The sequence below is a fragment of the Aquarana catesbeiana genome, linkage group LG05, assembly GCF_042186555.1.
Source record: "Aquarana catesbeiana isolate 2022-GZ linkage group LG05, ASM4218655v1, whole genome shotgun sequence".
In the NCBI taxonomy this organism is placed as follows: Eukaryota; Metazoa; Chordata; class Amphibia; order Anura; family Ranidae; genus Aquarana; species Aquarana catesbeiana.
The window spans coordinates 613,424,988-613,569,166 of record NC_133328.1 but is presented as its reverse complement, the minus strand read 5'-3'; positions in this window follow the sequence as shown (position 1 = coordinate 613,569,166).

The following is a 144,179-nucleotide window of genomic DNA, read 5'->3' as shown; positions in this document are numbered from 1 at the left end:
ACTTTTGGCTGAAATGTTTGCAAATTCGCCAGTAGACATAAGAAACATCCTATAATACATAGTTGTTTCCCTGGTCAGTAAGAGCCAATCATTTTGAAGGAATTGGTAAGCAAAGTCCCCCTTTTTTTTATAAGGACTTGTTCACTCTTATGGTTGGGGTTTGCGGTACAACCCCACAGGAGCCATGCTTTTACCACCCATCAACCGCTACCCCCTTTAGCTGCAGAGGCCAGGGGTCTACACATGCCATGGGCAAAATGCTTTGCTTGGCAGCTGCATCACAGCAATGCATGGAATTCAGGTGCTGGAATGTGCTTCTATTCAATGCTGTTTGCACCCCAATGCGCATATACAGTACACCCCAACAAACCTGTGCTATAGCACATCACAATACACAAATGCGATTGCTCTATGCATTGCAGTGTATTGTGTTTTGAGTTACAGAGCAGGACTTAATATTTATGCTTTGAGGTCCAATAATGGCCCAATAAAATGTATTAATTCAAAATGAATGGGCCTCCATGCATGAACCGCTGAAGCACACCGCTTTTTGTCGTAGAGGGGCCTTCAAAGTATTTTGGAGGCATAATGTTAGCACTTCCACCTAGCAGCACTAGGGTCATGGGTTCAAATCCCAACCACATCACAGCCTGCAAGGAGTTTGCATGTTCTCTCTTTACCTGCATGGATTTCCTTCGGTTACTCTGGTTCCCCCCACACTTTAAAGACATGTTGGTGGGTTAATTGGCTCCTGTCTAAACTGGCCCTAGTATGCATATATTCATGTGAGTCATGGACCTTGGATTGTAAGCTCCTTGAGGGCAGGGACTGGTAGGAGTGTACAATATTTATTTAGCACTACCCCTAAAATAGTCACTGATTTGTGTCCCACATTCTTTTCCCTCTGTGTAGCAGCAGCCAGGCAAACAGCAAAATTCACTCCTTTGGCTCAAATAAACAGTCTTGAGGTTGTATTTTTTTTAGGTTTATTGCAGAGTAACTTGGATGGGCTTAAGGAGGCTGTGGGATACTCTTGAATACTGAACAGGATTGTAAGGACACTTTTCCCTTTGTAACTTCTTCTCGGAACAGTCTCTTGACTAGTAGGACATGAAGTGGACAGCAATGGAACACCGTAAGCAATGTTCCAGGCTAGACAAACCTTAATACTAGTGCACCAGAGGTTGACAGCAGCAACAGTCACTAGGATCCCCCTCTCAGGTCTGTACTCACCATGTCCCAGGGACTTGAATGTCTTCCTCAAGACTCAGGCAGGCAGTTTCCTCAGTGAGCCTCCAGACTGGATCCTTGGTCATACCCCTCTTTTAGCTCTCTATGCACAGCTGGGACCTCAATGAGGGTCTTCAGCTGAACTGCCAAGAAGGACAGCAGTCCTTTTGGCTGGAAACCTCCCCTCCTAGGAAAGAACACTGCTCTACCAGACTCCAGACTATTCAGTTAATTGTTTAATCCTCTATTGGGATTTTAAACCAGTGAAATCAATATATTCCTTTTTATATATATAAAAAAAATGTACATCTTTATTTCCAAAACCTTTAAAAACATGTTAAGAACCAATAGAAAATATCCCCAATTGCAATTTAGACAATGCAGGAAAAAGTTTAAGAGTGTTATATATATGCCGGGTGGTATTCCCAAGACCATTGCCTATTACATAGCTATAAAGTTCTCCATTACAGCTTGCCAAATTGAACAATTAACTGTACAATATTTAGAGATGATGACAACCTCTTGCCCCTAGCAGAGTGAACTACCTTTATTTGTAGGTTCCAGCTCATTTATACACTCTCCCATCCACCATCTGGGCACCTTCCCACAGGGAGTGGCTAGAGTTGCATAAATATTCAAGAAAAGAGAAAGAAGGACGGCGCCCTCTAAGTGCAGCATGTATGTTAAAAATATTTATTACAATAGATAAAAACACTCACATTTGAGTTGCTAAAAACCAGCATGTAAAGTAGTTTCATCCGCGTGCTCTCGGGGGATGTGGATGTCACGGGCCAGTAGGGGGGTTCCTGGGATGTGAGTCCTGTGACCTGGGTCCTGGTAGCTGTTCCAGTGGTGCTGAGGGTCCTCAGAGCCTCCGGGCGGCCAGAATGTCGGTCATGGATCCTCCGTGGAGCGCCGTGCTGACCTGCGTCTTCACTTCCGGGAGCGGGGTGAGGCGGCGGTGCTTCGCGTTCGGAGCATGCGTGCTCCTTCATCAGGTAGTGCACCACCGGAACAGCTACCAGGACCCAGGTCACAGGACTCACATCCCAGGAACCCCCCCACTGGCCCGTGACACCCACATCCCCCCCGAGAGCATGCGTATGAAACTACTTTACATGCTGGTTTTTAGCAACTCAAATGTGAGTGTTTTTATCTATTGTAATAAATATTTTTAACATACATGCTGCACTTAGAGGGCGCCGTCCTTCTTTCTCTTTTTAATTGTTCCAGAGCTTCTTCTAGCTTTTATAGACTGGCTGCCTTCCATTTATTCAGCATCATTTTATCCTTACATGGACTAATACCTGAACTTGTTGTGAAACATTAACTACCACCACCAAGTTCCCCCTCTCAGGAACCCCCAACCCACCCCCTTCCCCCCACCATTTTTAGTTATATGTACTTGGCTACCTCCATTGTGCGCCATATTAACCCCTTGATTGCATAAATATGAACCGCATAAATACGCATAAATACGGTTCTTAAATAACGGGGGCGGGGCCACCCAGTGACCCCGCCCCCCTCTGACGCACGGTGACTTGACGGGACTTCCCTGTGGCATTCCCAGTGATGCCACAGGGAAGTCCCGTCAAGTCACCGTGCATCAGAGGGGGGCGGGGTCACCGGGTGGCCCCACCCCCCCATTATTTAAGAACCGTCAGAAGAGGAGAAGCGTCACACAGCGGGAGCCTCCCTCCATGCCAGCATGGATGCGGAGCGGCCCGAAAAGAAGATGAAGGTAAGAAGATGAAGAGAAGAAGATGAAGAGAAGAGCGGGAGCCTCCCTCCATGCCATCATGGATGCGGAGCGGCCCGAGGAGAAGAAGGGAAGAAGACGCCGCGGAGGAGATGCTAGACGAGAACACCGGAGGAAGAACCAGAAGAAGAAGAAGATGGAGGAAGAAACTGAAGGAAGATAGAGGATAGAAGAAAGAAGAAGCATTTAAATAAAGGAATTGTCAAAAACTGTCTCTTGTCATTTTTAACATTTTTGACAGTTTTTTAATGAAATGGTAGGGGTACATATGTACCCCCTTTCCATTTCACACAGGGGGGATGGCCGGGATCTGGGGGTCCCCTTGTTAAAGGGGGCTTCCAGATTCCGATAAGCCCCCCTGCCCGCAGACTCCCACAACCACCGGCCAAAGCACCCTCCCAATGTTGAGGGCATGTGGCCTGGTACGGTTCAGGAGGGGGGGCGCTCTCTCGTCCCCCCCTCTTTTCTTGCGGCCTGCCAGGTTGCATGCTCGGATAAGGGTCTGGTATGGATTTTTGGGGGGACCCCACGCCGTTTTTTTTTTTTTAATTTTGGCGCAGGATTCCCCTTATAATCCATACCAGATCTGAAGGGTCTGGTATAGATTTTGAGGGGGACCCCACGGCATTTTTTTTTTTATTTTGGCTGGGCTTCCCCTTAATATCCAAACCAGACCTGAAGGGCCTGGTATGGAATTTAGGGGGACCCCCCACGTCGTTTTTTTTTTCTAAATTTTGGTTCAGGGTTCCCCTGTGGGGAATTCCCATGCCGTTTTTATCAATGAACTTTTATCTGTATTGTCGGACCGGCAATTCATTAATAGCCGCGAGTAGTTTAAATGACTTTTTTTCCTTTGAAATGTCATTTTGTTGTCAGATTGTTCTAAACACGGGAAACATGCGCCCCTTTACAGGCATACTATAGACACCCCCCAGGTACAAAATTTAAAGGGATATTACACTTTTATTGTTTCACTTTAAGCATTATTAAAATCACTGCTCCCGAAAAAACGTCCCTTTTTAAAACTTTTTTTTGCATTGATCCATGTCCCCTGGGGCAGGACCCAGGTCCCCAAACACTTTTTATGACAATACCATGCATATAAGCCTCAAAAAATTAGCACTTTTGATTTCTCCCATAGACTTTTAAAGGGTGTTCCGCGGCATTCGAATTTGCCGCAAACACCCCAAATTGTTCGCTGTTCGGCGAACTTGCGAACAGCCGATGTTCGAGTCGAACATGAGTTCGACTCGAACTCGAAGCTCATCCCTAAACAGTGGCATCAAGAAAAAAAAAGTATTTGTGGGTTGGTAATCCTTCGTAGGACTGTGGTGGATGCAAAACACTCAGCAATGTTCACCGGTAAAACAAATTCAAAACCAAGACAAGAGCTCTTATAGTGGAGTAAATATACAATGTTTTTAGAAGTGTGAAGAATTGACAAAGATGAAAAGCACTCACATTTGGTGAGATTGTGAGCAGTGGCAGCCCGTCCTCTAATCCATGCACCCGGCCTCTAATCTACATGCAGGGTGACGGACGCATGGATTCCAATGGGGGTTTTGTTTTTTTTAGAAGCACATGATTAGAGCCTGAGGCCACCCAGTTGTGTGACAATAACGAATTAATATTCGCTGTTGTCTTCCTGAGTCTCCTCCCGGCCAATCAGGAAGCAGGTCCTGAGACCCGTCACCCGATAGGCCACGAAAGAGAAGCAACCCTATTGGCCGCCTGGGAGGAGGAAACGCACAGCGGAATCTGTCGTGATTCAGAGGAGGAAGAGATGCAGGGGAAGCTGACACCCAGAGAAAGCGCTGCCCGTGACCTAAATGGGGTAAGTGCAGGGCTGGTGACCGACTGACCTGGGGGGGGGGTGTATATAAAAATATACCACTGGTTGTGAGTAACCATGGTAGATACAACCTTCCAGTTTGGCATGCTCGATGCATCTAGGTTCTCAGGGTGGGTGGAGAGAAAAAAACCTCCAAGGCAGAGGCACCCTTGGTAGTGTAGTGTGGTGATCTTGACCTTGATGTGACTAAAAGATTTTTATGGGATTTGTATATTACAGACCTATGTGAAATATCATATAAACAAATGAAGTGGCATATTAGCCTTGAAACGCATCTTTGGTGCTACCAATAAATGTCTATTTAATACTTATGATGACTTTGTCCTTTTTATGACCACTATCCCACACTACCCTGTCCCTGCCTCATAAACCCCTAAGGAGTTTTTTCTCCCCAGCCACGGAATCATGGAAAAAAGTTCTAGTATGTTTTTTTATCTGCTGATGTGCGTGGAGGGGCCATAGATGTCAACTGAAGTGCATGAAATTGCATGGTACAGTTGGTGTTATTAAGGTTCATCAAGTCACATGAAGGTTTGTGCAATGTGACTGAAATATTTTTATAGGATTTGTATAATGCAGACCTCTGTGAAACACTGCTGTCACGTACCTGATTGAAGGCCAAAGTGAAGAGAGGGCTTCCCTTGCGTCTAAGATCTGCAGGGAATGCAAAGGCTCAAAGAAGCATGGGTTGCCTGCTGGAGACTGCACGTGGTGACGTCTGGCTGGCAGGTTGCTGGACATGGCTTCCAGGTAGTCAGTTGTAGTACTGGAACCCAAGTGGTGAGACAGGCCCAGAACAGCAGCAGGGGTTGGGTATTACCCATGGCAAATAGAAGGTCAGGGGGCAGAGCAGAACTGAAGCAGTAACATACACGTAGGATATGCAGACAAGGTGGCAAGTATGTAGTCAAGGCCAGGTCATGCACAGGAGCCAGATGTGAGGACGAGAGAATATTCAGAAGGGCAGGGTCATATACGGATGGTCAGAGGAGGAAGAGTCTGTAGGAGCGAGCTGAGGTCAGAACCAGGAATCAGACAGAAGATGGGTCCAGAAGCAAGCCAGGTCAGTAACAGGAAGTCCAAGAAGCAAGGGAAACACGGAAACAAGAGCACTGGGGAGTCGAAGATCAACCATCAATCTTTGAAGGCTGCTGTCCTTTATAAAGGGCATCTGGTGCCAGTTTTGGATGAGGGCGTGCATGGGCGTTCACCTGTGTGCATCCTTGCCTTGGCATGTGGCAGGGCATTTGTAATGCATCCTTGCACATTCCCTATGTGACTGTGTGCATTTCTGCACAGACGAGCACACCCATGCAAGGTATTGCCAATGGCACCAGGTCTCAGCTTTGGCGCGTGCGTGCCTTTGATACAATTAGCATCCTGACAACTGCATAAACTGTTGGAGTGACACATTAGCTATAAAACGCATCTTTGGCATTACCAATAAATGTCTATTCCACACTTCTGATGATATTGACCCTTCCATGACTACCACTTCACACCACCAAGCGCAACTCTGCCTGTCCCTGGGGTTTTTTTTTTTCTCTCTACGCACGGTATCATGGAAAAAGTTCAAGTACGTTTTTTTTCATCTGTTGATTTGCTTGGAGGGGCCAAAGCGAGCCAATTTGAGTGCATAAAAATGCATAGTTAGTGACAGGCCATGTTCTCTTGGCCTAGATAGATTTGGAAAATGGCAGGCTCCTCTCACACCTCTCTAGATGCTGAGCACATATTCTGAGCATGAAAACGCACATAAACTCATGAAAATGCACATGAAAAAATGCATGAAAATAGAAGCCCATAGGTGTGAAGCCAGCCTTAAAGTCTTTGTTTATTTTAGTCCCTTTGTAAAGTGTAACAGTAATTATGTTATATAACGATGACAATCCTAGCAGAATTATTTTATATATGATGATTCAAGCACTCCCATTATAAGTCTGTTTCTTTAATCATTTGCAAACAATAAACAGAGAAAATACTAATTACAACTTTTATGACTTCTCAATGCTCCTTTTTCAGTTTCATTTTCCTGTTTAAGCAAGTTTTGGAAATTCTTGCGTCTGTTGGATGCCATCCCTCCGGGCGCTGATAGCTCAAAAACCGCCGTGCTTTCTTCTTTATTACTCCTCCAAGGAGACGTAAAGCCTTGTACAAATAACGTTACACAATATATGAAATAAAGTGACGCTCGGGCATTAATAATGGATGGCCGCACTGTGGCGAAAATCTAAAGGTTTAATTAGTGATCCCATGTTGCACTGTGATTTACTTAATCAGGGTTTAATACATTTTTAATGCATTAATATTCCGCTTGCAATTACATTCTTCTGTGATAGACCATTAGTAACAATCTGTAAAACCAATTAAAAAGTGGAGTTAGCCGCACACCAAAAAAAAAAAAAAATGTTGCAGCGTTTGGTAGCTACTTAAACTGTATTTCCACTTTTGAGAGAACTGCACAATATTTTTTAATGTGTTCCTATTCATGCAGCATACCAGAAAATAAGATGATAAAAAAAAAAAAAAAAATCTTAACTTTTAGATGTGTCTAAGGAGAAGGTGTCATGGCTGATTTTAAGAATATCTGTGACAAGAATTTAAATTGAAGAGCCACACCACTGCAGATACAACTTTATTCCGTTAACCACTTTCCACTCAAGCTAATTCTTGCACTTCTCTTCTATATGTAAAAATCATAATTTTTTTGGTAGAGGATTATTCAGATCCCCAGAGACTTTTTAGCAGAGACCCTAGGGAATAAAATGGCGGTAGTTGCAATTTTCTATGTCACAGTATTTGCTCAACATTTTTTCAAACGCAATTTTTATGAATTGCAAAAAAAAAAAAAAAAAACACAATTATTTACCTCAATTTTTTTTTAATTTAATGTGAAAGATGATGTTACACTGAGTAAATAGATACCTAATATGTCACGCTTTAAAATTGCGCACAGTCATGAAATGGCTCCAAACATTGGTACTTAAAAATCTCCATAGGCTAATGGGGCATACACACGGTCAGACTTTTCGTCTACAAAAGTCCAACGGACGCCGACGGACTAAAGCTGGCTAGTAATCCGATCGTGTGTGGGCTTCCCCGGACTTTCAGCAGACTTTTTCAGCCTCAAATCCGACGGACTTTAGATTTGAAACATGCTTCAAATCTTTACGTCGTAACTACGACGGACCCCGAAATCCGCTCGTCTGTGTGCTAGTCCGACGGACAAAAACCCACGCTAGGGCAGCTATTGGCTACTGGCTATGAACTTCCTTATTTTAGTCCCGTATACGTCATCACGTACGAATCCGTCGGACTTTTGTGTGGTCGTGTGTAGGCAAGTCCGTTCGTTAGAAAGTCTGCCACAAGTCCGCCGCAAGTCTGCCGAAAGTCCGCCGGAAGTCTGTCGGACAGGCTGTCGGACTTTTGTAGACGAAAAGTCCGACCGTGTGTATGCCCCATAAGTTTTCAATTTTTTTTACAGGTTACCAGTTTAGAGTTAGAGAGGTGGTCTAGTGCTAGAAATATAGCTAATATTCTAACGATCACAGCAATACCTCACATGTTTGAATGTCGTTTACATATGCGGGCGCGACCTATGTCTGCGTTTACTTCTGCATGTGAGCACGAGGGGACGGTGATGCTTTATAATTTTTTTTTTTTTTTATTGTTTATTTTATTTTTATTTTTACACTTTCCCTTGTAAAGTAAACATCCCTTATAGGAATAGGAATAGGGCATGACAGGTCCTTTTATAGAGAGATCTGGGGTCTATAAGTCCCTAGATCTCTCCTCTATGCTGGAAAGCCTGAGATCAAAAAATAAAAAAATAAAAAAAGTCACTGTTTACATCTGCCGGCACCATCATGACATTACTTCCAGCCTCCGAGGGTCATAGAGATGGCTGGGAACCATCTGGTCCACGGCCATCTCTATGGTAAACCACTGCCGCCGGCTGATTCATTCTCTGGCTCCCCTATCGCACGGGTGAGACCGGAGAAGCACCGGAGGGTGGTGGTGGTGGGGGGGGGGTCATGCCCTCCCTCCGCCTGTATAAGCAATCATGATAGCTTTAACATTGCAGGGAATCGCCTGCTGAAAAGGAAGATATCTAAATGATGCATGTAGCTGCAGGCATCATTCAGATATCTCCACTTCAAGTCCCTGATGTCATATGACATCAACCCAGGGGAAGTTGTTAAAAGTCAGGCGTACAATCCAAAAAAGTATCCAAGGCATTTCTGGGCACTTGGACCCCCAAGATGCTTTGGATACTTTATTTGCATGGTACTCCTGACTATTTAAATAAAGTTGTATCTGGACCTTTTAGGGGTGGTGTGGTGCTTCAATTTCAATACTTGTTACATTACACTACAAGCCAAGGTGACTGTGGAGATCCTCTGGGGTGTAGAAGCCACCTGCCCAGGAATCTGATAATTTATACCAACATCAATACCTTAAATTAACAATACTAGTAAGATAACCCTATGGGTCCAGTCCAGCGCTATCTTTTCACTTTCCTCAACTGTTGTAAGAATTTCTCGGCAGACTCACAGCGTCTTTCTCACACTATCTTCCATAACATACAATGGAGGAGGGCAGTCTCTAAATGTTTAACTCTTTGATAGGACCAGGGCTTTTTTTCAGCAGTTGCGGCACCTCCAGTACTCAATGTATGGGGTGCTGGGAGGGTCTACTGATGGAGGGTCTACTGATGTTTGGGTATCTATCTTTGCTGGAGGAGATCTATTTTTGTGTGGAAATCTAATGTTGCTGGTGAAGGATCTTTTGTTACTGGGGGGTCAATTGTCGCTGGAAGGAATCTACTGTTTAGGGAGGGGTCTACTGTTGCTGGCTGCTGGAGAGTCTATTGAGGCTGGCTGCTGGGGTCTATTTCATTGATCTGGGGGTCCTAGTAGATCTGGGGGTCCTAGTAGTTGACAGATTGAGCAATAGCATGCAATGTTGAGCTGCAGCTACCAAATCGTCAGAATATTAGCATACGTAAAAAAAGGATATGCTCGAGAGATAAAACTATAATCCTGCCACTTTATAACAATCTGGTCTGGCCACATCTGGAGTATTTCGTCCAGTTCTGATCACCTCAGGAAGGATGTGCTGGAGCTGGAGAGAGTCCACAGAAGGGCAACAAAATTAATAAGGGGACTGGAGGACCTTAATTATGAGGAAAGACTACAAGCATTAAATTTATTCTTGCTGGTGAAGAGACGCTTGAGAGGGGACATGATAGTGATTTACAAATACCTCAATGGTGATCCTAGTGTAGGAAAAAAACGATTTAGTCCCAGAGAGTGTAAGAGGACACAGGGCCACACAATGAGGTTGGAGGAGAAGCAGTTTAACCTTAAAGTGGTTGTAAAGTCAGAAGTTTTTTTTTTTTTTATCCTAATGCATTCTATGCATTAAGATAAAAAGCCTTCTGTGTGCAGCAGCCCCCCTCGCCCCCCCTAATACTTACCGGAGCCCCATCTTTGTCCAGCGATGTCCACAAGTGTCTCGGCCGTCCAGGAATCTCCCTCCTGATTAAAGAAAACAATAGAATCGCGCTAATTAACTAATAAATGTGAAGTAAATCAAATTAATAATAAATGTGAGATTGATCAAATTCATAAAAAGCAAACATAAACTAAATACAGTGATAAGTCTGCCCAGTTCGCTTCACTCATGCATAGTAGTGCTATACCACAAAAATGTGACATTGAAACAAAAACATTTTGGATGTAGTGAAAAATTAAAAATAAAAATAAAATATAAAAAATATAAAATTAAGGAGTATAGTCCTCAAATATAAAGTCCCATGAATATAGTGACTTGTGCCAAATAGATCTTGAGAGGGAGAGGTCCACCACCAAAACAGAAGGGGTTTCTGCTTACCGGAACCCCATGATCCCCCACTACAGAGGATCGGGGAAGGCTGGTAAATAATAGCTCCTGCCGGATATGACCAACGGGACAGCTGCTGGGCTAATTGGAAGATGATGGCTGTTTCTAGACCTCCTCTGGAAAACCCCTGATATTCCCAGCCCTCCTCACAGAACGATAGGCTCAACCACAGGTGTACATAATGAAAGAGAACATAGGCGCTCCCATAATGTAAAATCCTTTTAGTTTATTAAAAAGTAAATAAAATGGACACTTACATCGATTCAATTATAACAAGCCTTGTGTGTCTGGTGCGCCGGCCGTCGCACACAGATCAACCCGTCCTACTGAACGATCAGTGAAAGACACGTTGTGACATCAGCACATCGCTCGCCCTACACGGCGTTTCGTGATAGGTCACGTCGTCCAAAAAAAAAACAGCAATATGTATTTATGTATTTATTTATTTTAAGTTAGGCTAAGTGAATGGGAACATGTAGCTAATATAAAGTAGGTGTTATCCCAATTTAGCTGCAAAAGTGGAAATACACTTTAAACAAAGTAAGGGGATCATTTAAAAAAGCAACAATATGACTGCAATGGAGACCTGTGTATGTTGGCACTACACCTGCCCTTTGCACTGGCCGCCGCAGGTGGAGAAAGGAGGAGGACTAGGTGTATAGAAAGCATGCAAGTATATGAGGTTACCGATAGCTGGTCAAATAAGTACTGTATACAAGAGGAACACGTGACCATGATCGTAGGGGTGGTGGTTGTGGTGTGCTTAGCTGTAGGATTTGGGGAAGGTCTGTCAGGGCTGGGCTCAGCCCTTCCTTCTCAGAGCTGGCTGCTCACCTTTTGGCTAATTGTCAGCTCCTTTCTCTCCACAGCGACTCACCTGTTGATGATATCCTGCTCATCAGTCCTCCCTACTTAAGCCGTCCAGCTCAGATGATCTCTGTGTCATAGTTATGCAGTAATCTTTCTCTGTCAGCTTACCTCTCCTCCATGTGTTCACCTTTAGAGGCCAGCCACCTTCACTTAACTGCTTATATAATCTTCCCTCAGCATAGCTCCACCTCATCCTCTAATTAGGAACACTATATTACCCTGTGCATTGCAAGCCAACCTTGCTGATCAACCATTGTGTGTTTAGCTTTCGTGTGCTACTTGCTGTGTCTCCTACGTCTGATTCCAGTTACCGATCTTGGCCTGTTCTCGACTATCCCTGTCTGCTTGTGACCCTGACCCTTGGCGTGTTCCATGTTTATCCTTGTCTGCTAGTCGCCCCGACCTTGGCTTATCCCTTTACTATCCTTGTTGTTCCAGCCTGCTGCTTCCTTCTTCTTTCTCCTGTAGTCTACCGTGAGCGTGAGCTGTGAGACCCTGGGGGCCACAACCTAGAGCCAGACTGCAGCACAGTCCATCCTCACTACTAGAGGCTCTGGTGAACACCTGCTGGCTCTTAGACTGCGCCCTGGAGTATCTATGCTCTAGATCCCAGTGGGATCTGTGTTGATGCTCCAGTAGACCTGCTTCCTGAACCTCCCTGAGTTCAATGAGTTCAGTTGTTTTGTCTAGGGGTGAGAAAAAAAACTTATACTCACCCAATCCTTTATTCCATCATAAAACAGTGCTCCCCCATGGTAAAGTGGTGGGCTATTGCTGGTCTATGGGCTTGATGACATCAGGAACAGTCCACAACTCAAGACCACTGGAGCACGGGAGTCCTGGGCCAGTCTGCTCCGGAGAGGATCGGAGGTCCATAAAGACATGGATGAGCATGGAGGAACTTGACTGACCTGCACCTGACCTCAACCTGATAGAACACCTTTAGAGCAGAGACTGCGAGCCAGGCCTTCTTGTCCAACATCAGTGACTGACCTCACAAATGTGCTTCTGGAAGAATGGTCAAACATTCCTATAGACACACTCCTAAACTTTGTGGACAGCCTTCCCAGAAGAGTTGAAGCTGTTATAGCTGCAAAGGGCGGGCCAACTCAATACTGAACCCTACAGACTAATGCCCCGTACACACGGTCGGATTTTCCGATGGAAAATATCCGAACCGAGCGTGTTGTCGGAAATTCCGACCGTGTGTGGGCTCCATCGGACATTTTCCATCGGATTTTCCGACACACAAAGTTGGAGAGCAGGAGATAAAATTTTCCGACAACAAAATCCGTTGTCGGAAATTCCGATCGCGTGTACACAAATCCGACGGACAAAGTGCCACGCATGCTCAGAATAAATAAAGAGATGAAAGCTATTGGCCACTGCCCCGTTTATAGTCCCGACGTACGTGTTTTATGTCACCGCGTTCAGAACGATCGGATTTTCGGACAACTTTGTGTGACCGTGTGTATGCAAGACAAGTTTGAGCCAACATCCGCCGGAAAAAATCCTAGGATTTTGTTGTCGGAATGTCCGAACAAAGTCCGACCGTGTGTACGGGGCATAAGACTGGGATGTCATTAAAGTTCATATGCATGAAAAAGGCCGGTGTCCCAATACTTTTGGCAATATAGTGTATATTTAATTAGACCCCATATTGTTCTTTGTTTTTGTTTTCTTTTATTGTTAATTTGATAGGTACAGTATGGGTCACTTTGTTTTTTGCTTTTTGTTTTGTTTTTTCCATTTATGAAAAAAACTGTAAAATAATGAAGCTAATAAATACTAATTAATAATTAATAACGATGATAAATAACATGGCTGTTTTTTGGATCAGGAATCAGGCCAAAATAATTGTTTTAAGCCCCTTGCCCCTTTAAAAATGAACCAAAACCCCACAAATTTACCTTATCCAAAATGCCGAAATTTCACCAAAATTAAGCCCCTTGCCCTCTTAAAAATTAACAAGAATTGTACGAATGTGCCTTATCCAAAAAATGCTGAAATTTTACCAAAATTAAGCTCAAAATGCAAACAAATTTGCCTCATCCAAAATTTCCTAAATTTCACCATAATAAGCCCCTTGCCCCCAGAAAAATGAACAAAATCCCACAAATTTGCCTTATCCAAAATATCACCAAAATTAAGCCCCTTGCCCCCTTAAAAATTAACAAAAAAGCCCACAAATTTTCCTTATCCAAAAATGTAGACATTTCACCAAAATCTACCAATCTTTACTGAATTCACTCCTCTCAATTTTGCTCATCCCCAACTGACCATGGAAGATTTTTCAGAAAAAAGTGGAGTTACTCTTTAAATGATCCCTGGGGTATAATACTCTAGCCCTGGTTTCAATGGCTCTATCTGTACATGTGTTGAGTAATTGATTGATAGTTTTGATTGTTTGCACTCTTCTGGGAATTCCTGTGTGGCTTCATATATGTTATTCCAGCCATGCATAGCCTTTAATCATATGGAGTCCTCGTAGGGAAAAAAGGTTAATTGAATTGTCCGCTGATGACTCCATGATTGATCTCCAGACCGGAGCCAGATTCAAGGTCATGGAAGTGAATATTTGTATGCCTGATTGAGGCGCAGATCATCACCACAGCAATCAATTGAAAGACAGAGAGCTGTATGGGGATCCTAAGTGTTCACTATTGATTGGGATGGGAGCAGCCAATTTATCAGCCAGCCAATCATCTCTTCACGACAGCCCTGGGAGGCATTTCTGGTCATTGTTACTATGTAAAACATTTTAAACGATTTTGTATTTTCAGTGTGTATGCATTTAACAATATTAATATAACATTTACTTTAAAGTAATTTTAGTAAGTCAGCAAAGGTCATCCTCCATATCCTCAGTGCGTTTTTTTTTTTTTTTTTTTTTAAACATTAACTGTTTCGCTGATGGACCACTTTTTACATTTTTCACACATTAAAATGTGCATTTCAGTCCTCAAAATGACTTAAACCCGACCCCAAAAAAAAGTGATATATTTTCTGAAAGCAGAGAACCAGTATAATAAAATGACTGCAAAAAATTCACTAAAGTTAATTGTATTGCATACAAGGACAACATTATCACCAATGTTTGTACAATGCACAAAAAAAAAAGGAATTTGTGACAAGTAAACTAAGCCCCAAAATTTGTGTACGCCCGTGACATGCCAAAAAATAAAAAATAAAATACCCAAAATCAGACATAGATGATGCTTTAAAAACATTCAGCTCATCAATTTAGAGATATCCGTAAATTACAGCCCTGGAATTATTTCTTCTACTGGCTAGGTGTGAGATTCCAGTTTTCAAAATGGGTGAATCTTGGCTAAAAGTTGCATGAATCTCATGTAAAAATCTAATTAAAAAAAGTCCAAGGGTGGGATGTTTTAGGCACCAAAAAAACACAAATATGAAAACAAATAAATTTTATTCAACATTCTATAAAACACTGATAAAAACACAAGGCTGATTAGAGAGTTGGATAATAATATCTAAAAAAAATCACCTATCAATACACGTTACCAAGTATGTTTATACATTCTTTTTAACCAGTCAGACTTTGAATGATTGTTACATTGTTACATTCTAGAATTACCATTTGTATCTTGTTAGTTGTCAATGTAAGTCATTGTTGGATGTTCATCCAATGTTAAAGTAACATAAAATTTTCAGTTTTTTACCCTTTTAAAATAACAATGCTTACCGTATATACTCGAGTATAAGCCGACACGAATATAAGCCGAGGCACCTAATTTTACCACAAAAACTGGGAAAACTTATTGACTAAAGTATAAGCCTAGGGTGGGAAATGTAGCAGCTACTGGTAAACAATGCCCATCTGCAGCCTCACTGTGCCCATCTGCATCTCACTGTGCCCATCTGCAGCCTCACTGTGCCCATCTGCAGCCTCACTGTGCCCACCTGTATCATCAGTGGCCATCTGCAGCCTCACTGTGCCCACCTGTATCATCAGTGCCCATCTGCAGCCTCACTGTGCCCATTCTCAGCCTCACTGTGCCCATCTGCAGCCTCATTGTGCCCATCTGCAGCCTCACTGTGCCCATTTGCAGCCTCACTGTGCCCTCCTGCAGCCTCACTGTGCCCGACTGCACCCTCACTGTGCCCACCTGCAGCCTCACTGTGCCCACTTGTACCTTTGATTACAAACAGCAGGTGTCTCCCACTGTGTCATGCAACTGCAGTTTTAAATGGTCACACCAAATTCCAACCGTCTAGAACGCGGGGACATACAACACGTACGACGGGACTAGAAAAAGGAAGTTCAATGGCCAGTAGCCAATAGCTTCTGTCTCGTACTTGCTTCAAAGCATGCGTCATTTTTAGTATGTCGGAACAGCATACAGACGATCAGTTTTCCCGATAGGAATTGGTTCCATCAGAAAAATTTAAAACATGTTCTCTTTCTAGGTCCGTCAGAATTTTCGACGTAAAAAGTCCGATGGGGCATACACACGATCGGAATATACGATGAAAAGCTCCCGTCTGACTTTTTCTGTCGGACATTCCACTCGTGTGTACACGGCATATATATATAAATATAAATATATATATATATATATATATATATATATATATATATATATATATATATATATAAATATATATATATATATATATATATATATATATATATATATAAATATATATATATATATATATATATATATATATACATACATATATGTGAAAGTTTTTTGATATTTGTATATATATTATGGGGTCACCAACCATCTGCCCCTGATGAAGATTCTCTTGAAATTGGTACGTGTTGGGCCAACATGTAACAATCAGTCAAAATCTGATTGGTTGTAAAGAATGTATAAGCATACTCTGTGACATGTGTGACATTTTCTTTTTGATTGTATCTTATATAATGGGAATGTAGCACCTCGGACTATATGAGACTTTATTGTAACTGGTGTTAAAATAATTAAAAATAGATCCCCTAGTGTTCTTTGTTTTGTTTTTTTTTCTCCTTTTTTGTGTATTTAATCAGTATGTTTGTCACTTACATTTTTTTTTCAGTTTTTTTTCCCACAATAAACATTAAAAAACAAGAAAATCTTCACTTTTTTGAAGATGAACAAAATGAAAATTAAAAAACATCCATCTGAAGAAGCCCTTACTATCAAGCGTCTCTTCTAGGTTACAAGGCCCCAGTGTCATTCCAATCCACTTCCTATGAGCCCAAGGGCTATAATTACCTGGTGCCACTCTGTGCATCTTTCAGGATCCACCCATTGCTGGAGAAAGAAGAAGACCTTTAATTTTCCCAGACTGGACCAGAAAAACTGTAAAAAGGGTGAAAGGGTGGGAAGTCTCCAATGGGGGAAGCACAGGAGCATGGAGGAAGGACTCAGGTCCGGAGTTACCTGTGATCTATCTATTGATCAGTGAGATTGACCTTCACAATAAAGAGCCAATCAGAGCCTAGGGAGGTGGAATGGGTGGGACAAGACTATTGTGTCATCAGTTTGAATTTCCCAGGTTTGTAACAAATTTGCTTTAAACATCAAAAACATGCTTAACAATTTATCAATAATGAAATCGGCCTGCCAAGAAAAAAAAAGTTATTTTTACATTAAGGAATATCCAGCTAGTTTGTCAGTGAAAAAATAGGCTTGTTTCCTGGTATTTAAATAAAGGTCAAAGTTTGGGAGACTGTATTGCGCAGTTTAAAGGGCCATATAAAATAGTGATGCTTTAACTTCTTCAGTTTGCAAGCAGAGCACAATTACTGATTAAAAAACACACAATTACTATGGGACAGCATACCCCAAAGAGTCCACATTTGGTTAATATTGACCATAACAATTAACATTTTTTCATGACCTCTCTGTGATTTATTCATGGCAATGGATTCTTCCCAATGTGGAAAGCAAACTGGAAAGGTTAATGTTTACTCAAAAATGCTAATTCCATTTATTGCTCTTAACAGTTTAGATCAGCAGCATTAGATAGGGGCATTGTGAGCGGGAAGGAATGAATCGCCTTGGTCAAGTTCATGTTCAAATGTTAATTATTTCTCCTTAAGTGGCTTAAAGATAAACTTGAATTTAGATGAAGGAGTTCCCAAGTTTAGTTTTCTTCCTGCATTTTTTTTTTCACATATACTTTGGACAGTCGTAGGTCATGCATGTGAAAATTTCCAGCATGCCCCGTTACCCTGCAAAATATGCTACTCTTGCATTGTATTTGTTCTTGGAGGATCTTGGCCAAGGTAGCTGGAGATCTGCTTTTTCTCATGAACAAATGACTAAAAAATTAAGATTTTATCTACAATAAGAGTAACCAGGACCACCAAGTGGTAGAGCCAGTCCTCCTGTACTGGGCTTGGGTCACAGTAGTTCAACAGGGGGGCCCGGGGCAGAGAGGGGACCTTTTATTTTCCACTGGGCTTGGGTAGAGTACTCCCCTGGGCCATTGCTCCCATTAGGGTAAAGTTTCCTGGTCCCCATCATTTCAGCACAGGGGCCTGGGGCAGAGAGGGGACTCTTCTTTCTTTTGGGCTTAGACGGAGTAATTCGATTGGCTGTGGATCCTGATAATTAAGTGAAAGTTCCAGCCTATGCAGGACTGTCCTAGGCAGAGTCATACAATTACACAGCCTAAGAGGAGGGGGAGTTGGCGGCCACAGTGAAGGATAGATTTGAAGCAGCGCCTGGTGAAGTGACTTGAGCCCCCTGCTAGGATGGCTGTACAAGGCTCTATGATTTCTATTGGTGGGCCCTGAGACTAACATTTTAAAACCCAACCCCAGCCAAGCCAGTGTTGGCCAGACTTATGCCACATACACACAATCAGATTTTCGGATGGGAAATGTTGGATGTGAGCTTGTTGGCGGAAAGTCCGACCGTGTGTACGCTCCATCGGACAATTGTTGTTGGACTTTCCGCCAAAAAATGTTGGCTAGCATGTTCTCAAATTTTCCGCCAACAAATGTGTGTTGTCGGATGTTCCGATCGTGCGTACACAAGTCCGTCGGACAAAAGTCCAAAGTACAAACATGCATGCTGGGAAGCAGAAGCGGTCGATCTAAACTAGCGCTCGTAATGGAAAATTAACATTCGTGACGTGGAAAATTATTATGAAATCTCGAAATGCATGGCACAATTCTCTTCTTCTTTAATGGGATAATAATAGTTACATAGTTGCATAGTAGGTGAGGTTAAAAAAAAAGACACAAGTCCATCAAGTCCAACCTATGTGTGTGATTATGTGTCAGTATTACATTACATATCCCTGTATATTGCGGTCATTCAGGTGATTATCTAATAGTTTCTTGAAGCTATCAGTGCTCCCCGCTGAGACCACCGCCTGTGGAAGGGAATTCCACATCCTTGCCGCTCTTACAGTAAAGAACCCTCTACGTAGTTTAAGGTTAAACCTCTTTTCTTCTAATTGTAATGAGTGGCCACGAGTCTTATTAAACTCTCTTCTGCGAAAAAGTTTTATCCCTATTGTGGGGTCACCAGTACAGTATTTGTAAATTGAAATCATATCCCCTCTCAAGCGTCTCTTCTCCAGAGAGAATAAGTTCAGTGCTCGCAACCTTTCCTCATAACTAAGATCCTCCAGACCCTTTATTAGCTTTGTTGCCCTTCTTTGTACTCGCTCCATTTCCAGTACGTCCCTCCTGAGGACTGGTGCCCAGAACTGGACAGCATACTCCAGGTGCGGGCGGACCAGAGTCTTGTAGAGCGGGAGAATTATCGTTTTATCTCTGGAGTTGATCCCCCTTTTAATGCATGCCAATATTCTGTTTGCTTTATTAGCAGCAGCTTGGCATTGCATGCCATTGCTGAGCCTATCATCCACTAGGACCCCCAGGTTCTTTTCCATCCTGGATTCCCCCAGAGGTTCTCCCCCCAGTGTATAGATTGCATTCATATTTTTGCCACCCAAATGCATTATTTTACATTTTTCTACATTGAACCTCATTTGCCATGTAGTCGCCCACCCCATTAATTTGTTCAGGTCTTTTTGCAAGATTTCCACATCCTGCGGAGAAGTTATTGCCCTGCTTAGCTTAGTATCGTCTGCAAATACAGAGATTGAACTGTTTATCCCATCCTCCAGGTCGTTTATGAACAAATTAAATAGGATTGGTCCCAGCACAGAACCCTGGGGAACCCCACTACCCACCCCCGACCATTCCGAGTACTCCCCATTTATCACCACCCTCTGAACACGCCCTTGTAGCCAGTTTTCAATCCATGTACTCACCCTATGGTCCATGCCAACGCACCTTATTTTGTACAGTAAACGTTTATGGGGAACTGTGTCAAATGCTTTTGCAAAATCCAGATACACCACGTCTACGGGCCTTCCTTTATCTAGATGGCAACTCACCTCCTCATAGAAGGTTAATAGATTGGTTTGGCAAGAACGATTCTTCATGAATCCATGCTGATTACTGCTAATGATATCATTCTTATTACTAAAATCTTGTATATAGTCCCTTATCATCCCCTCCAAGAGTTTACATACTATTGATGTTAGGCTAACTGGTCTGTAATTCCCAGGGATGTTTTTTGGGCCCTTTTTAAATATTGGTGCTACATTGGCTTTTCTCCAATCAGCTGGTACCATTCCAGTCAATAGACTGTCTGTAAAAATTAGGAACAACGGTCTGGCAATCACCTGACTGAGTACCCTAAGTACCCTCGGATGCAAGCCATCTGGTCCCGGTGATTTATTAATGTTAAGTTTCTCAAGTCTAATTTTAATTCCGTCCTCTGTTAACCATGTAGGTGCTTCCTGTGTTGTGTCATGAGGATAAACACTGCAGTTTTGGTTACTGAAGCCCCCCGATTCACTCGTGAAGACTGAGGAGAAGAATAAATTCAATACCTTTGCCATCTCCCCATCCTTTGTAACCAGATGTCCTTCCTCATTCTTTATGGGGTCAATATGGTTTGTCCTCCCTTTTTTACTGTTTACATACTTAAAGAATTTCTTGGGATTTTTTTTTCTCTCCTCCGCTATGTGTCTTTCATGTTCTATCTTAGCCATCCTAATTGCACCCTTACATTTCTTATTGCATTCTTTATAAATTCTGAATGCTGTGGATGATCCCTCAACCTTGTATTTTTTGAAGGCCTTCTCCTTTGCTTTTATATGCATTTTTACATTGGAGTTAAGCCATCCAGGATGTTTGTTCGCTCTTTTAAATTTATTACCCAATGGGATACATTGGCTAATGCCCTTATTTAATATGCTCTTAAAGCAAACCCATCTCTCCTCCGTATTCTTTGTTCCTAATATTTTATCCCAATTTATGCCTTTTAGCAAGGTTTGTAGTTTAGGGAAGTTGGCTCTTTTGAAATTCAGTGTCTTTGTGTTCCCTTCATGTCTCCTATTTGTGTGATTTATACTGAAACTAATTGACCTGTGATCGCTGCTACCTAAATTGCCCCGTATTTCCACATCTGTTATCAGGTCTGTATTGTTGGTAATCAGTAGATCTAGTAATGTTTTATTTCTAGTTGGTGCGTCTACCATCTGACCCATAAAATTGTCCTGCAAGACACTAAGGAACTGGCGAGCCTTAAATGAATGCGCGGTTCCCTCCGCCCAGTCTATGTCTGGATAATTAAAATCCCCCATTATGATAACACTTCCCATCCTTGCTGCTAATCCAATTTGTGATAGGAGATCCGTCTCCACTTCCTCCCTCAGGTTAGGGGGCCTATAGCATACTCCCAGTATTATTTTCCCCTTAGCTTCATCCCTTTGGAGCTCTACCCATAAAGATTCCACCTCCTCCCTAGCCCCCTCAGTGATGTCATCTCTCACATTCACTTGTACATTATTCTTGATATATAGGCATACCCCTCCCCCTTTTTTACCCTCTCTGTCCTTGCGGTATAGGGTATACCCTTGAATGTTTGCCAGCCAATCATGAGAGCTGTTGAACCAGGTCTCTGAAATTCCCACAAAATCCAAATCCTCCTTGGATAATGAAGCTGCTTTGCTGGTGATACTGATGGAGTTATTGCAAACAAATTTTCAAAGACTTTTTTTCCTAGTGATATCAAGAATAATATTATTATGTTTTGTTTTTTTTAATTTGTGCATTAAAAAATAAAAATTAGACATGCTATCTGCCAATAGAACTTAACCAAAAAGTGCATTCTCACCTCACTGGCGTGACCCCTGCTTTACCAGTAGGTCTCACCACATATTTTTCCCTCTCTGGGGATGAAGACAAACAGCTACCACTTCAAATGCCTCTTATTCGGATGGATGGATGGATGGATGGATGGATGGATGGGTTGATGAATTTCCAATCCCCACAGCATGCAGGCAGAAAGAAAAAACACACAGACCTAGTGCTCTCTGTTTAAAACTTCACATTTATTAAAAGAATAGTGCCTACTGAGGAAGTCAAGAGGTTTGGACGTAACGTGTAGGATGAGGTTTTACATATGTGACGAATAAAGTATTACACTTACAAAGATGGCACTATAGGTAGTGCTAACCATAAATCGCGTGTCTGTCATATACAATCACAGGACCACTAGATGCAGCGATGGCCGCGGGATGATGTCACATACGTAAAACCTCATCCTACGCGTTACGTCCAAACCTCAGGACTTCCTCAGTAGGCCCTATTCTTTTAATACATGTGAAGTTTTAAACAGAGAGCACTAGGTCTGCGTGCTTTTTCTTCCTGCATGTATGCTGTGCGGATTGGAAATTCATCAACCCATCCATCCATCTGAATAAGAGGCATTTGAAGCAGTAATTGTTTGTCTTCATCCCCAGAGAGGAAAAAATATGTGGTGAGACTTACTGGTAATTCAGGGGTCACGGCAGTGAGGCAAGAGGCTTATCTAAGGTGGAGGATTTACATTTTGTATTACACGTCACAGTGGTGATTGGAGTGGATTAAAGTTGTATATTGTTTTCGTTTTTGATATGTTTGGATATTCATTGGACTATTTTTTGCACATATATTTTTGCACGATTCTTTGCACCATTGTTTTATTTTATTGTGTTTATTTTTTGCATGTTGCGCTACATAATTTTTTGTGTATACAGTATATGTATGTATAAATAAAAAAGTAAAACCTGACTGAGGTTCCTTTTCTTCCTCACATTAAAAGAAAAGGCTTACAGGTATATGTCTTATACACTATATTGCCAACAGTATTGGGACGCCTGCCTTTACATAAATTTTAATGACATCCCAGTCTTAATCGGTAGGGTTCAATATTGAGTTGGCCCACCCTCTGCAGCTATAACAGCTTCGACTCTTCTGGGAAGGCTGTCCACAAGGTTTAGGAGATTGTCTATGGGAATGTTTGACCATTCTTCCAGAAGCACATTTGTGAGGTCAGGCACTGATGTTGGATGAGAAGGCCTGACTCACAGTACCCAATCTAATTCATCCCAAAGGTGTTCTATCGGGTCGAGGTCAGGACTCTGTGAAGGCCAGTCAAGTTCCTCTAACCCAAACTCGCTCATCCATGTCTTTATGGACCTTGCTTTGTGCAATGGTCCCAATCGTTTGATGGAGGGGGATTATGGTGTGGGTTTTTTTTTTTTAGGGGTTGGGCTTGGCCCCTTAGTTCCAGTGAAGGGAACTCTTAAGGCGTCAACATACCAAGATATTTTGGACAATTTCATGCTCCCAAACTTTGTGGGAACAGTTTGGGGATGGCCCCTTTCTGTTCCAACATGACTGCGCACCAGTGCACAAAGCAAGGTCCATAAAGACATGTATGACCAAAAAAACTCCCAGAGATGGCATCATTCCATCCTGACCCATTGCTAGGACATTGCTAAGACACTCCCACCCAATTCAAAGGCTCACATGTGCTATCTCTCCTCGTCGCAGTAGCTCTGAGCTCAGTGATGCTACAACCAAAGAGATTGTGAACCGCGTTTATGTGTGGAGGTTTGAGAGCTTGTTCCTATGGTGGTTGATGTCAACATTAACAGCTGGGAGGGTCTTAGAAATGTCTTAGCAACAAGGCAGGATGGGATGATACCATCTCTGGGAGTGTTTCGACTAGTCTTCGTGAGGTACTGTACATAAATAGCCTACACCTATAGCAAGAGTATTATTCAACTTAAGTTGCATAGTTTGTTTTTATCTACAGGCACCTCTTACCTGCATAAGCAGAGAGTATGATATAGTACTTTATTGAATACCTTTAAACCTAAACTATGGGCACCACTGAAGAAGAAACATAAAGTTCTATATATAAATACTGTATAATAATAAAATAATAATTTTGGAACGCGTTGGCTGCCTAGCTACAGTATCTGTTGATATTATGGTCAAAGTTTTCTGACTATTCACTAAATGTATACATAGTTGTCTGAGCCACTATATTCATTGATTTTATGTTTTTCTTTTTGTTTTTTTTAATGTTTTTGCATCAATAAAGTGATGCAAAAGTAATCTGCATAGGTCGTTTTGTCTAACTAACCCTTGTTGTATTCATGAATACAGAGCCACATTATTTTGTGTCTTTTATATTTGCCCAGACTTCATTTTTAAAGCGATTTCTGACTCTGCTGCCCTGTTTCCTCAGTTCAGACTTCAAAGGCCTACGAGGTGGCATTGTTTATGTGAACCAGATTGGAATCGGACAAATTCTTCCCAGAGAAATGTTTGGAAATGCCGCCGCCGTGTATTGTCAGTATGTAATCTCGCACTGGAATGTGACAGGTGCAAATGTTCATTTAGATAAAAAAGACATTACCCCTGAAACATTACACCTCTCCTTTCTCCCATTCCAGGGCTCTTTCACCAGTCTCCTCTAAAAGGGGAAATTAATGAGTGTAAACAGCTGGCTTTCCCACTAGTAAGCACCATGTGATAAACATCGCTATATTTTTTCCCCAAATAAGCTTTGAAGGAAGTCAATTTTTAAAAACAAATTTTTGAACTTTCTGGGGTCCATACTGATCAACCCTCAGAACACAACCTGAAGTTTCTAAGTCATTTAGTTACAATGGAACTCCGGGTAAACATTTTTAAAATCTAAATTTGTAAGTCATTACAAATTACACCCCCCCAAGCTGATAAAGGATCTACTGCTGATATTTTCTAGGGGAAGGGTTAGCATGGCTTAATACCTACCTTATTTTATACATGGTCCTGCAACATCTATTGGTCTGGTCCCCATCTCTACAATGCAGAAATGTGATTAGGTGCTCCTATGTACAATAGCGACTAGCAGCCACGTTATTAGGCTGGTCCTGTTTTGTATGTGATGATGTTGGCGATAGGGGCGGCAACAAGACCGCTTGATGACCAGCAAGGCCAGCAGCTCTGGGGGAAGTGGTTGTCACAATTGAAACCAAAAGGACAGAAGATTATGAGATCATGGACTAAGGTGAGTATTCCTTTTTGTAAGTCCACCCCCTTAACACAACAGTCTCCAAACTGCAGCCCACATGCAGCCCTTGGCTTGCCTTTTTCTGGCCTTGCGACACTATTCCTCCAACTGATACGAGGCACTATTCCTCTCACTGACATCAATGGTGAGGCATTACTTCTTCCACCAACACCAACAATGGGGAATTATTTCTCTCACTGAGGTCAGTAATGGGTACTCTCCCACCCACTGATACCAACAATGGGGCCCCATTCCCCCCACTGACAACAAAAATGGGGCACCATACCTTCCCCTGACACCAATGATGGGGCACTATTCCTTCCACTGACCCTAAGGATGAGGCAGTATTCCTCCCACTAATAACAGTGATGGGGCACTATTCCTCCTCCTACTTGACCACAGGTGCTATGTAATTTATTAACCCCTTCTGACCACCAAGTCTGAGCCATTCTTTACTCCCATTGACCACAGTCCAGCCCCCTAAAGTCTAAAGGACAATAAACTGGCCCATTGTTTTGATAGTTTGGAGACCTCTGCCTTAGGAAAACAAGTGTTGGATCCTTATCTAGCTGAGGAAGATAGTCTTTAGCCAAAAACATATTTTTATGATACAAGCTTATTCCATACCTTGCGTTAAAGTTCTTCAATGACTATGATATGCTCAGTAGTAATGATCGAAATTGAGAGCTTTGATTAACTTTAGTATTATAACTCAGTATTTGCGAAAATCATGAAATTTTGGTGAAATTTCGCCTTTTGGGTACAATGCATGTGAATCAATGAAGAAGACAAATATTTAAGATGTTTATTTGGTGGCTGTTGAGGGTACAGTTGGCTTTAAATTGCTCCTGAGGGTTTTGGAAATCCCTTTAAACTATAATGGACCTTTTCTCATGCCAAAAACGTCCCTCAATAGCTTCATTTTTTTACTTTTTTTTTCCAGAGAAAGAAAAAAAAACAGCAAAAACAGTGAAATGTTAAAAATATAATGTTGAAAATATAAAGCAAAAGTACATAATCAAATGTACAAATAAAAGATAAAACACAAATTTAACACTAGATTATGTAAACTACCCATTTTGGTAAAATTGTACTGAACTTGACAAAATCACTATTCATCCCTGAACCCCCCAGTCTTCTTGGAGCATCCAGTCCCTCATGGTGGCAATACTGGATCAGCTGTGGAGTAACTGCAAAAAATTTGATTTTGTAGCTTCTGATGTCACCACCTATTGGGGAAATATCTCACACCCCCTGCTGTGTCTGAACCCATGAGGAGGGAGAGAGCTGAGAGAGCTGCTGCTCTCGTGAACATTGCTGGATCAACATCCGGCTCAGGTAAGTATAAGGGTGGGGGGGTTTGTATTATTATACAGGACTTTTATAGCGCCAACAGTTTACGTAGCTCTTTACAATATAAAAGGGAGACAATACAATGCAAGAGGATTCAGAGGGTCCTGCTCAGATAAGCTTACAATCTAATAGGGTGGGGCAGGTAGTAGAAAAGGTTGTAACTGTGGGGAATGAGCTGAAGGAAGTGGTAAAAAATTAGCTGGAGGTGTGATAGGCTTTCCTTGAAGAGATGAGTTTCCAGGGATTGCCTGAAGGCAGCTAGAGTAGGAGATAGCCGGACAGGTTGAGGTAGAGAGTTCCAGAGAATGGGAGAGGCTCTGGAGAAATCCATGGGAGGAGCGGAGAGGACGGTTTGGGTGATATTTGGAGATAAGATTGGTGATGTAGCTCGGGGCAGAGTTGTGAATTGGTTTGCACGTTGTAGTTAGTATTTTGAATTTAATTCGCTGGGCAATCGGAAGCCAGTGTAGGGATTGGCATAGAGTGGTAGCAGACACTGAGCAGTTGATAAGGTAGATGAGTCTGGCAGCAGCATTCATGATAGACTGAAGAGAGGATAGTCTATGGAGAAGTAGGCCAATGACAGGGGAGTTGCAATAGTCAAAGCGAGAGATAACGAGGGAGTGAATGAGTGGCTTGGTGATTTCATTAGTTAAAAAGGGGCGTATTTGAGAGATGTTATGAAGGTGAAGTCTACAAGCTTTTGACAACGTTTGGATTTGGGGCTGAAAGGACAGGTCAGAGTCCAGGATTGCAGGAGGGATTGATGGTTGTATTATTGATTTTAATGGAAAAGTCATGGAGGGGGGCACAGGCGGGGGGGAATATTACCAGCTCGGTTTTAGAGAGATTTAGTTTAAGGAAGTGGTGCGACATCCATGCTGATATATCAGTTAGCAAGTTAGTAATGTGAGAGGAGACTAAAGGAGAGAGGTGAGGAGTAGACATGTGCACTGACCAAAAATTTGTTCGTTTTCGTTTCATTTGTTTTTTTGCTTTTTTCAGAAGTTAGGAAATCAGAAATTCGAAAGTTCAGAAATTCGGAATTCAGAAATTGGGAAATTTTGATTACCGAATTTTCGAATTCCGAATTTCCAAATTTTTGGAATTCTAACATTCGGAAATTCTAAAATTCAAAAACCTGAAAATCTGAAAAAAAGAAAGAAAATCAGTAAAATTTTAAATAATAACTAACTAATAATAACTAACTATTAAATTATAGGTATTGGAATTTCCTTTTAAATTTGGCTTTCGGAATTATCCGAAATAATGAATGCCACATCTAAACAAAAGGAATGCAACAAATTAATAATAAATAATAATAATAAAAAGGTTTTATTATTATTGTTATTTATTATTATTAGATGGTTACGTTCCATTCGTTTAGATACGGCATTCGTTATTTCAGATAATTCGTAACTTTGGCTAAATTCGTACTTGTTACGTTCACTAACAGCCAAATTTGAAAGGAAATTCCAATACCTATAATTTTATATTTATTATTAGTTAGTTATTATTTCAGATTTTCGTCCTTTAGAATTTTCATATTTTTATTCTTATTTTTGCATTACTAATTTATGAAATTTCGAATTTTCGAATTTCTGAAATTTTCTAATATCTAAAATTTTCAAGTTCCGAATTTCCAATTTCCGAAATTTCAAATTTCCGAAATTTCAAATTTCCGAAATTTCAAATTTCCGAAATTTCAAATTTTCCAAATTCAGAAATTCTAAATTTCGGAAATCGGAAAATTTGAAATTTCAGAAATTCCAAATTTCAGAAATTCCAAATTTCGGAAAGTCAAAATATCGGAAATTCAAAATTCGGAAATTGGAAGTTTCAGAAAATTTGAAATTCGGAAATTTGAAATTTCGTAAGTTTCAAAAATTCGGAAATTTGAAATTTCGGAAATTGAAAAATCCAGAAATTCAGAGATTTCGGAATTAACAAATTTATCAAAATTCGTTAAAAAACAAATTCGGAACTAAACGAATTGCACATGTCTAGTGAGGAGTAGACAGATAGATTTGGGTGTCATCGGTGTATAGATGGTATTGGAAGCCATGGGCGGTTATTAAGTGACCAAGGATGCTGGGAAAAACTGCGCCCTGAAGGTTTTTTTACCTTAATTCAGAGAATGCAATGAAACCATTTTAAGTTAGGCAACAGGTTTGCATGCCTTCAGAAACTGTAGGTCCAAAAGCCTTTCCCAGACTCCAAGATGCAGTAGCACTGCTAACAGCAAATCTTCTGACCCTCAATAAAAAAACTAACATTTGCTAGACGTTGTCTCAAATTTTAATTTCGTCTGGAGTTGCCCTTTAAAAACTACTTCTCCTGTGTCTTCTAAATATAAAATATCGTATTTTCTTAGGAAAAAAGAAGAGGCACACTCAATCTACAAATTTATTTGGATGACTTTAATCTCTTTTGGAATCCCAGGGCTGTTTGGGGCCCAAGTCTCCCCCAGCCTACACCTTCAGCATTTCTGTTACACTCAGCTCAAGCTCACTCTACACAAATCAATGATCAGATCTGCATTCTTTGCAAGAAAAGTAATTAAGCGGGAAAGGGAAGAAAATGTTTCTTAAAAGGAACAAGATCACGGTGCGTATTGAATTCTTTTAAGCAATTTGCCTGGCTAGAGTAAGCAAATAATGTGCTGCGTTTTATTCATGATACCCCAAGCTGGTAATATAACGTAACTGTTATAAAGTGGCTTACCTTCTGGTGCTGCCTCATGCTGGAAATATATGGGGCAGGGATCAGTAATTCTGTAATATTAATAGCTGTGTGGGCAAGTTGTGAGAATCTAAGATTTGACTATGCAAACTGGGGCAGGACAGGTCCTCTTCGAACCATGCCAGTATTCCTAAAAGAATAATTCTAAAATACTTATATTTATAAACTAGTGCAGCGCAATATTTTCTTATAGATAACACTGTGAAAATGTTTAAATCATCTTATCAAAAATGTGCACTTCCAAATAAAACAGTGAACAAAAGTACGGTAGTACCTTGGATTACGAGCATAATCCATTCCAGAAGCATGCTTGTAATCCAAAAAACTCTTATATCAAAGCGAGTTTCCCCTTAGGAATCAATGGAAACTCAGATACAGTATCTCACAAAAGTGAGTACTCCCCTCACATTTTTGTAAATTTTTTATTATATCTTTTTATGTGACAACACTGAAGAAATGACACTTTGCTACAATGTAAAGTTGTGAGTGTACAGCTTGTATAACAGTGTACATTTGCTGTCCCCTCAAAATAACTCAACACACAGCCATTAATGTCTAAACCGCTGGCAACAAAAGTGAGTACACCCCTAAGTGAAAATGTTCAAATTGGGCCCAAAGTGTCAATATTTTGTGTGGCCACCATTATTTTCCAGCACTGCCTTAACCCTCTTGGGCATGGAGTTCACCAGAGCTTCACAGGTTTGCACTGGAGTCCTCTTCCACTCCTCCATGATGACATCACGGAGCTGGTGGATGTTAGAGACCTTGCGCTCCTCCACCTTCCATTTGAGGATGCCCCACAGATGCTCAATAGGGTTTAGTTTTGCAGACATGCTTGGCCAATCCATCACCTTTACCCTCAGCTTCTTTAACAAGGCAGCGGTCGTCTTGGAGGTGTGTTTGGGGTCATTATCATGTTGGAATACGGCCCTGTGGCCCAGTCCCTGGAGGGAGGAGATCATGCTCTGCTTCAGTATGTCACATTACATGTTGGTATTCATGGTTCCCTCAATAAACTGTAGCTCCCCAGTGCTGGCAGCATTCATGCAGCCCCAGACCATGACACTCCCACCACCATGCTTGACTGTAGGCAAAACACACTTGTCTTTGTACTCCTCAATTGGTTGCCGCCACCCACGCTTGACACCATCTGAACCAAATAAGGTTATCTTGGTCAGACCACAGGACATGGTTCCAGTAATCCATGTCATTAGTCTCCTTGTCTTCAGCAAACTGTTTGCGGGCTTTCTTGTGCATCAACTTTAGAAGAGGCTTCCTTCTGGGACGACAGCCAAGCAGACAAATTTGATGCAGTGTGCAGCGTATGGTTTGAGCACTGACAGGCTAACCCCCCCCACCCCTTCAACCTTTGCTGGCAGCACTCATACATCTATTTCCCAAAGACAACCTCTGGATATGATTCTGAGCACGTGCACTCAGCATCCTTGGTCGACCATGGCGAGGCCTGTTCTGAGTGGAACCTGTCCTGTTAAACCACTGTATGGTCTTGGCCACCGTGCTGCAGCTCGGTTTCAGGGTCTTGGCAATCTTCTTATAGCCTAGGCCATCTTTATGTAGAGCAACAATTCTTTTTTTCAGATCCTCAGAGAGTTCTTTGCCATTAGGTGCCATGTTGAAATTCCAGTGACCAGTATGAGAGAGGTGAGGTTAAGATCAGGGTCAAAGGTCGGGGTCAGTATATTTTGGGCAGGATTTTTTCCTATTTAATCAATATCAGTGTCAGTGTGTTTTAGGTAGGACAAAAAAAAAAAAAAAAAAACCCAAAATGCGCACTTTTGCTTCTGGGCTGTACTACAGGTACAATCGACAACTGACATACACATATGTGGTATCGCTGCGATCGTCAGGAGCAGGAGAATTTATCTTGGGTTATTCTTTGGTGGTAGGTTATGGTAGTAACAAGAAATATACAGCTACATTTAAAAAAAAAAAAAATCTTCTACTATTTTGGGACAGTTTTCCTATTAATAATAATAATAATAATAATTAAAAAAAAAAAAACAGGAGATAACCATTTACTACCAAATGAAAGTCCAATTTGTCCTGAAAAAAAACAAGGTATAATCCACCTGGATGCACAAAGTAGTTGAGATGATATGTACAGTTTTACTAACACATGCCAAAGTTGCAAAATTGTGCTTAGGCATTTAGTATTTGTTTTACCCTTAGGCGTGAAGGGGTTAAAAAGGGGGGGGGGGTAAAAGATCCCTTTTAAAGTTCTGCTACTCAAATGTGTCTTGCAGAGAATAGGGTCTATGTGTTTCTCATGCCTCTGTATTATTATTTGCAGTTTTGTTGGTCGATAACACAATAAAACATGAACAGCAGACCATGGCGTGTGCTTGTATCTGGGACAAATCTCTTTATATGTCTGCTTTTCAGACACTAAAATTAGATTGAAACCTGTTCCACGCAGGAATTCACTCACTGTGCTTAGCCTTTGAATTGGAAAGATATCTCCATTAATATCATTATATGTTGTTATAGAAACTGAGCAGCACGAATGAAGTCTTTATACTGCAAACTGTACAGAACAGGCAAACCAAAAAATGTCATATTTTTTAATGTTGTTGTGACTAGACAGGGGCAGTCCACTGGAGAATAATTCTACCTTCCCGTAAGGCAAGAGAAATTCAGTATAATTGTCCATATCCTGTATCTTGTCATGGATTATCCTACTTCATCCTATCAAGGGATGGCCTGAAGTTGGGTTTGGGTGCCAAATCTGAACCCCATTGGGGACTGGTATAAATGGTCAAGTGGGACCCCATGCAAATAAAAAAAAACAGCATTGATTGGGTCAATTATTTGCCCAGAAGTCTGCAGTAAGATACAAGTACATTTTTTAGGCATCTTCTTCAATCAAATTTTCAGTTTTGGTCAGATACTCCCCAAGGGTTAAATATTTGTAAAAGTAAGAAGACCCTTCAGCTTTTCTCACCAGATTCCTGAGAGATTCCAGGTGATTATAATGAACTAGACCCTCCCATTCAGAATCAGTCTGCAAAGGACATAGGGGAACGAACAGATATTTATTCAGAGAAACAAAAAGGTAGGAATTTGCAACAAAGCTTGTAAACGGATGAGGTGGGTGTGTCCTGCTGACTATTCCAAACTGTATGTGGGTTATCTCCCCTTTTAGACTACGCCGTGTTGTGTTGTGGGTGGGGTCTACTGGCACTGCACATGGGGGAACCCTTTGCGAGGAGCACACTTATCAATGCCGGGGACCCAGGTGGAGACTGCATTCACCAATGGTGGCCCGTCCATTAGGGGCCGCTCCCCTATCCATGCGTCCGGCCCCCTGATCTATATACAGGGTGCCAGACTATGGATTCCAATTGGGGGGGTGGGGGAGTGTTTTTTTGAAGCATGTGATTAGAGCCAGAGGCTCTAATAGGCTTCAAAAAAGGGTGGGCCAGTTGTATGACAATAGTGAATGAATTTTTGCTATTTTCACACTAAATCTCCCCCCGCCAATCAGGAAGAGGGTCGTGAGACCCGCTTCCCGATTGGCCAAAATGTCAGGGGATCCTATTGGACGCCTGATGCCTAGGAGGAGAGAGGAGACGCACGGTGGAAGCCACTGGAGATGAGGATACTGGATCTGTTGTCCGCCACCCGCCACCTAGATGGGGTAAGTGCCGGATTCACCGGCAGACAGCGGGCGGGTGGTTTTTTGCCGCCCCCCCCCCAAAAAAAACCCCACCAGTCGCCACTGGCAGCAACCCCAATACCACAGAACCAACCAAATCAACTACCCCAAAGGTTCCTGGACCTCAGCCTTCCCCCTTGTTATAGCACAGGTGGGCTGGCTAGGACCAAAAAGCCAGGGAAATAGGCTTAAAACAGTTAACCCTTTACCCCAGGCTGGGCCTGCTGCTAACTCGCTAGAACAAACAAATTTCAACCTGCCTACAAGCTTGTTATAATCCCTGCAATTGATTACCCAGAGGGAATTGTTTTGTTTTTTTTGCTCAACAAAAGTGGAGCCTATGATCAAAATATCAGTAATGAGCTACAACTCATGGCAGATGTCCACAATCCGATGCTGCATCTGTCCCCCACTGGTTCCAAGACCGAGAACTGAGCATTCAAAGACTGCAGATCGCTCAATTCTCGGTCTTCGGGGTCTGTCAGGCTCTCTCCTCTGCCCCTGCAGGGCTCACTGGAGCACTGGGCTGTGGAGCGGACAAGAGTGGCGGTGCACCGATAGGCTGAGCCAGGTGCCGGTCCAGGCATTTTAATGGATCCCGACTTTAGCCCACGTTCACACTGAGGGCGGGTTTAATTTCAAACCGGCATTTCAGTCCAACTTCAGGGGCAATTTGACAGACATCTGTGTGGGTTCATGCACAGATGTCTATTAAAATCGCCCCTAAAGTCACCAGAAAACTACTGCAGAAACTACTTTTGGAAATCGATGTGGCGCCGCAAAGTCAGACGGTGCCACTGCCTGCAATTGGCTCCGATTTGGCATGAGATTTGACATGTCAAATCGCATTGCACAATCGGCCCAATGTGAATGTGGGCTGAAAGTCAAGATCTCTCCAGAGCCTGGACCGGCTGAGTGACGTCAGCTGACAGCAGACTTTCAGCCCGCTGTCGGCTGAATACGGGTCACAGGAATGTAGATCGAACTGCACTCCTGTGACACACAGGAGAAGTTGGGCCAAAAGAACTTTGGCTCTACTGCTCCTTTAAACTAGCAATAAAGTTCAAAACGAATCTTAGAAAGTATTATTTTACCGAAAGAGTAGCTGTTGCTTGAAATAGATTTCCAGCAGAGGTAGTGAGTCAGTCAACAGTTATACATACTTGGGACAAACATAGATCTCTATTCAAACACAAAAAGTAAAAAAAAATGTAAAGCGCTGCGCAAACTGTTAATGCTATATAAATCCTGTATAATAATAATAATTAAATAATAATAATAAAAAGCAATACATTTAAAAAAAGGGGCAGACTCAGGGGACCACTTGATCTTTGGATGTGCCATCACCCTTCTATGTTTCTATCCGTCTGTAAAAAAAACATAAAATATTGAAGCTAATGAGGGGCTTTTTTTGGCACAGGTCTAGAATATTCAGAAGTCCATTGCACCCTTAAAAAAAACACCCAACATCACTTTAATTTTACTTTTGCTATTAACTGCAATTTATTTCACCAAAATAGTGAAATTTTACAGAAAACTCAAAATTTTTGTTGAAATTTCTGAGAAATAAAACTCTCCCTCAATAAACGCCTGTGTCCAGACACGCGATAAGGCCTGCAGATCCCCTTCCCCCCTACCTATAGAAAATACAAATACATAATTAGCATTCATTCACCTTGTCTATTATGTAGCTGCAGCCGGCTTGTAGTAAAGAGATCTTCCCGGTGGGACAGACAGAAATCTGTCTGATCCAATATCTCCTATCTCTCTGCAGTACGCAGGAAGGCCACCTGTTTGTCTGGTCATCTAGCTTCATGTCGGGTCCATGTTCCATCTGCTACAGATGTTCCTTCCATTTATTTAGAGACAAAGTTGTCAGTATTAAATCATTATGTTTCATCCAGGACCTTAATGGACCAGCTTTATCTCATTACAGGTCTTCTTTTTCCTGCTTAATATAACGGTGGAGCTTCATTCCAGACCTCACTAACCGGGGACTGTGTGCAATCAAATAAAACATTAGAGTGAGAATGATAAGATGGAGTAATATTTGTCTCAGGGAGTTATTGTGCATTGCTTGTCTCCGGTAATAGAGTAGGTGCATCAAGGTAAGCACTGTCTGTGCTATCTCTTGGTGTTCTACGTCAGGGGTCTCCAGACTATGGCCTGTGGGCCACATCTGGCCTATTACAGGATTTTATCCAGCCCGCAAATAGGGTCAGTGGTATATCCTCAATGTGCACAGGTTGAGAATTTAAGTATATGATGTATCCCTCCTACTGAGTTCGGATACCCCTCCTTCTCTATCACCTTGACATAATGCACATTTTATTTGGCCCACAGCTAGGGTTAGTAGTGTATACATTTAAGGTCAGCAGAAGCTTCTCCCCTCTTACAACTCCTGATGTAAGGTGGACCTCTGATGGGCACTCAGATGTAAGGGGGGCTCTGATGGGCACTCACATGTAAGGGGGGCTCTGATGGGCACTCACATGTAAGGGGGGCTCTAATGAACACTCTGATGTAAGGGGGGTTCTGATAGGCAATACGATTTAAGGGGGCTCTGATGAGCTCTTTGATGTAAGAGGTTCCCTGATGGGAACACTGTTATAAGAAGGACTCTAATGGGGGTAAGGGTGTCAGAAACCATGAAATCAGACCGAGACAGAAGTACAGTTAAATCACACCTGTTTAAAAATAAAAGTAAATAGAACAAACATAGTCAAAACATAGCTCTGTTCAGTTTTTAACAGGCAGGCATGTCTCTGTGATGTTGACCAAGGCGAAGGCAGAGATCCTCTGGACTGGACGACTTAAGTAGGCAGGACTGACGAGCAGGATATCATCAACAGCTGAGTAACTGTGTAGAGATAGGAGCTGGCAATTAGCCGACAGCTGAGCAGCCAACTCAGAGAAGGAATAGCTGAGCCCAACCCTGACAAAGGGGCAACTCATAACATTTTTAAAACTGTTCTTTAGGACCACAAATATTTATAAAATATATGATTTGGCCCTTGTACTAAAGAGTTTTGAAGACCTCTGTTCTAGATGGCTACTCCTAAGGATATGTTAAAGTGGAACTTGAATGTCCAGTCTTTGAAGTAGAACTATAGGCAAAAATGTATGACGTTATAACCCCTGTCAGATTTTTTTTGCCCATTGCAGAGCTTTCCCTTTACGTCCTGTCCCATAGCCAAACAGGGAGTGAGAGGAAATCCCTGCAAATTAAGGGAGTTCTCTGGGGACCCCCAGGTCATCAGAACTAGCATCCCCATTGGAAGATTTCCCCTATATTACTTTTCTTGGGACAACCCAAAATTTGAGATTTTCTTTAACTTTCACTTTCAATGATAATGGTAAACAGGCCAAATAGAGAGGGGGAATTCTACTCAAGGGGGGCACAGACAGCAATAAATATTGACAGGGGTTCTAATCCCTCTCCACTTCATCCAAAACTAAAAAAAAAAAGTTTTGTCTTTAGTTATACTTTAAATCCATGTATACATTGGGCTGAAACTGCAAAACATAATTACCTTACACCCCTGATCCAGTGGTGCCTAGGCAAGAATGATGTCACAGGCCTTCCAACAAGATCCCGGGGAAGTTGAGGATCCCAAATCTTGCGATACTATGCTCCTGTACTGTATTGGGACATCTTCTCCCCAGATGTCACATTCTTGGTTTTCCAAGGATCTTGGAGGAAGGAAGTTGTGGTTTAAGGTAAGGCTATTTTTCATTTTTCAAGTAATGTGTGATTTTTTTCCCCCTTGGATATTGAAATGAATTTGCATGGGTAGGGGGTCTAATGAATAAGTGGACCTTGCATTTTGATTGATCCAGGCATCTAGATATTCATGCCAGGGTTTAACCATGTTTGCTAACTGTCTACCAATAGTATTCTTCCTGTTATTTTTGGGGTGCATGATATTTTGCTGCACAGGGTGCTGGAGGAGAATTGTAGCTTGTACAAATGGGGATTATAGGCTTGCAATCCCCGTTTTAGTGACTTTATAATGTATTGTCACTAGAGACTCTATCAGAAGAATTTACTTGCAGTTTTTTCCTTATTATAAATTATTTTTATTTACTTGTGCCTCCAAACTTGCTGGGAAATGTATCTTCCCCAGTAAAGTATATTCCCTCTGATAGTAAATCAACCTTTATCCTGCAGTTAGCTGGAGTTAAATTGCATTGGATTCGATTTCTGTTAAGCTGCCTGTGGATGGTACTAAGTCAACAGGTCACCATACTGTCCAGACAGATCAGGGGTTGATTTACTCAAACTGGAGAGTGCAAAATCTGGTGCAGCTCTGCATAGCTGCAATTAGCTTCCATTTTTTTAATTTATTTTTTGTCAAAGAACAAACTGAAGTTAGAAGCTGATTGGTTTCTATGCAGAGCTGCACCAGATTTTGCACTCTCCAGTTTTGGTAAATCAACCCCATTGGATCTAAGGAACAGTGGTGGCTGGTGCTCCATCAGTCAGGGACAGTGGCAGACATACCTGACCATGGACCCTATCCCCCTAGCCCTGGAAACCGCATCGAGCTCCATACCCCCCCCCCCCCGGTCACTAGCTCACTTACCCTGTGCTGCCCCCAGACTAACATGTTGGAGGCTGCCTGCAAGCGGCAGCTTACCCCCTCCGTCTCCTCCATGTCGCAGCCTCTGTGTCTCCCCTTCATCTTCCAGTGGCGGATGGTGGGTTGGTCGGGCCTCCCCTGCATCCCCTTCTCGTCTCCACCCTTCCTTTGCCCTCCTCCTCCTAGGCCACTTCTCCTTTCGGCCAAACAGGAAATAGATCTCAGGACCCGCTTCCTGATTGGCTGGAAAAAGAATCAGGGTGACAATAGCGAATATTAATTTGCTATTGTTACACAACTAGGTGGGCTCGGGGTGCAGTGCACTGCGCCTCAAGCCCACCCTTTTTTGAAGCCTATTAGAGCCTTTGGCTTTAATCACGTGCTTAGAAAAAACCTCATTGGAATACATGCATCTGACACCCCGCATGTAGATTAGGGGGTCAGACACATGGATAGGGGGGCAGCGCCCCTGCACCCTGCATTACAGGATGCCACTCTGCTAAGGAGGTATGTCAATGTATAAAGAGGCATTTCAACATTTATGTAATGCATGAGTATGTCAAGGACTCACAACTGTCATTGTTTTTATCTCTTTCATTCTTGCTGTATATTTATTATATCACATTCATTGTAGCCATTCATATTCATATATTTACTTATTTATGTACAACTGTTTAAGTTAAAAAAAAAACACAGTTTAAAAACAACAGTGTAGATTTAAAAGGAACATTGTCATAGTATGGCCTCAACCCATACATCTTCATCAGAATTTGCATACAGAAATTTATTGGCAGTTGTATATTTGGTCTGCAGGATTATTCCAAGTGGTACTGGTGAAGAAATTATTATATCAGTATAACAGGACAACATTTTATTTCAAAAGGTCATTAGGATATCAAGGATACCGTGGTTCCATAGAAGGGTGTGAGGAACAGATCATCCTAAAACTCTGTTGAGGGTGAAGTACATGTGCTACACCCAAGATAGCCGCTTTCTCTAAAAGGCTTTTGTTATAACCAGAATTTACTTGTAAATAATCTCCACTGGGAACGATGATGTTACAAGGTTAACAACATGAAGTGAGGGTTGTTTAAAATGTGAAATGGTTTGTTGAGCTCTAATTCATTTCAGATTGAAACTAGTAAAACAAAAAGATTCCAGAATTTTTTTTTCATAAAATGCTCTAATCCCAACTCTGGGGCAAAAAAAAGGTCTTCCCATGCAGTTGGGCTGTGCCCGCACTGCACAGGTCATCTGCTCATTTTTTTCTAGGGGAATGGAGAAAGCTTATACTCACTCAATCTCTCCCTCCACCTGCAAACCGCGCTCCCCCATGATCCAGCGGTGGCCTCTTCCTGACATCCTCACGTCCAGAGCAGGTCTATGGGCGTGATGATGTCAGGAACAGTCCACTGCTCAAAACCACTAGACCGCGAGGGGGGGCAGGAGCCATAGGGACAGGACTTGTGTGGGGAGGATCGGAGGATTATGTAAGTGTATCTCTCTTCTCCAATCCACCTAGACAAAAATGATCAGTTGACTTGTGCAGTGCAGGCACAGCCCCACTGCATGGGAAAACAACAAACATTTTTTTCTCAAGCACTTAAAAGGACAGTTGCCAGTCTGGGATAGACGCACGGTCTATGTAACCTCAGTGGCGCAGCCCTCCCCAGACAGGGGTATCCAACCAGAAAGCTGCAAAAGAACATCCAGGGGGCTCAAACGCCTAGTGCACTAGGCATCTGCGCCCCCTGTGTGTTCTTTTGCCACTGCACAGGAAAACTTTTTCTTGCTCGGATTTGGCTTTATTTTTTTTTAATTCTGTGCAATGTGGCATTCCCATTTAAAATGACCTTTTACTCTGTGCGCCAGCTGAAAATGTAAACCCAAAACCAAAAACGTAATATACTGCAGATTACTGTCTCCTAGAAGTGATAGTTGCATTAGTTTTCTTTTTTTTAGGTTTTTATTTTCACCTGTGGATCCTGCTAGTAAGTCTATTATTTTACAACTTTCTGTTAAACAGACCAAGCTGTCCAGAAAAAGTGAGACAGTGAATGTGAAAGTGGCTATCTCTGGCTTGGCACTCACTGATGCTCCACAAGCGTCACCTCTGCTGTCCAGCTGGGTCCCTAACTTGGCACTTGCTGAAGTTTTCCCACTTCTTTACCATCCCCGGCTGGTGAGAAGTCTGCTCTGGTACTGGCCTCAGCTTACTCAAAATGGTCTCCGGTAGCAAGGTGGATGGTCCCTTAGTGGCAACAGCTTCCCCTCTACCTCCAACCAAGACTGGTTCCCCGGGTGGTGGAACCATTACTTCTGGTGTGACTACAAGCCTGCAGTCCCAACCCTACACTGCCTTTCCTGCTTCTGGATAGGCCTCAGACAACCTAGCAGCCAGATGTCCCCGGGATAGGCCTTAGGTTTCTGGCCTAGCAGCCCAGCACACTGCAACACACGTCCACCCAGACAGCCGTCCAGGTGGCACAGAACCCCAATCACCTGACTCCACCCAAATAAATAGGCTCTCCCAGCAGGCCAAGGGACCCAAGAAAATCCCTGCCCATTAGCTGAGACACCCCATTCATTCCTAATCTGTCCTAGCTATGCCCTTGTCTTATCTAATGTCACCAGCCACAATGTCACCTGGTGACAGAAGAGAAAAGTAATTAGGGAGAAATCAATTGATATCCTAACAATTGGCAAAGGCAACTATCGCCTGGCAACTAAATTTAATAGCAGCCCTGCCTAAACATCAGGGTGCTACACATACAACTGCCAATACATTTCTCTATAGAAATTCTGATGAAGATGTATAAGTTGAGGCTATACTCTGACATGGTTTGAGACAGTGTTCCCCCCATCACAGGAAGTGCTTGGAGTATCTTCATGGCAGGATCACTAGCCATTGCTTAAAGTGGTGTTCCGGCCGAAATTATACTTTATAAATAAAAATACCCCTATAATACACAAGCTTAATGTATTCTAGTAAAGTTAGTCTGTAAACTAAGGTCTGTTTTGTTAGTTTATAGCAGTAGTTTGTTATTTAATAAACTTACAGCAGGCCGTGGCCATCTTAAGTGTGGGCATCTGAAGCCAGACTGTATTTCTTCCTGGATCTCATCCTTCCAGATCTCGCACATGCTCAGTGCAGCACAAGTAGTGTAATAGGTTTCAGGTCAGGTTTCCATAGCAACGGCAGTGTCAGAGGAAGTTGCCACCCCTTCCCAGAAGGCATTGCAAACAGGAAATGATGCGATGGGCCGTGGCCAGGGAGGAGGAAGTGAAAAATAAATACAGCAGTTATACAGTAGGTGCTGAGAAAAAAAATAAAAAAATATCCAATTCATTTACAGTGCACAGTTTAGTGAGGGATGCTGAAGAGTTGTAAAAGTGGGTGGAACTCCACTTTAAAGAAAGATGTGGCTATAAATACATTGACACATGTTTTGAAACAGCATTAACAAGTTAAAGTTTATATGAAGTTATAGTGATTGGGTTAACATTCACTTTGTTTGTGCATCGGCTCCATTGAATGATATATAACATGACTTATCAGATACATAATGTTGGTCAATACTATAGATCGGCTGTCATAAAAAGATTTATCAAAGGATGGGCAGCCCTTGCAGAGCAGCTGAAACAAAAGTCACATTGAACTAAGTTTCCTTTTCGATAAAAAAAATTGTTCAGGGGTTATGCTCTTGTTACAGAAAGGTCCCATTTGGCATTCTCTCTCGTTTTTTGCAGCACTGTGCAACTCAGAAGAATGAAGTACCTTTTAACAGCAGAGCCTTTGATGGCGAGGTTTGTACTTGATGTTCTTTGCAAATACTGCTGTACTGTATAATGTGCCGCTAGTTTACAGCAGTGGAGCAGACTGTGAAAGCTTTGATGACTGCACCTGTATTTATTTGACACGACTCTGAGCATTTCTTTTACCATGTCTTCATCGCTCTATGCAGGCCCCTGGTATGTATGATGCATGCATATTCTTAGCCTCCAAGTGCATAGCTTTACATTTATCAACATTAAACCTCATCTGCCACATAGTTGCCCAATTAGACAGTGCATTGAGGTCAGTTTGTAAATTGGAGACTTCCTGTAAGGACATTATTCCACTCCATAGCTTGGGGTCATTTGCAAAGACTGAAATAGTACTTTTAATCCCAGACCCTATATCATTTAAAAAGGTATTAAAAACTAATGTTCTGGATGTATTTGTTACGCTGACAGTTTCTGTTGTGCCGCCTATCTTTCTTTGCACTGCCTTTGTAACAGCGGGCCAATTGGTCCCATTTCTTTCATCCCTTTGTATTTCATAGTCTCATTGGCATTTGTTTTGTCTATTTGATGTCTATTTGCATCTTTGTGTAGCACCCTTGTCCTAAAAAGGGCTGCTAGTAAATTTAGTTGTGCTAGGTGGTACCTAGCCTGGCTAATTTGTGGTCTTGATCAGCTGGTTTTCTCCTAAGCTTGAGTTTAACTGTGATTTCTCTATTCTGTCAGTAGGTGTCACTGTTGCCTTTTGCATTAAAATGATAGAATATAGTGAATTCAGGTTATGAGTGAATATACTTTTCTCAGCCAATCAGCAGGAGTTTCTTTGGCCGCTGAGGCTGCTGCAGGGCCGTCTTTAACGCAGGGCAAAAGGGGCAGCTGCCCTGGGCCCTGTCATTGCTGTGGGGCCCAAAGCAGCTGCCACTTAAGCCCTGCGCTGCCCGCAGTTTTTGCAGAGTAGCGGGGGGAGCCGATCCCCCCTGCTCTCCCAAGCGGCTACATTCATTATACAGGAGAGCGGGACAGCTGCGGGCTTCATGTGTTTGAGCCCGCTCGTCCCGCTTCTCCCTCTGTCAAGAGCTGCGGACCCTAGTCAATGACAGTGCGAGAGCGGCGCTCTGTGTTCCTCATGCCCCCACCCCTGCCTGGCAGACCTGTGTAGCACACAGCCGAGTGAAGTTTTCTGGCTGTGTGCTGGGTCTGATAGGCTGGGACTGTGTTCGTTGCACCGCCGTGTGATCAGGTAAGAAAGAACAAGGTGGAGAGAAGGGGAAGAGGATTCATTTGTGCAGACTGCAGAGAATTGCTGGTACAGAGGTAGACATGGGGGGTACAGAAGTGAGAAGACATGGGGGGTACAGAAGTGGACACGGGGGGGTACAGAGGTGGACATGGGGGTACAGAGGTGGACATGGGGGGTACAGAGGTGGACATGGGGGGGTACAGAGGTGGACATGGGGGGGTACAGAGATGGACATGGGGGGGTACAGAGATGGACATGGGGGGTACAGAGGTGGACATGGGGGGTACAGAAGTGAGAAGACATAGTAGGTACAGAGGTGGACATGGGGGGTACAGAGGTGGACATGGGGGGTACAGAAGTGAGAAGACATAGTAGGTACAGAGGTGGACATGGTTTGGTACAGAGGTGGACATGAGGGGTACAGAGGTGGACATGAGGGGTACAGAGGTGGACATGGGGGGGTACAGAGATGGACATGGGGGTACAGAGGTGGACATGGGGGTACAGAGGTGGACACGGGGGGTACAGAAGTGAGAAGACATAGTAGGTACAGAGGTGGACATGGGGGGTACAGAGGTGGACATGGGGGGTACAGAGATGGACATGGGGGGTACAGAGGTGGACATGGGGGGTACAGAGATGGACATGGGGGGTACAGAGATGGACATGGGGGGTACAAAGGTGGACATGGGGGGTACAGAGATGGACATGGGGGGTACAGAGGTGGACATGGGGGGTACAGAGATGGACATGGGGGTACAGAGGTGGACATGGGGGGGTACAGAGGTGGACATGGGGGGTACAGAGGTGGACATGGGGGGTACAGAGATGGACATGGGGGGTACAGAGATGGACATGGGGGTACAGAGGTGGACATGGGGGGTACAGAGGTGGACACGGGGGGTACAGAGGTGGACACGGGGGGTACAGAAGTGAGAAGACATGGTAGGTACAGAGGTGGACATGGGGGGTACAGAGATGGACATGGGGGTACAGAGGTGGACATGGGGGGTACAGAGGTGGACATGGGGGGGTACAGAGATGGACATGGGGGTTACAGAGGTGGACATGGGGGTACAGAGGTGGACATGGGGGTACAGAAGTGAGAAGACATAGTAGGTACAGAGGTGGACATGGGGGGTACAGAGGTGGACATGGGGGGTACAGAGATGGACATGGGGGGTACAGAGGTGGACATGGGGGTACAGAGGTGGACATGGGGGGTACAGAGATGGACATGGGGGGTACAGAGATGGACATGGGGGGTACAGAGGTGGACATGGGGGGTACAGAGATGGACATGGGGGTACAGAGATGGACATGGGGGGTACAGAGGTGGACATGGGGGGTACAGAGATGGACATGGGGGTACAGAGGTGGACATGGGGGGGTACAGAGGTGGACATGGGGGGTACAGAGGTGGACACGGGGGGTACAGAAGTGAGAAGACATGGTAGGTACAGAGGTGGACATGGGGGGTACAGAGATGGACATGGGGGTACAGAGGTGGACATGGGGGGTACAGAGGTGGACATGGGGGGGTACAGAGATGGACATGGGGGTTACAGAGGTGGACATGGGGGGTACAGAGATGGACATGGGGGTTACAGAGGTGGACATGGGGGGTACAGAGATGGACATGGGGGGTACAGAGATGGACATGGGGGTACGGAGGTGAACAGAGGCGGTGGGGGGGTACAGAGGTGAACATGGATGGGGGGTACTACAGAGGTGGATAGGGGGTACAAAGGTGGATATTGGGGGGGGGTACAGAGGTGGACGGAAAGATATAGAAGTGAACGTGGATGGGGGTACAGAGCTGAACACAGAGGTGGATGTGGGGTACAAAGGTGGACGGAAAGATATAGAGGTGGACATGGGGGGGGTACAGAGGTGGATGGGGGATACAGAAGTGAGCTGTGGATGGGGGGGGCAGAGGTAGACAGGGGATACAGAAGTGAGCTGTGGATAGAGGGGTACAGAGGTGAGCTGTGTATGGGGGGGGACAGAGATAGACAGGGAATACAGAAGTGAGCTGTGGATGAGGAAGCAGAGGTAAGCAAAGTTATGTGCAGAGGTGACCAATAGATAGTTACTTTGCGGGAAGGAGGAGGATATGCAAGTACCCCCCCTTGTGCTGATTTTTTTCTGTGCCCTGTATGATACAAACACCTCAAAGTACACACCCCCAATCCCTGTGTGTCATCCTGGACTCCTATCTCCCCCTTCCCCCATTATCTTGAACTCCCCCATCTCCCCCCCCCCAATCATCCTGGACTCCCATATCTCCCCCCCACCCATCATCCTGGACTTCTCTATCTCTTCCCCCCATCATTATTATTATTATTATACAGGATTTATATAGAGCCAACAGTTTGTGCAGTGCTTTACAACATGGGGCAGACAGTACAAGTAGAATACAATGCAATACATAAGTTTACGTGTTTGTTTTGTTTTTTCGAATGTTGGGGTGGAGAGACAATTTGCATGGGGGGGGGGGGCCCAAGAATTTTTTTTGCCCAGGGCCCAATCAATAGTAAAGACGGCCCTGGGCTGCTGGGATAGTCTATTAATTTGGAGAGAGTCAGGTGATTGGGGTTCTCTCCACCCAGGTGTGTGTGGAGCAGCAGTAAAGGTGTAGGCCTAAAGCCTGAGGCCTTGCCACATGTAAAGAGGCTCAGCCTGAGGAGAGCCAGTTCGTTGCCAGGAGGCATAGGAGAAGAAGTTTCCAGAGGGTTAACCACTCTGGTTGCCAGAGGCAGGTATCAAAGGGATGGCATTTTGAAGGAGTACCAGAGCAGACACTTCATCAGCTGGGGACTGGGAAATGTTGGGAAAGCTTCAGGAGAGAACTCATCCAAGACGTACAGCGGGTAGCTGTGAGTAAAGCTTGAGGGATCCAGAGGGTAGCTGTGAGTCCGAGGAACCCAGTGGGTAGTGGTGGGTGAAGCTTGAACAATATAGAGGGTAGCTGTGAGGGAAGCTTGAGAAGTCCAGCAAGTAGCTGGGAGCTAAGCTTGAGGATCTACAGTGGGATACTGTGAGTTGAGCTTGAGGATCTACAGTGGGATACTGTGAGTGAAGTTGTTGCCATAGGAGACAGCAGTTGCCTACAAGATATAGATCGCTGCATTCAGCTTAAAGGCCCTTTTTCTGTATTGTTGTCTGCCTAGTTCTATTTTTGCCCAAGGAGTCTGCCAATTTGCTATAGCATTTGCCTAAGGGTGTCCTGTGCCCTACCCCTCTCTCCCCCTGTTCCTGTTAAGAGAAATAAAACTCCCTTTGTTCTGGCGTCCATCTTTCCACCTTGCACAACACCCCCCATGCTTAGTAACCTGCACCCTGAGGAGAAATGTCAACTCTCCCTGACTCTGGGGGTCACCACTAGGTCTCTGGAGGTCAGGGAGACTGCTACATTTGTTTCTTTCAAAGTTTCAATAAACTTTTTGTAAAAGAAGATTGTGAGATTGTGGAACAACGTTTGCCATTTGTATTGGGGTCAATAGGCAAGGTAGATGTAAGATGTTTTTCGTGGGTGTTAAAGGTGTAAGGAACATTAAATGGAGCCGGAATATCATGAAAGCCCCTTATGAAATGGCCCCATATTAGCCTCATTAGTTTACATTTTATTCACAGAAAGTAAAAAAGTAATATAAAGAATATTCAAGTGTAAAAATAATATTTCATCTAATAATCTCAAAATTGAGAGCCTCTCCTTTGGCGAAATTTTGTCAGTGGTGAAACCTTTTTAACAAAATCAGTTGCACCAAAACTGCTTTGCTTATTCCTAATCCTTATGTTCAGAGGAGGACTAGGAAATTTTGGCCTCGGAGGCAAACACAACCAAGAACATACACATCGCATAACGTGTGCTGCAATGATTGGTGCCCATGGTGAATGCTTAATATTATCTTGACCACATGCCACCCAAGCCAATTCTGTCATTTCTCTCCTACATGTAAAAATAATAATTTTTTGCTAGAAAATTACTCAGAACCCCCAAACATTATATATATTATTAGCAGAGACCCTAGGGAATAAAATGAAGGTTGTTGCAATTTTTTTTGTTACACGGTATTTGAACAGCAATTTTTCAAATGCTATTTTTTGGGGAAAAAATCTACTTTGAGGAATTTTAATGCAAGAAAACACAAGAGATAACCCATTTTTTTTTAAATCTAAAAGATGATGTTACACCGAGTAAATAGATACCAAACATGTCACGCTTTAAAATTGCGCATTTTGGTGGAATGGTGCCAAACAACAATACTTAAAAATTTCCATAGGCAACATTTTAAAAATGTTTACAGGTTACCACTTTTGAGTTACAGAGAAGTTCTAACACTAGAAATATTGCTCTCACCCTCATGATCGCAGAAATACCTCACATGTGTGGTTTGATCGCTGTCTACATATGCGGACGCGACCTACGTATGCGTTCGCTTCTGTGAGCATGAGGGGATCTTATTTTTATTTGTTTACACTTTCCCTTTTTATTCTTTATTTTTTGATCACTTTTATTCCTACTGTATGTAAACATTCCTTGTAATAGGATTAAGGCATGATAGGTACTCTTCACATCTCTCCTCTATGCTGGAAAGCCTGAGATAAAAAAAAAATCAATCTCAGGCTTTCCAGCAAAAACAATGGCAGTGTTTACATCTGCCATGTCATGATGTGGCTTCCGGCCACCGAGGGTCATAGAGATGGCCGGGGACCATCTGGTCCACTGTCACCTCTATGGTAAACCACTGCTGCTAGCCGATTTATTCTCCAGCTCCCTGATCGCATGGGAGAGACCAGAGAAGCACCAGAGGGCGGTGCGACGGGGGACGTCCCCTCCCACCTTCTGCAAAAGCAATCAAGCAGCTAAACAGTCGCTATAATGGCTTTTACATTGCAGGGAATCGCTGGCTGGAAAAAAAAGAAAGCTGGATGATGCCTGTAGCTGCAGACATCATTCAGATATCTCTGCTTAAAGTAAATGACGTCATATGACGTCTACCCGGAGGAAGTGGTTAAAGAACATGACACATCTTTGGAGGAAGAAGAATTGTAAGGGCTGAATTGTAGCGCAGGGAATACAACGTACTATATGAGCTAAACAAGATGTCCACTGCTTCGTGAAAATGATATAGGCTCACCTAAATAAAATACCATGCCATTACACAATTGATCTTTAGCTTTCAGATTTTAACAAACAAACGCAGCACATTTTAGAGTATTGCCTTCTTCCAGCATTGCCTTTCTTTGCAATCAGTCACACAACATCCCAGAGGTGGCTGGAACCATAGGTCTGAACAGGGAGCAGTTAGCTATATAACACCCAACAGCTGTTATTGACTGCAGAACCCATTTTGACTGAGGTCAGAAAGGGAGCGTATGACCACTCGGGCCACCGGCTCAACAGATGTTAATTGTACTGACCCCCAGCCCCCCCATCTTGGTCCTCCACTGGCCTCTACATTTCACCTTTAAAAATTCACAGATGCTGCCATCAGGGATTACACCCATCTCCGGCCTCTTGGAGCTGAACTGAGAAATGTTTCACATGAAATTCATCACAGTTATTTCAAAAGTCGCACTTGTCTGCTAATGATGGGTAATACCAATTTCACAAAGTGTACAAGGCTTTGATTTCTTAGAATAAACGTTGAGGAAAGATCAATTCTAGATGTCACCGCAAGACGGGAGAGCAGAGGCATAGCTTGAAGCTTGTGGGCCCCGATTGAAAAGTTGACCTGGCCCCCCCCCATTACCACCCACCACATCCACCGCACGCCAAGATACTCAAAGTGGCTTAAGAGTTTTGAGTTCCTCTTTACATCAGAGGACAGGGATCACCACTGGAGAATCAGAGGACAGGGATCACCGCTGGAGAATCAGAGGACAGGGATCACCGCTGGAGAATCAGAGGACAGGGACCCCTGGCAGGTCACTTGGCAGAGCTCCTTTCCCATTGCAGCACTCTATACATCTCCTACCCCCCACACACACACACACACACACACACACACACACACACACACACTACACAGGACCGAAATCACGTTCCTTTACACACAGTCTCTCAGTCTTCACAGGCTGTTTCTGACTTTTATGTTGCCGTTCTGACCTGTGAAATTCTCTAGTCAGAACGGCAGTGTAGTGGCAGTGGGCAGATACACCCTGTGCATATTGTGGGCTGACTGGCTGTGTCGTAAAGGAATGTGATTTCAGCCCTGCGGAGGAGGAGCAGTATAGAGTTTTGTACTGGGAAAGGAGCTCAGCAGCCGGGCATAGTATCCAGGGCAGACGGGGTGGTCAGGGGGCTTTGAGGGGGGGGGGTGCAACTTAGATCTTGGAGGGCAAATCCATGTGACATAAAATCTAAAATCTGGAGCCTGTAGCCCTTCAGGAGCCCCTCGGGAGGTGTTAAGGGATTTGTTTTAGCAATTTCTGAAGGTTTCTCTGTCAGTGTTGGCAGGTGTTGGGGTTGGGGGAAGGTCACCTCCCGGAGGTGTGTGTCTTTTCCCCAGTTGTCAGGGAAGTAGGGTAAGTGGACATCCCCGAGTGGGGGGTACAGAGAATCCCAGCGGTGTCTTACCTCACCAGTGACATCGGTCCCATCATGGCTATAGGACGGCACTCTCCTCCTCTTGCCTCGCTAAGCAGGGTTACCAGTCCATGTTGCCAGCACACAGCACAGGCACTTCCCCATCCTGGGCTGTTCTCACCTTGTGCTCCTCTCCATTCAGGAAATGCCTCACAGCTTCTCCCCAGCTAATGAGATTGGAGGGGTGTGGACTGTAGAAGGCAAAATAGAAGCCCAGTACTGGAGCGTGGCTGTGGGGCCCTAGGGCAGATCAGAGCTGGACTTTGTGGAGGATATGAAAATATGACAGGGAGGCTGCAGGGGCCCCCTGGAGCTAGGGGTGGGGTTGTGATTGTGACCCCTGCAACCCCTTATGCTACGCCCATGGCACCACACATGTGAGGTATCGCTGCGAATATCAGAGAGAGCACACTATATCAAGCACCAGACCTTCTGTGTATCTCTAAACTTGTAACCTGACCCTTCCTTTCTGTTAAAAGAAAAAACTTGTAACCTGTAAAGGCTTTTAAAGCATCACCTAAGGATAATTTAATGTACGGTAGTTTGTCACTATACATATAAAGTGTGACATGCTTGGTATCAATTTACACAACATTGGTTTTTATATTATACCAAACAATTGCCATTATATTGTGTTTGTGTTCACCAAAATTCATTAAAAAGTGTATTTTTTCCAAAAAAATTGTGTTTGAAAAACAGCTGTGACATGAATTGCAACAGCTAACATTTTATTCTCTTGGGCCTCTGCTTAAAAAAATATATGTTTTGGAGTGCTAAGTAATTTTCTAGCAAAAAATTGCAGATTTTTACATGTATAAGAGAAATGTCAGACTTGACCAAACCCACCATTCAGCACAATTTGGCCAAACCCACCATTCAGCATGGCACAATAAGGGCACTGCAGTTAGCCCCGCCCATTCCCCACTCTATTCTCAGGCGTACCGATTTTATATACTTCCCAGGTATAGTTATGGCCTTGGCAACCAAATACTGACACCCTATAATAACAGAGCTAGAAAGTGTTATTGATTGCTATGGAAAACCTGATCACTGTCCTAAGTCATGCCTTGGAACAGGGGTCCAATGTGAAGCTTCAAAAACAACAAAGGGGAAGGTAAACACCTGGTGCATTACCCAAGATTTTTTTTTTCTTATTCAAAGGCAAAGGCACCTATATATTCGGGTGAGGTCAGGTGATCTGTGTTCTGTGCCACCCGGACTGCCATCTGGGTGGATGTGTGTCGTCTGCCCCGGGCTGCTAGGCTGGAGATTGGGCCTATCCCGGGGGCATCTGACTGCTAGGCTGTATGAGGGCCTATCCAGAAGTGAAAGAGCAGCACAGGGTTGGGATTACGTCTTGAAGAACCCGTCAGTGGTCGGAGGTAGAAAAGGAGCTGTCGCCACGAAGGGGCCAATCGCCTTTACCAGGGACCGCAGTGAGTAACTGAAGCAAGTACCGGAACTATATTCTCACCGAAAGGGCACGGTGGTGAATCGGGAAACTTCAGGTGGTGATGAAGTCAGGGACCCAACCAGGAGATGCATGCAGAGCAGCCATGTTTGTCAAGCCAGGGACCGAGCCGGTTAGTAGGGGTGAAGCTTGAGAAGTATCTGGAGTGCCAAGCCAGGGACCCAGCAGAGAAGCGGGGGTGATGCTTGAGGGAGATATTACCGCAAACCTTGGAGAAGCTCAAGGGATTCAGAGTCAGTGAATCAGTGGGTCTAGTGAGAGACCGGGAGCTCAGTATTGAAGAACTACAAGGAGTAGTTGTAGTGGATCTGAAAGAACTGTTTGAGTTAGGAACTGTTAAAGGACTGTTGCCATAGGAGACAGCATTCCTGCAAGTGTAGATGTGGCTTCTTGCTGGGGCCTTTCCCTGCATGGCTGTCCTCCTATTGAAGTCTCTGAGTCTGCCAATTGAGTTTGCAACTATCTAAGGGTGTCCTGGCTCTAACCCTCTTTCCCTTCAAAATATAAAACCTTTTTTACATCAAAGAAGTGTCTGGTGCCCAATGACTTTCACCACCTTTGCACCCACTATGCCTCACAACCCACTACATATTGAAGGATGTCAGCTATCTTTGGCCTTGTAGGTTCTCATTAGACCAAAAGAGGTAAAAAACTTTGCTACGTTTAAACAAAGAAGATTTATAAATAAATATACGAATTTTGAATGTATTTGAACATGCTCGGAAGTTTCTTTTTTTTCGGGGGTGTATGTAACTAGTCTTGCCTAGGGTGCAAAATAATCTAGCACCGGCCCTGGGTGGAGGAGTATGATGTAGTCAGTGCTGGTGCAAGGTTTCTTGACACCCTAGGCAAATCTTCATTTTGCCGCCTCCCTTGGCTCCACCCCTGACTCCACCCCCTTTGGCCTGTTCATGTATACGGTGGAGGTGGCGATCTGACATTACGCAGTGCATGTTAACGCACAAAAAAGAGCGCAGATCAACGCTGATAGGTTACAGCAGTACAAAGTGTGAAGAGAAGAGCTCCCAGGACTACAGATCCCAGCGTGCCCGGGTTGCTATAACATTGTCAGCCATGGTCACCCCAGGATGGTGCTGGAAATTAATGGCTGTCATGTACTGTACAGGGCGATGGGGGCTCATCTTGCCCCATTCCTCAGCAGCCTGGTACAGCCCAGCGTCCTCCTGCTCCACCATGTCCTCCTTCCGCCTATCTCTGTCAACACAGACCACCACCGCCGGAACAAGCTAACACAGCCGTGGAGGCATCAGAGGACCGGCGACGTGTGAGGGGCTCGCCTCTGTCTTCTTGAACACATCGCTGCCACCTAGTGGTGTAGTAGGAGGGAGACGCTGAGGGTGCAGTGATAGTGAGGCAGTTCTATCACAAAACATTGCAATGACCAAACATACTGTACATTACAACGTCTTGGAAAGCTTGGGTACCGCGGCTGTGCGGGACATTGCTGTGTCAGACAGCGCGATTTCACTGAGCCTGCACTTGGTGCGGGTTGCACCGCACTGTTTACAGGTGGCGGCGCTCCCTACTGATGTGCGCTTTAGGCCAGCGCCTACCTCGGCTATTGGTAGTGCAGGCCCTGGATGTAATGTTGTGGGGGAGGTGCTAGGGGAGGGAACCTGCAGCTGTCAACCTGTGCCCTGCCCCCGAGCATAGTGCCCAGGTCATGTGACCCCCCCCTTGTCTTGGCCCTGGTTCCAGTCATATACTCTATTGATCTACTGAACATCCTTCCCCCATCCATAGATCTCCTCCTCTGTATGTACAATCACTCATGCCCCATACTTGGGGAAAAAATGAAAAGTTGGAACAGGGAAAAAAAGGGGATAAAATGGAAATATGATAAATTTCCACCATATAAGGTAGTCTCTGTTCACATCTGCGTGTTCCGGTAATGCGCATAGAAATGCACGTTTCCACGCAATCCTGGAACACGCAAAAAATATGTGCCTCGCGCTTGTAGTGCCATTTATTGTAAATGTCACCCCAAACATGAGACGCCAATACAACAAATGTGGCAAAATCCGCGGTGAATAAAACAAACCGAAACACACCATAAACTACTTTGCCACGCTTGTCGCGCATAGGGCAGTGCACTGAAATCAATGGGCTGCTCTATAGTTGTTGGGCAAAAAAAAATTAAAAATGGATGTTTGCCATCCAGGTGTATGTCAGAGGCGTAACTGGGGTCTTCATCATTTCACCAACTATGGAATGCTGGGAGAGCAGAAATCAGCATTTGTCACATGTGCAAAAATGGAAAAAAAAAAAGTCCAACAGTGAAAGGGCTAAAAAGACCCTCAAAATTAGTATCTGAGCGCTCACCCCTCCCCCCTCCTCTGGCAGTGGCAGTTGCTCGGGTCTGCAGACACTACACCCCTCCCCCCATAGCCCCATGTGTAATATGCTGCACCCTCTTTTAGACTGAGTCCCCACCATCCTCCACATACCAGATAAAATAGAACTAAAGACAAACATTTTTTTTTAGTTTACAATAAAGTAAGGGAGGGTTATAACCTCTGTCAGGTTTTCTTTGCTATCTGTGTCCACATTGGGGGGATTTCCCTTCACTTCCTTTCCCATAGCCAAAAAAGAAGTGAGAGAAATCCCTCAAAGTGACATAATCCCCGGGTGTCACCAGAACTAGTGTCCCCATTGGAAGATTTCCCCTCTATTTCCTATTCTGGTGACAACCAAAAATCTGGAACTTTCTTTCGCTTTTGGTGGAAATGGTAAACATGAAAAACAGAGGGAGTGACTCTCCCTAAAGGGGCGTAGACATCAATAAAAACCCGACAGGGGTTCTAATCCCTCTCTACTCCATCCAACACTAACAATAAGAACGTTTTTCCTTTTACTATAACTGAACATATGGGTGAGAAATGGAAAATTATTATTTGTGTGTGTAGGGGGGAGGGGGGAGGGGGTACTTGGTTTGACAGTTAACCCCTTGCCGCCCAGGCCAATTCTGACATTTCTCTCCTACATGTAAAAATCATAATTTTTTTGCTGGAAAAATTACATAGAACCCCCACACATTATATATATATATATATATATATATATATATATATATATATATGTTTTTTTAGCAGAGACTCTAGAGAATACAATGGCAGTTGTTTAAACATTTTATCTTGTACGGCATTTGCGCAGCAATTTTTCAAATGTGTTGTTTTTTTGTTTTTTTTTTTTTAAACTGTTTCATGCTTTAAAAAAAAGAAAAACAGTAAAGTTAGCCCAATTTTTTTTTGCATAATGTGAAAGATGAAGTTACGCTGAGTAAATAGATACCTAACATGTCACGCTTGCGCACTCTCGTGGAATGGCACCAAACTTCCGTACCTAAAAATCTGCATAGACGACGCTTTAATTTTTTTTTAGTGGTTACATATTTTGAGTTACAGAGGAGGTCTAGTGCTAGAATTATTGCTCTTGCGCTAACGTTCGTGGTGATACCTCACATGTGTAGTTTGAAAACTGTTTTCATATGTGGGCGGGACTTACGTATGCGTTTGCTTTTGCAAGCACACAGGGACAGGGGTGCTTTTTTATTTATTTTTTTTTTTTTATTGTTAATTTTACTTTTATTGTTTTAGTTTGACACTTTAAAAAATATATATATATATTTTTGATCACTTTTATTCCTATTACAAGGAATGTAAACAACCCTTGTAATAGGAATATGGCATGATAGGTCCTCTTTACAGTGAGATATGGGGTCAATAAGACCCCACATCTCACCTCTAGGCTGGGAAGCCTGAAATTAAAAAAAAAAAAAAATGATCTCAGCTTCCCAGCCGATGTGGGACCATTTGTTTGAATGCAGAGGCCGGGCGTGAAGTCATACCATCGCCCGGCCTCTGAATGATCATAGAGGCTCCAGGGACCATCTGGTCCACCGGAACTCACTATGGTAAACATCTGGGGCCGGCGGATCCGTTCTCCAACTCACCGATGGCAGGGGTGAGTCGGTAAAAGCATCGGAGGGCAGCGGAAGGAGTGGGGGGCATCCCCTCTCGCCACCCGTAAGAACAATCAGGCGGCTGAACAGCGGCTATGGTCATTTTTATGGTAAAGGGAATCGCCGGCTGAAAAAGATGATATCTGAATGATGCCTGTAGCTGCATCCATCATTCAAATATCCCCGCTCAAAGTCAAGGATGTCATATGGTTAAAGGGTTGAAACAAATGAACAATAATAGTTTGGTAGTGAAAGGGTTAAATCTCATTCACAACTAGAAAATGCATTTCCTGGGGAAAATGTGTGGGAATGCTGAATAGCTGAATTGCTAAAACGGCCCCCATCAAAACTGCCCCATCAGAATTGCCCCATCAAAACTGCCCCATCATATTCCTCTATTATAAATCAGTACATGGTGTGTCTGTCCCCTCCCCCGGGCTCTGTAATCAGAGCTGAGATGCTCCAGCCACCTCCCCCCTTGTGTATAACAGAAGCTTTGGTAACCTTGGCAACAAAACCAGCACAGTACACTCTGATTAATGGCTAAAATTTCCTGAAATGAACTCTAAACAAAAAGCTTTTTCACAAAAACTGTAAAAGATATCAGACTGAAAAGATATAGCCAGATAGCTGAATATTTTGTGAACATTTTAAAGTTTGTTTGGCGTCTGTAGGTGAAAGTATGAAGGAGCTGAAACTTTTGGGAGCGGAAGAAGATTTTAAGGATCTGAAGCATGCTCCCATTGATTTCAATGTTAAAAAAAGTGATAAAAAGCTTAATATTTTAAAAAGTATAAATGGTAGAAAAAAAGTTGAAAAAGTCCCAACATCAGCTGAAAGGGACGAACATTTTAATAGTTGAATGGTTTTAATAGCTGAAAGTATGAAGAAGTTACGCAGAGCCAAAAAACGTACGGAATAAAAATAAATATAATCGAATAACAATAGTGGGACTGCTAAAGCAGTCCCACTAATAATAAAGAAATAACTAGAAAATGCATTTCCTGGGGAAAATGCGTGGGAATGCTGAATAGCTGAATTGCTAAAATTGCCCCATCAAAACTGTCATCAAAATTGTCCCCATCATATTGCCACCATCAGAATTGTCCCATCAAAACTGCCCCATCAGAACTGCCCCATCAAAACTGCCCCATCAAAACTGCCCCATCAGAACTGCCCCATCAAAACTGCCCCATCAAAACTGCCCCATCAGAATTGCCCCATCAGAATTGCCCCATCAAAACTGCCCCATCAGAATTGCCACCATCAAAACTGCCCCATCAAAACTACCCCATCAAAACTGCCCCCATCAAAACTGCCCTATCAGAATTGCCACCATCAAAACTGCCCCATCATATTGCCACCATCAAAACTGCCCCATTATATTGCCACCATCAAAACTGCCCCATCATATTGCCACCATCAAAACTGCCCCATCATATTGCCACCATCAAAACTGCCCCATCAAAACTGCTCCATCAAAATTGTCCCCATCAAAACTGCCCCATCATATTCCTCTATTATAAATCAGCACATGGTGTGTCTGTCCCCTCCCCCGGGCTCTGTAATCAGAGCTGAGATGCTCCAGCCACCCCCCCCCCCTGTGTATAACAGAAGCTTTGGTAACCTGGGTTTGCTGGGGTGCATTTTTGGGGCTTTTCCTTTTAGTTTTTCATTTGCCTTTTTCTGTCACTTTTTAAATAGCTTTTTTTTTTCTTTTTTTTTTTTTTTTTCCTCTGGTTCCTTCAGCCTATCAATTAAGGGGGGTGGTTAATTGCTCACAGGTGCCTATTTAACTGGGTGTAGAACTCAGTCTGAGCGTGCTCAGTCTTTGGCTGTGGAACTTTGTGTAAGTGGGAGTTAAAAACTAGAGTTTAAAACAGGAGGTTATAACAGGGGTCATAGTACCTGTGTAGTGTGAGTATCTGAGTGTTGTCTGAGTAGTGTGTGGGGATCGTTAGTACTTGTGTATTGTGTACTGTATACTTGTGTATTGCGAGTGCACGTAGGTCTGTGAGTATCTGTGTATTGTCTTGTTGTGTACCTGTGTATTGTCTTGAGTATTAGTGCCAGGAAGCTAGCTGTTAGGTAATTTGGACAGGGTAAAATCCCCAAATCCTCACTAAATTTAATAGGTACGATGCCCGGCGGGTGTGGAGAGGCGACTCTTTGTACATCTTGCCGCATGTATGCGTTCCTTGATCATCCGATCGAGGGTGAATACTGCTGTGCAAAATGTAAGCACATTGTTTCCCTGGAAGCCCAGGTTCTGAATCTAGGGAAGCAACTGTCAGCACTGAGAAGTCCCTCCATACTAAAGGTGAGCCAGGAACGTACACGGCAGGTGCCAGCAGGGGCCAGCACAGAGGCGGGTGGAGACAAAGAGGTGCAGGCACTAGCAAAGAGTAGATGGGTGACAGTCAGGAGAGGTAGAGGGGGAAGTGCCAGAGAGGCCGATCCAGGACTGGAGCATCCCAATAAGTACGCTCCATTGAGTGTCATTGGTGAAACCAGTCAGGGACCAGCACTGCTGGAGATGAGGGACTCTCCTAGCTGCCAGGGGAAGAACTCCTCCAGTGAGAGTGGGGGGGCAGCAAAGGGAAAGGGAAGACAGATTCTGGTGGTAGGGGACTCAATTCTTAGAAGGACAGAGAGGGCAATCTGTAACCAAGACCTGAAGCGCCGAACAGTATGTTGTCTACCGGGCGCTCGGGTTCGGCACATCACGGATCTTGTGGACAGATTACTGGGAGGGGCTGGGGAAGACCCGGCTGTCATGGTGCACGTTGGCACCAAAGACAAAGTCAGAGGCAGATGGAGTGTCCTAAAGAAGGATTTTAGGGACTTTAGGTGCTAAATTGAGGAAAAGGACCTCCAAGGTAGTATTCTCAGGAATACTACCGGTACATCGAGCCACACCAGAAAGGCAGAGGGAGATTAGGGAAGTAAACAAGTGGCTGAAGAGCTGGTGTAGTAAGGAGGGGTTTGGGTTCCTGGAGGACTGGGCCGACTTCTCAGTCGGTAACCGGTACTATAGAAGGGACGGACTGCACCTAAATGAGGAGGGTGCAGATCTGCTGGGAATGAAGATGGCCAAAAAGTTAGAGGGGCTTTTAAACTAGGCGATGGGGGGGAGGGTCCAGAGACAGTGATAGCCAGCGCGGATGATATTCCAGAGGGTAGTGTTGGGGGCATTAGTGGTAGGTTAACCAAAGCACAAAAACACAAGGTGAGTATAGTAGCAAGTCCTAGTTGCAATTTTGAAACACCCAATACGAGGACAATATGCGACCGGTCTAAACTATGTGGCATGTTCACCAATGCCAGGAGCATGGCAGACAAGATGGGTGAACTAGAGATACTGTTGTACAAGGAGGATTTGGATTTTGTGGGAATTTCAGAGACCTGGTTCAACAGCTCTCATGATTGGCTGGCAAACATTCAAGGGTATACCCTATACCGCAAGGATAGAGAGGGTAAAAAAGGGGGAGGGGTATGCCTATATATCAAGAATAATGTACAAGCGAATGTGAGAGATAACATCACTGAGGGAGCTAGAGAGGAGGTGGAATCCTTATGGGTAGAGCTCCAAAGGGATGAAGCTAAGGGGAAAATAATACTGGGAGTATGCTATAGGCCCCCTAACCTGAAGGAGGAAGTGGAGACGGATCTCCTATCACAAATTGGATTAGCAGCAAGGATGGGAAGTGTTATCATAATGGGGGATTTTAATTATCCAGACATAGACTGGGCGGAGGGAACCGCGCATTCATTTAAGGCTCGCCAGTTCCTTAATGTCTTGCAGGACAATTTTATGGGTCAGATGGTAGACGCACCAACTAGAAATAAAACATTACTGGATCTACTGATTACCAACAATACAGACCTGATCACAGATGTGGAAATACGGGGCAATTTAGGTAACAGCGATCACAGGTCAATTAGTTTCAGTATAAATCACACAAATAGGAAACATAAAGGGAATACAAAGACACTGAATTTCAAAAGAGCCAACTTCCCTAAACTACAAACCTTGCTAAAAGGCATAAATTGGGATAAAATATTAGGAACAAAGAATACGGAGGAGAGATGGGTTTGCTTTAAGAGCATATTAAATAAGGGCATTAGCCAATGTATCCCATTGGGTAATAAATTTAAAAGAGCGAACAAAAATCCTGGATGGCTTAACTCCAATGTAAAAATGCATATAAAAGCAAAGGAGAAGGCCTTCAAAAAATACAAGGTTGAGGGATCATCCACAGCATTCAGACTTTATAAAGAATGCAATAAGAAATGTAAGGGTGCAATTAGGACGGCTAAGATAGAACATGAAAGACACATAGCGGAGGAGAGCAAAAAAAATCCCAAGAAATTCTTTAAGTATGTAAACAGTAAAAAAGGGAGGACAGACCATATTGGCCCCATAAAGAATGAGGAAGGACATCTGGTTACAAAGGATGGGGAGATGGCAAAGGTATTGAATTTATTCTTCTCCTCAGTCTTCACGAGTGAATCGGGGGGCTTCAGTAACCAGAACTGCAGTGTTTATCCTCATGACACAACACAGGAAGCACCTCCATGGTTAACAGAGGACGGAATTAAAATTAGACTTGAGAAACTTAACATTAATAAATCACCGGGACCAGATGGCTTGCATCCGAGGGTACTTAGGGAACTCAGTCAGGTGATTGCCAGACCGTTGTTCCTAATTTTTACAGACAGTCTATTGACTGGAATGGTACCAGCTGATTGGAGGAAAGCCAATGTAGCACCAATATTTAAAAAGGGCCCAAAAAACATCCCTGGGAATTACAGACCAGTTAGCCTAACATCAATAGTATGTAAAATCTTGGAGGGGATGATAAGGGACTATATACAAGATTTTAGTAATAAGAACGATATCATTAGCAGTAATCAGCATGGATTCATGAAGAATCGTTCTTGCCAAACCAATCTATTAACCTTCTATGAGGAGGTGAGTTGCCATCTAGATAAAGGAAGGCCCGTAGACGTGGTGTATCTGGATTTTGCAAAAGCATTTGACACAGTTCCCCATAAACGTTTACTGTACAAAATAGGGTCCGTTGGCATGGACCATAGGGTGAGTACCTGCATTGAAAACTGGCTACAAGGGCGTGTTCAGAGGGTGGTGATAAATGGGGAGTACTCAGAATGGTCAGGGGTGGGTAGTGGTGTTCCCCAGGGTTCTGTGCTGGGACCAATCCTATTTAATTTGTTTATAAACGATCTGGAGGATGGGATAAACAGTTCAATCTCTGTATTTGCAGACGATACTAAGCTAAGCAGGGCAATAACTTCTCCGCAGGATGTGGAAACCTTGCAAAAAGACCTGAACAAATTAATGGGGTGGGCGACTACATGGCAAATGAGGTTCAATGTAGAAAAATGTAAAATAATGCATTTGGGTGGCAAAAATATGAATGCAATCTATACACTGGGGGGAGAACCTCTGGGGGAATCTAGGATGGAAAAGGACCTGGGGGTCCTAGTAGATGATAGGCTCAGCAATGGCATGCAATGCCAAGCTGCTGCTAATAAGGCAAACAGAATATTGGCATGTATTAAAAGGGGGATCAACTCCAGAGATAAAACGATAATTCTCCTGCTCTACAAGACTCTGGTCCGGCCGCACCTGGAGTATGCTGTCCAGTTCTGGGCACCAGTCCTCAGGAAGGATGTACTGGAAATGGAGCGAGTACAAAGAAGGGCAACAAAGCTAATAAAGGGTCTGGAGGATCTTAGTTATGAGGAAAGGTTGCGAGCGTTGAACTTATTCTCTCTGGAGAAGAGACGCTTGAGAGGGGATATGATTTCAATTTACAAATACTGTACTGGTGACCCCACAATAGGGATAAAACTTTTTCGCAGAAGAGAGTTTAATAAGACTCGGGGCCACTCATTACAATTAGAAGAAAAGAGGTTTAACCTTAAACTACGTAGAGGGTTCTTTACTGTAAGAGCGGTAAGGATGTGGAATTCCCTTCCACAGGCGGTGGTCTCAGTGGGGAGCATTGATAGCTTCAAGAAACTATTAGATAATCACCTGAATGACCGCAACATACAGGGATATGTAAAGTAATACGGACACATAATCACACACATAGGTTGGACTTGATGGACGTGTGTCTTTTTTCAACCTCACCTACTATGTAACCATGGCAACAAAAGCAACACTGTTTAATGGCAAAAATTTCCTGAAATGGCCACTAAACAAAAAGCTTTTTCACAAAAATTGTAAAAGATATCAAACAGAAAAGATATAGCCAGATAGCTGAATATTTTGTGAACATTTTAAAGTCTGTTTGGCGTCTGTAGGTGAAAGTATGAAGGAGCTGAAACTTTTGGGAGCAGAAGAAGATTTTAAGGATCTGAACCATGCTCTCATTGACTTCAATGTTAAAAAAAAGTGATAAAAAGCTTAATATTTTAAAAAGTATAAATGGTAGAAAAAAAGTTGAAAAAGTCCCATCATCAGCTGAAAGAGACGAACATTTTAATAGTTGAATGGTTTTAATAGCTGAAAGTATGCAGAAGTTACGCAGAGCCAAATACGTACGGAATAATAAAAATGCATAAAATCGAACAACAATAGTGGGACTGCTAAAGCATTCCCACTAATAATAAAAATAAATAAAATTGAATAACAATAGTGGGACTGCTAAAGCAGTCCCACTAATTAATAAAAATAAATAAAAACAAATAACAATAGTGGGACTGCTGAAGCATTCCCACTAATTAAAATTAAAATTAATAAAAACTAGAAAATGCCTTTCCTGGGGAAAATACGTGGGAATTCTGAATAGCTGAATTGCTAAAACGGCAGCCATCAAAACTGCCCCCATCAGAATTGCCCCATCAAAATTGTCCCCATCAAAACTGCCCCATCATATTGCCACCATCAAAACTGCCCCATCAGAATTGCCCCATCAAAATTGTCCCCATCAAAACTGCCCCATCATATTGCCACCATCAAAACTGCTCCATCAGAATTGCCCCATCAAAACTGCCCCTTCATATTGACACCATCAAAACTGCCCCATCAGAATTGCCCCATCAAAACTGCCCCATTAGAATTGCCCCATCAAAACTGCCCCATCATATTGCCACCATCAAAACTGCCCCATCATGTTGCCACCATCAAAACTGCCTGCATCATATTGCCATCAAAACTGCCCCATCAGAATTGCCCCATCAAAATTGTCCCCATCAAAACTGCCCCATCAGAATTGCTCCATCAAAACTGCCCCATCATATTGCCACCATCAAAACTGCCCCATCAGAATTGTCCCATCAAAACTGCCCCATCAGAATTGTCCCATCAAAACTGCCCCATCATATTGCCACCATCAAAACTGCCCCATCAAAACTGCCCCATCATTTTCCTCTATTATAAATCAGTACATGGTGTGTCTGTCCCCTCCCCCGGGCTCTGTAATCAGAGCTGAGATGCTCCAGCCACCTTCCCCCCTGTGTATAACAGAAGCTTTGGTAACCATGGCAACAAATGCAACACAGTACACTCTGATTAATGGCTAAAATTTCCTGAAATGACCTCTAAACAAAAAGCTTTTTCACAAAAACTGTAAAAGATATCAAACTGAAAAGATATAGCCAGATAGCTGAATATTTTGTGAACATTTTAAAGTTTGGCGTCTGTAGGTGAAAGTATGAAGGAGCTGAAACTTTTGGGAGCGGAAGAAGATTTTAAGGATCTGAAGCATGCTCCCATTCACGTCAATGTTAAAAAAAAGTGTTAAAAAGCTTAATATTTTAAAAAGTATAAATGGTAGAAAAAAAGTTGAAAAAGTCCCATCATCAGCTGAAAGAGATGAACATTTTAATAGTTGAATGGTTTTAATAGCTGAAAGTATGCAGAAGTTACGCAGAGCCAAAAAACGTACAGAATACAAATAAATAAAATTGAATAACAATAGTGGGACTGCTAAAGCATTCCCACTAATTAAAATTAAAATTAATAAAAATAAATGAAAACAAAAAACAAGAATGGGACTGCTGAAGCATTCCCACTAATAACCAGCACTTCAAGAAAAACATGTTATTACAGGAGATATATCCCTATTACATCTCTATACTGAGCCTATAGGCTGAATTCACAAAGCTCACAAAAAAAGGACGAGGCTCTTTTAAGAAAAAGCCTCCACCATGATGTCATCACCTGCTCTAATATAAGGCCCCTTTCACACTGGGGCGGTAGGGGGCGTCGGCGGTAAAACAGCGCTACTTTTAGCGCTGTTTTACCGCGGTATTCGGCCGCTAGCGGTGCGGTTTTAACCCCCCGCTGGCGGCCGAAAAAGGGTTAAAACCCCTCGTATAGCGCGGCTATAGCCGCGGTATTACCACGGTATAGCCGCGCTGTCCCATTGATTTCAATGGGCAGGAGCGGTGAAGGAGCGGTGAATACACCGCTCCTTCACCGCTCCAAAGATGCGGCTTGCAGGAGATTTTTTCTTCTCCTGCCAGCGCACCGCTTCAGTGTGAAAGCCCTCGAGCTTTCACACTGAACAAACAGCGGAGGCTGTTTTGGGGCGGTTTGCAGGTGCTATTTTTAGCGCAATAACGCCTGCAAACCGCCCCAGTGTGAAAGGGGCCTAAGGCTGCTCAGGGCTCTGGGATCAGTAGCTGAGTTGTTACTGTACAGTGAAGACGTGTTATTGTCTCTGTCCAGTTTTCTCTTGCGGTTTGATTGGATTCGGTTTTATTCGATTCAGTTTTATTGCAATTTCTCGTGTCTTATTATTCTTCATAATGAGACAATTTAAAAGTAAACAGATTGTTTCTCAAAACAACAATATTGAGAAACCAACCAAATGAAGTACAGCTATGGAAGGAGATATCAATAGACAGTTTGCAGATCCTCCATTTAAGAAGCCCACCAAAATGGGGAGGGCGCGGCGATTTGTACGTCGCTGTTTCAGATCCGTCGTCGGATGTTTTGATGTCGGCTGTAAAGCCAATGGACCACGCCGGAACAAAGAACGCGGGGCTGGTAAGTTTTATGGATATTGATATATACAAAATACTTTCATTGGATTCTTTTTCCTCCCATTGATGACAATCACACCCCCCATATGTACACATGTATAGGGATGGCCATAGACATTGCTGGCTTTTTGTCTTGTAAACACCATTCTGAGGATTCATTTTTAAATCAAGAGAAGCAAGCAGCCATTTTTAGATCTGTTTACCCTGAGCCAAGTCCCCCCTCTTTTTCCAACTGTCACCTACTAACTGACTCTTTTTTTGAACAAGCCTTGCATACCACTTATTACAGGCTGGACTGATGACCTCAGTGCCTCCCAGCAAGATGGCAGAGATTTACAATATGGAAAGAAAAGAACCCCACATACACGTTTAACCCCTTGTTACCCCACATAACACCTATACATAGTTCCCAAAATTAAAAAAAAATATTCCACAGAAACTGTTTTTAGCTGCACATGTAGCAAGCCATTGTAGGCGGAGAATGTATTTTCATTTACAATAGGAGTCACTCTACAAGACGCAGATCATTAAACCAATGCCATACATCACAGTGATGGTAAAGCTTGTTCTTTTATTTTTTACCTTCTCTGTGCAATGCTGAGAAAGAAAAAAAAACAAGCTACCTCCTGCACACTGGACGTTATAATAACGTTATTAAAATGCCAGTAGCTTTGCAGTGAGTTTTTCAACGTTTTTGCAATAGCGTTTTTTTTACAGCATTGGCTTTTTTTGGCGTTTTTTTTTTTTTTTTTTTTTACTGATCCAGTGAGGAGCAAGAGAGCCTTGGCTCTTGTGCACATTGCTGGATCAGGATCAGGTTTAGGTTTGTATTTATAGGGGGGCTGGGGGGGGGGGCTGCATGCAGAAGTTTTTTTTTTTTTATAGAAATGCAGCAAGATAAAATCCCTCTGCCTTTACAAGCACTTTAATTGAACCCGTATAAGAGAGCTGAAGTTGTCATGGCTAAAGAAAAACAAAAAAACAAAAAACACACTTGTAGGAAGCATGTCCGCTGATCCCAAGGTTTTGCAAGGTGCTGGACTTTAAAGAGGCACTCCAGTCTCCCCCCAAAAAAATAAAAATCAGCAGCTACAAATACTATAGCTGCTAACTTTTAATATAAAGGCACTTACCTGTCCAAATATCCAGAGCTGTCCTCACCTGAGCCGATTCTTCAATCCCAGCCTCTTCTATATAAATTCACCAGAGCAATCCGGTAGAATGATATAAAAGAGGCTGGGATTTTAGTTAAATTATAAGAAACAGCAGAGCTCTCAGCCCGAAAGTGAAGAATTTGTCTCCTTTCTGCAGTGGCGCCCCCCCCCCACCCCCCACTCCCTTCCCTGCTGAACTAATGGGGCCAGGGAAAGTATTTCTTTTAATGGCTCCAGATTTTTTCAGAAGTAGGGAGTCCCATTTGCTGCTATGGTGTTCTGATCTCAGGGCTGATACATGACACACTTTCTTGACAAAACTGCCACTCAACAAAGCCTCTGCTTAGCTGGTCTGATGATTCACAAACCCCTGCCACAATGTACAGCCAGGCAGGTGACCGCACTACTTCCTGTCACAACTTCCTTTGTGACCTGCCCACTCATTTAACTATGAAAGTGCATCGTCATACTGCTAAAAATAATACACAACCAGATCACAATGAGCCGCTACCTAAGATCTTATCACTGCGCTGAAGAGAAACCTGATATATATAGAGAGCAGCCACTTTAAAAGAAATCATATAATAAAACAGCATCTACCAAACATAAGTAAATAGTGGCTCTAGGTAAAGCAATAACATAAACAATACACATATATATTACGCACCCAGTGAGTAGCAATGTGCAAACAATAAATATGTAAAAACAGAGATAGTCCATAAGCTGTGATATTAATGCTGGGTAGTAGCTCTGTGATAGATATTTAGTTGATAGAATGATCTGACACCCCACCACATGATCAACACCGTGTAATTGCTTACAGCAATTACCTATGTTTGGTAGATGCTGTTTTATTATACTGCTAAAAATACTTGTTGTTGGCTTCCAATCTTCCGATCATGGAATTTTAGTGGGTCAGCATAACTGCCAGGCAACCAGCATTTTTATACAAAGGCCAACAACAGTTTTCTCCTGTGTCACTGTCATGTCGGGTTTACTATTTGTCCCTGACAGTGGAGCTTTGAACTTTTTTCTTCATAATTTGATGTTGTATAAAGAAAAATATATGAAATGTAGGTAAAGATGCTAAATCCAATTCTTCTTTCTTTATTGCAGATGAAGGCGAGATTTACTGCAGACACAGCTCACACGGCAGGCCTGCCACAGTGAGCAGTATTGAAAGGGACGTTCAGACTGCAGAAGAGTGTGTCGCCCACGTTCAGACTCCAGAAGAGTGTGTCGTCCACACTCAGACTCCAGAAGAGTGTGTCACCCAAACTAAGACTCCAGAAGAGTGTGTCACCCACACTCAGACTCCAGAAGAGTGTGTCACCCAAACTAAGACTCCAGAAGAGTGTGTCGCCCACACTCAGACTCCAGAAGAGTGTGTCGCCCACACTCAGACTCCAGAAGAGTGTGTCGCCCACACTCAGACTCCAGAACAGTGTGTCACCCACACTCAGACTCCAGAAGAGTGTGTCGCCCACACTCAGACTCCAGAAGAGTGTGTCGCCCACACTCAGACTCCAGAAGAGTGTGTCGCCCACACTCAGACTCCAGAAGAGTGTGTCGTCCACATTCAGACTCCAGAAGAGTGTGTCACCCACATTCAGACTCCAGAACAGTGTGTCACCCACATTCAGACTCCAGAACAGTGTGTCACCCACACTCAGACTCCAAAAGAGTGTGTCACCCACACTCAGACTCCAGAAGATTGTGTCGCCCACATTCAGATTTCAGAAGAGTGTGTCGCCCACGATCAGTCTCCAGAAGAGTGTGACGATAACGTTGAGACTCCAGTAGAGTGTGATGCTCATTTGCAAACTCCAGAAGAGTGTGTCGCCCATACTCAGACTCCAGAAGAGTGTGTCGCCCACACTCAGACTCCAGAAGAGTGTGTCACCCACACTCAGACTCCAGAAGAGTGTGTCGCCCACACTCAGACTCCAAAAGAGTGTGTCGCCCACACTCAGACTCCAGAAGAGTGTGTCGCCCACACTCAGACTCCAGAAGAGTGTGTCGCCCACACTCAGACTCCAAAAGAGTGTGCCGCCCACATTCAGACTTCAGAAGAGTGTGTTGCATACATTCAGACTTCAGAAGAGTGTGTCACCCACACTCAGACTCCAAAAGAGTGTGTCACCCACACTCAGACTCCAGAAGAGTGTGTCGCCCACACTCAAACTCCAGAAGAGTGTGTCGCCCACACTCAGACTCCAGAAGAGTGTGTCGTCCACACTCAGACTCCAGAAGAGTGTGTCGCCCACACTCAGACTCCAGAAGAGTGTGTCGCCCACACTCAGACTCCAAAAGAGTGTGCCGCCCACATTCAGACTTCAGAAGAGTGTGTTGCATACATTCAGACTTTAGAAGAGTGTGTCACCCACACTCAGACTCCAGAAGAGTGTGTCGCCCACACTCAAACTCCAGAAGAGTGTGTTGCCCACACTCAGACTCCAGAAGAGTGTGTCGTCCACACTCAGACTCCAGAAGAGTGTGTCGCCCACACTCAGACTCCAGAAGAGTGTGTCGCCCACACTCAGACTCCAGAAGAGTGTGCCGCCCACATTCAGACTTCAGAAGAGTGTGTCGCCCACATTCAGACTTCAGAAGAGTGTGTCGCATACATTCAGACTTCAGAAGAGTGTGTCACCCACACTCAGACTCCAGAAGAGTGTGCCGCCCACATTCAGACTTCAGAAGAGTGTGTCGCCCACATTCAGACTCCAGAAGAGTGTGTCACCCACACTCAGACTCCAGAAGAGTGTGTCACCCACGTTCAGTCTCCAGAAGAGTGTGTCACCCACACTCAGACTCCAGAAGAGTGTGTCGCCCACACTCAGACTCCAGAAGAGTGTGTCGCCCACACTCAGACTCCAGAAGAGTGTGTCGCCCACACTCAGACTCCAGAAGAGTGTGCCGCCCACATTCAGACTTCAGAAGAGTGTGTCGCCCACATTCAGACTTCAGAAGAGTGTGTCGCATACATTCAGACTTCAGAAGAGTGTGTCACCCACACTCAGACTCCAGAAGAGTGTGCCGCCCACATTCAGACTTCAGAAGAGTGTGTCGCCCACATTCAGACTCCAGAAGAGTGTGTCACCCACATTCAGACTCCAGAAGAGTGTGTCACCCACATTCAGACTCCAGAACAGTGTGTCACCCACACTCAGACTCCAAAAGAGTGTGTCACCCACACTCAGACTCCAGAAGATTGTGTCGCCCACATTCAGATTTCAGAAGAGTGTGTCGCCCACGATCAGTCTCCAGAAGAGTGTGACGATAACGTTGAGACTCCAGTAGAGTGTGATGCTCATTTGCAAACTCCAGAAGAGTGTGTCGCCCATACTCAGACTCCAGAAGAGTGTGTCGCCCACACTCAGACTCCAGAAGAGTGTGTCGCCCACACTCAGACTCCAAAAGAGTGTGTCGCCCACACTCAGACTCCAGAAGAGTGTGTCGCCCACACTCAGACTCCAGAAGAGTGTGTCGCCCACACTCAGACTCCAAAAGAGTGTGCCGCCCACATTCAGACTTCAGAAGAGTGTGTTGCATACATTCAGACTTCAGAAGAGTGTGTCACCCACACTCAGACTCCAAAAGAGTGTGTCACCCACACTCAGACTCCAGAAGAGTGTGTCGCCCACACTCAAACTCCAGAAGAGTGTGTCGCCCACACTCAGACTCCAGAAGAGTGTGTCGTCCACACTCAGACTCCAGAAGAGTGTGTCGCCCACACTCAGACTCCAGAAGAGTGTGTCGCCCACACTCAGACTCCAGAAGAGTGTGTCGCCCACACTCAGACTCCAAAAGAGTGTGCCGCCCACATTCAGACTTCAGAAGAGTGTGTTGCATACATTCAGACTTCAGAAGAGTGTGTCACCCACACTCAGACTCCAGAAGAGTGTGTCGCCCACACTCAAACTCCAGAAGAGTGTGTTGCCCACACTCAGACTCCAGAAGAGTGTGTCGTCCACACTCAGACTCCAGAAGAGTGTGTCGCCCACACTCAGACTCCAGAAGAGTGTGTCGCCCACACTCAGACTCCAGAAGAGTGTGCCGCCCACATTCAGACTTCAGAAGAGTGTGTCGCCCACATTCAGACTTCAGAAGAGTGTGTCGCATACATTCAGACTTCAGAAGAGTGTGTCACCCACACTCAGACTCCAGAAGAGTGTGCCGCCCACATTCAGACTTCAGAAGAGTGTGTCGCCCACATTCAGACTCCAGAAGAGTGTGTCACCCACACTCAGACTCCAGAAGAGTGTGTCACCCACGTTCAGTCTCCAGAAGAGTGTGACGATATCATTGAGACTCCAGTAGAGTGTGACGATAACATTGAGACTCCAGTAGAGTGTGATGCTCGTGTGCAAACTCCAGAAGAGTGTGATGTGCTCATTGGGACTGTACCAGACATTGAAACTCTACCAAAATGCCAGGTGAACCATGGGAACATCTCCTCCAGTAAAGATGAGGGCAAGGTTAAAAGAAAGGATAAGCAGATACTGGTGGTAGGGGATTCAATTATTAGAGGGACAGAGAGGCAAATCTGTCACAAAGACCGTCATCTACGAACAGTATGTTGTTTACCAGGCGCCCCGGGTTCGGGACATTGCAGATCGGATGGAAAGATTGTTGTGTGGGGCTGGGGAGGACCCAGCTGTCTTGGTACATCTTGGTACCCATGACAAAGTTAGAGGAAGATGGAGCATCCTACAACATGATTTCAGGGACATAGGGACTATGTTGAAAAAAAGGACCTCCAAGGCAGTATTTTCAGAAATACTGCCTGTACCTCAAGCCACACCAGAAAGACAGCAGGAGCTTAGAGAGCTTAACAAGTGGCTGAAGAACTGATGCAGAGAAGAAGAGTTTGGCTTCATAGAGAACTGGTCTGACTTTGCGGTCACTTCCCAGCTCAATAGCAGGGATGAGCTGCACTTAAATGTAAGGGGTACAGCTTTTTTGGGAGTGAAGATTGCCAACAAGTTGAAAGAAATTGTTCAGACTCCAAAAGAGTGTGTTGTCCACGTTCAGACTCCAGAAGAGTGTGTCACCCAAACTAAGACTCCAGAAGAGTGTGTCGCCCACACTCAGACTCCAGAAGAGTGTGACGATAACGTTGAGACTCCAGTAGAGTGTGATGCTCGTGTGCAAACTCTAGAAGAGTGTGAAGCTCACACTCAGACTCCAGAAGAGTGTGTCGCCCACACTCAGACTCCAAAAGAGTGTGTCACCCACACTGAGACTCCAGAAGAGTGTGTTGCCCATGCTCAGGCTCCAGAAGAGTGTGTCACCCAGATTCAGACTCCAGAACAGTGTGTCACCCACACTCAGACTCCAAAAGAGTGTGTCACCCACACTCAGACTCCAGAAGAGTGTGTCGTCCACACTCAGACTCCAGAAGAGTGTGTCGCCCACACTCAGACTCCAGAAGAGTGTGTCGCCCACACTCTCAGACTCCAGAAGAGTGTGTCGCCCACATTCAGACTCCAGAAGAGTGTGTCACCCACATTCAGACTCCAGAACAGTGTGTCACCCACACTCAGACTCCAAAAGAGTGTGTCACCCACAAGCTCTAGCAGAGTGCTACATTCCCATTCAAGCTCCAGCAGAGAGGGCCATGCAGGCCCCAGCAGAGTGGGCCATTCAAGCTCCAGCAGATTGGGACGCCCAAGTTCAGGCTCCAGCAGAGTGGGATGGCCATGTTCAGGTTCCAGAAGAGTATGCCATTCTGGCTCCAGAAGAATGGGCCTTTCAGGCTCCAGAAGAGTGGGCCGTTCTGGCTCCAGAAGAGTGGGCCTTTCAGGCTCCAGAAGAGTGGGACGTTCAGGCTCCAGCAGGGTGGGCCGTTCAGGCTCCAGCAGGGTGGGCCATTAAGGCTCCAGAAGAATAGGCCAATCTGGCTCCAGAAGAATGGGCCGTTCAGGCTCCTGGAGAGTGGGTCTTTCAGGCTCCAGGAGAGTGGGCCTCTCAGGCTCCAGGAGAGTGGACTGTTCCTGATCCAGAAGAGTGGGTTGTTCCGGCTCCAGAAGGGTGTGCCGTTCAGGCTCCAGAACAGTGGGCCCTTCAAGCTCCAGAAGGGTGGGTCTTTCAGGCTCCAGAAAGGTGGGTCTTTCAGGCTCCAGAAGGGTGGGCCATTCAGGCTCCAGAAGAGTGGGCCGTTCAGGCTCCAGAAGAGTGGGCTGTTCATGCTCCAGAAGGGTGCGTCTTTCAGGCTCCAGCAGAGTGGGCCATTCAGGCTCCAGAAGGGTGGGTCGTTTGGGCTCCAGAAGAGTGTGCCGTTCAGGCTCCAGAAGAGTGGGCCGTTCTGGCTCCAGAAGAATGGGTCTTTCAGGCTCCTGGAGAGTGGGCCTTTCAGGCTCCAGGAGAGTGGGTCTTTCAGGCTCCAGGAGAGTGGGTCTTTCAGGCTCCAGCAGAGTGGGCTGTTCAGACTCCAGAAGGGTGGGCCGTTTGGGCTCCAGAAGAGTGTGCCGTTCAGGCTCTAGAAGGGTGGGCTGTTCAGGCTCCAGAAGAGTGGGCCATTCCGGATCCAGAAGAGTGGGCCGTTCCGGCTCCAGAAGAGTGGGCCGTTCCAGCTCCAGAAGGGTGGGTCTTTCAGGCTCCAGCAGAGTGGGCTGTTCAGACTCCAGAAGGGTGGGCCGTTTGGGCTCCAGAGGAGTGTGCCGTTCAGGCTTTAGAAGGGTGGGCTGTTCAGGCTCCAGAAGAGTGGGCCATTCAGGCTCCAGAAGAGTGGGCCGTTCAGGCTCCAGAAGAGTGGGCCATTCAGGCTCCAGAAGGGTGGGCTGTTCAGGCTCCAGAAGGGTGGGCCGTTCAGGCTCCAGAAGGGTGGGCCGTTCATTCCCCAGAAGGGTGGGCCATTTAGGTTCCAGAAGGGGGGGCTTTTCAGGCTCCAGCAGAGTGGGCCTTTCAGGCTCCAGCAGAATGGGCTGTTCAGGCTCCAGAAGGGTGGGCCGTTCAGGCTCTAGAAGGGGGGCCATTCAGGCTCTAGAAGGGGGGCCGTTCAGGCTCCAGAAGGGTGGGCCATTCAGGCTCCAGAAGAGTAGGCCGTTCAGGTTCCTGAAGGGTGGGCCTTTTAGGCTCCAGCAGAGTGGGCCTTTCAGGCTCCAGCAGAATGGGCCATTAAGGTTCCAGAAGGGTGCCCCGTTCAGGGTGCAGAAGGGGGCCGTTTGGGCTCCAGAAGGATGGGCCGTTCGGGCTCAGGAAGAGTGGGCCATTCAGCCTCCAGAAGGGTGGGCCGTTCAGGCCCCAGAAGAGTGGGCTGTTCAGCCTCCAGAAGGGTGGGCCATTCAGGCCCCAGAAGGAGTGCCACAGTGTTTTTTTGCAGGCGTGTGTTGGACCAGCTATGAGGGGATACTTTTTAGGCGTGTATTGGACTGGCTATAAGGGGAGGTTGGAGGCCATTTTTTTTGTTATCATCTGGTTCTGTCGAACCAGCAATAAAACAGTGGCTAGAATAATATGAATTTTTTTCACAATAAGTGTAAATAATCTTTTCGAATGCTAGAGACTTTCTAAACTTAACACCAGTATCACTACGAGCACCTAAGACAGAGGAGTAACAGGCATATACCCTGGAAACATTACATTAGAGGGACACAGAAATCCCAATCATACGAGGTCTCACTGTGACCAAGCACAAGCCATAAGGAAGATCCAATGGGATCCCTGGGAGCTCTATGTAGCTTCACTTATGAATGCAAATATATAACAAAAACCTCTGTTTTAACATTTTTGAACTAGTTTAGACACTCAATTTATTTCTTGCTATGTATTTGTCCGTTTGGAAACGTTAGTGTTAGGGACCGCACTTTGCAGAGGGGCCTTGACGTGGCAGTGCGGCTTCACATATATTTGCATCCAATGTAAATTGTGGAAACAGTTTAGACTTTTTTCTTTATATTATGCTGGCTAGCTGGTAAGTATGCTGGGGAATTTTGTGTTTTGGATTGTTCTGTGAACTGCCATGCTTAAGCGCCAAATCACAACTTTGTGTTATGGTAAATGTGCATTACTGCAACCTATGTTAATACATGTTACAAGCATCAGTGTGTTGCAGTGCCATCCATCATCAATGGTACCTTAAAACATTGACCCAACGCACTTCCAACACACATGCAGTGAAACGCAACACAATGCAGATTAACGTACTACCATGCATTGTAGTGCATCATGGCAGAAGAAATTATGTATATACTTTATTGTTATATTGTGCAAAACATTTAATAAAATTAAATAAAAATAAATAGTGTGTGTAAGATTTTTTTTTAAAATTCGTTCTAAACACAATGCACCGGAACGCAGGTCTGATTCCAACCTTGTAGCATCTAGCCAGAGTTGGTGCAACTCCGATGACTGTTAAGCCAGCCATAGATGGTTAGAATTTCAACCTGTGGTTGCAGGAAAGAAAATAGGTGCATTCCCCCATCAACACTGATGTTGATGGGGGAATCCATCCCGTGGAACTATCATGTTCTCCTCGTGGGGAGAGTCACAGTGATTATTGCTAGTGGCTATTACCTCTGGCAATGATCTCAAGAAAAATCCAACAAGCTAGTTGTACCCAAGTGGATCGATCAATCAGCTTGGGTGCAATCAGCTTGCCCATACATGGTTTGAATCTCGGCCAGTTCAGCAGGAACCGCTTCAACTTAAACTGAAGACTGAGTCCTCTCCCTTTTTTTTTAAGGGCCTGATCGAACCCAGAGGTAGTAAATGGACACAAGTCTGTGTACAGCTGCTTGTCCATAGGGATGAATGGACCTTCCGATCAAGTCAGTCGTAAAAACTGATAGGTGGACCTGATTGGAACGCCCATCTGAAAAGGGCATATCTTATAAAAATGTTTTATAACGGACTGTTTCCCATCCTCCTTTCGTGTGTGTATCACTGTCATATCCAGTGTGCCACCTGATCTGTGGGCTGGTGACACACGGTGCTAGATGTCATCCCTGGGCCGAAAATACACAGTGTGGGATGCCACCTGTGCACAGGGGCCTGTTATGCCTGGAATAACAGCACAGGGTATCTACAGGGGAAAACTAAAGCCAGTCATACATGGAATCAAGTTCAGCAAGGATCAGGATCAGTGCAGCTACAACAATGGTCTAGGTATCATTCTTTTTTTGTGAGCGTTTCCCTATTTGGAAAAAATGGTCCAAGTGGCTCTACAGCCTCTCGATCATTTTTACAGATGGCGGAAGGGGGACCTCCCCTCCCTCCACCTTTACCAGGCTCTCCTGTCCCATCGGGGAGCCCGGTGCCGATATAACCGCTCTAATCGTAATCACTGTGAAAGAGTTCCTTCCCTCTCCTGTTACATTACTTTTGGTTTGATTAAAAGCCATTACTGGCTTGCACAGCATCTGATCATACTGATCTTGCTTTGATCACATGCTTTGGAGGCCAGAGGAGAGATATGGGCACAATTGACCCCTGATTTCTCAACAACACAGGATATGTTACAGTCCATGAATATTGTTCATCCCTTGCAATAGCAATAAAGTTGATCCAAAAAAAAAAAGTACAGTGTAAAAAAATTTAAAAATATAAGCGCCCCATACACCGATGCTCATGCACAAATGTAAACACGCATGTAGGTCCTGCATACTTATGGAAACAGCGATCGCACCACACAGAGGCGTAGCTTGAAGCTTTTGGGCCCCAATACAAAAGTTGAGCTGGACCCCGCCCTCATTACCACCCACCACTTCCACTGGCAGATACATCCACCACACGCCAAGATACTCAAAATGGCTTAAGAGTTTTGAGTTCCCAGAGTTCCTCCTTACATTAGAGGACGGGGATTACCGCTGGAGAATCAGAGGACAGGGACCCCTGGCAAGTCACTTGGCAGAGCTCCTTTCATATCCCAGCACTGTATACAGCTCCTACCCCCCACACTACACAGGGCTGGAATCACATTCCTTTACACACAGTCTGTCAGTCTTCACAGGGTGTATCTGACTTTTATGTTTCCCCTCTGACCTGTGAAAATCTCTGGTCAGAACGGCAGTGTAGTTGCAGTAGGCAGATACACCCTGTGCAGATCATGGCTAACTGGCTGTGTTGTAAAGGAATGTGATTTCAGCCCTGCGGAGGAGGAGCAGTATAGAGTTCTGTAATGGGAAAGGAGCTCAGCAGCCGGGCATAGTATCCAGGGCGGAGGGGGTGGTCAGGGGGCTTTGGGGGGGGGCAACTTAGATCTGGGAGGGCAAAGCCATGTGACATAGAGTCTGGAGCCTGTAGCCCTTCAGCAGGGGCCCCCTGAGGTGTTAGGGGATTTGTTTTAGCAATTTCTGAAGGTTTCTCTGTCAGTGTTGGCAGGTGTTGGGGAAAGGTCACCTCCCGGAGGTGTGTGTCTTTTCCCAGTTGTCAGGGAAGTGGGGTAAGCATACATCCCCGAGCGGGGGGGGGGGGGGGGGTACAGGGAATCCCAACTGATGACTAAAAGACACTGAGCGATGTCTTACCTCACCAGTGACATCGGTCCCATCGTGGCTACAGGACGGCACTCTCCTCCTTTCAGGAAATGCCTCACAGCTTCTCCCCAGCCAATGAGATTGGAGAGGTGTGGACTGTAGTAGGCAAAGTAGAAGCCCAGTACTGGAGCGTGGATGTGGGGCCCTAGGGCAGATCAGAGCTGGACTTTGTGGAGGATATGATAATGACAGGGAGGCTGCTGGGCCCCGCTGGAGCTAGGGGCATCCTCCAACCTCTTGTAGACACTGATCCTATTTCTACCAACTGCAGGAAATGACACAATGCCAGGTAGAGTCAGGCGCCATTTTTGAAAAGTGCACTCGCTGTTGTGCTTATACAGAGTATCGTGCAACGGTGGCAGAGGTGAAGGAAGCGGTGGCACTTGCAAGACAAAACCAGAGAAATTTCCAGCTCAACTCACCAACCAGTCTGCTTACCAACTGAATTAACCTGTCTAACAGTATGCATTAAAAACAGGGGATTAGTTAGCACATATTTGCAAATTCATGTGTAAGCTGCAAGGCCTCTTCATGGCCCCCCGTATTACCTGCACTCCTAAGCTTCTAAGTTTATGAGAGTCTCCACAGTGGAAGCACATGCATTCTAATGGATAGATAGGGGGCAGATGGGTCTGGAGGTAACTCAATCCCCCTTATTGGCACAGGGGCACACTGAACAACCAGCATACAGCACAATGGCACAGCAAAAGTGTCCAGTGTGTCCCCTCACCTCCTGATGCTGCATGCGCGAGATCAGGAGGTGCATGCTGGGTAAACCAGCTTCACTAAAACCCAGAAAGCACTGGTGCTGGCTTCAGATGCACAAACTGAAGATGGCTTCTGCCAGAATTTCATCAGGGCACAGTGACCCGGACATTTAAAAAGTAAGGACTTTATATACTGTATTGACAATGTCTATTTTAAAAAAAAGTTTTGCAAGGACTACAGGGATGTTTTGAAGGTATTTGTGAGTAGGAGACTGTAACCCCTAGACAGTGGCGGCTGGTGCTCAAATTTTTTTGGGGCGGGCGCAAACTGAAAAATTCTGAAAAAAAAACCCAATTGCAGCCTCACTGTACCATCAATTGCAGCCACTGTGCCATCAAACTCAGCCACTGTGCCATCAATCGCAGCCACTGTGCCCATCAAGCGCAGCTACTGTGCCATCAAATGCAGCCACTGTGCCCCATAAAATGCAGCCACTGTGCCCATCAATTGCTGCCACTGTGCCCATCAATTGCTCCCACTGTGTCTCATCAAACGCAGCCACTGTGCCATAGCAAATGCCAGTGTTCCCCCCGCCAGCCCGCCATCTGCACTTACCTGTCTTGGTGGGACAGCTCCTTGATGTCTTCCTCCATCCTCTTTTCCCGTTCTCTGCTATGATTGGATGCCTGGCGTCCAATTACAGCTCCTGTCGTTTCAGCCAATCAGGTGATGGGTAACAGATCCAAGGACCTGATTGGCGGAGAGGCGGTTAAGTGTTAGGGAAGCGGGGGGGGAGGGGCCGGGTGCCTGAATAGGGGGTGGCAGTGGCGGCCATAGATAGATTCATGCAGTGCATGAATCTATCTATTGGTGATAGAGGTGGGTGGCAGGAGAGAGGGGGTGGCGCCCCTGTGCCCTTAATGTACGGGCTGCCACTGCCCCTAGAGGAACTACAGTCAGAAATACTGCAATGTTTCTTCTGCAATAAAATAACCCTGCCTGCCTTTTTGCAGTCTTCACCAAGTGTACCAGAGTACATTGCCAGATAGGTCCCTGTGTCCCGGGATGACAGTCCCAAGCACAGACTAACACCTGAAGAAGCCAGAAGAAACCCCTAATGGACAATAGACCATTGGAGAAGAAGTAAGTATTGTGACTTTAGTTCTGCTTTCAATTAGCCTTTTTTAACTAGGGTTCCTGCAGAAGTTGCTTAAGGTTTCTTGAGCAACATACAATTTCTGTTTCTCAGATGAGTTAGCACTGACACCACTGATTTTTTTACCTATCTGTAAGAGGAGGTTCTTCCCAATGACCACAAATGTAAGAAGCATTCTTTTTGATGACCATCACACAAAAGTACTGTAAGCTGTAGACATTTACCCGAGCGCGGAAAGTTATTTCATGAGTTCCTCCATGTTAAAAAGTTTAAGAAAAGCCGGGTTAAGTTTTAGGATTAGGGAGATTACGTGTTAAAGGTTTACTTTCAATTTTTATATTTGTATTGCTTTTTTAGTGTTAAAGTGTTTGAAAGGGGAAGGAGGGGTTAAGTGTTAAAGAGTGGACCTTGCACCCCAAGCAATAGCTGCTTATTTAGTGTGATTTCCCCTACAGTATATGAAAAAAGTGGGGAAAAGGTAAAATAGTTTATTTCTCCTTTCTTCAGTTTCTGTAGAGCACAGCACAGGATTGTCTTCTCACAAGACCTGGGCTGCTCGACATTCTGTTGGATCTCACCAAAAAAGAGGATGTTGCCTCCCTTCTTTAGCCAGATCAATAACCTGGTTGTAAGGATGGCTTTAGAAGATGATGTTCACATGCACCAATGTATAGAGCTAGGGTCACTGTCAGCCACTTGTGTGTGCATGCACATTTGTGTAAACACAATAATTCACATGGGCACAATGCACAGATGTATGGGTGTTCAGGTGCAACGCCAGACAACCTAATTCCAGTTTTGGCACCAGATGGTCTGTTTAAAAAAAAGAGCCAAGCCAAGAAGCTGCTGGATGGTCCTCAGTTGTTACCTCTCATATTTTTCTATGTTCTGCTTACCCATGGCCTACTCCTGGATTAATTTCTGCTATGGTTTCTTTTTGTGACCCTGATGACATTGCACGTTGAGGAGGACCTTCTGGTGAAGTCACTTCTGCTATTTGGAATGCAGGTTGAATGCAAACAAACCGACGTTCCTACTTTCAGTTTCTAGTGGCTTTTAGTTCTCAATGCAAATGGAAGCGTAATAACAGTCCTATTTATTTTTAATAACATTTCTACACTATACGCAGTTTTCCCACTCTCTCGATGGTTGCAACACGGGGCAAGGATTGAGTAAGGTCGCAAGACCTTAAAGGAGAGGGATCCAGAGGCTGACTCTTAAAGCGACCAAGGACCACCATTTGCTATACTCATGATACACCAAAGGAAAAGTGCTATCTGACTTCTTTTTATAGGTCAACAACATCTGGTGGGTGGGGTGTGTGTGTTTATGCTTTTTTTTTACCCTGCTTGATCCTGACGCCATCTTTATTTGTCTGGTCACTGCATCGGCTAGTTCCTGACCACTGTTGACTTCTTGGTGTGACTTCTGCCTGCCTCTTCACCATGACTTTGCTGACATCCTGGTGTGATCTTGGCCTGCCTCTTGACCACAACTCTGCTGACTTCATGGTGTGACCTCAGTCTACTTCCAGTCCAAAACTCTGCCAACTTCCTGATATGATCTTGGCCTGTCTCTTGACCATGATTCTGCTAAATTTCTGGTGTGACTGCAGCCTGCCTCTTGACCACAAGTCCCCTGACTTCCCAGGGTAGCCTTAGACTGCCTCCAGACCATGTTCTGCCTTCTGCCTAGCCTGCTGTCATCTTCATGGTTGCTGAACACCGCCTGTTTCAGACCACGCATTCAGCCTGGTGTGAGTTAAATTGTTCCTACCATGCAGCTGTCCATTCTACTCCACCACGGTAACACCTCCTGTGGCCCTGCCCCTCAGTGACCATCCTATTAGTTTGCACATGAATCATCAGATATCATTTTACCATGTAAAGCCTTGTGCGTGTTCCTGGAAAATTTCTCAAAAGTGGTATTTGCAGATGCTTACACACGTCTGCCCAAAAGCATGCAACAGCGTTTGGTCTTGAAGATAAGTTGCACATCGTATTGTCATTTGGTGGCGGGACTCACTCGTTCTCTCCATTTGCCATTTGACAGACCCAACATGGACAGGGGCTTTTGGTGGGGACTGCAGGGTAACCTCTTGCCTACTGACTATGGGCTCTGGCATTTGAGGGAGTTACATACATTCAGGAAGATGTCCTGTTATATAATGCAAGATGACATTTAACAGTCAACAGTCATGGTCTCTACCAATTTGAGACTTATGAGTGAGTGAGTGAGTGACTTGTATAGCGCTACCCATGCAAACTGAATCGACTCAGGGCACTTTTTGCCACCAGTGTCCATCTGCGGTATAACGCGGCCCTTTACCCCATGGGGTCCCGACATGCTTACAAACACATACACATATTTGGCCAATTTTTTTTCAACAGGATCTAATTGACCTACCAGCATGACTTTGGAGTGTGGGAGGAAACCCACGCAGGCACAGGGAGAACATGCAACTCCAGGCAGATAGTGTCGTGGTCGGGATTTGAACCAGCAACCCTATTGCTGCTAGCTGAAAGTGCTAACCACTACACCACTGTGCTGGGTCAAGACTTAGTGAGAAGATGAATGTGGAAAGAAAGCTGGTTAATGAGATCTGTTGCCAGGCTGCCTGGGGTGGTTACTCCCTGACTAAGCAAGGGTTGTCTAGTTCTTGGGTGCAGTTCTCAGCTATAATACCTGGTTTCTGGCTCCAGAGTGGAGGGATCTGTATCTTGGCAGAGGCACCCAGGCAGGGTGCCAAGCAGTCCATAACATGCCAGAAGTTAGATTCTGTTGCACCCTGTAAATATGGAGAGTGGAAGCCTATTTTATTAGTATTGGTGATAGCATAGGCAGTGCCAAAAGGTATGACACCATGCAACTTCTATGCAGCTTTCTGCAAATTTATAGGCGTTTAAAAGGAGCCAGAACACAGTTCTTCCACCGCTGACTATTCAGCAATCTCAGCATCCATTCAAAAAAGCAAAAAAAAAAAGAAAAAAAGATTCCTGCAATGCTTCAGTCTACTCTACAGCACGTGGAAGACTCGCTTTAAAGATTAAATACTATCATTTCAAAAGTGCACAGTGAGATTGTCGGCTGCATAAAATATGAATACAAAATAATATTCAAGCTATGTAATAGGCGCTTAGATATATTGATGGTGGCACATACTGTACCAGTAAAAGAACAGATTACGATTTTATTATTTATATCGCTTTCCCCCCCCTGTTATAATATTGCATAATTCATGCATGCCCTCCAGATTTTATTCATTGAAGCCATAAACCAAAAATGCTTAACCCCTCCAACTGTGAAATACGGATTCTCTATATTTTAAGTAAGAGAGGCATATCCATACATTATCGCTGACACTTTGCACTTTGGACAATCCGTATTTCAGTTTGATCCTATTACCATTCCTCCAGAGCCAGCCCACGTCTCCCCACAGCTCTCTAAGGTAACTGTATAAAGAACTATAAAAAATATATAACGATCTTCTATTACCGCCAACAATGATGTATGCTTCCCTGCACAATGATTTTTAATAAAGAATAGAATGGATCGCAATGCAATGCTAATTTTTTAAGACCTACTGGCGCGGTTATCTTTAGCGTCTCCTCTTCGGAAAGTGTCGGAGAATTGCGTTTTCCAATTACTGGAGGTCACCCCTGCAGCTTTTGTGAACATGCAGAAAGATTGATGAGAGGGTGTCATGGAGAGGCAATGATACCACACTGTAGTAAAGGGTTTATTTGGTGATAATCCAACCCTTTACATTATGTCCACCCAAAGCTGAACTCCAGCCAGATAGAAAAGACGCAGAATTAATGCACCATCACTACATCTACAGTAAAACCTTGGATTGCGAGCATAACTCGTTCCAGAAACATGCTTGTAATCCAAAGCACTTGTATATCAAAGCAAATTTCCCCATAAGAAATAATGGAAACTCAAATGATTCGTTCCACAACCATTTATTCATAAGTCCTTCAGTTTATAGTCCATATAAAAAGATTATAACAATGTGATAGGTTGTGTAACCATAAAAACGTCCATCCACAAATGGAAGCCTCCACAAGGGGGTTAGAAGCAAAAATCCAGCAGGAGCTCCAGAGTATAAAAGAGAAGAGAGGCGCCTCTAAGTGTAGCAATATGTTGCTAAATGTTGTAACTTCATTAATTGTAACCGTATTGCTACACTAATGCCACGTACACACGGGCAGGCTTTTCGACGGACTTTCAGAGTGAACAGACTTGCCTACACACGATCAACCAAAGTCCGACGGATTCGTGCGTGATGATGTACGACCGGACTAAAACAAGGAAGTTCATAGCCAGTAGCCAATAGCTGCCCTAGCGTCGGTTTTTGTCCGTCGGACTAGCATACAGACGAGCGAACTTTTCGACCGGACTCAAGTCCGTCACAAAGATTTGAAACATGTTTCATTTCTAGGCCCGTCGAACTTTTGGGAAAAAGAAGCCTGCTGGAGCCCACACACGATCGAATTGTCCGAAAGACTCCGGTCCGCCGGACCAAGTCTGCCGTAAAGTCTGGTCGTGTGTACGCGGCATTAGAGGCACCTCTCTTCTCTTTTATACTCAGTTGTGACATGACACTACTTGTATATCAAGACATCGCTTGTATATCAAGTCAAAATGTATTTAAAAATTTAGCATGTCTTGCAAATTGCTCTCAAACCAAGTTACTCTCAAACCAAGGTTTTACTGTATTTGCTTTTTTAAATGCTTAGCAAGTACTTTAATTTGTGTTGGCATCATCTTCTTGCAGTCCTTGTACAGCAGAGCTCACAGTGGAGTCAAATAGTTGTGCTGCAGTGATCATGTTGGTAACACAAGGCTGCTGATAGGAGGAAAGAGCAGAGTGATGAAAGGAGTTGTAAAGGCAGAGGGTTTTTTTTTATCTTAATGCATTCTATGTATTAAGATAAAAAACCTTCTGTGTGCAGCAGCCCCCCCTCAGCCCCCCCCCCCCAATACTTACCTGAGCCCCCTCTCTGTCCAGCGGTGTCTACAAGTTTTTCAGCCGTCCGAGATTCTCCCTCCTGATTGGCTGAGGTACACCATTGGCTGCCGCTGCTGGCAATCAAAGTCAACTAGCCAATCAGAAGAGAGAGGGGGCGGGGCCAGGCCAGGGCTCCGTGTCTTATAACTGTGTGGGGGGGTGGGTTGCCTGGGACAACACACAGATCCGTCTTCCTGCTTAGCAGGAAGACAGATCTTAGTGTCCTCCCCTGACAGAACAGAGATCTGCCTTGTTTACTTCGGCAGATCCCCGTTCTGTCTCTGCGGGGAACGATCGTGGGCGTCCGGTAGACATCGAATCCGCCGGACCCACTGGCCAGTCGGAGCCTGCCCACGAAAGCTAGTGCATGAATTGCTGTACTGGTACGGTGATTTGCGCTGCTAAGCCACCTTGCCGCAGTACATCTGCGGCGGGTGGTCGGCAAGTGGTTAAAATAATCACATTTTGTTGCTTTGCAGCTCTGAAATGAAGACAGGCATGGTTTTGTTTTATCTGGCTATATTTACTCAGTGCAACTTATAACATCCAAGTGAAAGATATAACACCAACAAGAAAAAATTTCAGAAACAGAATCACTGAGTTGGAAAAAGGATCACCCCCCTTTTGTCAGCATTTTGTTGAACCACCATTTGCTTTAATTCCAGCCTTTAGTCTGTTGGGATTTGTCTCTAATAACTTCGTACATCTAGACTTTGCAATATTTGCCCACTCTTCTTTGCAGAATTGCTCAAGTTCAGTTAAATGTGATGGTGACCATTTGTGGACTGCAATCCTCAGGTCATTTTGCAGATTTTCAGTGGGGTTTAAGTCTGGGCTCTGACTAGGCCATGCAAGGACATTCTCCTTTTTCTCCTCCAACCACAATGTGGTCATTTTCACCGTGTGCTTTGGGTCATTGTCAGTGGCGGCTGGTGACCCCTCCAGGTCCTGGACCTGCCCATCCTGAGCTGTCACGGCTCCCGATACCCGGTGCCCTCTGTGTTCCATCTTCAGCCTCCTAATTGGCCGGGACGCAAAAACCATAAGTGACACAATGGCAAATTATGATTCGCTATAGTCAAAAGTGGGAGGGTTCAGAGTGCAGTGCTCTGCGCCCCGAACACAATGTTAAACAAGCCAATTAGAGCTTTAGGCTCTAATCACGTGCTTGTTTAACATTGACAGACCTAATAGACTTCTATTAGTCCGGCGCCCTGCAGTGCACTTGCACACACATAGAACGATTTTAAGATGGTAAAAAATTGTAGTTATATTATCATTTATTTAAAAATAAATTGTTCTTTCAATCGCTTTCCTAATGGTCAACATTTTTTTTCGTGGGAGGGGGGTGGCGGCGTCCCTACCCCCCTATATGGACTGGCCATCACTAGTCATTGTCATGTTGGAAGGTAAACCTTCCTCCCATTGATAGGGCAGCAGATTTTCCTCAAGAATTTGATGGACTTTGATTTCCTTCTATCCTGACAAGTGCTCCAGGTCCTGTTGCAGAGAAACGCCCCATAACAGGATATTACTCCAAATAAATTGTTCTTATAATCACTTTCCTAATGGTCCAAACTTTTTTGGGGGGGAGTTGGGTGACAGCGTCCCTGCCTCCCTATATGGACTGGCCACCACTAGTCATTGTCATGTTGGAAGGTAAACCTTCCTCCCATTGATAGGGCAGCAGATTTTCCTCAAGAATTTGATGGAATTTGATTTCCTTCTATCCTGACAAGTGCTCCAGGTCCTGTTGCAAAGAAACACCCCATAACAGGATATTACCCCCTCCATGCTTTACTGTAGTAATGGTGTTATTTGGATGGAGAGCTGTATTGGATTTCCGCCAGACATATCGTTTGGTGTTGAGGCCAAATCATTCCATTTTAGTCTCATCTGACCAGAACAGCGTCTTCAAAATAGGGGATATATTTATGGCACTTTTATTATTATTATTATTTTTTTTACTAGTAATGGTAGTGATCAGCGATTTTTAGCGGGACTGCAACATTGCGGCTGACAGATCGGACACTTTTGACACTTTTTTGGGACAAGTGACATTATTACAGTGATCAGAGCTAAAAATAGCCACTGATCACTGTATAAATGTCACTATCAGGGAAGGGGTTAACACTAGGGGGCGATCAAGGGGTTAAGTGTTCCCTAGGGAGGTGTTTCTAACTGGGGGGGAGGGAGAGGACTGACTTGGAGTAGAGAAAGATCGCTGTTCCTGATCACTAGGAACAGACGATCTCTATCCTACCCTGTCAGAACAGGGATCTGTTTGTTTACATTGACAGATCCCCGTTCTCGCTCTCTGTGGGGCGATCGCAGGTGGCCTGGCGGCTGCTGGATCGGCTCCAGCAACCTGCCTGCTATAGCTATTAAAGGGACCGATGTACAGCTACGGCGATTTGTGCAGCCGAGCCAACCTGCCGCAGTATAACTGCGGCGGCTGGTCGGCAAACAGTTAAATACCACCAAAACAATGCTCTATTTGCATACCAGTGTTAATTTTAGTCTTAGGACTAAAATAGCATTTTAGTTTTAGTTCCATTGTAGTCTTCTGCAATTGTTTTAGTTTTAGTCGTATTTAGTCGACTAAATCTCCAGTACATTTTAGTCGACTAAAATGTCCTACATTTTAGTCGACTAAAATCTCCAGTGCATTTCAGTAATTGCAATTTAGTTTTAGTCATAGTCTTTTGATTAAAATGGCATTTTAGTTTTAGTCTCATTTTAGTCTTTTGACTAAAATGGCTTTTAGTTTTAGTCGTATTTTAGTCATCTCAATTGTTTTAGTTTTAAGTTGTATTTTAGTTGACTAAAATAGTATTCATTTAGTCGACTAAAATGTGTTAGTCATTTTAGTCATCTAAAATGTTTTAGTCATTTTAGTCGACTAAATTAACACTGTTGCATACCTCCCAACATTTTGAGATGGGAATGAGGGACACCTACTAACAAATGTATGTAGGCATAGGACACGCCCCTTGTCACACCCCCTTAAAGGAAAATTAACCCCCCCAAAAAAAAGGTTAATTAAATCCACGGGGACTTTTTTTTTTATTTTTATTTTTTTTACCACTACTATTCCTTTATATTGGCTTTTAAAATGTACAAATGCAGCAATTTAGAAATGGGATGAAAGGTTTAGCACTGGGAAACACTTTTTGAAACATAAAAAGTGCATTTTATATACAATTATATAGATCAGACCAAAATGAGGGAGAAATGAGGTGGAATGAGGGACAGAGGGACATTGCTCCAAATCAGGGACAGTCCCTCCAAATGGGACAGTTGGGAGCTATGTATTTGTGTGGAAAAAAAATGTTATAAAAATGTCATATGAGTACAGTGTTGCATGACCGCGCAATTCTCATTCAAAGTGTGAGAGCGCTGAAAGCTGAAAATTGTCCTGGGCAGGAAGGGGGTGAAAGTGCCCTGCATTGAAGTGGTTAAAATGCCACTAACATGTTAAAGATTTTGTGACATTTTAGTAAATTGCATTTACATCCACTTTCACCTTTCATTTTGTAGTGACATAGTAAATAGCAGAGAACACAAATACGCAAACAAACAAAAAAAAAAAAACGCTTCCCATCGCCCTTTAATGAAATATTAGTTGGCGTCCCGGGTGCATTGTACGAAGTGCGATCTTCAGTAACATTACACTGCAGAGGGCTAAAAATAGAGCGGAAGAATGAATGAGGGTAGAAACAGCGGATTTTCATTTCCATTTGAGCCCATCTTCCTCCCCTTTAATGTTCATTTAGCAGTCCGGAGCACGTGCCTCTGCTTCAGCCGGTTTCCCTGAATAGAAGTGACAAGGTCGTCTTGCAGCAATGCAGATGTTACAAGTGCTGCATCGATGGGTGTTTCCCAGTAAAAATAGCCTGTTCCCCCCCACCCCCCCTGAAGACGCTGGCGTTATATTTAGCAGTGGGCAGCACTTATTGTATCTCGCTGCGTATCCCATAACTTCATACCGGAGAATTTTTAGAAAGCTGACCAGATTTATCACACACCGAGAAGGGTCAGTCCACCCATAAAGGAATATTTCATTGCTGATCGATTGGGACCGGAGTTTACCACTTAAAACTGAACGCCAAGACGCACGTTAAAGCACCTCTATGGTCACAATGTAAAGTCATATATTCATTTCTACATCGTATTTCAATTTTTCCTGAATGATTTTGAAGTCTGTAAACTTACTTTATGAAGATCCCCACACTTTTACTTCCTTGAATTCTGTGACACGTATTCACTATTAGAGATGGGCCGAATCCCCCCCCCCCGTTCGGTTCGCACCAGAACTCCTGAACAAAGGAAAAGTTCTGACCCGAAACGCGGACCCTATAAAAGTCTATGGGACCCTATCTTGAAAAATCAAAGTCCCCATTTTGAAGGCTTATGCAGCGTACACACGGTCGGACTTTTCGACCGGACTTGTCCGACGGACCAAATCCGGCGGACAATCCGATCGTGTGTGGGCTTCACCGGACCTTCAGCTGACTTTTCCAGTCGCAAATCTGACGGACTTTAGATTTGGAACATGCTTCAAATCGTTACGTCGTAACTACGCCGGACCCAGGAACCCGCTCGTCTGTATGCTAGTCCGACGGACAAAAACCGACGCTAGGGCAGCTATTGGCTACTGGCTATCAACTTCCTTATTTTAGTCCGGTGTACGTTATCACTTACGAATCCGTCGGACTTTGGTGTGATCATGTGTAGGCAAGTCCGTTCATTAAAAAGTCAGTCGGAAGTCCGTCAAAAGTCCGCTGGAAAGTCTGTCGGACCAGTCCGGTCGAAAAGTCCGCCCGTGTGTACGCGGCCTTAGATGCAAGTTATTGTCCATTGAAGGGGTATCAATGCAAACATTTTTTTTTAAAAAAAAGATAATTTTTAAAGGAGCAGTGAATTTAATGATGCTGAAAGAGGGACTGCAGTCTGCATACATAATTTGTAATAAAAACATCTTTGCCATTCTGAAGCTTCGCTCCAACCACTTTCATAGCTCCCAACTGTCCCTGATTTCGAGGGACTGTCCCTGATTTGGAACAAAGTCCCTCCGTCCCTCTTTCCTGCTCATTTGTCCCTCGTTTTGGCCTGATCCATATAATTGTATATAAAATGCACTTTTATCTTTCAAAAGGTTTTTCCCAGTGCTAAACCTTCCATCCAATTTCCAAATTGTTGCATTTGTAAATTCCAAAAGCCAATAAAAAAAGGAATAGTAGTGGTAAAAAAGCGCTTGTGGGCTTAACCAATCATTTTTTTGTACAATTCTCCCTTAAGGGGGCGTGGCAGGGGGTGTGTCCTATGCCTAGATACTATTTCCAATAGTTGTCCCTCATTCCCATCTTGGAAAGTTGGGAGGTATGCCACTTTGCATATTATTTTATATATACTGTGATTCTGTACTTGACAAATACGCTGCAGAAATCTCCCTCCACTGAGTCTGGCTGCAATCATTTTAACTGTGGGCAGCTGAAGCTGCTCCCTGTTCACTTACTGGATTTACACAGACATATAGGGGCTCACCTCTAGCTCTGCAACCCTGCAGCTTTCATTGGCCCTCTTATGACTCATCCCCCCTCCCTTCCTTGCAAACTCTCACAAGAGAGCTGTGCATGATGTCATAAGCCTAGGCTAATGACCAGAGAAGAAATAGGAATTGGGCTGTAGAAGGTATTTACTGGCAGAAAAAAAAAATGTTTTACTATCCAAAGTTAAAACAACAAGAGCAGAAGATTTAATAGATGGAAAGGCTGAAGGTCCGCTTTAAAGTGCAACAATAAAAATGAAAAATTCCTTTAACTAATGTGCCTGGCTGGGGACCCCTTAGTCTGCCTGTAAAGTGGCGCATCTGTAGCATGTATAGAACCTGCTGCAGCAAAAATGACATTTCTAAAGAAAAAAAAATATTGAAATGACATTTAAATTGTCAGAAATATAATACCATTGCCGGCAATAGAAGAATGTTAAAAAAAAAAAAAAAACTGTGTGGGGTCCCACCCCCCTGGTCCATAGCAGGCCCTTCAGGTCTGGTATGGATTTTAGGTTTAGTCCGGACATCGTTGGCGAACACCCGAATTTGCAGGGTGTTCGGTGGGTGTTCGCCCTGCTGAATGCCCTGCAATGCACTGCGCGCTGCACAGTAGTACTAAGCCCTTATTGGGCAATTCTTCACCTTATACAAGCATGCAGCCTGGCAGGCCAGGAAAAGGGGGACAAGTGGGCATCCACCCCCTCCTGAACCATACCAGGCCACATGCCCTCAACATGGGGGCGGTGGATGCAGGGCCTCCCACCCCAAAGCACCTTGTCCTTAGGTTGATGGGGACAAGGGCCTCATCCCCACAGCGCTGGGTTGTAATTGTTGGGGTCTGTGGGCAGGGGACTTATCAAAATCTGGAAGCCCCCTTTAACAAGGTGGCTCCCAGATACCGCCCCCCCCCCCCTATGTGAATGAGTATCAGGTACATGGTACCACCCATTCACCAAAAAAGTGTCAAAACGTAATAAAAGCAGAGATATATTTTGATAATCTCCTTTGCAAAATAGTTTGGTGAACATAATTGGAATTTATTGATTGCCAAAAGGTACAAACATGATACATATTGTAAAGACACGTTAAGGTAATGCATTGGTAATACAATACATCTTGGTCATAACTTGGATATCACATAATATAGCAAACAATAGCTTTCCAGAGTGCACCAAAATTGAGATTTAGGTATAAACGTTGTGCATAATAATGCCTGCAAAGCCTCTGGCCTCTTGGGTCCTAGAATACGGTATTGAAAGTTAGCTAACAGAGCTTTAAATCTGTTGATGGAGGGCAAAACATATGGCAGCTCTACGCGTTTCGTGGCTGGAAGGCCACTCGTCAGGAGCAAGCACTTGAAGGATCTAAGAGTAAAAATATTAACAATGGCTTAGATAATATGGTAATGTTCCCGATCCAATGTAAATCCATTGTCAATCACAACGCCGCCACACCGCCAGACCCAGAAAAAAAAACGCTCCCCTGTCAACTAAGGCAAACCACGGAATGCCTGGCTTGCATTTGACAGTTCTTATATAGGTAAGGGAGGGGCCACCTGGCGACGTCACTGACCCAGCATGCACCGGGTCGGTGACATCACAAGGGGGGCCATGCAACCGGGTGACATGTGGCTCCACCCCTTAATAACACACAACAAGAGCCCAGTGGCGTGTGCCGCTAACTCGATTCCGCTGCCACCCACGATCATCGAGCAGAGAGGCAGAACAGCGGTCTACTTATGTAAACAAGGCAGAACCTCATTTTGACAGGAGGGAAGTCATGGATCATTTGTCTCTGCAAAGCAGGGACTAGGATCCATCTCTTCCCCTAGTAAAAGCACCTCCCACAAAACACTAGCTAGGCACACAGTTAACCCTTTGATCGCCCCCCTTCCCTGCCAGTGTTATTAGTACAGTGACAGTGCATATTTTTAGCACTGATTACTGTATTGGTGTCACTGGCTTCCACAAAGTGTCAAAAGTGTCAGAATATCCGCAGCAATATCGCAGTCCTGCTATAAGTCTCTGATCGCATCCCATTACTAGTAAAAAAATAAATAAAAAAATAAAAACATCCCATAGTCTTGTAGACGCGATAGCTTTTGCGCAAAGCAATCATTATACGCTTATTGGGATTTTTAACTAAAAAATATGTAGCAGAACACATATTGGCCTAAAGATTTTTTTTTTTCTTTTTTGGATATTTATTATAGCAAAAAGTAAAAAATATTGTTTTTGTTTCAAAATTGACGCTCTTTTTTGTTTATAGCGCAACAAATAGAAAAACGCAGAGGTGATCAAATACCACCAAAAAAAAGCTCTATTTTTTGGGGAAAAAGAACAATACATGTTATTTGGGTACAGCATCGCATGACCGCACAATTGTAAGTTAAAGTATAGTAGTGACGTATCACAAAAAAAATGGCCTGGTCAGGAAGGGGGGTAAATCTTGCAGAGGTCAAGTAGTTAAGTCCTTCAGCATTTCAAGATAGGAATGACCAGTAACAGTGTTTCCCTCAAAAAAAGAAAGGGCCATAAATCTTTGTAAAGGAAGCTGCACAAAACACATTTTTGGTGAATCTCCCTCATGCTGTACAAGTTGGTGTGGCTTCTTCTCAAGTCCCCATATGCGAACATTGTGATGCGAAAATGTACCGCTTAAATGAAACGTTGCTTCATCACTAAAAATCAACCGCGGTAAGAATCTTAGGTCCTCCATGTTGCCTATCTTAGGCTAGGTTCACACTGCTGCAGTGCGAATTTACCGCGATTTTACCGCGAATTTACCGCGATTTTACCGCGAATTTCAGGAGTTGGATATAGCTGCGATTGATAGTCTAGCCAATGGAATCATAATGTAAAAAAAAAAAGGGTCTTAACTTCCTGTGTACTTCCTGGTTTTTGTGGAGAGTAGTGTGGTGGAATTCGCACATATGTGAACCATCAATGCGATTCAAGAAGGATTTACATTGATGTCTATGGAGACTAAATTTGCAACGCAACGCAGTAAACTCGCACAGGACCTTTTTTTCACGCAGGTTATATTCGCAACGCGTCGATGTGAACGGCACTAATGTTAATCTATGTAATTTAAATGACTTGCGAATTTGAGCGATGGCAACGGCTCAAATTCGCAATAGAATTCGCAGCAGTGTGAACCTAGCCTAAAGCATATGACAGAATCTGAACATTTTCTTCTGTTACTTATATGAAGAGCTTGCACCAGTTGCAATCCGTATGGCTTTAGAAGCTAAACAGTCGTATGAGGGATCACAAGTTCTCGGCTAGCACAACCAGCAGACTTGCGTGGGCTTTGCTGAAAAGCCTCTTGAATTAGTTGCACATTTTCCTCTGAAGTGAGGCACGTGGTTGCAAAATAGTTTGGTGAACATAATTGGAATTTATTGATTGCCATAAGGTACAAACATGATACATATTGTAAAGACACGTTAAAGTAATGCATTGGTAATACAATACATCTTGGTCATAACTTGGATATCACATAATATAGCAAACAATAGCTTTCCAGAGTGCACCAAAATTGAGATTTAGGTATAAACGTTGTGCATAATAATGCCTGCAAAGCCTCTGGCCTCTTGGATCCTAGAATACGGTATTGAAAGTTAGCTAACAGAGCTTTAAATCTGTTGATGGAGGGCAAAACATATGGCAGCTCTACGCGTTTCGTGGCTGGAAGGCCACTCGTCAGGAGCAAGCACTTGAAGGATCTAAGAGTAAGAATATTAACAATGGCTTAGATAATATGGTAATGTGATAATTGCAAACATGGACAGGGGTGGGGCCAAAAACCCCCATACCAAGTTCCAATAAACTTACTCGAGTTCATGTGATGGTAGTGTGGTGCCAGGCAAAACGAGCCATCCGACAGTGCTCCCCACCGGGAGCCGCGGCGGGCAATTCGACAGGGGCACACCATAGACAGCAACCAGGGCAGGCATGGAACCAAAGGCAAACCTAGGTGTAGAGTGAAATGTGGGGTGAACCAGGGGGTCAACCAATCAATAAATTCCAATTATGTCCAAACTCCCCTATGCAACCACATGCCTCACTATAAGTCCCACCCCTTTGCTCTCTCTTCTTGATTATTACAGGGATGGAAATGTGTGACCCTACCGGGCCACAATTTCACTCAAAGTCCCAAGGGATGGAATAATTGACCTTACCAGGTCATGCCTTCACTCAAAGTTCCTAAAAATGAGTTCCACTATTAATCTCTGAAGTGCGTGGTCGCCCTGAACTCTTCCTCTCTTCTAGAAACGTTGTCAAAAAGCACGCTGCATGGTTATTATGGGCTCATTCTTGCTAAATTGAAGATCACAAAACGCTTTCTGGTGCATAGACACCATCTTGTTATCAACTGAGGTTAGCGTTAGCGGCCGTCATTTGAAATTCTCAGCCACGCCTGTTCAAGTAGTACAGGTTTCATTCATTGGCAGTGTGTGGCTGCACAGATATAAGGTTTTAAGCAGTGGAGATAGGAGAACTAGGCCCATAGAGAGCCGATCAAAATCTCCTGCTATTGCAAACCCAGCCTGAAACAAGTGAATATAATATACCTGTGATAGACCAAACCAGGACAGGGGCTTTTGGAGGGGACTGCAGGGTGGCCTATTGCCTATTGACTATGGGCCCTGACTTTTGAGAGAGCAGATCATTCTCTAATGATGGACAACCATGTGATGAACGCTGAGAGCGAGGCTTGGATTACTGCTCTGAATAAGGACAATAAAGCTTCCCTTCTGGAGTGGATGGAAAGAGGTAATATTAATCTTGTACAGGTTATTGGTCCGAGGGAATATGGCGGCCTTCCTGGTTTGGAGAGGCTCTTTCACATGGGACATAAAGGTTTATCATCCATTTCCCTCAAGAAATCTATGAAGATAAATTAATTCCATCTTTTAAGAAGGCTAAAACATTGTATAAATGTTGTCTCATAGACTGCTGTAGACTGTTGCCGGACAGTCTGGCACCCTTGATTAATCAAAGCATTGTCTAGGTGTGAATTCCCATTGTTAATTGAGTCAATTGAGTCACCTATTGTTTCTGTCTGTTGGCTAAATTGGCTAACTCTTGGAGGTTCCTGCATGATGGGATTAGCTTTGTGTCCACTCTACTTTGTTATCTTACCATTGTGTGATGTTTTGGGTAAATATTTGGTTTTATTGTTCATGTGGTGACTGACCTAATTTTGAAGTGTATAAAAAACTGTATTTCTGTACAATAAAGAGTTCCAGTTTGCATCTAAGCTGGTATAGTCTTCTTGGGTGCTTAGCTATAATACCTGGTTCCTGGGTCCACCTGGAGGAAGCTATATCTTGACGCAGGCACCAAAGCTGGGTGCTGGACGGTTCCGTCACAATACCTTTCTTTTTATTCACTAATGCTAGCAGCATATGGAGTAAAAATAGTTCATGTTGATTAGACATGTGCACTGCCGAAAAATTTGTTTGTTTTCGTTTCATTCGTTTTTTTCGTAAATTCAAAAATTCGGAAATTCAAAAATTCGAAGAATTCGTAAATTCGGAATTCGTAAATTTGAAAATTCGGAAATTCAAAAATTTCAGAAATTCTGAAAATTTGAAAATTCGGAAATTAGGAAAATTTGGAAATTCGAAAATTTGGAAATTCAAAATTTCGGAATTTGAAAATTCGAAAATTCGGAAATTCGAAAATTTGGAATTTGGAAATTCAGAAATTTGAAAATTCGAAATTCGTAAATTCGAAAATTCGTAAATTTGAAAATTCGGAGATTCGTAAAAGAAAAAAGATGTAAAAAAGTGTATTTTTTCCCAAAGAATTGCGTTTGTAAGACTGCTGCGCAAATACGGTGGGACATAAAGTATTGCAACGACAATTGCAGAATTGAGCGATAGCGGTTTGTGGGGAAATCCGTCATTAAACACTGAAAAGTAATGACAGCGACAATTCTACAACTAAGCAAATTTCAGTCTTTTTGATTTGATTACATTATTAAATAATTTTTATTATTATTATATTATTATTTGGTATAATTATTTATAGTTATTTATTATATTATAATTTATGATTTCGTTTTTCAAACTTTATCATACCTGGGATGTCTACTAGACTCTGGTTTGGACAGATTTAACCACTTACCGACCGGCTCCTGTACATATACGTCGGCACTTTGAAGGTGGATATCTCGGTAATGGCAGCAGCTGCTGCCACAACCGAGGTATCCACCTTTACAGGAGCCGGTCGTGTTTCCGATAATGGTGGTCTCTGCGGCGGGTTCACCGCGAGATCACCGTTATCGGCGGCGGGAGAGGTATCACCCCCCAGTCCAGCCGGCGATGCGCTCCGAGGACACACGAACCCACACCCGTCGGGATCTTGAGGTTCTTTTAGGAGTGCGGCCACAGTGGAATCCCTATGCTGTATCCCTATGCTGTATCTATCTTCACACAGTGTGAGCTTGACCATTTTAGTGTTTTTAACTTTACCATATTAAAGCCGGGTTACACTAGGGCGGCTTTGCGCTGTCTACTTTTGCGTTTTTGAATAAAATGCCATTGAACTTGAGTTCACTGTAAAAAGCAATGTTGGCATATACTCGTGATATGCTATTGACATGGGCTTGGTTTTGCCCAGTTTATGGTTTGTTTATGTGACTGTGTGCTTTGTACTACTTTTGGAAATGATCTTGTTACTCTTATTTCGGTCTAAATACAGTATCTAACAAAAGTGAGTACACCCCTCACATTTTTGTAAATATTTTATTATATCTTTTCATGTGACAACACTGAAGAAATGACACTTTGCTACAATGTAAAGTAATGAGTGTACAGCTTGTATAACAGTGTAAATTTGCTGTCCCCTCAAAATAACTCAACACACAGCCATTAATGTCTAAACTGCTGGCAACAAAAGTGAGTACACTCCTCAGTAAAAATGTCCAAATTGGGCCCAAAGTGTCAATATTTTGTGTGGCCACCATTATTTTCCAGCACTGCTTAAACCCTCTTGGGCATGGAGTTCACCAGAGCTTCACAGGTTGCCACTGGAGTCCTCTTCCACTCCTCCATGATGACATCACAGAGCTGATGGATGTTAGAGACCTTGTGCTCCTCCACCTTCTGTTTGAGGATGCCCCACAGTTGCTCAATAGGGTTTAGGTCTGGAGACATGCTTGGCCAGTCCATCACCTTTACCCTCAGCTCCTTTAGCACGGCAGTGGTCGTCTTGGAGGTGTGTTTGGGGTCTTTATCATGTTGGAATACTGCCCTGAGGCTCAGTCTCCAAAGGGAGGGGACCATACTCTGCTTCAGTATATCACAGTACATGTTGGCATTCATGGTTCCCTCAATGAACTGTAGCTCCCCAGTGCCACACTTGTCTTTGTACTCCTCACCTGGTTGCCGCCACACACGCTTGACACCATTTGAACCAAATAATTTTATCTTGGTCTCATCAGACCACAGGGCATGGTTCCCGTAATACATGCTCTTAGACTTCTTGTCTTCAGCAAACTGTTTGCGGGCTTTCTTGTGCATTATCTTTAGAAGAGGCTTCCTTCTGGGATGACAGCCATGCAGACCAATTTGATGCAGTGTGCGGTGTACGGTCTGAGCACTGACAGGCTGACCCCCCCACCCCTTCAACCTCTGCAGCAATGCTGGCAGCACTCATACGTCTATTTCCCAAAGACAACCTCTAAATATGACGCTGAGCACGTGCACTCAACTTCTTTGGTTGACCATGGAGAGGCCAGTTCTGTGTGGAACCTGTCCTGTTAAACCGCTGTATGGTCTTGGCCACCATGCTGCAGCTCAGTTTCAGGGTGTTGGCAATCTTCTTATAGCCTAGGCCATCTTTATGTAGAGCAACAATTCATTTTTTCAGATCCTCAGAGAGTTCTTTGCCATGAGGTGCCATGTTGAACTTCCAGTGACCAGTATGAGAGAGTGAGAGCGAAAACACCAAATTGAACACACCTGCTCCCCATTCATACCTGAGACCTTGTAACACTAACGAGTCACATGACATCGGGGAGGGAAAATGGATAATTGGGCCCAATTTGGACATTTTCACTTAGGGGTGTACTCACTTTTGTTGCCAGCGGTTTAGACATTAATGGCTGTGTGTTGAGTTATTTTGAGGGGACAGCAAATTTACACTGTTATACAAGCTGTACACTCACTACTTTACATTGTAGCAAAGTGACATTTCTTCAGTGTTGTCACATGAAAAGATACAATAAAATATTTACAAAAATGTGAGGGGTGTACTCACTTTTGGGAGATACTGTAAATAAATATCTTTATAAATACCTTTATGGAAAAAATATGCCATTGAATAAAATTGAACACATTTTTACTCACATCCTATCATCTAGCTGCTACAGTATATTTGTCTACTGCAAAAAAATAAGGATTTGCTAAGGTTAGAGGGATCGCTACACAATTGCCACACGTTCACCCCAGACTCTTCCTTTTCTATTACCCAACATTACCCAGTGAGAACATTTGCCATGTCGGCAAATGCTAATGAAGTTGCAGAGGGTCTATATACAGTAAATGCTGCCAAAGTTCCCTGACTTTTATAAATCGGCATCAGTGTTTCTTTTTTTTCCAGGATGATTGTGTGTGAGGTTCTCCTACTTTGACTATTAAATGATATCACTAAAGCAATGAATTAAAACCAGAAGAGCCAAATAGAGAACATGTTCAGGCTTCGACCTTGGCACCCAGAACACTCTCCTTTGTATTTCAGTGTGGTTCTGTAAACCATGGGCCCCGCTCTGTTATTCTTTTTTTTCCCACGGTGTATAATCACGCCGAGCGTGTGTCTAAATTATACAGGGATCTGACTGCGCTGATGTTTCCAGCGCTGCACAGAGCCACAAAATTACAAGCGCGTCTTTGTCTGGTAGCGGGGGCCGATGCTGTAAGCTATCCGGAGCAGACAAGACCACCCAGGGACAGCCGTGGTTGACATCTTCCCTGCGGATCTTTGGCTTGGCTGGGGCTCAGTTCTAAGGTGAGATCAGAGAACGGAGAACGGTCGCTGCTCAATCCAGCATACTGTGGAACGTCCCATGGTTTCAGAATGTCGAATCCTAATAATAATCAGCTGTAGATGAAACAGTTGCCTACTTGATGAAGGTGCCTTTACAGGAAAATTCTGGCTTGATGAATATTAAAATTCCACATGAATAAATTCCTGATGCATCACAATATACAGCAATGGTAAAAAAATTTCAGAAAAGCTCCACCTTTTATCATTAAAAAGCCGTCCCTGGGATTCAGACAAGCGACTTTGCCTCGGCTGAGATGATGTCATCAGTCTGCTGCAGGCAGGGTGAAGCATTTCTTCAGTCTCACTTTCCCCAGTGATCAGCCTGCCATATTGTAAATTTGTAGCAAGTCACAAGGGGCTGGAGGAGGGGCTGATCTGTGTCAGACATTTGTAAGCTGCACAGCCGCATGATTGTGTCATTCCTGAGCCAGCATCTCAGCCCTAGAAGTAGATGCTGACATTAGGCCTGGTAAAAGATCAAGGTAAATGTGGTTACAATGAAATAGGCAAAACATCCTTAAAGGAGTTGTAAAGGCAAAAGGTTTTTTTTATCTTAATGCATTCTATGCAATAAGATAAAAAACATTCTGTGTGTAGCAGCCCTCCCAGCACCACCCAATTACGTAAGTGAGCTCCTTCTCTCTCCAGCAATGTCCACGATCCCCTCACCCATCCAGTGCACTCCTCCTGATTGGCTGAGACAGAGCAGCGGCGCTACTGGATCATGCCGCTGTCAATCAAAGTCAGTCAGCCAACCAGGGGAGAGAGGGGTGGGGCCAGGTCGGTGCTCCGTGTCTGAATGGATACACGGTGCTCTGACTTGGCTTGGGTGACAACCTGTAGCAAGCTGCTGGCTGAGGAGCACTCAAAGGGAGGGACTAAGAGCAGCAAAGTGGGACCCCAGAAGAAGAGGATCTGGGCTGCTCTGTGCAAAAACAACTGCACAGAGGAGGTAAGTATAACATGTTTTTTATTTTTAAAAAAACAAGCCTTTACAATCACTTACTTCACAAATCCTTGCTTGTTATCTATCAAACATGAAATATATCCCCTCTAGCCATAACCTAGACCAGCCATTGGCAGCTAGGCTTCCATGGAACTCTAGGGTTCCTCCAGTGGCTGTAAGGGACTTCTTAAGGTTCGTCTGGCTGACCTCCCATCTCATGGTGCCTACATAGTTCCAGGGCCAATGTTATGTGAAAAAACGATAGCATGACACCAATGATGTCTCAGCTGTCTGTAAGGGGTTGCATTTTGTTTTTATTGACCACCGATTCTTCCACAGGCTCAATAATCAGTCTAGGGATTTTTGTGTTTGGTGTTTTTATTGGGTAATGGTGAACATGGATAGTAGACATGTGCACAGCCAAAAAATTCGTTCATTTTCGTTTCATTAGTTTATTATTTTTTTTGTTTTTCGGGTCATTCGTTATGATCGCGATTTGTAAATTCGTTCATTTGTAAATTCATAAATGCGTACATTCGTACATTCGTACATTCGTAAATTCAAACATTCGTTCATTCGTACATTCGTTCATTCGTACATTCATACATTTTTACATTTGTACATTTGTAAATTTGCACATTCGTAAATTCGTAAAATCGTACATTTGTAAATTAGAAAATTCGGAAATTTGTAAATTCGAAGTTTGAAAATCCAAAAACCCGAAAATTCAAAAATCCGAAATAGTAACTAACTATTAAATTATAGGTATTGTAATTTCCTTTCAAATTTGACTGTCAATGAACGTAACAAATACGAATTTATCCGAAGTTACGAATTATCCAAAACGAATGCTGCATCTAAACAAATGGAACGGAACAAATTAATAACAAATAATAATAATAAAACGTTGTTATTATTATTATTGTTATTTATTATTATTAATTCATTACGTTCCATTCCGTTTTTTCGGATCATTCATAACTTCGGATAAATTTGTATGTGTTACGTTCACTAAGAGCCAAATTGGAAAGGAAATTACAATACCTATAATTTAAAAGTTACTAGTAATTACTAATAGTTAAGTTATTATTAGTTAACTATTATTTCAGATTTCCGAATTTTCAAATTTTAAAATTTACAAATTTACGAATTCACTAATTTACTAATGTACGAATGAACGAATGTACGAATTTACGAATAAGAAAAAGTGAAAAAATAACTGCGCATCAAAGAAAATAATAATAATAATATGTGCTGCAGAGTCCTATATGTGACACAAACACACAAACGTAAAATTAGAAAATTGATGACTCGCGCTTAAACAAACTACAATGTGTATAACTGAAAAGTATTCCCAACCTCATTGAGAACAAAATACAAGAAAACAGCTTATAGGACATCACCATATAGATCTGAGGAGGGAGCAGGGGTTAATAGAGAGGGGCAGTTAGGTGGGACTTGGGAACAGGGAGTCGGGTGGGTACCTGGATGCGGGTGGGGGTAGGGGGTGTGGATGGGGATGGAACGAGAGCGATCCGATGGGGGTTTTGGCTTTTGTACTGTACATTTTTAAATATATATGGCCAATTAATCAATAAAATATATGTTTTGGTAGCCTAAGTAGGTGCTAAATCCTTTGTGGTGTTTTGTTTTTTTGGTTAAATTTACCTAGCAGCCTACAAAACTAGGCGGGTAATATATATACTGTATATATAAATATATGTACAGTATATACACTGTACATACACACACAAACGTATGTGTCACATGTACTCACTACACATCCGACATTGTTAAAAAGCAGTTGACCAGTGGGACAGGGGTCTGTTGTGAGAACATCATTGGAGGACTGCATGGAACCAATGTAAAGTGGTTTCACATTGCAACACAGTTATTCTAAAAGTATATATTTACAACCCGTGAATTTATCATTAAATCCCATCAATACAAAGGGTACATTCTCTTCCATCGGGAATGAACAGAGCTCAGTCCTCAAATATTTAAAGAAAAATATTTATCTTCACTGAGCCAATTTCATGAAGTTCCTGGCCATAAAACCAATTAGCTCCTTGTACCTTAAATACCGATCAATTTCCTGTTTATTGTTCTAAATTTTGATTTAGCCTGAAGCACAACGGGTGGGGCCGCCACTGGGTGGGGCCCGCTGTCACTTTGTAGCGCATTGTATTATCCGGCCGTGTTGATACTGAGTTGCGGCTTCTTGCCACCGGCAAATCTGGCAATGTTCTTCTGAGGAAAGTGATTGATGTAATGATGTTTTGCATTCCTGATGGGTGAGGTAATGAGGATTGGACACCCTAGGGCCTCTGGGAACCTTTAAAAGAAAATGATTTATCATGAAATACAGATTTTCTTTAAATACGTGGTGGTGTAGGGTAACCAATAAATATTTTGCAAAAGGGAAAATAATCATAACAATCAGAAGTTCTTCAGACATTGTACCACAGTCTTTTCTCCTCCCTAGTTTTTGGAATGCTAGAAAACTTTGTCACATTTGTCATGCTGATCTTGATCCCCCTTTACTCACTTCCAAGCCATGTACCTTATATTCTGCCAATCAAATTACAGACCTGCCATTCCAACTGCAAGGCTGATTTCAGCTGGCATACTCATTATAAAGATGGCTGTGTTGACCAGTGTTGCCAACCCCCTGAAGTGAAATTTACTGTCAGGACGCCAAAATGTACAAACAACACCAATTTTTTTTACTGACAAAAATCAGGAAATTTACTGAAAGAGCCACATTTTTTACTGTCACTGCAAAAAAGTACCTAAAATGTCTGTTTTCAGTGCTAAACAGTGCAAATATCAATATTTAAACTATAAACATGTTGCTAGTGCTATTCGCAATGTGTTTAAGTTACAAAAGTCAAAAACCATATTTCTACATTTACATGGAACGGGAGGGGGTCAGAGGCTGCACGCAATGGTACAGGAGGGGGTCAGAGGCTGCATGGATATGGTACGGGGGGTCAGAGGCTGCATGGACATGGTAGGGGGGGTCAGAGGCTGCATGGACATGGTACAGGGGGTCAGAGGCTGCATGAACATGGTACAGGGGATCAGAGGCTGCATGGACATGGTACGAGGGGTCAGAGGCTGCATGGACATCGTACAGGGGGTCAGAGGCTGCATGGACTTGGTACAGGGGATCAGAGGCTGCATGGACATGGTACAGGGGGTCAGAGGCTGCATGGACATGGTACAGGGGATCAGAGGCTGCATGGACATGGTACAGGGGATCAGAGGCTGCATGGACATGGTACAGGGGGTCAGAGGCTGCATGGACATGGTACAGGGGGTCAGAGGCTGCATGGACATGGTACAGGGGATCAGAGGCTGCATGGACATGGTACAGGGGATCAGAGGCTGCATGGACATGGTACAGGGGGTCAGAGGCTGCATGGACATGGTACAGGGGGTCAGAGGCTGCATGGACATGGTACAGGGGGTCAGAGGCTGCATGGACATGGTACAGGGGTTCAGAGGCTGCATGGTACAGAGGCTGCATGGACATGGTAGGGGGGTCAGAGGCTGCATGTGTAGTGTTCTCCTATTTAATGACTCAGCTCTGCTCTAGCTGTCCTCACTCCTTCGCCTCAGGCTGATCAGAACAATACAAATCAGTTGCTGACTGACCTGAAGTGGATGGACAGTCAGCGGCGCTCTGTTCAGCACTCCATCCGTTCCAGGCAGAGACAGACCGACCAACCTCCTCCTCTGCTGTCACTGTGGCGATATGCCGGCAAAAACAGAGCACCTGACATTCAAAAATGGCGCCAGTACGTCACTGCGCATGCGCTCGCCAGGCCGAGCGTGTACGAGTTTTCCCGAGCTCGGCAGGCTTTGGAACGGTGCATGCGCAGTTTCACTGTCGGTCCGCAGCCATCTTTTTTACGGGCACAACTGCCCGTAATGGATATTTACGGGCAGCCCAAAAACGGGCTGAAACTTAAGGGCTGCCCGTAAATTAATGGACGGTTGGCAGCACTGGTGTTGACTGTGACTTGGATATCTCAAGCAGTGCTAAAATTAGTTGAATCCCTTTTAAATAGTTGTGTTTCTATGTTCCTAAGAAGGGAGTTATACTCAAAGAAAAAAAAAAAAACTGTTGACTTGCCTCCAGATGCCTCCAGTTTTAGTTTTCAGTCTCTTTGGTCTGGCCAAGGGCCAGGCCGTAGGCAAAACTTTGGCACTTTCTTGTAGCATCAAAGATTTACTCCCTCCCTTTGTCCAAGCATCCCTGCTGGCTGGTGGGGCAGCCCATCATAGTAATGCGAGTAGGAACATATAAGGAAAGGAGGAGAAAGAAAGCCCGGAGCAATAGCAATCAAGCAAATAAGCGCAGGGCGGGCATGACAGGGTTAACAGGGAATTAACTACTCTAATTAGGGGTGGTGAGTATAGAGCCGAGGGGGAGGGGCTGGAGGAATATTGATAAGGGGGCCCCGCCTGGGATGAGTCACCAAAGCGTGGGGGAAAGTTCCCACCCACCCTCCCTAGGGATTGTTTCGATCGGGAAGTGTTTTCTTTGTTTTTCTTCATAGGTACTGGCGCTAGGATGTCGTAGCGGTGGCGGACGTTGGTCTGTGCAGGGAAAGAAGATATCAGAGGGATGAGATCGGGACTATCGTTGGAGGGGTCCTGATGGTGGTTCCCGGTTAACGGAGGTTAGCCGGGAAGTGAGAATGGGGCACTGCGGTCAGGGGTAGTCTTTGAGCCAGCTTGTTGGCTTGAGGCAGGGATAATACATTTGAGAGGGACTGCAGTGCAAGAAGGTTTATTAACACAGAGGTTTACTAATTTCCTGCTCAGACCAACGTTAGATTTCATAGATTTATAACAGATATGTTTTTTCTACTTATACGTTTTATATGTTTGATATTTGAGTCATTATATTTGTTAAATAAAGTAGGCTGCTACGGCCTTTGTTACCCAATAAGCACGGTGTGGTCTCCGTTAATGAATACGTTGAGTGGGGTAGTATAGTTTATGGGGGAGTTAAACACGTCTGTTATACAACAGTCATGCAAACTCCAGCATGACCTGGAAGTTTTAGAGTTTTGACCGATCAGAACTGTCAAGAAACCAGGCAGAATTAGGGGACTGAAATGTGCTGCAAGGGTTGAAACCAACCTTTCCAGAAGAAAGTGCTGTGCCAGGCTACCCTGAGTGCTAATTACAAAACCACAAGCTTAGAACTTTGGTCACCTGATGCATACCTCCCAACTTTTTGAGTTGGGAACGAGGGACACCTATTAGCAAAAGTATGTAGGCATAGGACACACCCCTTGCCACGCATGGTCCGGCAACACTGATATGTAGATCGGGGGGGGGGCGGACGCATGGATAGAGGAAGCAGTGCCCATGTGCCCTCTATGGACAGGCCACCACTGATACTGATTTATATTAAAACTAAACTTTTTTGAGAGTTTCTTAGTGAATGTGATCAATCAGCATACTATATCACACCCACATAATGTTTAGCAATAGGAGGACATGGAGGAGAAAGGAAGGAGGGGAGTGTCATTTACCACTGTGTATACGCCTACATGTGTGACACTATAGTAATGTGGACTGTACAGATATCTGTACAGATATGAAAAAGGAGGACATTAAGGGCTTAGAAGGGAACTGAAATATGAGCATGCTCAGTAGAGGACACCATCTAGGCTTTACAATCTCAGCCTACAGTGGGGACACAGAAGATGGGAGGAACAGCTGAAGGCAGGATCAACCAGGCATATTTCACTCTATGCAAAACAAATGCTTTAGTGGCTTTGTGAGTAGGGAAACACTGTTATATAGCACGACAATTTTAATGAGAGTCTGGGTTTAATGACACTTTAATATCATTTTATTATTTACATCAAATTTTATTAAATGGGATTAGTTTGATTTAAAGAACTAGATGCAAAACAATGCCATGTTGCTTTAAATGCTATTGTAGAGAATAAAAAGGTAAATCAGGTCATTTGTGTTGTACATCTAATTTAAATAGAGGGGAATCGAAAGAGGTAAAAGCGAGAGGGAATGAAGAGAGGGCATCATAAAGCATCCTGTAGAGAGAAGTCACATGATACATATTCTCATGTATCACATGCTATTTCTACCCATGCAGGGAAGTGACCAGCACAGAAAGTGACCAATCACGCACTCACTACTTAACAAATCAAACTTTCAACCTTGACATAAATCTGCAAGTTGCTTATGACTCCACTGTCCTGAATGGTGCAAAAGCGGAGTGCCGGTTTATACTATAAAGTACTCCACTGTAGTCCCTACCGACTTTTTCTTAGCATTTCCCCCCTGGCTTTTCTTTGCAGTCCCTCCTGGCTTTCCTTGGCTAGGGTACCCCAGATGTATAACTGCAATACGTACTGACCAGAACCTCCCACTCATATGCTATAGATACATAACATTACACCGATCTGGAGAAAATTGTCCGGTTGGCCATTTATTAACAAATGAACAATTAACATTTTCTTAAAACAGAAACTATCATTAATCCAGTACCCGTAATATAGGTTGCCGGTCTTGGGAGGCATCCAATAACCACATTCAGGTTGGGTATCACCTTTAATACTTAACTATCCCCAGCCGCGCAACACCGGCTCGGGGACAAACACACTTCAACACAGATACCACTTTGTTACCACTTCCCGTTAATCCACCATTAACTGGGATCCCATAGAGTACGCTGTACCTTAGATGGGTCACCCTATGATTACAGTTCCAAAATTGGTAATGCCTCCAAAGACCCCAACCACCAAAAGCATTTATCACATTCGAAACAACGAAAACCACCATACAACCAACAATCCAGGGTGGAAAGGTGGGGATTTCCAGTTCTTCTGCTCCAGCAATGAGGGTCTGCTGTGATGTGGATCTTCTCACTGTGTCCTTCCAACAGCAGCCCCACCCACCGAAACCACCAGCCAATCCAAGTAAATGACCTCTCCCTGTTGACATTAACCCCATGTTGCCTATTATGCCCTGTCCCCCCTATCATGAGGCCCTTCACCTATTTTTTATTTTTTTTTGCTTCGAGCCTGCCTTTGCAGTCCCTCCTGGCTTTTTTTTGCAGTCCCTCCTGGTTATTTCAAACTGTGGGTCATCCTGACATTGAGAATTCTTTCTTTCAGACACAGGGCTGTAATCACACATTAATACGTTTTGTTTGGCTTTCAGCTTTCGAGATCTAAAAATCCCAAGCTAGTAATGGAAGACACGGCATCAAAGCTGCCGACAGCTATTCTCTTTATCTGGGTCGTGCCACTTTGACCGGCAAAAATAATTTATATTATTTATTGTTTCACTTGTAAGAAGTCTGTTGCCGGGGCCTCTGAGCTGGGAATCGGCGTGGAGACATAACCGGTCATTCTTGGCATAATAATGATGTGTAGGAAGCAAGATGACCGCTTTGAAAAGATCCGGAGCCTGGAGATGGAAACGTCTCCGTATTTGGACGTCGTCGTATGAGAAAAAGCTAAAGAAGAAATTCTGGGGAAGAACACCTTTTTTGTATGTTCATCCACTCCATGCAGCTATTTAGCATAGGAGAATGTTCATTACATAAAGGAGAAGTACAGCCAAAGCTCATTGGCTGTACTTCTCCTGTGGATGACAGGAGTGCAGTTCATTCCGCACTCCTGTCACTCGTTTTCAGCAGACAGCGGGCCGAAGCCCGCTGTCAGGTGATGTCGCAGAGCCGGTCCAAGCCAGGGGCAAGATCGCAAATATAAAGTCAGCATCCGTCCACAACCCTGGACCGACTCCTGGCTCAGCCTCTCAGCGATCCACTGAGAGCCTGAGCCATCCGCTCCCGCCCCCCTCCACAGCCCAGTGCTTCAGTGAGCACAGGGGGGCAGAGCAGAGAGCCAGAGATTGACAGTCACCATCGGGGAGCTGTGAGAAGCAAGAGATCAGCGGTCTTTGATTGCTCAGTTATCAGTGTTAGAGCCGGCAGGGGACAAATGCAGCATCCACCTAGGTAAGTATGATTTTGAAAAAAAATGAAAAAAGTGCGGTCATCTAGTTCTGGGAGGGCCTCCATGGACATCAACCCAGAATTGTGCCCCCTGGGGTGTGTTTGTGGCACGCTCTATGATCGCTGTGTCCTTTGGACACAGCTGGTCACAGATGAGGGTATAGGGCCAATCATAGCTGATCACATTATTATTATTATTATTATACAGGATTTATATAGCGCCAACAGTCTGTGCAGCCCTTTGTGAACAAACTTGCCGGTTATCGGCATTCCTTTCCTCACACTCTGTCCCAGCGTGAGGAGAGGAGAGTTGGTAACCGACAAGTGTGATGGGACATTTACACTGATAATCAGGGCACTGATTATCAGTGTCCTGATTGTCAGTGCAGCCCCAACAGTGCCATTCAGTGCTGCCTAAGAGTGCCCATCAGTGCAGCCTATCAGTGCTGCCTATCAGTGCCCATCAGTGCTGCCAATCAATGCTACCTATCAGTGCCCATCAGTGCAGCCTATCAGTGTCACCTATCGGTGCCCATTAGTGTCGCCCTTCAGTGCCGCCTATAAATGTCCATCAGTGCCGTCTGCAGTCGTGCCTATCAGTGCCACGTATCAGTGCAGACTCATCAGTGCCCATCATTACTTTTTTGCAAAATTTTATAACAGAAACTAAGAAAAACATTTTTTCCCCAAAATTTTCGATCATTTTTCATTTGTTTAGCAAACGTTTAGTGAATGTTCCAGCTACCAGGGGAGCCCACAGGTATGGTATATGATAGTTAAATCAGTCCAGGCCGGGCCAATTTAACTATGTAAAAATGTCCTGCAATTCCTTTTATTGTAGAATTCCAGCCAAAACCTAATGTAGTCTTAAAAATACTCCCTCCCCCTCCTAACACCTATGCTGACCAACCTATGTAAAAAAGATGTAAATACTTACCTATGTAATACCTATTTTCAGTCTACTCCAGTCTGGTCACCTGATCTGGCTCCTCTAGGTCAGCCAGCGACACCTGCAGGGAAGAGTAGGGAGGGCCAACAATGGATGCACAATGACCACTTCTGGCTTTCCCAGCCAGTGTCAGGTATGCTGACACCTTAAGAGGAACTGGAACGAAGGGGGCCAAGCCCAACCCCTGAAGAAACCAAAAACCCCACACCATAATCCCCCCTCCACCAAATGATTTTGAGCAGTGCACAAAGAAAGGTCCATAAAGACATGGATGATCGAGTTTGGGGTGGAGGAACTTGACTGACTGATAGAGATTCTACCAATTTCCCCTGGCTTTTCACTTATGCCCCGTACATAGGAGCGGAAATTCCTCCAGCAAAAGTCCGATGTGAGCTTTTGGTTGGAAATTCCGATCGTGTGTATGCTCCGTCGGACTTTTGCTGGCGGAATTTCTGCCAGCAAAAAGATTGAGAGCAGGTTCTCTATTTTTCGGTCGGGAAAAGTTCCGATCGGAAATTCTGATCGTCTGTACCAATTCCGACGCGCAAAATTCCTACGCATGCTCGGAAACAATTCGACGCATGCTCGGAAGCACTGAACTTCATTTTCTCTGCTCGTCGTAGTGTTGTACGTCACCGCGTTCTTGACGGTCGATAGTTCAGAGAACTTTTGTGTGACCGTGTGTATGCAAGGCAAGCTTGAGCGGAATTCCGTCGGAAAAACCATTTAAGATTTTTCTGACGGAAATTCCGCTCGTGTGTACGGGGTATAACAGAAAAGAAAATGGTTGTGGCTGGATCCAGGCTCTAAACTAACATTCTTCTCAAGTTTACCAACCTGAAACAGGCAATGCTGAACATATCTGGCCAATGATTAGCATGGCGAATTATCATTCATACAAGTCCCATGGCTCTGATGAGCTGATTGTAGTAAGTAGCAGAAGATTCATGTAATTCTAAATGAGATTGGGAAATAGAAACATGAGATGTCACTGACATGCCAGTAATCCGACTTCTCCAGTTACAGCAATGAAAACAGGAGCCAGAAGAACAGAGGGAATCAATAGAGGAAATATGGATTATGTCTGATGAAATGAAAGCTGCAGCTATTGAGGTTATTTCATTATATCGGCGATGTTGGTGCATATGAAACCAAAGAAAAGGGGGAAATGTTATACAAAGACAGACAGATTGACAGGCAGAAAAAGATAGATAGATAGATAGATAGATAGATAGATAGATAGATAGATAGATAGATAGATAGATAGATAGATAGATAGATAGATAGATAGATAGATAGATAGATAGATAGATAGATAGATAGATTTTGTCAAGGGGCATAGCTTTTCTAAAGAAATGTGTGCCATGGTGCTTTAGTGAATGGTGGACATTAGTGATGAGTGGAAGTCTGGTTCACTGGACATTCCCTTAATCTGAAAAATTCCTAAACCCTGAACTTAACACCTGGACCCCACTAAAATCTATGGGAGCTTAACCTTGTAAGTTTTTTTTTAAAAAAAGCCAAATTGCAAGCTTTTGAAAAAAAAAAAAAAAAAGGGCATTGGTAACTGGGTACTGCCAATGTACCTGTATTAAAAAAAGAAATGAACTAAATAAAAAAAAAATTATCTTTTATTACAGCTTAACCACTTAAGGACCGGAAGAATTTTCCCCCTTAATGACCAGGCCATTTTTTGCGATATGGCACTGCGTCGCTTTAACTGACAATTGCGCGGTCGTGCGACGCTGTACCCAAATAAAATTAACGTCCTTTTTTTTCCCAAAATTAGAGCTTTATTTTAGCGGTATTTAATCACCTCTGCGGTTTTTATTTTTTGCGCTATAAACAACCAAAGAGCGACAATTTAAACATTTTTTTTCACTTTTTGCTATAATACATATTCAAAAAATAAAAAATAAAAATGTATTCATCAGTTTAGGCCGATATATATTATTCTACATATAAAAAAAAAATCGTAATAGGCGTATATTGATTGGTTTGTGCAAATGTTATCGCGTCTACAAACTATGGGATAGATTTAGGGACTTTTATTTTATTTCTTATTGTTTTTACTGGTAATGGCGGCGGTCTGCGATTTTTAGCGGGACATTGCGACAAATCTGACCCCAAATGATACTTTTTGGGGACCAGTGACATTATTCCAGTGCTATAAAAATGCACTGATTAATGTAAAACTGACACTGGTAGGGAAGGGGTTGACACTTGGGGGGCGATCAAGGGGTTAACTGTGTTCCCTAGGTGTGTTCTACTTGTAGGGAGGGATGGGCTGCCTGGGACATGACAGAGATCACTGTTCCTGATGACTGTCATCTGTCAGAATGGGGATCCACCTTGTTTACAAAGCAGATCCCCATTCTGCCTCTGTATTAGGCGATCGCCGGCGGACATCGAGTCTGCCCGACCCGTGCGCAAGCTCCCACAGGCAAGCGGCAGCAAGCCAGCAGACAAGCAGCATGAAGGTGCAATTTAATAAAATAGCTTCTGGCTGCAACGACCAGGGGCTTGGATGGGAGGGAAAACTGGCAAATCTGGCCATTTGGTTCACTTATTTGGTGGACTGTGAACAGCTAGGGTTTGTTTAGTGGATACTGTGAATGGTGAGTGTTCCTTATAGACCTGTTTTGTTGTGACACAAACACTCTAACCCACGATCCTCTCCCACCGGACTCTCACCCAAAATGACACTGGACTCTCACCCTAAATGATAGCCCCCAGCTGGCTGCTGAATATCAAGAAACCAGCTGGCTGATGTCATTAACTAGTCAGTGAACTGCAAACAGCCTTGGTTTGGGTCGACTCAAACTGAAGCTGAAGCTCATCCCTAGTGAACGTGGCAAAAAGTGAGAGTTCCTACAAGATGTGTTTTTTTTTTTTTTTGACACATCTCCCACCAACAGCTTTTAGCTCTCCGTCTGTGGTCACATCTAGCCATTGTTTCTGATACATAGTGCTTTGACACATACAGTGCATCCGGAAAGTATTCACAGCGCTTCACTTTTTCCACATTTTGTTATGTTACAGCCTTATCCCAAAAAGGATTAAATTCATTATTTTCCATACAATTCTACAAACAATACCCCATAATGACAACATGAAGGAAGTTTGTTTAGAATCTTTGCAAATTTATTAAAAATAAAAAACGAAAAAAATCCCATGTACATAAGTATTCACAGCCTTTGCCATGACACTCAAAATTTAGCTCAGGTGCATCCTGGTTAAACTGATCGTTCTTGAGATGTTTCTACATCTTGATTGGAGTCTACCTGTGGTAATTTCAGTTGATTGGACATGATTTGGAAAAGCACACACCTGGAGTTTGCCAAAAGCACCTGGAGGACTCTCAGACCATTAGAAACAAAATTCTCTGGTCTGATGAAACAAAGATTGAACTCGTTGGCCTGAACGGCAAGCGTCATGTCTGGAGGAAACCAGGCACTGCTCATCACCTGGCCAATACCATCCCTACAGTGAAGCATAGTGGTGGCAGCATCATGCTGTGGGGATGTTTTTCAGCGGCAGGAACTGGGAGACTAGTCAGGATCGAGGGCAAGATGAATGCAGCAATGTACAGAGACATCCTTGATGAAAACCTGTTCCAGAACGCTCTGGACCTCAGACTGGGGTGAAGGTTCATCTTCCAACAGAACGACGACCCTAAGCACACAGCCAAGATAACAAAGGAGTGGCTACAGGACAACTCTGTGAACGTCCTTGAGTGGCCCAGCTGTAGCCCAGACTTGAACCCGATTGAACATCTGTGGAGAGTTTTAAAAATCACTGTACACCCCATCCAACCTGATGAAGCTTGAGAGGTCCTGCAAAGAATAATGGGGGAAACTGCCCAAAAATAGGTGTGTCATGCTTGTAGCATCATACTCAACAAGACTTGAGGCTGTAATTGGTGCCAAAGGAGCATCAACAAAGTATTGAGTAAAGGCTGTGTCAAGGAATTAGTAGACCAGACTGTGTGGACTGCGCAGAGAGGACCAAAAATGCATGTAAGATGAATAATAATGTTTATTAAGATAGGTGATAAATAAGTAAATACAAACAGTGCACAACCAACCAAACAAAACCCCACAAACAACAAATAGTATATACAGCAAAGGGGCAATACCAGAATCTCAGATGTAAGCCAGGCCAGGGTCATATACAGCAGATAAGCAGGTGGACAAGGGATTTTCCAGAAACATAAACGTTAGCCAGGTCAAGTTCATACACAGGGAGATCAGTAGATGAGGGTCAGGGAACCAACAGGACAGGTAGGGGATGGATCAGGCTGTAGGGTAAGGTAAAGGTAACAGGAACGCAGGTAGAACTGGGTCAGGATAAGCTCGGGAACAGGGTCGAATGCAGGCTCAGGATCGGGTAACAGGCAAGCAAGGTCAGGGCACAAGGGAGAGATACCAAGGCGATGAGAGTACTCATCAGCCGGGTATTTATGAGACTGCCAGTAATTGTCCTCACGTAACACCTGAGAGCAGGAGGCGCTGTCTGCTCCACACTGCCGGGATAAACCCACTGGTGGACACCGGTACTACGGCCCAAGGATCCAACAGTGCCACCAGCAGGTGAGTCCTCCCGCTACAGATCCTGAATGTTGAACGACACCCGCTGGTGGGCACTGGTACTGTGATCCGAGAGACCGGTAGCGCCACCAGCGGGTGAACCTTTTCCTGACAGGCTGTGAACACTTATGTACATGGGATCTTTTCCATTTTCTATTTTTAATACATTTGCAAAGATTTCAAACAAACATCTTTCACGTTGTCATTATGGGGTATTGTTTGTAGAATTTTGAGGAAAATAATGAATTTAATCCATTTTGGAATAAGGCTGTAAGATAACCAAATGTGGAAAATGTGAAGTGCTGTGATTGTGAATACTTTCCGGATGCACTGTAGTTACATTTGAAAAATGGAGACATGTAAAAAATGTACAACGTCAGGGATGCCTCTGTGTACGACCAATAAAATCAGCTGCTGCATCTCTCCCACCCCGCCTTTCACCACACTCTCACTGACACATTCCACGGCTCTATTCATGCATGGACAATTGGTTGTACAATATGTACAGTATGATGGCTTTCATGGTAGCTGTGACCCACGCAGTTGATCCGTGTCACTAATCCTGTGTAAGGACTTCTTGGAGATCGATGTGGGAGGGAGGTGTTAAATGAAAAGCGTTCTGTAAAATTAGCACTTACAGTTTTCTGTCTTTCATCTGACCTAATGGCTGATGTCTGCAAACAGGACAATTTCCTACAAAGAGCTGAAAGACTTTGCTGACAGTTCAACCTGCATCAGAAAGCAGTACACTCAATGTAATATTAACTCATAGCACACACAACCTCAATGTTACACCAATTTAGAATGGAGCTTAGTGCAAAAATATTAAACTGAACTCTGGGATAAGCAAATATTGTCTAACTACAAGAGTTGTGTATTCTTACTTGAATCATGGGGCACTTTATGTATTTCTTACAAATCTGTGTCATCATCCATTGGAAAACTTTTTGCAGGAGCTTCCTGTAATAAAGACTGCTTACTGCTGCTCTCTCTCCTCGTGCAGAGTGACCGGTCTGGTCTCCGCCCCCTCCTGTACTTTTCTGCAGACAGCCTGTAGTGGGTGGAGCCTGCTGGACACCTCCCACAGTGCTGCTGCATTTTTGTAATGTGCTGTTTTTCTAATTAAAGATGTCTTTTTTTACTATTTAACCAGAGTGTCCCACTATGTGACTTCCTTGTTAGATGGTCTGTTTCCCTTTCTATACGTTTAAATATCCTTCTCAGTATAGCCCATACTTAAATATTTTTTTACCTGTATGGCTTTTCGTAGTATTTCACATGTTTTGCAAGAAAAATACCCCAGCAGGGTCCTGTAGTTACCCTATGTTCACACTTTGTGCTTTTTGGTGCGTTTTGCATTTTGCAAAAATGCACTACAGTCCATGTAACATGGTTTCCTGTGGTACACGTTCACATCTATGTGTTTTTCAGCCGTTGTGTTTTTGGAAAGGGCCTTTCTTCCTGCTTTCTTCGGGACTTTCTTCCTGCAGCACATTGCATTTGCTTGTAATAGACTTCAATGGAGTCGCACTAGAAACGCAAGTGTTGCGTTTTTGATGCGTTTGTTGGTGCGTTTTGTGTTTTTTTTTTCCTTAAGAAACATTGAAGCTGGTCTCTACCTTTGAAGTACAATTAGCACCAAAGTTAGATTCAGTGCACTCAGTAATCAGCACTCAGTAAAAGAGCTGGTCTCTCCCTCTAAAGTACAATAAGCACCAGAGTTGGACTCAATGCACTTGGTAATCAGCACTCAGTAACAGAGCTGGTCACTCCCTCTGAAGTACATTAGGCACCAGAGTTAAGCTGGCCATAGACTAATCGAACTTCTATTCATGTATGGGCAGGCTGGGTTTACTGAAGTCGATCCATCAATCAACTTCAGTACAGCCAGCCTGTTGGATTTTTTACATGCAATGACTGCCACATAGCTGCAAACAGTCATCATTGTATTCTGACAGCTGGGAAACCTGCTACTGTCTGAATACAATAGCTCCTCAGGAGGGAATCCCCCCCATCAACACTGCGACTGTAAATGTGTTAATGGGGGAATCTAGTGATTTTCTTTCCTTCAACCCGTGCAAAGAAAATTGGTTAACGTATGGCCTGCCTTAGACCCAGTGCACTCAGTAGTCAGCAGTCAGTAGCAGGCTCCCTCTGGAGGACCATTGTGAAGAAGGGGGTGTGTCCAGGGCTGCTGTTAGAGATCACGCGCCCCCCCCCCCCCACTCCCAAAATAACAAAACAATATTTTCACCAAAAGTACACTAAAATCATTATTAGCGTAGACAAACATAACAGAGAACTTGTGAGAATTAGCCCTTTTTTAATTGTTTTATTTTACATTTTTAAAATGATTTTATTTTACGATGTTTAAACATTATTTGTTACAATGTTTAAAAATTGTTTTTTTTTACAATGTATTTTTTTTACAGGACAGGGAAGCCAGCAGTGCCATGGGAGGGGGAGGCAGGGCACAGTGATAGGAGGGCACACGGGGGGGGGGGGGGGGGGCCAGAAGTAGGCAGAACAGGAAGGGGGATCGGTGCAGGGGGCGCACCTGTGTCTGTGTCTCTCCCTGCAGCAGCTAAATGCTGGCAGGAGGGAGAGAAACTGGCTTTCAGCTGCTGCAGAGAGCCGCTCAGGGCATATTTCTGTAATTGCCCTTCCGCCCGACCACACCGATTCCTCCTGCCGTTCGGTCCCCCCTGTGTGCCCGGGCCCCCTACAGGAGGACCAGTGGCCCCCCCCTATAAGCCACCCTGGATGTGTCTATTACACTATGTCAGCACAGAGTACTGGAGTGTCAGGGCTGCCATGTCCTAGCAAAACGCATCTCGCAGAGCCGCAGTAGTATGAACTAGGCCTTACTGAAAGGAGACGTATAGGTAAAGCTTGTTTGTGGATCACAGGAGAGCAAATTATTCTGCACTCCCGTGACCGGTTCTCAGCAGACAGCAGGCCTCAGCCTGCTGTCGGCTGATGTCACAGATTTGGTCATGGCTCACGCGACCATATGGTCAGGATCCACCCACATGCCCGGACCGGCATTCAGCTCATCCTCTTAGCGAGCCACTGAGAGCCTGAGCCGGCCGCTCCTGCTCCGTCCACAGCCCAGCGCTCCAGTGAGCGCTGGAGGGGCAGAGCAGAGAGACGGTCACCAGCTTTCTGTTCAGGGAGCACCAAGAACCGAGTGATAGGTGATGTTTGATCGATCGGTTCTCAGTGTTAGAGCCAGCGGGGGATAGATGCAGCATCCACCTAGATAAGTATAATTCAATCAAAAAAAAAATCCCCTACTTCTATTTGAATGGCCTTTAGTTTGCCAAAGCACTGCATATTTCAAACAAATACATATTTTTACCTTCTTTTTCACTCTAGTTACATCCCAGTGTGGCTGATCTCATGCAGCCTCTTTTCAGCCACTTCCTATCTACATGCACTCCAGCGATGGCTGCATTGGCTGCATTGGCTGCATTTCTAAGGGCGGGTATCCTGGTGGCAACGTTGGTGGGCCTTACCTGTGTAATGTGTAGTCTCCATTGCAAGCCCATGTGACTGAATGACAACGCAGGAGCACTGCTGGGAGACAGGGATTGTCTGCCTATACAGGAAGAGCCTGAACATAGACCTTTGTGGCTAGACACAGCTAATAGAATGAATTGAAAAGTAATATTAAAAATGCGAAGGCGTATATGCAATATTTCATGAAATATCATTGAATTAAATATTTAATTAATTAAATATTTAATCAAGTATTTAAATAATTATATACTTTAACTATTTATTCAGAAAGTCACACACAGCAAAAAGACTTTGAGCTGAAAGTAAGTCAGAGGTGTCGCTGAGAATTTACATTTTTCCTTTACTAGAAATTTTAAAAAAAAACCTTTGGGGGAAAAATACTCCGTACGGTTATACACTGGCTTCATTCAACATAAAAAGTGTGTTTTTGCTAAAAAAAAAAAAATGAGTGTGGAATTTTGGCTGTATATCACAGGCTCCACTCTGGGACTGTCTGGAAATAAAGGGGCTGATTATTATATATATTGAGGAGAGCCCTCCGTAGGTCACAGGATGTCCCCAAGGAATGGCAGGAGTCTGGAATAAAGCTGTAATTTCAATGGACTCCGAAGGATATAATAGAAGATCATAGATCTGCTGGGGACGTCTCCAGAGCAGCACAGTAGGAATATATTAGAGAAAAAAATATGAGTTCATGTCTTATATCAATACGAGTATTATAGCGGGACGGGAGAGAGTTCTGCATGGTTTGAATTCTGGTATTCTGAAGGGCTAGATGGGTAGGACACGGATGAAGTGGGTGTATTAGGACATACTTTCTATTGATGGAAAGGAAGGCACATTGCAAAGCTAGATTTTAAAAGCTAAACTTTGGTTTAAAAAAAAAAATAGAACTGTAGTTAGGTATGTGTGTAAAAAACAAAAAAATCCTTTTATTGCTCTCAGCCTTCTCCAAATCTCCAAATTCCTTTTTTGCTACAGCCATTCTCAACCAGGGTTCTGCGGCACCCTAGTGTTCCTCCAGAGGTTGCTGAAAGCTCCTTGAGCTTTGGTTGAATGACCTTCCATCTGACGGCAATGTAAAGGGAATTTCCCCCCAACTCCTATCAAATTGATTTCTGCAGGGGTTCCCCAAGACCTGAAAATAATTTCAAGGGTTCCACCATGTTTAAAAAGGTTGAGAAAGGCTGTGGTAGAAGGCCACCACATTCACTCTCCATGGTCCCACTGTATGTAGGAATGTAGCCGCTCTCTATTGCTCAATCCTGAGAGGGACTATGGACTATGGGATTTGCAGTGTGCATAGAGTGTGCGGGACCACAACACTGCTTATTCAAAACTAACCGAAAGGAAGGGGCAAAAGGAATGGTCCTAGGCCTAAATGACACGTACTGGTGCTGTAGCCTTCTGGGATACTTACAACACATTGCCCACAAGGCTACGAGAATGGTAGGGTGGCTGGGGAATTGGTTCAGCACGTCATCAGAACTGTCTGCCTTAATGCGCAAGAGGCAGCCAGCTGAAGAGGACCAAGATGGTGCCAAAGGACCATCTACTAGGTTGTTGCCTACAAAGTCCCAAAGAAGGGGGATTCTCTTTTCTTGTTACACAACAGGGATGTGGCAACAACAAACTTGTCTGACATGGCGAAATCCCCTCTTTGCTAAGGACCCACTGTATGGCACCCGAACGGTGGATAAATGCTGGATTCGCTGTGCAGATGAGGAAAAAAAGAATGGGTGGAGGTGGAGGGATCTGAATACTGCATTAGGTAGTGAATATGTATGGATTATTTTTTGAGAAGAGAGATATCATTTGGTGTCTCTTTAAAATGAATCTGCTTATATTTTGCCCCTGCTGATTCCTTCCTTATTTAATTACATCCCTTATTATGGACACAGTGACGTCATCACTTGGCCCTCCACTTTCACTTTTCAAACTGTTCAGAGTAATTATTTTTTGGTATGCCGTGTGCATGGAAACATATAATGAAGTGTTCCCAAATTTGACTTGAAAATGGCAACTACACCTTAAAGTGATTGTAAACCTTATTTTTTTTAAATAACAAACATGTCATACTTACCTCCACTGTGCAGCTTGTTTTGCACAGAGTGGTTCCGATCCTCCTCTTCTGGGGTCCCTCGGCGGCTCTCGCGGATCCTCCTCTCATCCGATAACCCCCTAGGAGAAGCGCTCTCCTGGGGGGGGGGGTTACCATGCGGGCGCACTTGCGTCCATAGACGAATGCCGGACTCTGCCCCGCCCCCTGGCGCCCGCATCATTGGATTTGATTGACAGCAGCAGGAGCCAATGGCTGCGCTGCTATCAATCTATCCAATCAAGAGCCAGGACCCCGTGCAGAGATGGAAAGCGCATCTCTGCCAAGGGAATTACGGAGCTCAGGTAAGTAAAATGCGGGGGCTGGGGGGGCTGGTCACTGCCAGAAGTTTTTTCACCTTAATGCATAGGATGCATTAAGGTGAAAAAACACGAGGGTTTACAACCCCTTTAAGCATTGTAAGGGCTAACGGACCAATCCACCTTAAGAGAAAACATTTAAATAAAGAAGGATATAAATAGATTTTGGAAAGTATCTCACGGAAAAGATTTTGGACAGTGTCCTACTGAGATTTTGAACAGTGTCCCACTAAGAAGATTTTGGACAGTGTCCCACTGAGAGAGAAAATTTTGACAGTGTCCCACTGAGGAGATTTCAGACAGTGTCCCACTGAGAAGATTTTGGACAGTGTCCCACTGAGGAGATTTTAGACAGTGTCCCACTAAGAAGATTTTGGACAGTGTCGCACTGAGAGAGAAAATTTTGGACAGTGTCCCACTCAGGAGATTCTGGACAGTGTCCCACTAAGAGAAAAAATTTTGGACAGTGTCCTACTGAAAAGATTTTGGACAGTGTCCCACTGAGAGAGAAAATTTTGGACAGCGTCCCACTGAGGAGATTTTGGACAGTGTCCCACTAAAAAGATTTTGGACAGTGTCCCACTGAGACGATTTTGGACAGTGTCCCACTGAGGAGATTTTGGACAGTGTCCTACTGAGAAGATTTTGGACAGTGTCCCACTGAGAGAGAAAATTTTGGACAATGTCCCACTGAGAAGATTTTAGACAGTGTCCGACTGAGGAGATTTTGGACAGTGTCCCACTAAGAAGATTTTGGACAGTGTCCCACTGAGAGAGAAAATTTTGGACAGTGTCCCACTGAGAAGATTTTAAACAGTGTCCCACTGAGAAGATTTTGGACAGTGTCCCACTGAGAAGATTTTGGACAGTTTTGGACAGTGTCCCACTGAGGATATTTTGAACAGTGTCCCACTAAGTAGATTTTGGACAGAGTCCCACTGAGAGAGAAAATTCTGGACAGTGTCCCACTGAGAAGATTTCAGACAGTGTCCCACTGAGAAGATTTTGGACAGTGTCCCACTGAGGAGATTTTGGACAGTGTCCCACTGAGGAGATTTTGGACAGTGTCCCACTAAGAAGATTTTGGACAGTGTCCCACTGAGAGAGAAAATTTTGGACAGTGTCCCACTGAGGAGATTTTAGACAGTGTCCCACTGAGAAGATTTTGGACAGTGTCCCACTGAGAAGATTTTGGACAGTTTTGGACAGTGTCCCACTGAGAGAGAAAATTTTGGACAGTGTCCCACTGAGGAGATTTTGGACAGTGTCCCACTAAAAAGATTTTTGACAGTGTCTCACTGAGAAGATTTTGGACAGTGTCCCACTGAGAAGATTTTGGACAGAGTCCCACTGAGAAGATTTTGGACAGAGTACCAATGAGAAGATTTTGGACAGTGTCCCACTGAGGAGATTTTGGACAGTGTCCCACTAAAAAGATTTTGGACAGTGTCCCACTGAGAAGATTTTGGACAGTGCCCCACTGAGAGAGAAAATTTTGGACAGTGTCCCACTAAGAAGATTTTGGACAGTGTCGCACTGAGAGAGAAAATTTTGGACAGTGTCCCACTCAGGAGATTCTGGACAGTGTCCCACTGAGAGAAAAAATTTTGGACAGTGTCCTACTGAGAAGATTTTGGACAGTGTCCCACTGAGAGAGAAAATTTTGGACAGCGTCCCACTGAGGAGATTTTGGACAGTGTCCCACTAAAAAGATTTTGGACAGTGTCCCACTGAGACGATTTTGGACAGTGTCCCACTGAGGAGATTTTGGACAGTGTCCTACTGAGAAGATTTTGGACAGTGTCCCACTGACAGAGAAAATTTTGGACAATGTCCCACTGAGAAGATTTTAGACAGTGTCCAACTGAGGAGATTTTGGACAGTGTCCCACTAAAAGATTTTGGACAGTGTCCCACTGAGAGAGAAAATTTTGGACAATGTCCCACTGAGAAGATTTTAAACAGTGTCCCACTGAGAAGATTTTGGACAGTGTCCCACTGAGAAGATTTTGGACAGTTTTGGACAGTGTCCCACTGAGGATATTTTGAACAGTGTCCCACTAAGTAGATTTTGGACAGAGTCCCACTGAGAGAGAAAATTTTGGACAGTGTCCCACTGAGAAGATTTCAGACAGTGTCCAACTGAGAGAGAAAATTTTGGACAGTGTCCCACTGAGAAGATTTCAGACAGTGTCCCACTAAGAAGATTTTGGACAGTGTCCCACTGAGGAGATTTTGGACAGTGTCCCACTAAGAAGATTTTGGACAGTGTCCCACTGAGAGAGAAAATTTTGGACAGTGTCCCACTGAGGAGATTTTAGACAGTGTCCCACTGAGAAGATTTTGGTCAGTGTCCCACTGAGAAGATTTTGGACAGTTTTGGACAGTGTCCTACTGAGAGAGAAAATTTTGGACAGTGTCCCACTGAGGAGATTTTGGACAGTGTCCCACTAAAAAGATTTTGGACAGTGTCTCACTGTGAAGATTTTGGACAGTGTCCCACTGAGAAGATTTTGGACAGAGTCCCACTGAGAAGATTTTGGACAGAGTACCAATGAGAAGATTTTGGACAGTGTCCCACTGAGGAGATTTTGGACAGTGTCCCACTAAAAAGATTTTGGACAGTGTCCCACTGAGAAGATTTTGGACAGTGCCCCACTGAGAGAGAAAATTTTGGACAGTGTCCCACTGAGAGAGAAAATTTTGGACAGTGTCCCACTGAGAAGATTTTGGACATTGTCCCACTGAAAGAGAACATTTTGGACAGTTTCCCACTGAGGAGATTTTGGACAGTGTCCCACTGAGGAGAATTTGGACAGTGTCCCACTGAGGAGAATTTGGACAGTTTCCCACTGAGAATATTCTGGAAAGTGTCCCACTGAGGAGATTTTGGACAGTGTCACACTAAGAAGATTTTGGGCAGTATCCCACTGAGAAGATTTTGGACAGTTTTCCACTGAGAAGATTTTGGGCATTTTCCCACTGAGAAGACTTTGCACAGTCACCCTTTGTGTCCAGTCCCCACCCCCTCCTTTTTCTTTTGGGGGCTGGTGTTATATGGGTATGTGGTGGAAATCTTTTCCCCATTTCACTCATATATCCTCCACTAGGTGGCACATTGGTTTCTGCTGGTCTGTTTTCAGGGCCAGAGGGATCTGCAGGAGCAAGATGTAGGAGCTGGGGGCAGAGCCGCGCATGTGCGGTGACGTCGTCCATGTCCCTCCAGCGATGTCACGTGCTGGTAGGGTGGGAGGGGTATAAAAGGATTTGTCTCCGGTGGGCATGACCTGAAGCACTGCATTACACAATTTTTCATCAGATTTGGAGACCTAAACATGGAGGTCTCACTTCCAGAGTGTTCTAGAGATATAAAAAGTCTTCAAAAAAAAAAAGGTTTAGTGTTGGATGGAATAAGTCCTTGCTGGCTGGCTTCAGGCTCTTTATGGCTATTACATAATAGACTACATTCCATTGCAGTGTGCAGCTAGTTACTTAAGACACTTTTGATCTTGTATAGGTTCTACCTGTATGGTTTATGCACTGATGGCATTGAACAATTGTTGATGGCTATTTCAAATATTTAAATAAACTTTCCCAAGGTAAGTGAAAGTATGCACGTGCTAAAAGAGCCGTATCATCTTAGCCAGCTTATTTTTCTCACCTGTACACCCCCTATGGACCAGAGAAGTTTTTACATTCCTTCTATGGGGTTGTTTGTTCAGCAATAACTTTGTCATTACTTAAAGTGGTTGTAAACCCTCACGTATATCAACTGAAGTGACCGGCCTCTGGTGATAAACAGAGATGAAACAAATCTTCTAAACATGTGCGGTTCGTTTCAATCCAAATTGAAATTCGGACTAATTTTCATTTTTCAGAAATTTGGATGTATCCGAATTTCCGAAATACAATAGTACCGAATTTAAACGAATCCGAAATAACGAAAAAAAAAAAAGAAAAAATTTGGACGAAATTCGAATTCAAATCGATTTTGAATACTTTTTGAATTCAAAATAGTTTTCAAATTTGAAAAGTTTTTGAATTCAAATAGTTTTCAAATTCGAATTCGAAAAGTTTTCCAATTTCCAAAGAGAATAAAATAAAATAGAAAATAAAGGAATAGAATAGAAAAAAAAATAATAGAATAGAAAAGAATATAACAGAACATAAAATAATAGACTATAATAGTGTAAAACAGAACAAAATTGAATAGAAAATAAAAGAGCAGAATAGACTATAATATAATAGAAACAAATAGAATAAAATAGAATAGAATAACATAGAAGGAATAAAACCATCTTCTGAGATTCGAATTTCAAATAGAATAAATTTGAATAAATAAAAAAAGAATAGAATAGAAAGCAATAGAATAGAACAGAAAAAAAACAATAGAATAGACTATAATGGAATACAAAATCATATGATTAAAAAAAACAATAGAATAGAATAGAATAGAATAGAAAGGATATGGGGGGGCGTGACCGGAAGCCGACCTCGATGGACGCTTGATCCCATAGCTCCAGCAGCCCGCAGCAACATAGGCACTTTGGGGGACAAACAACAACTCCCACATGGGCAAATCGCGGACCACTCGATCCTCAAAACACAGGGGCACATCCCAACCCCCTTCGGGGACCTCCGCAGACCTCCGTGCCTTCTTCCTGCAATCGGAAGGCGCTCCGGCTGGAGGAGACAAGATGGCGCCGATCACACAGGCACATGGAGGACAGATGTCTCCACGCGAGCAGCCGCCACAGCTCACGCGGCAACGATGCCTTACGGATCCCTCTCCAGCGGCGACAGATCCAGCAACCTCAGCCACACACACAGGAGCGGTGAGTCCATCCACCCTCCCTGATCCCCAGGCCTGGCAGGCACGAGAGCCGCAGCCATCCGAGCCGCCCATCCCCTCACAGCACTATACCCAGTGCTCGGCGGCATTTCCGAGGCTGCTGAGGGCGGCCTCAGACCCCTACCTCCAGGAACAGCCATCTCTGTCCCCAACACCCTCGGCTCTATCCCAGGACTTTCCTCCGCTACCAGGCCCTGCTCACCCCCCAGTGGAGCTGCATCATGTGCAGGGAGAGGAGGATGGGACACTGTGGGCCATGGCAGCATCCCCCCCCCCACTTAAGACGCAAAGACTCTCTAGATCCAGGGACACTAGCGTCTCTAAAAGGCTGCCCCCCATTAACCCCACGTATGCACAAAAAGCCAGCACCCCTCCATGCTCCTCAACGGACACTCATCATGAGAGACCCCCCCAGCTACCACAGGCCTTGATGTGGTCTGAGCCGTGGGAACCCCCAGCACCCGGGTCACACCGATCATCTGAAGCAGGATCGCTTAGCCCACGCTCTCCACCCCCAGCCCCGACCCCGCCAAGCCATCATCTGGGCCCTATACAAGACCAACATATGCCATCTCCATGGCACACATATTTCCAGGCGATGCCCACTAAAGAGGACTTTAAACAACTCATAGAGGATGTAAAATCAACCTGCCGCACAGAAATCCAGGTTCTCCAAACGGGACTCAAACACCTAGCGGACAGAGTGGAAATGGCGGAAGAAGAGATCCAAGAAACCAAAATAGCAGTCCACAGAACACAGTTGCAAGGAGCAGAACACCGCTCTCTCCTCAGAGAAATGCAAAGGCACATAGAGGACTTGGACAATAGGGGGCGCCGCAACAATATCCGAGTGAGAGGGATCCCAGAACCAGAGGGCAACGAAGATCTGCAAACTACCCTGCAATCCATCTTTAACAATTTATTGGGCGAACCCCCTGCGAAACACATAGAAATGGACAGAGCTCACCGGGCCCTGCGACCCAAAGGACCTGCATCGAAACCAAGAGATGTTATATGCAGAATCACCTCCTACCCTCTCAAAGAGTCTATCATGAGACAAGCTCGTATCGCACGTAAAATCGTCTTCGAAGGAACACAAATACAGCTGTACCCTGATCTGTCTTGGATCACACTGCAAAAGCGCAGACTACTGCAACCTTTATTGCAAATATTGCAATCCAAAGCAATTCCCTACAGATGGGGTTTCCCCTTCACTCTCACTGCAAAACAACAGGGAACTTCTGCTGTGTTGAGATACCCGGAAGACCTCCGAGTCTTCTGCAACACCCTGGAGATTCAACCCCCACAGCTACCAGAATGGGACTTAGTGGCCACCCCCCTGTCACCGCCTACAGTTTGGCAGAAAGTACCCTCTTCTAACCGGCCCCGAAACCCAGAAGCACCCCGCAAACCTGCCAAACACAGGAACTGATCAGTATTATTGTCTTGATATAGTTCACACTCCTTCCTACAGGACAGGACTACATTGTCATAATGATTTTTCCTGCTCGGGACTCTAAGATTGGTCAGACATGCTAGTTCAGTACCCCCCCAAATTGCCACTAAACCACAGTTTACACTGCTACTAAGGGCCTGCTAAGATCGGGCTCCGAAAGAGTAAACGCTCTACCGTTCACTTTCCACCCTCCCCTCCTGATTTTTAGTTCAGGGATTTATATAAGTGTTTTATACCGCCTTATTGGCTGCGGATCCCCGCGTGGCCCCTCTCTGCCACCCCAATCGGGCTGGCGGCGGGCGGACACTTGGAACTCCGTGTTACCTAGGCCTGTTGGCCACTTACAGTTTGATAATGTGTGCGTTTTGTCTCCACTTGGTTTTACTTAATCATCTTTTTCTTCCCCAACTCTTTTCCCTCTCTTTCCCTTTCTGTAGGAACCAAGCTCATACAGCGGTGTGGGTGAATGGTCCTGGTCTCCTCCCGGGGGGGTGCCGGCTCCGGGTTTTTGACCTCAGACCCTGGTGCATCATCACTGGGTAAGCAGACATACACCTGTCCACATGTAAACAGATGGCAAAGTTACTATCCTTAAATGTCCATGGCCTGAACTCTAACAGAAAAAGACATCTGGCACTGCGGGAGTTCAGATAATCGGGAGCAGATATTATACTAGTACAAGAGACACATTTCAATAAAGAGGGCTCGTTCGCATTCGCTTCCAGATATTTTCCACAGGTGTATCTCTCATCTAATACTCAAAAAAAAGCAGGAGTGGCCATACTACTCAAAAAGGGTATCCCCTTCACCTGCGCGAGCCATTATTCTGATCCTGGAGGCCACTTTATTATTCTACACGGACACTGGCATACACAACCTATTACGCTGTGTGCTATATACGCACCTAACACTAAACAATATAATTTTCTCTCTAAAGTATACACACGCATCTTTAAATCAGACCCCGGGGTTTTGGTGGTGGGGGGAGATTTTAATCTCACTCAATCAGCAACTGTTGATCGTCAGGTCGTGGGCCCCAGGGTGTCTCCACCAGGTGTCCTCCGAGACTCTAGATTGTTTCGACAAATCTCCAGACGATATGCGCTCTTTGATGCTTGGAGGGTCCTTCACCTGGGTGATCGGCAGTACACATTTTATTCCGCCCCCCACCGCACACACTCCCGCATAGACTACTTCTTTGTTAACAATCATACACTTAAACTTACACGAACAGCCCAAATACTCCCTATCTCGTGGTCAGACCACGCCCCTATTCTACTAGAACTAGAACTAGATAACCCCATCCGTAAATCCTATAACTGGAGGCTTAACACATTTCTTCTTCAACATCTCCCCTCCCAAGTTGAACTACATACCACCCTAAAACATTACTTCATAGAAAATACCACCCCGGACATATCGCCAACCACCCTCTGGGAAGCCCATAAGGCGGTCATACGCGGTAAATGTATAGCCTTATCCTCCGCTATGAAAAAAGACTCCCTAGCTACAAAGACAAAAACTGAACAGGATCTTAGGCTGGCCGAACGTAAACTCCAAATCACCCCCTCCATACCCATCCTTCGGAAGGTTGTTAGACTTCGCTCAATTTTAAAGGAATTCGCCCTAGGCCAGGTAGAAAAAGCACTGACAAGATTGAAGCAAGTATTCTATGACAAGGGAAACAAGGCACACTCCCTATTAGCTAACAAATTACGTGACAAGTTTCACATGCAAACGCCACATCAGATCAAAAACACATCGGGGCACATAGTCTCCCATCCCAAAGAGATTGCTAATGTCTTTGCGGACTTCTATAAACATCTATACAATAACCCAGATATACCTAGTAATCCCCCCTCACCAGACTTATCCCATAACATGCGAGCATACCTGGAACGCAGTGGAATCCCCCACTTAACACCCTCTGACCTGCTGACATTGAACACTCAGATTACAGATGAGGAAATAGAGATGACCATTAAGTCCCTTCCATCTCATAAAGCCTCGGGACCAGACGGATTCCCATACGAATACTACAAGATGTATCTCCCCATACTGCTCCCACATATGCGCAAGGTCTTCCACACCTTTCTTCACGATGCCACCATACCTCCAGACATGCAACGCTCTTTTATAACTTTAATCCCTATGCCGGAAAAAGACCCTTCCCTCTGCGCAAGTTACAGACCCATTGCATTACTGAACTCTGACCTTAAAATTTTCACCAAACTACTCTCCAACCGCCTAAACCAGATTCTCCCCTCCCTGGTCCATAAAGACCAGGTGGGGTTCGTCCCACTGCGACAGGCCGGCGACAATACCAGAAAGGTTATAGATCTAGTGGAAGTGGCGAACAGAGAGCACCAAGCAGCCCTGCTGCTAAGCTTAGACGCAGAAAAAGCGTTTGATCGCCTGGGATGGCCTTTTCTTTTTGCCACCTTAAAATTCATGGGATTTCAGGGCCCCTTCCTACAAGCCATCAGACATTTATACACCTGCCCGTTATCCCAAGTCAGGACTCCCTTTGCACTATCCCCGGTATTTTCAGTAGCAAATGGGACCAGGCAAGGGTGCCCACTTTCGCCCCTGCTATTTGCACTATGCGTTGAACCCCTTGCCGCATCCATTAGGAGTAATCCGGATATACGGGGAATATCGGTTAGAGGAAGGGAGTTTAAAATCTCCCTCTTCGCGGACGATATCATACTCACATTAACTCAACCTCACATTACTCTCCCGATTTTGCAAACAGAACTAGATCGATTTCGTGCTCTCTCAGGGTATAAGATAAACGCATCAAAATCAGAGGCCCTTCCCATCAATATCCCTCCCACGGAGGTCTCACTCTTAAAATCCAATTTTCCATTCACATGGAAGACGAATTCCCTGAAGTATCTGGGTACATGTATCACACCTAAATTTAATACGCTCTACCAAGAAAATTTTCCACCACTGTTCCGATCCATAAGATCCTCACTGATTCAATGGAAAAAACACCACATCTCACTACTAGGCCGAATAGCTTCAATAAAAATGAATATCCTCCCGAGGCTTCTATACCTCTTCCAAACACTACCCATCCCAATTCCGATCTCCCAACTGAAAAAACTCCAATCTGACCTACTGCATTATACACGGAATTACAAAAGACACAGGGTTCCGAGATCGGTGCTGATGGCGTCGCGCAATGAGGGAGGATTAGCATTCCCTAATATTACTAAATATTATTACGCAGCACAATTACGAGCAATAGCCTCATGGTACACCCACAAATCTTACAACAAATGGACAGAAATTGAAAAATTATGGATTGCTCCCATACATCCAAATAATCTGTTGTGGAGTGCGAGTGCGGACGTAGCCCCCGAACGTATGCTGGGTCCCATGTCCCATTTGAGACGGACGTGGCGTACTCTGGCCCCCAAACATGATCTTTCATCAGATAAATCGCTTCTGACCTCTTTCGTCTGTGGCCCCAAAGTGCCAGATAGTCTAACTTACCAAATGTCACATCCCTGGACGTCCCGGAATTTATTCCACTTTGGGGACCTGGTGGACCCCAGGACCAGGAAACTATTGCCGTTTGCCGAATTACAAAAAAAACATGATCTCCCTAGACAGGCATTTTACGGGTATTTACAAATCCGGCACTATGCACTCACCATAACCTCCACCCTACATTTCTCACCACCATCACCGTTTGAAACTACTATCTTGGCAGGTAACAACCAGAAGGGCCTTATATCGAGCATATACAAGATCCTGAACGTCTTCTCTGAGGATGGCCAGGGTAAACACCTGTACATGACTAAATGGGAGGGGATCCTCGGTGAGGAACTCCCCATTTCACAATGGCAGATCATATGGAATCAAACAGCAAAGAGTTCACTATGTTCTCTATACAAAGAAAATTCCTATAAAATCCTCCTGCTGTGGTACATGACCCCAGAGGTTCTCCACACCATCTTCCCCAATAGTTCCGATAGATGTTGGAGATGTCAGGGAGCAAGGGGCACCTTCATACATATATACTGGAGCTGCCCACTGTTAACTCCCTACTGGTCCACAGTCGAACAATTACTAGCACGCCTCTTGGACACACAAGTCCAGGCGACCCCAAAATTCTTCCTATTAGGCCTATCGCCACTTAAACTTCCCACTCCATATAAAAAATTGGTTCGCCACATACTAACGGCGGCAAGATGCCTTATAGCACTACATTGGAAACGTTCCTCCCCCCCCTCTGCTGAGGATCTATATGCTAGAATAAAGGATATAGAGGTGATGGAGAAGATGACAGCCAGGCTACAAGATAGACTGGAAGCACATAACAGGGTCTGGGAGCTATGGCACCTCCGGGAGGACCCACCATGAAACAGGTAACACCACCGTTGATATACCTACTATACCCCCCCTTCTACTTTCCTCTTTTCCTACTATCCCCTTCTACTCTTCTATACCATGTACACATGTGATTTTTATAAGTTACAGAGAACTAGGTTGTGATTCTGCAACCACGTTAAAGTTATAAACTTGCCAATAGACATATTAAATGACAGAAGATGACGCTCAGTTGGCACATTGCAAAGTTTAAATGTTGGAACATAGCAATTGAATACTAGCACTCTATACAGAAAATCTGCACTTTTGTAATACTGCGACATTCACCACTTGTTAATGCATAATGTACTGGAAAAACTAAATAATAATAAAAAATGTTATTTGAAAAAAAAAAAAGAATAGAAAGGATATAACCATCTTCCAAAATTCAAATTTCGAATACAATAAATTTGAATAGAAAAGAATAGAATAGAATAAACAAGTAGAAAATAATATAATTATAAAAAAAATTGAATAGTATAGAAAGAATATAATAATTTCCCAACATTTAAATAGAATCCATTTTACTGTATATTCATTCTATTCTATTCTGTTGTTTTTTTTCTATACCATTGTGTTATTTTCTATTCTACTCTATTCTTTTCTAGTCTATTCAAAATCTAATTGATTCTATTTAAATTTTGGAAAATGGTTACATTATTTCTATTATATTTTATTCTATTGTTTTTTTTTAATTCTATTCTTTTCTATTCTATTTGAATTTCAGGAGATGGTTATAATCTTTCTTTTTAATTTTATTCTTTTTTTTTAATTCTATTCTATTCCTTTCTATTCTATTCTATTCTATTCTATTCTATTCTATTCTATTCTATTCTATTCCATTTTATTCTGTTATTTTATTTCCTATCCTATTTTGTTCTGTTTTACTCTATTATATTCTACCCTTTTGTTTCCTGTTATATTCTTTTCTATTCTATTATATATATTTTTTCTATTCTATTCCTTTATTTTCTATTCTATTTTATTCTCTTCGGAAATTGGAAAACTATTTGAATTCGAAAACTTTTCTAAACTGACTCTTAAACTGATTCGAAAACATTTTGAATAAATCCGAATTCGAATTCAAATTTATTTGATTACGAATAAACAAAACGAATTCCGAAAACGAAAGAATTAAATGGATTAAACAAATTTAACTAAACAAATTTATGTAAATAACTAATCTAAACGAAACAAAACAAATTTTTTCGTTCTGCACATATCTAAAATCCTCCCGTGTAAATTGTATCTGTTTATCCGCAGCCCTCTCTTCCCTACAGCTGTTCAAAAAATCTTTGAGCCAATCACACAAGCAGGAAATTACATTTCTGGGGGAGTTCTGTTCACCAATGGTCCCCAGCGGTCCCACAGGTATTGAACATGTACACATCCATATAACTATACAATAAATACCCTACCTGGAGGTCAGCTGGATTGTCATTTTTTAACCACTTGCCAACCGGACCAATTCTGACAATTCTCACATAGATTTAAAAATCTAATCTTTTTTGCAAGAAAATGACTTAGAACCCCCAAATATTTTATATATATATATATATATATATATATATATATATATATATTTTTTTTTTTTTTTTTTTTTGTTTTTGTTTAGAAGAGGCTCCTGGGGCAGATCTACACTATGTTGTCAAAAGTATTGGGATGTCACCCTTTACACCCACATGAACTTTAATGGCATCCCAGTCTTAGTCCGTAGGGTATCAGTATTGAGTTGGCCCGCCCTTTGTAGCTATAACAGCTTCAATTCTTCTGGGAAGGCTGTCCACAAGGTTTAGGATTGTGTCTAAGGGAATGTTTGACCATTCTTCCAGAAGTGCATTTGTGAGGTCAGACACTAATGTTGGACGAGAAGGTCTGGCTCACAGTCTCCGCTCTTATTCATCCCAATGGTGTTCTGTTGGGTTGAGGTCAGGACTCTGTGCAGGCAAGTCAAGTTCCTCCACCGCAACTTACACAAGTTGGAACATGCTGAGCTTTTGACAGAAAGGGAGGTGGCAGCAGGTGAATACATCAGGTCTTCGGGTATGCCTACTCTGCCAGCTGATGTAGGAGACTCCCTTGAGTCGGACATCACCCCTGAAGAACTCTCACTAGCCTTGGCTCAAACGAAGCCAAGGAAGGCACCTGGGCCGGATGGCTTCACCCTGACCTACTACCAGACCTTTGGGTCTAACTTATCGACACACTTTCTGAAAGCCTACAACGCATTAAAAGAGGGGGGCATCAATATGGTAGACTCCCTACGGGTATTTATTTCTTTGATCCCAAAAGAGGGGAAAGATTCTAGCCACTGCAGTAATTACTGCCCGATTGCTCTACTAAACGTGGATCTTAAATTGTTCTCCAAAACTCTGGCTAACAGAATACTGCCACATATCCCACATTTGATCCATTTTGATCAGGCAGGGTTCGTGCCGCTGAGGGAGACGAGGGACAATACCATAAGAGTCCTCAACCTTATTCATGAAGCGCGGTCCGTCAAGAAGCCTTTTCTGCTACTTTCTACAGATGCAGAGAAGGCTTTTGACAGGGTGGCCTGGCATTTTATGCAGGCCACTCTGGAACATATTGGTGTTGGTACAAACATGAGAGGCTGGATATCGTCTCTCTACTCGGCTCCCTCGGCGGCGGTAAGGGTCAATGAGTGGCGGTCGGACTTTTTTGACATTTCTAACGGGACGAGACAGGGGTGTCCCCTGTCTCCACTGGTTTTTATTTTGACTCTTGAGCCGTTCCTGTGTAGCGTCCGTGGGAATCCCAATATAACTGGGATCACGAAGTCCTCTGGACATCACAAAATTGCGGCCTTCGCTGACGATCTAATTTTCTTCGTCTCCAATCCACGAATCTCATTACCGAACATCTTGGCAGCTCTATGATTGTATGGCGAAGTCTCAAATTTCAAGGTCAACTGTGCCAAGTCCGCAGTGTTGAATATCACAATACCAGCCACGGAAGCAGTAAATATGAGCAAATCCTTCCCGTTTCAATGGGCGGAGAAATCTATCCGCTACCTGGGGGTGGACATCACTCCGGACTTGGCGCACCTGTACACATGTAACTTCCAACCCTTACTCCAGAGACTTAAAATAGACCTTCAGACTTGGCACAAACTCACTTTGACCTGGTTTGGGCGATGCAACGCCCTGAAAATGACAGCCCTACCCCGGGTTTTATATATACTTCAGACATTACCGATAAAATTACCAATGACCTTCTTCAAGCAAATACAGTCCATTGTGAGGGAGTTTATCTGGTCTCATAAATCCCCCAGAATAAATATGCAAACACTGTCCAGACCCAAGGAGAGGGGGGCATCGGTCTCTCAGACATCTCCCGGTATTACCGAGCTGTACAACTTGCCAGGATTGTTGATTGGCATTGCAACAAGGATTCAAAACAATGGGTGGGAATGGAAATTGAGGACTCCTCTATCCCCTTGCTCTCATCCCCGTGGCTCTTGTCCCCACTCCCAGAAGACCAGAAAACCCACCCGCTAATAGGAGCTACCCTTAAGGTAGCGAGGAAAATATTCCGTAATACGGATATATCACCGTTACCTTCCCCATTGACACCTATCATAGGTAACCCAGATTTTACTCCCGGACTTACAAGCCGTAGACTGAGACAATTAATTACTTATGAGAAACAGTCTCTGGGTGAGGTTTGGCCCCAGGGGGAGCTGCCATCTTCTTCCACCATCTCTAGACTTACAGAACCTCCGTTAGACAGCCTCAGTACCATCCAGCTTAGACACTTTTTGCAGACCCTTCAGAAGGCTCCCTATGTCCCACGGAGCCACACCCCTCTGGAATCTCTGTGTAAATCGGGGGAACCGATAAGACACGCAATCTCATTTCTATATAGCCTCCTCACTACTCAGGGAGAGGACAAGACGCCAGAGTTTCTATTGAAGTAGGAAAGAGACCTAGAGACTCAGTTTACCACACAACAAAGGGAGAAGATCTTGGCTTTGGCTCACAAGTCCTCGATTGTGAGTCATTATCAAGAATCGGGATACAAAATCCTGACCAGGTGGTATAGAGTCCCATATATGTTACACAAAATGAACCCTACGCTCTCGGATAGGTGTTGGAGGTGTGGCACAGAAGTAGGAAATATGCTACATGTCTTTTGGTCGTGTCCGGTCCTGAAACCCTTTTGGGAGGAGGTGACTTCGACCATTCAAAGTTTGACCTCGGTCGAACTTAAAGACAACCCAGCTGCATGCCTTCTACACCTAACCACCAGACCTACTAGTAAATGCAAGAAAACTTTGACAATGCAACTCCTGAACGCAGCGAGAGCCTGTATTCCCGTGTTATGGCGGGATCCCCTCCCACCTACTAGGGCCCTGTGGTACTCGAAAGTAAACTGTATTCTACGTATGGAGGAACTGACTGCAACTCTACAAAACAAGGAGGAACAATTTATGGATAAGTGGAGACCCTGGAGGTATTTTGTTGGTACTAACGCATATCTTCAGGAGTTGACACAAGCACAAACTCAACCTACTTGAGAGGACATCCCCGTAGGTATTACTAAAACAGACACCTGTACTTGCCCCTTTGGGGCCTGGCAGGTGGGTCCGATGGGGGGACGGTGTCGCAGCCATGCCATTCCAACCCCCTTCTTTGACCCAATCTCCCCCTCCCCCCTAAGCCCTTCCTGTCCTTCCTTCCCCCGCTTTCCCTCTGATTCTTTACCATACCCCCTTTTCTCTGTTCTTTTGTACTGATAAGCTCACCAGGTAGCCATGGTGACGGCGTTAACGAATTAACGAGAACATGTTATTCACGGTGAGCAGGAAACACATGCTCGTATAGCATTAGACACATCTGTCTTAAAATATTTTAAGCATTACATTATACATCAATACTGTTTAAGATCTGTTCAAGGTTTATACAAGGAGGCCCATTTGTAGGCTACCTTGCTTTATTATGTTTAGGAATGATGTATAGTTGGCTGGAACACACATGTATTACCCCACTTGTTTGGTGGACAACCGGATCTGGGTCTACGGTCTCAATCTACTGTATCCTAAACATGTTAATGTATGAAAATGTATGACCTGTTTTATACTGGACTATGTATCCATGCCTTCTTTATAATAAAATAAAGGAATTTAAAAAAAAAAGTTCCTCCACCGCAAACTCGCGCATCCATGTCTTTATGGATCTTTTTTTATGCACTGGTCCAAATCGTTTGGTGGAGGGGGGATTATGGTGTGGAGTTGTTTTTCAGGGGTTGGGCTTGGCCCCTTAGTTCCAGTGAAGGGAACTCTTAAGGCATCAGCATACCAAGACATTTTGGACAATTTCATGCCCCCAACTTTGTGGGAACAGTTTGGGGATGGCCCCTTCCCGTTCCAACATGACTGCGCACCAGTGCACAAAGCAAATAATAATTACAAAAATGTAAAGTGCCCCCATCCCACCTTGCTTCACAAAGGTGAAATGTACATTTTTATATCTGGCCCATTTCCTGTAAGGCCTTCCTGAACCCGATATGCCTAAACACTCCACTAAATCACGACTTGACTGCGGGCAGATGCCTAATGGTGTTAAAGTAGTGACAATCTATGGTACAGTCTCAAACAGACTTGCGTAGACATGGAATGCCTTACAGCCAGATTGAATAATTCACTATATACTGTACATATAATAAGACTTGGTTTCCATGGAACCTCAGAACTGCCTTCTGATATCTATATCTCACCATGACATCTACCATTTATCACCACTTGACAGAGGGTTTGCTTAGTCTGGCAGGATAGGGTGGGAATACCATCCTGTCTTTCTTTCACCCACCCCTCCTCCATCCCACTTCCTATATTCCCTTTTTTCTAGAATACCATTTAGATCGTCCTTGAACTCTCTGGTGCACCAAACCATGATCAGAATAACTGTATTCTCAAGTAACCTTTCGCTTAATACAACTAGATATGGAACTTCAACGAAGGTACAATGTAGGCAAGCTTTTATTACGTATTGTATAATAATTTTACAACTAGGTGTTTTTGTTCTATTTTCATTTTTATACTGTGCAACCTTGGAATTTTGTAATATAATACATTATTTCTATATTTACCATATACTATTCATACCACTATGTCCTCTCTTTATCCGAGACCACATGCCAAGATTTCATCATATCATGCAGCCAATTTTAGTGAAAACGATGGCCAGTTGATAGCAAATCCATAGGTAATTCCAGAAATAAAACGATAATTCTCTCACTCTACAAGACTCTGGTCCGGCCGCACCTAGAGTATGCTGTCCAGTTCTGGGCGCCAGTCCTCGGGAAGGATGTGCTGGAAATGGAGCGAGTACAAAGAAGGGCAACAAAGCTAATAAAGGGACTGGAGGATATTAGTTATGAGGAAAGGTTGCGAGCACTGAACTTATTCTCTCTGGAGATGAGACGCTTGACAGAGGATATGATTTAAATTTATGAATACCGTACTGGTGACCCCACAATAGGGATAAAACTTTTTTGCGAAAGGGGGTTTAACAAGACACGTGGCCACTCATTAAAATTAGAGGAAAAGAGATTTAACCTTAAACTACGTAGAAGGTTCTTTGCTGTAAGAGCGGCAAGGATGTGGAATTCCCTTCCACAGGCGGTGGTCTCAGCAGGGAGCATCGATAGCTTCAAGAAACTATTAGATAGGCACCTGAATGACCACAACATACAGGGATATACAATGTAATACTGACATATAATCACACACATAGGTTGGACTTGATGGACTTGTGTCTTTTTTCAACCTCACCTACTATGTAACTATGTAACTATGTAAAACCACATATATCAAAGAATAAAAAAACAAGCCAACATAGTGAAGCCCATTTAACTGTTCCTCTTTTATTAAAAGTAGTAAAAAGTACCTTATGGCAGATTGTAGTCATACAAAACAAAGAGTTCCAGCAGACTTTCAGCTTGATTTCCATGGAAACATGCTCTGACGAAGCTTGGTAACAAGTGAAACGCGTAAGCGTCTAGCCAACACACTGGGGGGACATCGGGCTCCGCACCCAGACCATGATCCACCTCTGACTGCACTGGATTACTCCACTTGATGTGAACCTACTGATGTGAACCATCCAGCTACTCCAGGGATAGAGGTCTCCCTTCAATTACCGGACACACTAGTCTGGAATTTGGACTCTTAGGCATACCGTACATCCTAACCGGAAGGTAAAATCTGCTGTCAGCAACACAAGACTACCTGGAATGAACACTCCTCCCATGGAGCTATCGTGGTAATCGGGACTGTCTACGGGCTCTGCATCCATCTATGAAAGACGTCAAATGGTGAGCTGCTTACTACTTCAATATACAGGAGGTATACTTATTACTGCTCTTTACTGTTTGTTTCCTTGACGAGACGCAAGCCCGCTGTTTGATTCCTGAGGCTTATTTGTATCATAAACTCTAATGCTGTCCAGTTGGTTGCCTTTGAGCTAATTTCCCCAGCTATTACATCTATGGAACTTTGGTCCAGTCATAAGCACTCGCACCTTTTCTATTTGACATATGCCTGTGGGACTGCAGTTTATTAATTACCTTAGCCCCATTGAGGAAATACAAACCATAACATATGGTAGACCCCGGTCTCAGACATCAGGCAATATATGTGTGTGTATATGAGTGACTGAGGTGTATGGAGTGAATCGGTGGCCACCAGTGTTCTATAGGACTGCTGTCCTATTTTTAGTTCATGCTTTGGAGATAGGTATTTTTTGATAATTTGGGATAATCAATAAAGATATTTAGTTACATATCTAATTGTCCTTGAATTGAACTGCTTTTGGAATTCCTTTCCTGCCTTTCTTTATATGTAGACTTTCAGCTTGTGGGTTGGCAAAGCCGTGAGTAACGGCAAAGCGTGTGTGATGTCGTCAGCGTCAGGCCAAATCCCGACGTGTTTCGTCTATAATGACTTCCTCTGGGAGCAGGTTGATCTTTGTTCAGTTTATTGCAAAGTCTCAGTATAATTAAAACCATAGAATCGCACTAAACATATGAAAAATAATGAAATGAGTGTGTTCTCATGTACCAACCAATTAAGTAAATGGTCATATATATCTAAAAATTATTAAATCATGTGAGTGTAGAACAAAATATGATAAAAAAATGTACAATTGAAAATAGACACCCCACCTCTATTGGGTTGGATTGTCAAAACAAAAGTCTTGTGGCAGTATAATGAGCAAAATATATAGCCACATATAGTGTCCAAAAAGCCTAAACGGCAGTATCACCCGTGACTGAAAAAGTCCAACCATACACGGTGTGATTTTGCAAATAGTGAATGAAGCTAGTAAGGGAATCCACCACCGGTAAGTAAGGGGTTACTGCTTACCAGAAGCCCACGATCCCCCACTACAGAGGATCAAGGGAAGCCTGCATATTGAAAATCTTGCAGAACACATCAGGTAGATCAGCTGTCCTCAGTGGAGCAGGGATAATGCTACGATCTCCAAAACACCCCAGCGAGACTCCTGACACTCAAACTCTCCTCGTGGTATTTAAAAACCATGGATGGATATGCATGGCATGGAAAGAAATAAATGCTCCATAGTGTAAAACCTTCTTAATTTATTAGATAAGAAAATAAAAATATTACACTTACATAGGAAGCAGAAAAACAAACAAAAAGTGTCGGTGCACCGGCCGGTAGCACACAGACCAACCCGTCCTGCTGGAATGAACACAAGATGACGTCACTCCGCCCTACGCGTTTCGTAATGGGTTACTGTCACAAGACTTTTGTTTTGACAATCCCACCCAATAGAGGTGGGGTGTCTATTTTCAATTGTTTATTTCTTTATCATATTTTGTTCTACACTCACATGATTTAATAATTTTTGGATATATATGACCATTCACTTAATTGGTTGGTACATGAGAACACACTCATTTCATTATTTTTCATATGTTTAGCACGATTCTATGGTTTTAATTTTTTGTGCACTGTATTTATGTTATGCAGGAGAATTGCTGCTGTTATCACTCATATATTCACTTGTAAGTTTTGGGTGGGTTATATGTTTGTTCACTTTTATTTACTTAGCGCAGTTTGAATTTTCTTTTCCTCGGTATATTTGTCCACGTATCACAGGTCCTGTGTCTACTCTTGTCCTGACAAACCGCAATACATTCATCTGGCATGCTGACAAGCAGTATACAGTATCACAAGGTGCTATGTGTACAATATACAATGACAGTACATGATGACACAGCAGTGTGGAGAAGATCGTGTTATGGCAAGATCGCAACCTGAAAATAAAAGTGTGCAAAAAAAAACCTTTTCCAGAGATCTGACATTATAGGATTACGTTTCTAGATTAGTCGAGAGTTTAAATAAATTGAATACTACAATACTGTCTCCGGCAATTAAGCAGTTTGTGTGTTCTACCAACAAAAAGATGTGAATCTTTAATGATCAGAATTTGCAGTTTTCACACATGTTAAATAGTTTCATTACACCTAAAAACAACTCATGCATGGCTTATCGCTCATTCTTATACAAGACATCCCCAGGTGGTGGCATGTCATTAAACATTTACTGCACACTTCGCTGTGTTTATTGATTAAAAAAAAAAATTGCAGATCAGCGACATACAGTATGTTACAAAGATACAATATTTCTTTAAAGGGAATGTAATGTCAATTTGTTATAATTTTTGGATCTTAATGTAAAAAAGACCATTTGATGTAAGGCCTCTACTGTCTTCTGCACATTTTTATTGGCCAGTGAGGCAACCCGTGATAGCGCTGAGCAGGGCTGGCGCTATCGTTAGGGCGAACTAGGCAGCCGCCTAGGGCGCAACCATCTTGGGCACAGCCACGGCTGCTGGTTCGTCCCGCTTTCCCTGTTGGCTTCTGTGTCTGGAGCTCGGTATGCTGCTGCCCTGCCCTCTTTCAATGTGACCTGCAGTTGGTTAGTGTACCGATCAGGCTCGTTTATCAATGTGGGGGTGATTATGGATGGTTCTGCATATGTCAGCGAGGGGAAGGAGCTCGCCATAGCTCCTGTAGTCACTGAAGGAAAGGAAGAAGGGATCCCTTGTGCCACACATCCATGGAGTTATGTGATGGTAATTAGAGAGACAACCTCAGCCTGGTCTCCCACCATTCCATGACCCAACGCATTTCACTCCTCCCCCGAGCTTAGATCCCCATGACTAAGCGCCGGGGTGGAGTGAAACGCATTTGGGGCATGGCCTGGTGGGAGCCCAGGCTGAGGTTGTCCCTCTTATCACCATCGCATAATTCCATGGATGTGCGGCACAAGGGATCCCTTCTTCCTTTCCTTCACTGCCCTCTTTCAGGTGTGAATGGGGAGCAGGTGTGTTAAATTTGGTGTTATCGTTCTCACTCACTCATACTGGTCACTGGAAGTTCAACATGGCACCTCATGGCAAAGAACTCTCTGAGGATCAGAAAAAAAGAACTGTTGCTCTACATATAGATGGCCTAGGCTATAAGAAGATTGCCAAGACCCTGAATCTGAGCTGCTGCACAGTGGCCAAGACCATACAGCGGTTTAACAGGACAGGTTCCACTCAGAACAGGCCTCACCATGGTTGACCAAAGAAGATGAGTACACGTGCTCAGCATCATATCCAGAGGTTGTCTTTGGGAAATAGACGTATGAGTGCTGCCAGTATTGCTGCAGAGGTTGAAGGGGTGGGGGGGGGTCAGCCTGTCAGTGCTCAGACCGTACGCTGCACGCTGCATCAAATTGGTCTGCATGGCTGTCGACCCAAAAGGAAGCCTCTTCTAAAGATGATGCACAAGAGAGCCTGCAAACAGTTTGCTGAAGACAAGCAGACTAAGGATATGGATTACTGGAACCATATCCTGTGGTCTGATGAGACCAAGATAAACTTTTTGGTTCAGATGGTGTCAAGCGTTTGTGGTGGCAACCAGGTGAGGAGTAGGGATGAGCCGAACACCCCCAGTTTGGTTCGCACCAGAACATGCGAACAGACAAAAAAATTGTGCGAACATGCAAACACCGTTAAAGTCTATGGGACTCGACCGTGAAAAATCAAAAATGTAATTCTAAAGGCTTATATGCAAGTTATTGCCATAAAAAGTGTTTGGGGATGGTGTCTAACGTGTGTGGCGGCAACCAGGTAAGGAGTATAAAGACTTGTCTACAGTCTTGCCTACAGTCAAGCATGGTGGTGGGAGTGTCATGATCTGGGGCTGCATGAGTGCTACCAGCACTGGGGAGCTACAGTTCATTGAGGGAAAACTGAATTCCAACATGTACTGTGACATACTGAAGCAGAGCATGATCCCCTCCCTTTGAAGACTGGGCCGCAGGGCAGTATTCCAACATGATAACGACTCCAAACATACCTACAAGACGACCACTGCCTTGCTAAAGTAGCGGAGGGTAAAGGTGATGGACTGGCCAAGCATGTCTCCAGACCTAAACTCTTTTGAGCATCTGTTGGGCAACCTGAAACGGAAGGTGGGGGAGTGCAAGGTCTCTAACATCCACCAGCTCCGTGATGTCATCATGGAGGAGTGGAGGAGGACTTCAGTGGCAACCTGTGAAGCTCTGGTGAAATCCATGCCCAAGAGGGTTAAGACAGTGCTGGAAACTAAAGGTGGGCACACAAAATATTGACACTTTGGGCCCAATTTGGACATTTTCACTTAGGGGTGTACTCACTTTTTTTGCCAGCGGTTTAGACATTAATGGCTGTGTGTTGAGTTATTTTGAGGGGACAGCAAATTTACACTGTTATAAAAGCTGTACACTCACTACTTTACATTGTAGCAAAGTGTCATTTCTTCAGTGTTGTCACATGAAAAGATATAATAAAGATATAATAAAATATTTACAAAAATGTGAGGGGTGTACTCACTTTTGTGAGATACTGTATAGGGCAGCTTGGCAGGTCATTTGGCCATGGGCGCAAACTAGTCTAGCGCAGGCCCCGGCGCTGAGCCAATAGGAATATGAGGGCCGGAGTAGGTGAGCATGCTTTGACAAGCAGCAAAAGTTCCTAAAAGCACTTGGATCCACAATGTTGTCTCAAATACGCACGTGGTCACTGGTGAATCCACTACTTGTATGGGACTGATACTCATGTAAATCACACATAGTTGTTGTCTAAGCTCAATGTTTATTGATAAGGATAAAGGTTTAAAACAATGCCAGTGCCAGAGGTGAGTGTGATCAGTGGCTAACCTGTACTTCACTGGAAAAGGTCCGGGATGTGTCTCACTGGAGATGGATGGCAGCGATGGTGACCAGCTAACCAGAAGATGACTGCCTGGTGACCAGAGGGGTTGATCTGCCACATTGTGGGGACACGCAGTAAACCGGGACCAGGAGAAGGTTGTTACCAATCCGTGACTTTGAGGGAGGAAGGCATCCTTGTCTGGCCTCTAGCGATGACGTTACTCGCTAAGCCTAGGAGGAAGACGATGGTGAACCGCACGCCTGAAGCGCTTGGATGGCAAGCTAATGCCAATGGTCCTTTTACACTGACTACATGTTTCGCACGCCTGAGCTTTGTCAAGTATTGGATTCACCAGTGACCACATGCCTTTTTGAGACAACATTGTGGATCCAAGCGCTTTTATAAAACTTTTGCTGCTTGTTTATATGTTCTACTCTCCCACGGAGTGTTTCCTAGCTATGATCTACAATTGACAATGGCTTATGCTTTTCACATAGCAATTTGTTGCTCTTCAGTAAGCGCCTGATTTCTTTTGCAGCTTTTTTTTTTTACTGAGCATGCTTTGAGCCTACCTGTAAATGTTTGGGTTTGTTTATTCAGAAAGGCCTGGTATTCAGGTGTAGGGGAGCCCTGCAATCTATAACCGCAAACACATCAACTTTGTGTAGCGCTGGTAGATTTTTAATCTACCGCTGATAGGTAAATCTAGTGGGTTACTTGTTAGGTGAGGTTAGGTTTGCCTCTGTTCCAGCTTGGCTGAGTTGCGTGTAGTTCCACACTGTGCCGGTGGGTGTCGTTGTCACCATGGGCTGGTGTTGGAAAGGCAACGTGTTGAAGCGAATGAGTGCTCCTCTGTCCCGGGGACAACTCGGTGGAGGTGGTCCTCCGAGTTGCATTCTGGGAGAGGGTATTTATGGGACAGACGCCATGTTTAGGGGTCCATTTTCAGCCACCTGCTGGCCCTCCTGGCCGTCAGGTATGCGATAGGAATACCACCTCGTGGTCTTCCGTGTGGGTGGGCCCAGAAGCCTGTCTGGGGCCTACCACAGCAGCAGAGGAACGGTCCTGAGCTGTCTATCCTAAAGGGAAGAAGCTGGACAACAGAGGAGATCCCAGGGGAGGACCCGTCATGGAAGGATCATGCAGAGTGCTGGTCTGGAGAGGGGCCTGGTGACTCGGTTGGAGGACGTATCCTGAAGTAGTCTTACTGCATAGTACTGCCGGGTTGGCTTAAAGCTTCAAGTACTGTGTCTGACATTCATCGCAAAACTGTGGCAGAGGATCGTACAGGTTTTATTCCAAACAAGTCTGTGGCAGAGACTTTTGTTCGTGCTACATACTGGCTGCTAGACCAGTGAGAGAGGTCTATCCAGGCGGGCAAAGATTGAATCCCATGAGGGGAGTACAACCAACTACAAGTGTTCAATTCCAAATAATATTCTTAAGAATTCTTAAGATTACTAAAGAAAGGTATTTGAGCTTCCCTGCAGCTTTCCTTCTGCCTCTTTCCTGCTACTTCCTTTATTGCTTGTTCAATAAAGCATTGGAAAACATACTCAAGTGTTTGATGCCCACATCGTCCAGAGGTAAACTCAACGGGACCCTAGACCCGGTGCCGGTGGAACAAAGGTAGCAAGAGTGAAGGTAACAGCCCGCTTTAAACCAGCAACTCCACCGAGAGTTATTGCTACATTTGTGTGCAGCAAATACCTTTGCAAACACAGAGTTGACCTTGTAATAGTAAGAGTGACATCATCATTGTGCTATACATAGCCTGTGCAAGAAGCAGGGCTGTGGGAGGGGCCCAACAGGCTCCACCCACTACAGGCTGCCTGCAGAAAACTACAGGAGGGGGTGGAGACAAGGCCAGTCAGCCTGCACAACGTGTTGAGATCAGATGTGAGCGGTCTTTATTACAGGAAGGAAAAGTCTCACACTGGATTACTGCACAGAAGAAGTACACAAAGCACACCAAGATTCAAGGAAGAACACACAACTCTTGTATTTAGATGATATTTGTTCATCTTGAAGTTCAGCTTTAAGCCCCCGATTCCGCTGAATCCGACTTTGAAATCGCGCGACTTCACTTGAAGGTCAGTGTGACTTCAGGTGTGACTTGACTGACATCTTTGCAAATTCATGCACAGATGTCTATGCAAGTCGCACCTGAAATCGCAAAAAAATTGTGCAGGAACCTTTTTTTCCAATCGGTGCAGCACCGCCAAGTCAGAGTCACATGGATTTAAACAGTTCCATTGCCAGCAATAAGGGGCGACTTGTTGTGCGATTTAGACTTGTCAAATCGCATGACAAGTCGCACCGCTGTGCACGTGGGTTAAATGTGTTTTCTTGGGTTTAGATCAACTGTAAAATATCTGCTTACTCAAACTTTATTTTTTACATTTTATTATAGCCAAAATCATTAATTCAATATAGTAACATAGTAAAGATCTGTAAGAATGTTCTATAGGAAAGAGTGCCCTCACATTTTTTTTTTTTTAAAGCCATACAGTATATAAACAGCCACACAAACAAGAGATACAAATCTGTACATTACAAAACACGTTTTAAAAGGTCTGCTAACTCAAACAGCCCTGACAGGTGAATGGAAGTTACATGAAACGAATGATTGCAAATATGTTCATTTGTTCTGTTGCATATTTTAAGACATCTGTAAATCAATGTGATTTATGTCGGCTTTGTAACATTATCAGCAGTTGGCTTTGTTCGTTCTTGTTAAAAAAAAAAAAAAAATGTTAACCATGTTAAGGCTTTCCTCTGTCTTTGAATCATTCCTCAGTTCAGTCGTGGGGAAGAAAAAAGTAAAAGCAAAGATTACACCATTCCGGTAAGACTTGCTTGGCCGGCCTGTAAGAAAACCGTTCATCACTCTCACTATTGACATTTCACATGTGACAACAGTGATTTTATCATCTCGTTTTCCTGTTTCCACGGCTGAGAATAAATAGTTTTACCTTTTTTTTTGCTGTTTTAGGTCAGGCGTAGAAGATCAAACATGTTGGTGGTGTTGTGTTCTCTTCTGGGATTACGAAATGGTGGACGTCAAGTTAAAAGTTAGTTCCACCACATTTATCAGGAATGCACTAAAATGCGCTCTTTCTGGTGACTTACCAAATACCTCCTTGGCCAACCTGTTCCCCTCGACCCGGTCCATTTTCTCCTGGGGCAGATCTACACTATGTTGTCAAAAGTATTGGGACGTCACCCTTTACATGCACATGAAATTTAATGGCATCCCAGCCTTATTCCCCGTACACACGGTCGTTCATTGATCGGACATTCCGACAACAAAATCCTAGGATTTTTTCCGACGGGTGTTGGCTCAAACTTGTCTTGCATACACACGGTCACACAAAGTTGTCGGAAAATCCGATCATTCTGAACGCGGTGACGTAAAACACGTACGTTGGGACTATAAACAGGGCAGTAGCCAATAGCTTTCATCTCTTTATTTATTCTGAGCATGCGTGGCACTTTGTGCGTCGGATTTGTGCACACACTATCGGAAATTCCGACAACGGATTTTGTTGTCGGAAAATTTTATAGCCTGCTCTCAAAATTTGTGTGTCGGAAAATCCGATGGAAAATGTGTTATGGAGCCTACACACGGTCGGAATTTCCGACAACAAGGTCCTTTCACACATTTTCCTTCGGAAAATCCGACCGTGTGTACGGGGCATTAGTCCGTAGAGTTCAATATTGAGTTTGTCCATTCTTTGCAGCTATAATAGCTTCAACTCCTCTGGGAAGGCTGTCCACAAGTTTTAGGAGTGTGTCTATGGGAATGTTTGACCATTTTTCCAGAAGCGCATTTGTGAGGTCAGACACTGATTTTGGACGAGACGGTCTGGCTTACAGTCTCTGCTCTAATTAATCCCAAAGGTGTTCTATCGGGTTGAGGTCAGGACTCTGTGTAGGCTAGTCAAGTTCCTCCTCCCCAAACTCACTCATCCATGTCTTTATGGACCTTGTTTTGTGCACTGGTCCAAATCATTTGGTGGAGGGGGATTATGGTGTGGTGTTGTTTATCAGGGGTTGGGCTTGGCCCCTTAGATCCAGTGAAGGAAACTCTTAAGGCGTCATCATACCAAGACATTTTGGACAATTTCACGCTCCCAACTTTGTGGGAACAGTTTGGGGATGGCCCCTTCCTGTTCCAACATGACTGCGCACCAGTGCACAAAGCAAATAATAATTTAAAAAAATGTAAAGTGCCCCCATC